General features: G+C 36.7%; 9 protein-coding genes and 3 long non-coding RNA genes across 19 annotated transcripts; 7 read left to right on the forward strand and 5 right to left on the reverse strand.

The window, feature by feature from the left end:
- Positions 1 to 656: 656 nt before the first annotated feature.
- LOC135074666 (alpha-(1,3)-fucosyltransferase C-like) lies at positions 657 to 14,668 on the reverse strand. Its single transcript, XM_063969036.1, has 3 exons — positions 14,568 to 14,668; positions 13,139 to 14,008; positions 657 to 1,319 (listed from the first exon to the last, which is right to left on the reverse strand). Exons 2-3 carry the CDS (start codon positions 13,903 to 13,905, stop codon positions 1,052 to 1,054), a joined length of 1,035 nt encoding a protein of 344 aa, XP_063825106.1. The 5' UTR covers positions 13,906 to 14,008; positions 14,568 to 14,668; the 3' UTR covers positions 657 to 1,051.
- A 7,896-nt stretch (positions 14,669 to 22,564) lies between these two features.
- Positions 22,565 to 28,133, reverse strand: LOC135074660 (alpha-(1,3)-fucosyltransferase C-like). The gene is made up of 2 exons (XM_063969024.1): positions 27,119 to 28,133; positions 22,565 to 23,224 (listed from the first exon to the last, which is right to left on the reverse strand). Exons 1-2 carry the CDS (start codon positions 28,066 to 28,068, stop codon positions 22,942 to 22,944), a joined length of 1,233 nt encoding a protein of 410 aa, XP_063825094.1. The 5' UTR covers positions 28,069 to 28,133; the 3' UTR covers positions 22,565 to 22,941.
- A 2,335-nt stretch (positions 28,134 to 30,468) lies between these two features.
- On the reverse strand, positions 30,469 to 31,188 carry LOC135074844 (alpha-(1,3)-fucosyltransferase C-like). Its single transcript, XM_063969226.1, has one exon. The coding sequence runs from the start codon at positions 31,186 to 31,188 to the stop codon at positions 30,469 to 30,471; it is 720 nt and encodes a 239-aa protein (XP_063825296.1).
- A 3,628-nt stretch (positions 31,189 to 34,816) lies between these two features.
- On the reverse strand, positions 34,817 to 36,082 carry LOC135075016 (uncharacterized). Of its 2 annotated transcripts, none has more exons than XR_010257941.1 (3): positions 35,845 to 36,082; positions 35,079 to 35,293; positions 34,817 to 34,901 (listed from the first exon to the last, which is right to left on the reverse strand). It is a non-coding gene; the product is annotated as an uncharacterized LOC135075016 (long non-coding RNA). The 2 variants fall into 2 exon arrangements; XR_010257942.1 differs by lacking the exon at positions 35,845 to 36,082 and adding an exon at positions 35,520 to 35,814.
- Positions 36,083 to 36,703: 621 nt separating this feature from the next.
- Positions 36,704 to 38,116, forward strand: LOC135075017 (uncharacterized). The gene is made up of 2 exons (XR_010257943.1): positions 36,704 to 36,848; positions 37,608 to 38,116. It is a non-coding gene; the product is annotated as an uncharacterized LOC135075017 (long non-coding RNA).
- A 5,644-nt stretch (positions 38,117 to 43,760) lies between these two features.
- Positions 43,761 to 47,265, forward strand: LOC135075018 (uncharacterized). Of its 3 annotated transcripts, none has more exons than XM_063969388.1 (6): positions 43,761 to 43,894; positions 45,050 to 45,281; positions 45,690 to 45,958; positions 46,612 to 46,661; positions 46,805 to 46,842; positions 47,118 to 47,265. In XM_063969388.1, exons 2-6 carry the CDS (start codon positions 45,089 to 45,091, stop codon positions 47,207 to 47,209), a joined length of 642 nt encoding a protein of 213 aa, XP_063825458.1. In that variant the 5' UTR covers positions 43,761 to 43,894; positions 45,050 to 45,088; the 3' UTR covers positions 47,210 to 47,265. The 3 variants fall into 3 exon arrangements, 2 of the variants coding, with proteins under 2 accessions (XP_063825458.1, XP_063825457.1); XM_063969387.1 differs by having other exon boundaries at positions 43,761 to 43,889; XR_010257944.1 differs by lacking the exon at positions 47,118 to 47,265 and having other exon boundaries at positions 43,761 to 43,889; positions 46,521 to 46,661.
- Positions 47,266 to 48,060: 795 nt separating this feature from the next.
- On the forward strand, positions 48,061 to 52,051 carry LOC135075019 (uncharacterized). Of its 3 annotated transcripts, none has more exons than XM_063969391.1 (5): positions 48,061 to 48,212; positions 48,590 to 48,846; positions 50,625 to 50,728; positions 51,297 to 51,431; positions 51,854 to 52,051. In XM_063969391.1, the coding sequence occupies exons 1-5, from the start codon at positions 48,188 to 48,190 to the stop codon at positions 51,909 to 51,911; spliced, it is 579 nt and encodes a 192-aa protein (XP_063825461.1). In that variant the 5' UTR covers positions 48,061 to 48,187; the 3' UTR covers positions 51,912 to 52,051. The 3 variants fall into 3 exon arrangements, with proteins under 3 accessions (XP_063825461.1, XP_063825459.1, XP_063825460.1); XM_063969389.1 differs by having other exon boundaries at positions 50,625 to 50,717; XM_063969390.1 differs by having other exon boundaries at positions 48,623 to 48,846; positions 50,625 to 50,717.
- A 4,151-nt stretch (positions 52,052 to 56,202) lies between these two features.
- On the forward strand, positions 56,203 to 57,632 carry LOC135075021 (uncharacterized). The gene is made up of 3 exons (XM_063969392.1): positions 56,203 to 56,512; positions 57,006 to 57,150; positions 57,585 to 57,632. Exons 1-3 carry the CDS (start codon positions 56,357 to 56,359, stop codon positions 57,605 to 57,607), a joined length of 324 nt encoding a protein of 107 aa, XP_063825462.1. The 5' UTR covers positions 56,203 to 56,356; the 3' UTR covers positions 57,608 to 57,632.
- Positions 57,633 to 60,082: 2,450 nt separating this feature from the next.
- Positions 60,083 to 75,102, forward strand: LOC135074668 (myophilin). The gene is made up of 4 exons (XM_063969038.1): positions 60,083 to 60,300; positions 73,653 to 73,789; positions 74,263 to 74,467; positions 74,844 to 75,102. The coding sequence occupies exons 1-4, from the start codon at positions 60,247 to 60,249 to the stop codon at positions 75,012 to 75,014; spliced, it is 567 nt and encodes a 188-aa protein (XP_063825108.1). The 5' UTR covers positions 60,083 to 60,246; the 3' UTR covers positions 75,015 to 75,102.
- Positions 75,103 to 78,454: 3,352 nt separating this feature from the next.
- On the forward strand, positions 78,455 to 94,939 carry LOC135074663 (mitochondrial glycine transporter B-like). 3 transcript variants are annotated; one of them, XM_063969028.1, is made up of 6 exons: positions 78,455 to 78,666; positions 84,935 to 85,068; positions 88,728 to 88,994; positions 90,133 to 90,308; positions 92,464 to 92,633; positions 94,196 to 94,939. In XM_063969028.1, exons 1-6 carry the CDS (start codon positions 78,580 to 78,582, stop codon positions 94,313 to 94,315), a joined length of 954 nt encoding a protein of 317 aa, XP_063825098.1. In that variant the 5' UTR covers positions 78,455 to 78,579; the 3' UTR covers positions 94,316 to 94,939. The 3 variants fall into 3 exon arrangements, with proteins under 3 accessions (XP_063825098.1, XP_063825099.1, XP_063825100.1); XM_063969029.1 differs by lacking the exon at positions 78,455 to 78,666 and adding an exon at positions 78,720 to 78,933; XM_063969030.1 differs by lacking the exon at positions 78,455 to 78,666 and adding an exon at positions 84,223 to 84,805.
- Positions 94,940 to 95,700: 761 nt separating this feature from the next.
- Positions 95,701 to 98,578, reverse strand: LOC135074651 (soluble calcium-activated nucleotidase 1). The gene is made up of 4 exons (XM_063969016.1): positions 97,762 to 98,578; positions 97,188 to 97,400; positions 96,639 to 96,872; positions 95,701 to 96,169 (listed from the first exon to the last, which is right to left on the reverse strand). The coding sequence occupies exons 1-4, from the start codon at positions 98,296 to 98,298 to the stop codon at positions 95,966 to 95,968; spliced, it is 1,188 nt and encodes a 395-aa protein (XP_063825086.1). The 5' UTR covers positions 98,299 to 98,578; the 3' UTR covers positions 95,701 to 95,965.
- Positions 98,579 to 100,305: 1,727 nt separating this feature from the next.
- On the forward strand, positions 100,306 to 101,987 carry LOC135075022 (uncharacterized). Its single transcript, XR_010257945.1, has 3 exons — positions 100,306 to 100,484; positions 101,503 to 101,565; positions 101,743 to 101,987. It is a non-coding gene; the product is annotated as an uncharacterized LOC135075022 (long non-coding RNA).
- The last annotated feature ends 42,192 nt before the right edge of the window (positions 101,988 to 144,179 follow it).

Genomic DNA, 144,179 nt, shown 5'->3' on the forward strand with positions numbered 1-144,179 from the left:
TATTTAGGTACGAGTATGTATATTACGGTTTTCGTTTGCTTACGTTTTTGAATTCTTGGGTTTTACCACAGTAATACTTCGGTTTTACTGTCAAAATCAATCGCTTACCCAGTGAATGCCCGCATACACGCACAAGTTACTCCCACTTACCGACTTACGTTAACAAGTGTGTAGACACAACAAATTAGTGTTTAGGTGATGTTCATGGCTATTTATGGCAGCTTCTATACTAGCTGTGCTCGTGACTTGGTATGCGTGAAAATCGGAATGTTTTTTCCGTTTGCTCAGCATATTTCATCAATACTCTGCTCCTATTAGTCGTAGCAAACGTCAAAAATCTGTCATACTCCATACAAAAACTGCCGGTTATTGTTATTGTTACGGTTAAAATAAGGTAGTGCAACTCAGCCTACTATAGAGTATAGATAGAAATCAACTCATTGGTCATCCCATCTAAAATTTAGCTGTCGATATTTGTGATTATAGATAGATATATTCGTGAGCAACATTTTAATTACATTTGCAATGGAATACCTACACTCCTACAGCTTACTTACAGGTGTTTTTAGAATGATTTTCCATACAAGTACGATTTTGTAATCACAGATGTTTTATAAAATGACGCTTATGACGTAGGTACATATTTCGGCACACAATTTTAAGGTTTAAGAATGTATTTCTCAAAAGAAATTGTACATGTATTTCACTTAAAATGAGAAACAAGGTATTTCACTTATAAAATAAACGTAGGTAGATCTTATGCTAAGGGCGTACGGATTAAATTGTTCACCAAAAACAAAACACTCGTCGGTAGACGTGAAAAAACAAGACACATCAACCTTTATAGTACCTATCACTTTGTGACTCAAGTGTAGAAGGCGAAATACATATTTGAACAACAAATAAATAGGTAAAGAAAATTATAAATCGTCAAAACAATCAAAATAAAATGACACCGATTTAGGTATGATTTCGTACTTTAATATCAAAGTGTGTGCAATAAAGTTTAAAATAAATAATCGCCAAGAATCCCTAATCCCTAATATTTTATTTAACACATGTCAGGACTGTCCCACCACTCCCTAAAGTTCTGTATTATTGTAGTCTCTTTCAATTTCTCTTCATTGTTCAATATTTCACACATTTTACAGTACTCGTCCGTTTCAGGTCTGTCATGTTTGTGGTGGTAGGAGTAGTGGTTCTTCCACCTGAAGAAGTTGGCGTACTGTTCCGGTTTCCTGATGATTTCGGCCATTTTTGCTGCCAGAGCTGTCACACCCAGCTCCTTAGCATTCAAATAGGCTCCATCTGGCGCGAATCTGTAAAGAAATAGAATTTTTCATTAAATAAAGAGTTGAAATCTTATCCATCATCATCATCATTTCAGCCACAGGACGTCCACTGCTGAACATAGGCCTCCAAAGACTTCCATATCGCCCGGTTGGTAACGGCCTACATCCAGCGCCTCCCTCCTACCTTTATGAGGTCGTCTTTCCACCTTGTGGGTGGACGTCCCACGCTGCGTTTTCCGGGCTATGCTCGGTATTTCTTTACGAGATCGAATAAGAAATGTGGAGATCCGTAAACGAACTAAAGTCGCTGACATAGCCCGACGGATTAGCAAGCTAAATGGCAATGCCCAGGTCACATAGTACGCAGAACTGACGGCTGATGGGGCAGCAAAGTTCTAGCTAGATAAACGTTTACGTACCGGAAATGCAGCGTGGGATATTTTATTATTACTCTGAAAAATATCATTAAATTAAATTACCCTGAAATGAAAAGCGAATAGGCGTGAATAAGTATCTTGTTTGAGATTTAATACATCCAAAAGATACAAAATAAAATAAAATTTATGAACTCTCATGAGAAACTTACAAAGAATAACATCAAATTGTATGCAGCCCTAAAAATATTAATAATACCTTTTATGACAAAAATAAAATAAAAATATGAGGTAGCGATTGTAAAATAAAACTACACATTTTCGTCACGTTCATGCATTAAAACAGTCATTATAGGTATAATTAGGATATTATAATTATTGTGCAATAACGTTGTCCACAAGTACCTAACCAACGTTGATTAAGCTTTAGTAACGTATCGTAAAATTTCATGGCTTGTGATTATCAGTACACGTCATGAAAATCTTTGCTTTTACACGGCAACAAGAACAGCGGGAATTACGGGAATAAAAGTAATCGAATTACAACCATAACTGCGCACTTGGCTGGAATGCGACTCCCCCTCGCACTCTCCCCGTCGCGTTACTACCACAGGGCTTAGTGTGAGTTATCATCAAACGTTTAAAAAATGTATGAAAATTTTAGTTTTTGAAAGTTTGCTGAACAATGTCATACATTTAATGACATTTTTTTACGTTTGATGTAAACTCACACTCAGCCCTCAGAGCGTCGATGTGACGTCACGGCCGCCAGGTGCGCAGTTAACTCGACCGGATTGTAAGTTAAAATTAAAAGGCATCATGAATTATGACTAGTTATTTTTCAACACATCGAACCGTTCGGTTACAGCGTAATTACTTTAACTTTAACAAACGTTCGGTTCGTTTGTTTTTCAACCGACTTCAAAAAAGGAGGAGGTTCTCAATTCGACCCGTATGTTTTTTTTTTTTTTTTTTTTTTTTTTTTTTCTATGTTTGTTACGCGATAACTCCGCCAATTATGAACCGATTTGAACAAATCTTTTTTCGGCGTATAGGTAATACCTCAAGGGTGGTCCCATTTAAATTTAATAATAAAAAAAACAACCCCCAAGGGTGGAAAATTGGGGATGAACTTTTTTATACGCAATATCTCCGCCGATTATAAACCAATTTGAACGATTATTTTTTTGTTGAATAGGTATTATCAAAAGGGTGGTTTCATGCGAATTTGAAGAAAATATTTCACCCCCAAGGGTGGAAAATTGGGGATGAACTTTTTTATACGCAATATCTCCGCCGATTATGAACCAATTTTTTTTGGTCTCAGTGTACTGCCTACCTTCAGTGGTAACATCAAGGTAATAATTAGTTAACTAAAAAGCAAGAAAAAAGTAAAATTTTATAAAAAAAAATAAAACCGACTCCAAAAAACCTACACTAAAACGTAGAAAAATAATTACTAATTACCTACTTATTTATTAGGACGAATTATTAATATTTATGTAGGTATACCATGATTGATACTTTTGGAGTCGGTGCAGGCAAACTTTACATGTTTCATAATCTTGGCACCGACTCCAGAAGTATCAATCATGGTATACCTACATAAATATTAATAATTCGTCCTAATAAATAAGTAGGTAATTAGTAATTATTTTTCTACGTTTTAGTGTAGGTTTTTTGGAGTCGGTTTTATTTTTTTTTATAAAATTTTATAGCCAAATAAAGTCCAATGCTGGATAAATTACCACAACGAATGATCCGGCGCTGCCCGCATTCAGGTGTGAAGGTCACACCGTGTGACCTTCACTATCCTTCCTAAGTATCTACTTACAAATTATTTAAAGGTGATTTTAAGGTATAAGTATTTGTAATTAGTGCACAATTGACAATGTTTACCCAATGTCACGTAGGTAAGTACTTTTAAACAATTAAATAATATGTTGCAATAAAATCAAACAGTCATGTGGAAAATGTTTAAATTAACGTTACACTTAAATCTTTTCACCTTGAAAATGAAATCGGTGAAAATAAAATATGTTGACATATTTCAGTGTTACTTTTTTTTTATTATATGTTTTGTTATGTAGGTACTACTGTGCCAATAAAGTTTTTCTATTTCTATTTTTCTGTTCTAATTTCTTTTTAAATTGAGGTGATTCTCCTTTATTAGAGCTCTAATGTCAGACCGATCAACAACCGCGATGAATATTAAAATTTGTCTTCATTTAAGTTTCACAAAAATTTTCCGTCATCGTGAGTACCTATGTAACTTTTTCGTTAACGTACGGACGACAGCACATCAAACTATATATTTTTGTTGTAAAATCGCCCGTATCACAACTACATAACATGCCACAATGTCTACCTTGATAAGTTGTCAACTGTAACTACACGCCACCCATTTTATTGATTCACCTGAATGAACCACAATCTTATCTTTCAGTCACCCCTTATCTTCTATGCCGGATTATTATCGAGCTAATCATGCAAAAGGTGTTTGTCATGATGAAATTATAGTAGAACGTTGATAACTTAAGCCTCGATAACGTAATAACCTCTATACATTCATAAAATGTTGTGTTCCCTTCCCCTCGGAGTCCAAACCCTCTTTACTTAAAATACGAACCCATATGATATGTCATTGACGAACCCTCTATAACTTAAACGAATAATTTGGGCATCGCACCTCATTATCTCAAAGTTGTACTGACGACGACCTTTGTAACTTCAATCATCTGTCAATGAGACAAATGTGCAATCAAAGAAGGTTTCCTGTAGACCATTGTTATTGTCCATTGCTTACACGTGTTTACCAAATGGCTTCAAAATGTAAACAATAGACTAAAGTTTAAATACAGTAAGTAACTTATTTGTTTGTTTGTGTCTTTAGCCTTCGTTCCGGCAGCATCTCTTTGCACACTGTGAGTGAAAATGAATTCAAAACGAAAACTGAAAGCATTAACATAAATGCTGAGAATTTTATGTAGAATAAACATCAATAAATATACCTACCTTTAAATGTAAAATAAAATAATTTAACCTACCTCGTCTATCTTTATTAGTCTTAAACAAAGCTCTTAATCGAACCTCTGTAAGTAAAATTAAAAACCGATAAAAACTCTTTAACTTAAACCCTTAGTAAGTGAAAACCTCTATAACTCAAATTATTTAACGTTTCCCTTGGTCTTTATCTTATCGAGGTTCTACTGTAGTTTGTATTATAAAGACACCATTTGTTCGTTTCAGCCAAATGACTTCGACTGCTGGACAAAGACCCCTCAAGGATTTCCATAACGACCGGTCCTTGTGGTCCTGCGCTGCCCGCATCCAGGTTCTTCAGCGACCTTCACCAGATCGGTCGGTCAAACTAGGGGCCTACCCACGTTACGGCTATTTTTTATGAACTCGACGCGAAGCGCGATGACTTGAAGGCCCGTCCATCTGCCGCCATTCACTATAACTATGTTGGCGGCGTGCTCAGATGCCCTCAATGCGCGAGGGATTTTACCGCGAAAATAGGCTACGTAAGCCCGTAAGGCCTTCGTGCACACCAGCGCCGCCAAGACAGCTAGGAGTCGGAGTGGTCGCCATGGCCGAAATCAGTCGGATGGATCATCATCATCATCAGCTCTAGGAGCTATGTGCCCGCTCACTGCCATTTTATTTTAGCAATTATTAGAAAGACACCATAGACATTCTAAAGTCTTTCTAAATTCAGTTACTGGCATCGATATAGATGACCCACGCTGAACTGTACCACCTGTATTGTACACCTTTATCTCCGCCATTAGATTATTATTTGGCTCGCCTACGCACACAGCACGACCTGCCCGCACCACGGTCGGACGCCGAATGCCCCCACCGCCGACTAGGCTGTGACGTATGCGCTCGAGACAAATGTCTATACACTACATCCCTTCCTTGTTTTAATTTGAAATAAATACAATTTATTATTTAATTAAATTTTGAGGCGCTTCTTCATTAGGCGCTTTGTTTTAATCATTTGATCATTATTGCTTCACTGTTTTACTATTTTAAATATCCATTATATTACTATTAGCTTCTGATTAATCACCCTCATTCTGGTCCATCACTTTCCATTGTCCTAGTACTATTTTTTTTTTTTTTTTTTTTTTTTTTTTTTTTTTTTTTTTTTTTATAGTTTTGAATGTATTTGAATATCCTCCTATACTTTTAGTTACTGTGTGTAATGTCGCGATTCAAACTCAATTTATTTTCTCTAGTCATAATTTTTAACACGCTTTTATTAGGTCGACTTGCAAGTCTTTTAACGAACTATGTAATCAAGTCTAAGAATCTGAATTACACGCACTTCTGATTCTTGTATCATCATGAAAATTGGCAATTAAGTGTAAATTTATATGACAATATAATGCTATGGTTCCATCGAGCTGATCCGATGATGGGACTAAAAGTGGCTGATGGAACCTTGTATTGCCTTTTAGTAAACATATCGAGTTTGGGCTCATTAGATTCGTCTTAAGATATTCTGTTTATCTACAAGCGTGTTTTTAGTTTTTTAAAACAATTATTTATGTAAACTTTATCCCCTGGTTTTAACTCGCATTTTTTTTTTTTTTGCTTTTCTCTTCCTATCTTTATATACCTTACATTATGCCTTCATTTCCTTGTCCCTATGCTTTGCCTCCACTGAGTCACTTGAGATGATAGCATAGATATAATACATCATTATGCTACAGACACTACAACCTTTTCCTTGTTTTAAAGAAAATAATTATTTCATGGAATAATATTTTAAATAAAATAGAAATAATCCACTTTAAACTACCGTATTTAGTAATTAACGTTTTTTGCGATCTTATGCTATCAAAATCTAAAGGTAAGTTGATAGTTGAAAGTGGATAAAATATAGTTGGTAAATGTGTAATTATGCTGTATCACATTTTGTTACTTTGCAAAGTGCTAGGTCTGCTTGAATTATTCCTTTCAAGGCTGCACTTTACTTTAACCCATAAAACCTCAGTTTTAGCACCTATCTCTCTATGTGGGCACCAGGTTGAACCAGGAACCCAATATTATTTCCAACTGCTATTATTTTTTAGTATAAAAATATATTACTGAGTAAGTGCTCGACCGCTCATACCACAGCACATTCTTTTCAGTCTGGCAACAACGGCGCTCACCATTTTTATCCCCAAAACGATGTGTTGTGGTCCCTTGTCATTGCACTGTACTAATACAGCGTACACTACAGGACCTTTAACAGTCATCATCAATATTTTATATTCAGGGTTGTAATAATCCCAATTGTGGACGTCATGGCTGATGTTGCCCTGGCTGGCCCTGGCGGGCCGCGTTTAATTTATCACAAAAGCATGTTGTCGGCTAACTACCCACAGCTTCGTTAATATCGGTTGTAAATATACCCTACCCTACTTCTGTCGCAACAGCCCCTATAATGGCCTCGTGATCGTTGCCAAGTGAGGAATCCATTTTCTTACCTCGCTGACCAGGCCAATAAAACTTTGTAGTTCTGTGATGTTGGTCGGTGCTCTAAAATCATTATTAACTACAATATTTTTTCAGAGGGATGACTCCATGTTCGTGTTCAAGAAACTGAACTTTCGTATTAAGATATTCACAGTTTTCTTTTGACCGACAACATTATCTATAGTAATGCTCGTATGTGACAAGTGTAGAATCTCCATCCAGGGTTACCTACATGGAATATTGCAGGAGCACATGTAATTCCATACATCATCAGCATGTTTATGAATGAATGGTCCCTTTCGAGTTATGTATGAGCTCCAGGTGACCATTCAATCTCTCCTCTCTAACTTTAAACAGTGTCTGATTTATTTTGAGAAATGTATGATTTTCTCACTTGATAGCTGAACTTTCTCTACTGATATTATATTATAATACATAATAAATAATATGCTTACATAATTATGTGCCTGGATGCCGGCGGCGCAGGACCGGTCTTTCTGGAAATCCTTGGGGAATGAACGAACGATATACTTATCTGAATATCTCCCATTTCCATATAAATCTAGAGAAATGCCAACGAATGCGCTGATTTCGAAACCCAGTGTCGCGTTAGAAATTCATACACACAAAGTAATCAAAATAAAAACAATACTTCGCGAAGAGTGTGTGTCATGCACAGAATGCACACATTGCATTCAGTACGACTATTCGTTGCCATAGTAATGTACGTACATAGCATACAGCACCACTACATACGTAGTCAATTATGATACGATGTGATAATTGTATTTTTTTTTTTAGTTTGATTGTGCTCATTATCCACTCATTGTGCTCAACGTCAGTACTCAACACAATATCAGTACTCATTGTGCGAATAATATTTTGTACTACGCAAGCAATATAAACTGTTTATTTATACATAAAACGTCAACTGCATGGCACATTGCTGTTGCGAGCAATGTGTTCTGTTTGGCATATTGCTGCGACACTGGCCACGCCCCCTTGTCACATCTCTCTTTAGTTTTTTGTGATCTGTGATAGGGACCATAGGTGAAACCCAATTGGATGGACTTTCAAGGCTTCTGTCACTCGCTAAAGGTCACGCGATAAGTAAATATCTATCGCTAGTCATGTGGTTTATTCGTCCAAGGTTGGAACACACAAGTGACAGAAGAAGAGGACGCCTGAGAAGTCGCGCGGCATGCTCCTTAGACGCTATTCGAACTTAACATCATAACACTTGTTCCGCCTGTTTTTTTTTTCTTTTTACTATCCCACGTTTTTTATTGCCGCAGTAATTCTGCCAATGTCAAGTGTTTAGGGAGACGCATACATAAATTAGTCTGCTTCAGTACCACCTCTGTTAATAGTCACAGTTGCGTTGAAAATATAACTGAAACGGAGACTGTCTACCCGTCACAATCGAACTCTTCCAAAGAATAAGATGCGATCACCCGTTTTCTCAAACATTACTATGACGTCCCACAGTGCGCGTGGACGCACAGGATGACACATGAACGAACCAATTACAGAGCTTTATTAGATTTGCATTTACTTTATTGCATTAGATTTGCTGCTTAACTTAAGCAGCATCGTTTGTGAATACGGGCGTAAGTCTACTTAGCCGTACTTACTCTTGAAAAAATGATTTTTCCATGGTAGGTACACTGATACAACTAAAAATTGCAATCAAGTCCTATCTACCCACTTTATGATGTCTTCGCAATTAAATGCCTCACATCACAATTTAATATGTCATTGCACTGGAATGCACCATCGCAATTTAATGCGTCACAGCAATTTAATGCGTCACAGCAATTTAATGCGTCACAGCAATTTAATGCGTCATTGCAATTTAATGCCTCAATGCAATTTAATGCGTCATCGCAATTTAATGCGTCATAGCAATTTAATGCCTCATTGCAATTTAATGCTTCATTGCAATTTAATGCCTAATCGCAATTTAATATTCCATTGGCTGATTTCATCATCACTAAACCTTGTTTGGATAGTGTAGATTTTACTATGTTCTTTTTTTTTTTTTTTTTTAAATAGAATAGGTATATCTACATTATATTATATTGACTGAACAATATTATTTACTTCAGTATTCAACAGATTTTATTACACAATTATACAACATTCAGTATATAACTGCTCTTAAGTAACTATTTCAATTTCAGTATTTATCTACTCTAATGTAACAATTTAATGTTCAGCATATACTGCTGTTAACAATTTAATGGTCAGCATATTATTTTACTGCTGATAACAATTTAATGTTCAACATTATAATGCTCTTATGTGACAATTTAATGTTCAGCATATACTGTTGCTGACAATTTAATATTCAGCATATACTGCTGCTGACAATTTAATGTTCAGTTTATAACAGCTGTTAACAATTTAATGTCCAGCATATACTGCTGCTAACAATTTAATTTTCAGTTTATAACTGCTGTTAACAATTTAATGTCCAGCATATACTGCTGCTATCAATTTAATGTTCAGTTTATAACTGCTATTAACAATTTAATGTCCAGCATATACTGCTTCTATCAATTTAATGTCCAGCATATTCTGCTGCTAACAATTTAATGTTCAGTTTATAACTGCTGTTAACAATTTAATGTCCAGCATATACTGCTGCTACCAATTTAATGTTCAGTTTATAACTGCTATTAACAATTTAATGTCCAGCATATACTGCTTCTATCAATTTAATGTCCAGCATATTCTGCTGCTAACAATTTAATGTTCAGTTTATAACTGCTGTTAATAATTTAATGTCCAGCATATTTTGCTGCTAACAATTTAGTGTGCAGCATATACTGCTGATAACAATTTAATGTTGCATTTATAACTGCCCTAATATTTTAACAATTTAATGTTCAGGATATAACTGTTCTTATGTGACAATTTAATGTCCAGTTAACACTTTGTTGGACTGTACAATTTAAGAATTACTTCCCAAATGACACTACTTATTCATATACATTGCCTTTGGGAGCAGTTTCAATGTTAAACGAATCAAAACTATGACGTCTGTAAGCGTTCTGTCGTATCATCCTTTACTACCTGAACGCTCGTGAACGTTACTGTCCATTATTGTGTTAAATTTAATAATTGCTGTTATGTAACAATTTGATGTTTAGTACTGTTCTTATGTGTCCAGCTTCTATAATTTGTGTGCATAGGTTGATGTGTGCGTAGGTTGGTGTTATAGTTTATAAACGTTTCAAAAATAAATGTAAATGTATAATCCTTGCGAATTATTTATTTTGTTAATTCAATTTATTTTATTATGTGATGAGGTAACGACATTTGGCCGTTAGTAAGCACCTTTAGATAGGTAATGGTATTGTGAACATAATCGTTTACATGTTGTAAACTCAAAGTGCCAACAGACAAATCTTCGTATGTTTATTCTAAATATTGATCAAGATAATAATCAATAACAGTGAAACGAGTTTTATTTCAAACTAGCTGACCCGGCGAACTTTGTTCCGCCTTAATGGCAATAAATAAGCAGACTTTTTTTTAAATTTCGAACGGGATAAAAAGTACCCTATGTCCTTCTCCTGGCTCTAAACTACCTCCCTGACAATTTTCTGCTAAATCGGTTCAGCCGTTCTTGAGTTATAAGTGGAGTAACTAACACGACTTTCTTTTATATATATAGATAAATATTTCCATTAATTCATTTCTCGATTAAAGTAGGTAAATAGATAGTACTAACACCTGGGTTATAATTATACACCTACGCTTATGGTAAGTCAATAAATAAATTGCCATAACACTACGATTTATTTTTAATAGTGACTATAGTCACCATACGCCATCGAGCGGAAAAGGTAATTTATTTTACATTAAAATATCACCAACATGTTTATACTAATTTAGATTTGTACAACAATTAGTAATTAAATAATTCATTTCCATGGCATTAACCAATTTTAAGCATAGAAAAAATGGGTACTGCTAATTTGGTTTGAGTGTATTGCATCAAACATTTTAATTCAATCAATAATTTAAAAATAAATACCATTATTGGATAGTGATCGATCACAGCATTCCTCTAGTTAATTACGTTGCATGTATCTGCTGTATTTTACGTAATTGTATTACTGGATAGGTAATTAAACTTCTGCTGATAATTTGATTGTTAAATAATAGATATACCTAGCCCATAACATATTTTATGACTATGTCATAAATTCCTGTCATATTTCTATGCGCAGACCAGATTAACTTTCAGTATAAAATAAATTATTTTAATATTTTACTGATTATTACTTTTCCGCTTATTTTCGTGAGTGTGTTATATGTATAGTCACTTCTTAATGTAGGTACATGTTACTAACGTAAAATATTAAGAATCGTTTTACTGCAAAACACACACACAACAAAAAGTATTTTCGTTATTTCCGATCGATAAAATAATTTTAAAAACACCATCACTTATCTTTATTATTACAACGGGAATATCACTCTTCACACATTTACACTTTGGTGGCTGAGAAAATTTAAAGTAAACACTTCATATTTAAGCACAATCTAAATAGATACTTTGTTTGAAATTAATAATGTTCCGTGAGTTAATTTATAACTTTGACTTAAACATGTACCTACTCACTTCTTTTTTTTTTTTTTTTTTTTTTTAATGCACTCCTTTTTAATCCTCGTCGCCATTGTATTGTACACCTTTATCTCCGCCATTAGATTATTATTTGGCTCGCCTACGCACACAGCACGACCTGCCCGCACCACGGTCGGACGCCGAATGCCCCCACCGCCGACTAGGCTGTGACGTATGCGCTCGAGACAAATGTCTATACACTACACCACCAAACTCAATGACAGGGGGCGCTACCATCGTTCAACTATATGGTTTCCAACATGGCAAAAATCGGAACCAGCGATCCGGTATTGACGGTGACGCCCCACTGTCAATGTCAAGCATAGGACAGTTCAGTATTTTGGAACTATAGTATCCTAGCCATAACCATAGTGATAATTCAGTTGGCCTATTTCATAAAAAGAAAGCTAACCAGGCCTGGTCGACTTTGTAGGCAACACCGTGGATTTTATTAGGTGGGTTGTTCAATGTGTTCCCCGATCCAAAAAAAATCTAATAAGGATTTTTCTCAAACGACAACACTTAAGTCATTTGTCAGTTTGTCGGTGATTAATTTGTCACAACTTTCAAAATAAAAAAACGGCTGTTCAAAGATTTTCTTGTTAATCTTTATCTATTGTGATAATAACGTTTTATCATCCTGTTTTAGATATTGTCTAGTGTGATTGTGAGATACAGACTCAGTAGTGCTCTAGCATTTAAGTTTGTTGGAGACAGTGACTCTTTATCTACCCCCTTACTAATAAAACTTACACGCTCGGTGATCAATGTTTTAAAGTGACGTTTGGTATGGAAATGTCATTTTAAAACAGAGACCAACAACTGTGTAACTTTTTATTAGTAAGGAGGCTAGTGTTTTAGTTTAAGTCACGAGACATCATATTTAATAAAGAGAATAATGTGTTTCTAATTGTTTGAATATCATTTTCTTGATCATATTGACGGGATTAGTTACCTCTGAAAAGATTTTGCATTAATTAAAAATAATGGTAGAACATAAAATCAATCACATAATAATATCATTGATTTTATGTCATGATAATAACATAGCCTAAAATACGTAGCCTTAAGCACAGATTAAATACCGCCTTAGTGCCAAAGTCACCCACTAGATGGCGTTAAGTGTACAAGAAAAGTCCATTTTTTTTTATGGAGTCGCCGTTCTTCTCGTCAGAGTCTTTGAATCTAACCTTCAAGGCAACTAGTTGTTATGCAAATGTAAATAAACTAACGATTGACATCAAATACTACAGGCATGTCAAAGCAAATATATTGGTTGAAAATACTCAACACTATCGCAGGTGCTGCGTGTTAGAATGAATATTCGTTTAGAGGTTGATAATTAAGCTCATACCTACCTCGTGTAATTAGCTGCCCCATAAACAATAGGCACAGCGTTATGTCGTAGAGGTTGAAGCAATTTTTCAGTCACATAATCCTCACTAAACGAGTTCTCAAACGACAAATAAAAGTAGTATGTTTCTTCGACCATTCTCAGGCATTCTTCTTGATTTGATGAAGAACATTCTAGTGTTCCACACTTGCCGTATATATCAAGTTCAAGACCATAAGTTTCGAGTTCATCTTTAAGTTCCATAGCGAATTTCATCCGTCCTGCTTTGTCCATGCAATTAGAAACAAACCACGCAGCCGCTTTGTTCTTGGTTTTCAATTTCTGCTTGAACTCTTCACTCACAGGAACCATTTCTTCCAATTTCAGCCAGTGCATTACTTTGTTAGGGCCAATAAGGTTGTCCTTTGAGTCCCTTACATCCAAGTAGCCCCATCGCACTTCAGAGTCAAGTCTAAATGTCCACGTCCAGTTGAAGTATCCGTCATATTTGTTTGTACAAGCTGGGTAATAATGAGATGATTCTATTGACGCAAATACATATTTTTGGTGCTGAGCTCTTTTGGATGGTAAGATGATTCCTCGGTGAGTTACTACTTCAGGTCCAGAGAAAATAACCACATCGAAGTTTGTTATGTCGTTGAAATACTTTTTGTCACCCGTTACATAGCAATTTTGGTGAGGACAGTCCCTGCTCGTGAATCCTTCTTGACCTTGGCCCATGTAGGTCAACGGTACATTTTGTGACGATGTCCATTGAAGAATGTACTTCATACCTGTGACGTATTTTGGTTCATTCAATAATATTAGGTCTCCACTTTGAGTGAGCACTTTCACTTCACCATTTTTGTTCGGTTTTGATAAGTTGTTTAAATCTCTTATTAAAAGAAACACAAAAAATAACAAAGTCGCGTACGAAAGACACAAAAATATTTTTCTTAGAAACGGCGCTCCCATTTTTAACGTAGTTTTATCAAAAAGTATACACGTGCATTATTACGGACGGGCTATCAGTTACTAACAAAATACAAATTGCTCTACTACAAATACAAATATACACATGTAATGGAAATTAATAATAAGGTAAACCTGCCTAATAATACAAATTTAAAGAAGTTTCATGTTAACAGTGGAGGTAAAATAATACATAAATTAAAATCGGTACTTGATGGATGATGATAATATTATTGTTAGTGATCGGAAGAGAAAATAATCAAGATTCTTTTAGAGTAAGTGATTCTTTAAGAGCCGAATGTACTTTAAATTTGTATCGTTGGATAAGATAAAATCACTTTTGATCATCCAGTAAGGTTCACTTTCGAGTAACGTTGAGTACTTGTAAAAAATATGTATGAAAAGAACAATAGCACAGGTGCCGAATGCCCCGATGGCAATGGCTTTTTTAATGTGAACGCGCATAGACTCATTTAACGCACTTGCTCAACGCTCCGAGGCCACGCGTGTTATGTTTTAGAGTCGGCCGACAACTAATGTGCTGAGCGGATTCCTTTTCCTCGTTGCGAGTAGATGATCGAAGTTTTTTTAGGGATGGGGTTTTGGTAACACTTGGAATTTTTTATATTATTTTATTTATTTGGTTCACCAATGTTTCTTTGGTTCTCCTGCGGATCTTCTAATTTCTGGTTCAATCACGAAGCGAAACAACGAGCGTAGCAAGCTCCATCGCCTTTGGCCTTGAGCCTTCTTAAGAGGCCCACAGTAAGCGACCACGTCTCAGATCCATAAGTTATCAAAGACTTTTGTCTTTAGACACTGCGATATTTCAGACGTGAGAATATCACGAAGCTTCCCGAACGCTGCCAGCCGAGTTGGATTCGACGATTGATCTCTTCCTCGAAGTTAGACCTACCTAACTGGACTGTTTGCACTAGGTTTAAATATTTGTCAACAACTGCCGAGTGTAGAATATCCAACCTTTAGAGGAGTGTGTGCAACACGGACATTTGGCATGATTTTATCTTGTCCATGTTCATTTTACGAACCCCTTGTTGAGAGGCTCGACTAGAGGTTGCTTAGATTCCAAATTATATATTCAAATAGTAAATTAACATGTATTCGAATATTCGAATATTACACAAATAAACAGAAAAGATAGAACGAAGACAACTTAGTGTTTGCAAATGTGGTCGGAGGCATCAAATACATAATTCACCAACTAAAAGAACTAGTCTTTGATGCTTCCGACTTCATTGGTGAACACGTTGTCTTGCTATAATAATATATAATATAATAAAGTGCTGGCTGACCGCCAAAACGTAAACATCTATCGGTGAACCGCTCCTCATTTATATCCTAAATGAAGCGGAATCTTTAGTTATTTCGGGATAAAACCTATCAAATCTTGTGCAGTATCGATCAGTGAATAGAGTGATATACAGTTATCGTAATTAAATAATGAGTGAATATGGATAATTTCAAAATAAAAAACCATTATAGAAAGTGTAACTGGTGTAACGTGCAAAAACTCTGCCGTTGAAGATAACGCGTAAGCGCCGCGGTTTGCACGGCGCTTAGGACCTTTTGGCCGTGAACATTATAAAACATCGCTGGGTTACCATCAAGCGAGTGCAGCGCTTAATATTTGCGTCTTGAAACCAAAGTGACGTTGGTTCAGCGCTTTAACGCTGAGTTGTAAACGCGACGAACTGCTCCCTACTGTGAATTTAAGATAAGAACTATTTTATCTACCTTCTTACCGCAATGGCGAGTATAGCTAAGGACTCGAAGAAAGTAAACAATGTTTGCGGCGGCTGTCGTGCTGCAATATTGAGCCGTCAACAATGATATTATATAAAAACAAAAGCAGATATGTTATAAGCGCTCGCGCTGTGAATACTCAAATACGTCCCAATTGGGACGTCTTGTGTTTAGTCTTCGTGTGGCCTGCGTCGTGCGCAATCGCGTGCGTACCACACCGTAAGTTCCTGTGTTCTTACCAAAATAAATAAAAAATGCCATCGTGTGTGTTTCGAAAGTGTACCAATTATGACTCTAAAGTAAACAAAATACAAGGGATCTCTTACCACATGTGATTATGCAAAATTATTTAGTATTTATATTTTCAATTATTTATGCAAACAATCAAGACGCCATGCGCCATGTTCAAGTTAAGAAAGAGAAAGCGATCTTTTTTTGACGTCAGAGCGATAAGGATGCGTGCGCTGCGGACATAGATTAGTTAGTGCAGAATCGTTAAAACTATAGCTATCTCTTTCATTTGCGTGCTATTTCGTATCTTTTGTTTCACTTATCAGTTACATTTGTCAATGTGTGCAATTTGGAATAGCTCGGCACGGATTCAAATCGTAATTTCTATGAACGTAACATATCTATAGTTCTATAATATCATTGGCCGTCAATTTCTAAAATGCAGATTATGCTCACAATGCTATTGCCTACAATGCGCTAATGTATACGAAAAGCGTTTTTATAATACTCTCACGGAGGAACATAGGGCAAATTGGAAATGCCCATTATGTAAAAACAACGAACCTAAACACGGTAATACTATCACTCCATTACGCAACTTGCGGGCAGAGGAGGCTAGCGATGAATTTGTTACACTGCGCCGTGGTTCTAGCAGACAAGGAAATGCAGAAAAATCACCAACACCAATACATATGGGAGAGATAAAAACAGATACTCAACTGATTTTAGAAGAGCTGCGAGCGCTTCGCGCTGAGATGTCTGACTTCAGGAGCACAGTACACCAACTAACAGCTGAAATCAACCATAATAAGCAGTGTATAGAAGGCCTGACATCGCGCGTCGAGACCCTGGAGCAGCGTCAGAACAAAATAATCCCCATCACCGAGACACCCAACCTACAAGAAACTATTTCGGAATTGAAGCAAAACCTTAACGACAGAGATCAAGAGCTCTTGCAGAATGTCATTGAAATAGCCGGGATACCAGAGGAAAAGAGTGAAAATGCTGCTCATATCATGTTGTCGGTGGCACTGAACGTGACATAGTGAATGCTGAGCGAGGGGGACCATTACGAGCCGGGTCATCACATGGAACACCTGATGCGCGCCCTAGGGTGCTCATCATCCGTCTGAGCCGCCGCGCCCTGCGAGGGCAGCTGTTAGCAGCGGCCCGTGTCCGCCGGTCTCTGCAAACTGATGCCCTGAGGCTGTCTGGTTCACCAAAAAACTTTTACATCAATGAGCGACTAACAAAGCAAAATCGTCATCTGTTTTATGTATAACGCCAGAGAAGCTGCCCGTCGTGAAAAATGGCATTACGTCTGGACACGGGATGGCAGAATCTATGCTTGACGAGAACAGGGAGCTCCCCGTCATCGCATCAAATCGGAAGCGGATATCAACAGGGTTTTTGGATGTGGTGGTGTTCGCACGTGATGGTGATGTTGACATTTGTGAAACACTTAACATTATAATATTAGTCAATTTAAGAAATGTACCTTATGAGTTACTGTTTTTGTTTTTAAACGTTACTTGCTCGGCCGATAGTTTAGTCGGGAAGTTGATCAGTATGGGCATGTATGGGAGTGCGCACACTACGCCGATTCGATTTGGCCGATTCTTCATACAATTTAACCCTTAAGTAACATCCTTATTTTTGGTTACACTTAGAACACCCTGGGGTAAAAAAAATACCCCAAACGGAAATTGAAAAATTTTAAGTAAATATTTAAAATCAATTTAATTTGTGATTTACAGTGTATTAATGGACTCACTAAATTATACTATTGTTTTAAAAGAACGTCTATCTAGCGTAAAGAAACATCTTAAATCAATCATAACAAAAAACAAAGATTTTTTCATTGGCAACTAATAGTCTCCACAATGGTCTTTAGGCCAGTAGAATTAAACACAAAAATTGATTAAATCGGAAATAATTCCTACAAAAGATTTTTTTGCTTTAATGGCTTCATTGGTTGCCCATTAAGACTCTCCTAAGTTTTCGACTTCGACGGAGTTGTGCTTAAGTGGTGGGGGCCCCCGAAAGGGGCGTTTTTTCGGTTTTCCGGTTATACCGCGTAAAGGACTTACCCTATCGAAAAGTGGTCTTCATGACGGTTAAAGGGCACTTAATCCTGCATTGAATAAGACCAAATTCATATGTTTTGGGCAAACCGTTCTCGCGCTAAAGTTCGGCAAAGTAGAAAATATACGTATAATTAATGACCCTCTCCACGTCCAATGGCTTGTTACCCACATGCTTCCAAGCCTTGTACAGGGTCGCCTTAACCAGTGTAACCCTAACAAGGCTCACGAGTTTGATTCGCTTATCCTTGTTCGTCCCAGCCGTTCCTTAACTGCGGTTGCTGCACCTCTTCCTGGCACTCTCCTGAACGACTCTGTGTTACCTAATGTGGCTGCCCCTCTTCCTTTTACCCTCCTGTACGATTTCATTGTTTAGCCATATGCCTGGTCCAAGGTTCGACGCCACAAAATCAACTTCGTACGAGTGAAAATAGTTTAAATACTATTTCCCGTGCTTGCAACATTTTTCTTTACTGCTTCGCCTCTATTAGTCGTAGAGTGATTGTATATATCCTATAGCCTTCCTCAATGTATGAGCTATTCAACACAAAAATAATGATTTCAATCAAACTAGTAATTCTTAAGATTAGCGCGTTCAAACAAACAAACAAAAAACTCTTCAGCGTTTTAATATGAACTTGTTGTTGTTGATTTTTGGCGTCGAACCTTAGACCAGGCATACGGCTAGGCAACGTAGTTATGCAGGAGGATACAAGAAAGAGGGGCAGCCACAGTAGGTAACACAGAGTCGTTCAGGTGAGTGCCAGGGAGAGGTGCAGCAACCGCAGTTAAGGAACGGCTGGGACGAACAAGGATAGGCGCATCAAGCTCGTAAGCCTTGATAGGGTTACACTGGTTGAGGTGGCCCTTTTCAAGACTTGGAAGCCTGTGGGTAACAAACCATTGGACGTGGAGAGGGTCATTAATTATACGTATATTTTCTACTTTGCCGAACTTTAGCCCGAGAACGGTTTATCCAAAACATAGGAATTTGGTCTTATTCAATGCAGGATTAAGTGCCCTTCAACCGTCATGAAGACCACTTTTTGATAGGGTAAGTCCGTTACGCGGTATAACCGGAAAACCGAAAAAATGCCCCTTTCGGGGGCCCCCACCACTTAAGCACAACTCCGTCGAGGTCGAAAACTTAGGAGAGTCTTAATGGGCAACCAATGAAGCCATTAAAACAATAAAATCTTTTGTAGGAATTATTTCCGATTTAAAAGCTAATTCTACTGGACTACTTCTAGAAAAATCTTGGAAAGTTATTGTGGAACCAAAAACTTACACTAATCGGACATTGAATAGATGTTTTATACATTTTTTAAACAGAAAATGAAATAAAACGAAAATTTCTGGCTTTATAATAAAGCAAAATAAAAAAACTTTTTTTTAAATAAAATTATGAAAATATATTTTATTATTTATTTTATTCCTAATTATTTTTCTCAAAACACATCAGACACGCTGAATTATTACATAATTATCACTTTTGGGCTCTATTTCTGTGTCGAATTTATGAACGCTGTGTTCTGAGGGTATGTCTTCAAAGTTCGAAAAGTATAATGTAAATCTAGCTTTATTTATTTCTCTGCATTCTCGAGACAACGTGCTACTTAATCGTCATATAAATTTTTACTCATTTAGTTTAAATATTGTAAAAACCTAATAATAAGATGTTAGGTGATGATAAATTAAAGCATGCGTAACTAACACCCTGGGGTAATTTTCCACCCCACCTACCTGTACAAGCCAAACAGATGATTTTCTTCACATCCCGCGTCTACGAGCTTAAAGCTCACACTCTGCATTGAGAATACACAAAACGACATTGCACTAGCTTCGGTAGAAAAAAAGATATGTCAATTTTTATGCGCCTGGGGTAAATAATTACCCCACGGTGTTACTTAAGGGTTAAAATCGGGCACAACTATCGGCCAACTAAAAACCAACGGTGTGCGCCTACTCTAACTGTCAAAATCAATGGTTTACCCAGTGAATGTCCGCATACGCACAAGAGTCACTCCCACTTACCGACTTACTATTAACAAGTGTGTAGACACAACAAATTAGTGTGTTTAGGTGATGTTCATGGCTCATGGGATGGGTTATGGCAGCTTATACTATACTAGCTGTATCCGCGACTTGGTATGCGTGAAAATCGGAATGTCTAAGGTTCCGTAGCCAAATGGCAAAAAACGGAACCCTTATAGATTCGTCCGTCCGTCCGTCCGTCTGTCCGTCCGAATGTCACAGCCATTTTTTTCCGAAACTATAAGAGCTATACTGTTAAAACTTGGTAAGTGGATGTATTCTGTGAACCGCATTAAGATTTTGATGCAAAAATAAAAAAAATAATAATAAATATTGGGGGCTCCCCATACTTAGAACGGAATCTCAAAATTTTTTTTTTCGTCAAACACATACGTGTGGGGTATCTATGGATAGGTCTTCAAAAATGATATCGAGGTTTCTAAGATACGTTTTTTTCTAAACCGAATAGTTTGCGTGACAGACGCTTCCAAAGTGGAAAAAAGTGGGTCCCCCCCCCCCCCCCCCCCTCTAACTTCTAAAATAAGAAGATGAAAAATCTAATCTAAAACATATGATGTACATTACTATAAAAACTACGAACGAAAATTATTTTGAACGAGATCTAGTAAGTAGTTTTTTTTTAATACCTCGTAAATAGGGATTGCAATCCAGCGGCGTTTTCAATCCAGCTGGATTCTTGCTGGATTGACCTGAATCCAGCTGGATCCAGCGCGGATCCAGCAAAATGTGGAACGTAAATAAAAAGACGACATTTTTAAGACTTTTTTTATTAAGTACCTAACTAGCTTTTCGCCCACGGCTTTGCCAGCGTGAAAAAAGGGCTGTTTTTAGGGTTTTCCCAGACATTGTTCGAATTTTTTTAGCCGTAAAAACCATCCTTGGACTTCAACGAACATTTAAAAAAAATGGTCCAGGCGTTGTTGAGGTCTGCGCTTACCAACACATTTTGCGATTCATTTTTATATTTATTTTACTTCTTACGATAATAAGGACTAACAGTCTTACAAATTCTTATAAAATTAATTACGAAAAGGACCGTAATTTAATCTGCAATAAATTTTTTGTATCAATAGAAGTTACGAATCCGAAATAATCTTCTGCGATAATGAGGCAGTTTAAAATCTGACGACAAGAGACTGACCATGTCTTTTTTTTAATCCTCTGGAAGTAAGACCTTAGGAAACAAATTTTATCTATAGTCTACACTCCCAATCGCACAGAACTGCATAATATGAACTGAGAATGCCCTTTCGGCCTCCTCACCTCGCACTCGTTCGGTCTCATATACGCTCATTTCTATTTTCAGTACCTTTTCGTAATCTAATTGACCACATGGCTTTGGCTTTTGTTTATTAAAGTTCTCCTTCTCTCTTTTAAGTTCCATCTCAAGCTCTTGCCCTAAAGTCATTTTAACGGGTTCTGCGACATCATTTAGACATTTTAGACCATTCTCTTCTAACTCCATGATCACTTTATTTTATTATCTTCTTGCACCGGCTCTACAATATTTTTATTTACTCGTTTTAACAAAGTTTTTATCTCCTGCCGCATCGCATTATTTTTTGGCAAAGGAAAATAGACAGTTTTTTTTACTGCTTCTTCATACTTTTTTGGATTTTTCAATCACACTAACGTACTAGTTACTTCGGAGGCGCCGTTCAACGCACAAAACAACAGAACGGCAACGTCACCGCGCAGTTTTGAAAATGGCGGCAATTCGAAACTAAGCAATAGAAAATTATACGTTTGCGGATCCGCATCGCTGGATCCAGCACTGTATGCTGGATCCAGCTAGATTGCTGTATGCTGGATCCAGCAATTGCAATCCCTACTCGTAAATCGTAAACCGCTTATTACCGCGTAATCTTTCATACAAATAACTTAAATTAAAAAATAATAATTTTAATTTCATAAATCAATGGTACGGAACCCTTTGTGCGTGAGTTCGACACGCACTTGGCCGGTTTTTCGGTTTGCTCAGCATATTTCATCAATACTCTGCTCCTATTAGTCGTAGCAAACGTCAAAAATCTGTCATACTCCATACAAAAACTGCCGGTTATTGTTATTGTTACGGTTAAAATAAGGTAGTGCATCTCAGCCTACTATAGAGTATAGATAGAAATCAACTGATTGGTCATCCCATCTAAAATTTAGCTGTCGATATTTGTGATTATAGATATATTCGTAGGCAACATTTTAATTACATTTGCAATGGAATACCTACACTCCTACAGCTTACTTACAGGTGTTTTTAGAATGATTTTCCATACAAGTACGATTTTGTAATCACAGATGTTTTATAAAATGACGCTTATGACGTAGGTACATATTTCGGCACACAATTTCAAGGTTTAAGAACGTATTTCTCAAAAGAAATTGTACATGTATTTCACTTAAAATGAGAAACAAGGTATTTCACTTATAAAATAAACGTAGGTAGATCTTATGCTAAGGGCGTACGGATTAAATTGTTCACCAAAAACAAAACACTCGTCGGTAGACGTGAAAAAACAAGACACATCAACCTTTATAGTACCTATCACTTTATGACTCAAGTGTAGAAGGCGAAATACATATTTGAACAACAAATAAATAAGTAAAGAAAACTATAAATCGTCAAAACAATCAAAATAAAATGACACCGATTAAGGTATGATTTCGTACTTTGAATATCAAAGTGTGTGCAATAAAGTTTAAAATAAATAATCGCCAAGAATCCCTAATATTTTTTAAATGAACACGTGTCTGGACTGTCCCACCACTCTCTAAAGTTCTGAATTATTGTAGTCTCTTTTAATTTCTCTTCATTGTTCAATATTTCACACATTTTACAGTACTCGTCCGTTTCAGGTCTGTCATGTTTGTGGTGGTAGGAGTAGTGGTTCTTCCACCTGAAGAAGTTGGCGTACTGTTCCGGGTTCCTGATGATTTCGGCCATTTTTGCTGCAAGAGCTGTCACACCCAGCTCCTTAGCATTCAAATAGGCTCCATCTGGCGCGAATCTGTAAAGAAATAAAAATTTTCATTAAATATAGAGTCGAAATTCTTATTCATCATCATCATCATCATCATCATCATTTCAGCCACAGGACGTCCACTGCTGAACATAGGCCTCCAATGACTTCCATGTCGCCCGGTTGATAGTGGCCTGCATCCAGCTCCTCGGGATCCTACCTTTATGAGGTTGTCTGTCCACCTTGTGAGTGGACGTCTTACGCTACGTTTTCCGAGCTATGCTCGGTATTTCTTTACGAGATCGAATAAAAAATGACGAGATCCGTCAACCAACTGAAGTCGCTGACATAGTCTAACGGATTAGCAATTAGCAAGTCGATGGGGCAGCAAGGTTCTAGAGAAACGCAGCGTGGAAAATCTTATTACTACCCTGAAAAATATCATTAAATTAAATTACCCTGAAATGAAACGCGAATAGGCGTGAATATCTTGTTTGAGATTTAATACATCCAAACGATACAAAATAAAATATGAGAAACTTACACAGAATAACATCAAATTGTATGCAGCCCTAAAAATATTAATACATAGTGGCTTGTAATTTTACAATTAATTCTGCTCCGCTCCTAATAGTTCAAAGAACTGCAATTCACGTCAACATACGTCTTGCTATAGATAAATCATTATAGCAAAACTTCGAACATTTAGAACACTAAAATCTATCTATTACCTGTGAAATATTAAAATTTACTGGTTTTTTGTTTCTTCCTTTGTATTTACACATCTACCTATCTGTATGCCAAATTTGAACCTTCAAACTCGTCACGTTCATGCATTAAAACAGTCATTATAGGTAGGTATAATTAGGATATTATAATTATTGTGCAATAACGTTGTCCACAAGTACCTACCTAACCAACGTTGATTAAGCTTTAGTAACGTATCGTAAAAATTCATGGCTTGTGATTTTATCAGTACACGTCATGATAATCTTTGCTTTTACACGTTTCATAACAACAGCGATTACGGGTATATTAACAAAAGATATCCAATAAAAGTAATCGAATTACAAACATAACTGCGCACCTGGCTGGAATGCGACTCTCCCCTCGCACTCTCCCCGCGTTCACCCCGTTCCTACCAGTGTCGATGTGACGTCACGGCCGATATGTGCGTAGTTAACTCGAACAAGGGCAAGTTAAAATTAAAAGGCATCTTGAATTATGACTAGTCATTTTTCAATACATCGCACCCGTATTAATAGGTTCGTTTGTTTTTAGCCAAATAAAATCCAATGCTGGATAATTAATTACCACAACGACATCCTGCGCTGCCCGCATTCAGGTGTGACCTTCACCATTCTTTCTAAGTACCTAGGTACCTACGCATTATTTAAGGGTGATTTTAAGGAACTAGTATTTGAAATTAGTGCGCAGTGTTTACCCAATGTCACGTACTTTTAAACAATTAAATATGTTGCTGTAAAAATCAAACATGTTTAAAATGTTTCAGATAACTTTACACTTAAATCTTTTCACCTTAAAATTGAAATCGGTGAAAATAAAATATGTTAACTTATTTTTCAGTGTTACTTTTTTATTTATTTTTTGTTATATACTACTATTTTCATTTTTTTTTCTATTTTTCTGTTCTAATTTCTTTTTCAAATGAGGTGATTCTCCTTTTAGAGCCGTAATGTCAGACCGACCAACAACCGCGATAAATATTAAAATTTGTCTTCATTATAAGTTTCACAAAAATTTTCCGTCATCTATCGGTGAGTTTGTAACTTTTTCGTTAACGTATAGTCCAGTCAATAAAGCATTATAGATGGAAAACTGTAGAACACAATTTCTGACTTCAGGACTTTATTTAGACTAGTTAGGAGGTGAACATAGCAAAAGTCCCCGCCCTTAGCCCTTGAGCCGGCGGGGAGAGGGGGGTTGAAAGGTGCCACTTTTCGGTTTTTCGCTTAATCCTCGGAAACTATGCGTCCTAGTGACATGACTACTGTGAACCAAAATAAGCATATTCAATTTGCTACAGGTGAGATAGACAAGTTTTTCTATAAATTGTATAGTTTTTGCGGCATCTGCTCTAGAAGGTCTGTAATATTGGAAATTTTATTTTTGTCTTACATGTTCCCATCAGGAGAAAACCGACTAAATCAACATTGAGCAATCATTCTAGACATGCGGGAGCATGTTAAGCCTAGTTCCAGGGAGGGGACTGCACCGTGCGTATATTTAGACGAACCACTTTTGACTCCGCATCACTCAAAAACTACTGTGCATTAACACTTCAAATTTGGTTCATGTGTTGAGACTTCCAAGATATACATTAGTTTCAAATTTCATAAATATGCCTCAAACGGTTCTTTAGGTATTGACGTCCAAAAATCTTCATGTCTGACCTATAGACCAAATTCTAACCACTTCCAGATGACCTCGAAGGTTCAAATTTGGCATCCAGAAAGGTAGTTATGTAAATACAAAGGAACAAATAAAAAATCAGTAAATTTTAACATTTCACATGTGATAGATAGATTTTAGTGTTCTAAATGTCGACTTTTGAACGTCAATACCTAAATAACCGTTTGAGGTATATTTATGAAATTTGAAGCTGATGTATATCTTGCAATTCTCAATACATGAGCCAAATTTGAAGTGTTAATGCACAGTAGTTTTTGAATGATGAGGAGTCAAAAGTGGCTCTAATTGGTTCGTCTAAATATACGCACGGTGCAGTCCCCTCCCTGGAACTAGGCTTAACATGCTCCCGCATGTCTATAGTGTTTGCTCAATGTTGATTTAGTCGATTTTCTCCTGAAAGGAACATGTAAGACAACAATAAAATTTCCAATTTTACAGACCTTCTAGAGCAGATGCCGTAAAAAATATACAAGATATAGAAAAACTTGACGGTCTCACCTGTAGCAAATTGAATAAGCTTTTTTGGTTCATAGTAGTCATGTCACTAGGACGCATAGTTTCCGAGGATTAAGCGAAAAACCGAAAAGTGATACCTTTAAACCCCCCTCTCCCCGCCGGCTCAAGGGCTAAGGGCGGGGACTTTTGCTATGTTCACCACCTAACTAGGCTAAATAAAGTCCCGAGGTCAGAAATTGTGTTCCACGGATTTCTCTCTACACCGTCGTTAAGGCATTCATTGACTGGACTATGCGGACGACAGCACATCAAACTTTACATTTTTTTGCAAAATCGCCCGAATCACAACTACATAAGATCTACCTTGATAAGTTGTCAACTGTAACTACACGCCGCCCATCATATTGATTCACCTAAATGAACCACAATCTTATCTTTCAGTCACCCCTTATCTTCTATGCCGGATTATTATCGAGCTAATCTTGCAAAAGGTGTGTGTCATGTTGAATCATTATCTATAATTATGTATTATAAAGACACCATTCGTTCGTTTCAGCCAAATGACTTCGACTGCTGGACAAAAGACCCCTCAAGAATTTCCATAACGACCGGCCCTGCGCTGCCCGCATCCAGGTTCTTCCAGCGACCTTCACCAGATCGTCGGTCAAACTAGTGGGCGGCCTGGCCTGGCCAGGCCAGCTCTAGGAGCTATGTGCCCGCTCACTGCCATTTTATTTTAGCAATTATTAGAAAGACACCATAGTCTTTCTAAAGTCTATTCAGTTATTACATCGATGGTAGGTCCTAGCCATAACCATAGTGATAATTCAGTTGGCCTATTTCATGAAAAGAAATCTAACCTTCAAGGCAAACAGTTGTTATGCAAATCTAAATAAACTAACAATTGACATCAAATACTACAGGCATGTCGAAGCAAATATTATATTGGTTAAATATACTCATCACTATCGCAGGTGCTGCGTGTTAGAATGAATTTTATTTATCCTTATTATTGTCGTATAAATAAAGGTTGATAATTAAGATCATGCCTACCTCGTGTAATTAGCTGCCCCATAAACAATAGGCACAGCGTTATGTCGTAGAGGCTGAAGCAATTTTTCAGTCACATAATCCTCACTAAACGAGTTCTCAAACGACAAATAAAAGTAGTATGTTTCTTCGACCATTTTCAAGCATTCTTCTTGATTTGATGAAGAACATTTCAGTGTTCCACACTTGCCGTATATATCTAGTTCAAGACCATACGTTTCGAGTTCATCTTTAAGTTCTTTAGCGACTTTCATCCGTCCTGCTTTGTCCCTGCAATTAGAAACAAACCACGCAGCCGCTTTGTTCTTAGTTTTCAATTTCTGCTTGAACTCTTCACTCACAGGATCCATTTCTTCCAATTTTAGCCAGTGCATTACTTTGTTAGGGCCAATAAGGTTGTCCTTTGAGTCCCTTACATCTAAGTAGCCCCATCGCACTTCAGAGTCAAGTCTAAACGTCCACGTCCAGTTGAAGTATCCGCCATATTTGTTTGTACAAGCTGGATAATAATGAGATGATTCTATTGACGCAAATACATATTTTTGGTGCGGAGCTCTTTTGGATGGTAAGATGATTCCTCGGTGAGTTACTACTTCAGGTCCAGAGAAAATAACCACATCGAAGTTTGTTATGTCGTTCAAATACTTTTTGTCACCCGTAACATAGCAATTTTGGTAAGGGCAGTCCCTGCTCGTGAATCCTTCTTGACCTTTGCCCATGTAGGCCAAAGGTACATTTCGAGGCGATGTCCATTGAAGAATGTATTTCATACCTGTGACGTATTTTGGTTCATTCAATAATATTAGGTCTCCACTTTGAGTGAGCACTTTCACTTCACCATTTTTGTTAGTTTTTGATGAATTGTTTAAATCTCTTATTAAAAGAAATACGAAATATAACAAAGTCGCGTACGAAAGACACAAAAATATTTTTCTTAGAAACGGCGATCCCATTTTTAAAGTGGTTTTATCAAAAAGTATACACGTGCATTATTAAGGACGGGCTATCAGTTACTAACAAAATACAAATTGCTCTACTACGATACGATACGATACGATACGATAGTGCTCACCCAGCCAGGACGATGCCTGCTCCGGTCAAACCGGCATACCAGGAGGCACGATTTTAAGGAAAGACACGCTCTGGGATGGGAGAGGACGGCCGACTAGCCGCTGCGTCTTTAAACCGCAACCGGTCGACCACAACCAAGTAGATATGCATCCTGAGCCTGGTCTAGGAAAATAGGTAAAGACGGGTTATCGTTGATAGGACTGAGCGTTGGTGCGATGAGATGGGCAGTCTGGCCTTTGATGAGATGGCTTTGGTTGTTCTTGGTTCTTGTAATGCTGCTAGACTAGCTGAGTTGTTTTCTTGATTTTTGTGGTACTACGTTTTTGTCGTCGCTGTATCTTTCAGATTAAATATTTCTTCTACTTCTTTTCTTAATGTCGTTGGAAGGAAGAACTAAACGCGTGGTGCGATGAGATGGGCGGTCTAGCCTTTGGTGAGAGAGGTGGCTTGTTTATTCTTGGTTCTTGCATGTTGGACTAGCTTCATTGTTTTTCCGATTTTATGCTTCTTTTCTTGATATCGTTAGTAGGACTGAGCGTTGATGCAATGAGATGGGCGGTCTAGCCTTTGGTGAGATGTCTTGGTTCTTGTACTGCTGCTAGACTAGCTTCATTTTTCTCCTGAGGTCTGTGTTAGGTAGGTACTGCTGAGTTGTTGACGTCTTCTTCTTTGCTTCATCTTCCGGGTCAGATATTTCTTATGCTTCATTTCTTATTTCTTTTTGTCGTAATTGAGTTCACTTTGTTATATTTCTTGGATAGTAGATGTTTAAATTTTAGTTCCATTTATCCACAATCTCTGAAACACTTGACTTTCTTGTTTTTTACTAATTACTCTGTCGATAACTGTATTTTTGGGTTTTTGTCGTCTTCTTCGTTGTCTTTGTTGCCTGGGTCGAATGTTTCTTATGTTTCTTGATTATTGTTTTTTTCTTTTCTGGCTTGGGCTAAATAAATTATGTAGACATTAGAGCAATGTAGAATCTGTATGTATCAAAATTATTAATAAAAAAGTAAAGTTTATGGATGGACCAAAAGTTAAGAGTCTTTCATTTGACAAACTACCTATATGATCTATGTTACATAATTATTTTAAAATGAAAATACTAGATCATAATAATTATGCGTTCGTCTTGGTGTTTTTTGGCAAGAAGAAGAATTGCCACCAAATATTTTTAAAGAAAGAAAGATAAGGAACGATCTCACCGGGTTTCATCGGATTAGTTTTCTAGGCTTTTAGCTTAGGCGCTGTGCCAGTCACTGTGCACTCGATGCTTTTTTCTCACGTACAGTTTTTCTCACTCAAAAAATTGATCTATAACCACTAATTTTTACACTGCTAACTATGTTAATAGTTAATCGCGACTATGATTTCGTGTAACTGTTAGAACATTTGGGTTTCACCGCCGCATCGGCGACAAACGCCATAGGGCTTTGTAAGTGCCTTTTGGGGTCGTCGGACCGTCTGGAGCGCACGTGTTGCGCACGTCCACTCCCGAAGGCTGCCCAAAACAAACTTCAAATACAAATTGCTCTAATACAAATACAAATACACACATGTAATGGAAATTAAGTAAGGTAAACTAATAATACAAATTTAAAGCAGTTTCGTGTTAACAATGGAGTTAAGGAGGGCAGGAAAGTTCTCGAGTGGCGACCACGGGCTGGAAGACGTAGCGTGGGCAGGCCTCCTACTAGGTGGACCGACGATCTGGTAAAGGTCGCGGGAAGAGCCTGGATGCGGGCAGCGCAGGACCGTTCATTGTGGAAAACCTTGGGGGAGGCCTTTGTCCAGCAGTGGACGTCATTTGGCTGATAAAGAATGGAGGTAAAATAATTCATAAATTAAAATCGGTACTTGATGGATGATGATAATTATTGTTAGTGATCGGAAGAGAAAATAATCATGACTACTGCTATCATTTATTGAAATTAGATATCTAATGGTACGCACAAATTATGTGATAACAAGTACTCGTAGTGACTCATAATGAAAAGATGCAATGACCTAAGTATTTTAGATTCAATCACTTAACACAATCGTATTTTTTAAAGATTTTTTGCTTTTGCCTCGGGAATTTTCAGTTTAACCTCAAATCAACTTTTGATTCACTGGCAAAGGTCAAAATTACCTATTATAGCCATTTTTTTATTTTAAACAAATTCTCCAGAAATTAGTGTTTCATTTTGATTATAGCCATATTAACCGGTGTTTTTGTATGAAGTTGGACAGACTTTTAACGTTTGTTATAATATTATGTAGTTGGTAATTTAAGCATGTGCCTACCTCGTGTAATTAGCTGCCCCATAAACAATAGGCACAGCGTTATGTCGTAGAGGTTGAAGCAATTTTTCTGTCACATAATCCTCACTAAACGAGTTCTCAAACGACAAATAAAAGTAGTATGTGTCTTCGACCATTTTCAGGCATTCTTCTTGATTTGATGTAGAACATTCTAGTGTTCCACACTTGCCGTATATATCAAGTTCAAGACCATACGTTTCGAGTTCATCTTTAAGTTCCTTAGCGACTTTCATCCGTCCTGCTTTGTCCCTGCAATTAGAAACAAACCACGCAGCCGCTTTGTTCTTAGTTTTCAAGTTCTGCTTGAACTCTTTACTCACAGGATCCATTTCTTTCAATTTCAGCCAGTGCATTACTTTATTAGGGCCAATAAGGTTGTCCTTTGAGTCCCTTACATCTAAGTAGCCCCATCGCACTTCAGAGTCAAGTCTAAACGTCCACGTCCAGTTGAAGTATCCATCATATTTGTTTGCACAAGCTGGGTAATAATCAGATGATTCTATTGAGGCAAATACATATTTTTGATGCTGAGCTCTTTTGGATGGTAAGAGCATTTCTGGGTGAGTTAATACTTCAGGTCCAGAGAAAATAACCACATCGAAGTTTGTTATATCGTTGAAATACTTTTTTTCACCCGTTACATAGCAATTTTGGTGAGGACAGTCCCTGCTCGTGAATCCTTCTTGACCTTGGCCCATGTAGGTCAAAGGTACATTTTGTGGCGATGTCCATTGAAGAATGTACTTCATACCTGTTACGTATTTTGGTTCATTCATTAATGTCATGTCTCTACTTTGACTAAGCACTTTCACATCACCATTGTTGTTCGGTTTTGATATGTTGATTAAAATCCTAAGTAACGTCAGGAAAAATAACAAAGTCGCGTACGAAAGATACAAAAAAATGTTTCTTAGAAACAGCATTTTTTAAGTGTTTTTATCAAAAAGTAGACGTGCATTATTACGGACGGGATATCAGTCACTAACAAATTATAAACTGCTTTACTACCTAATACAAATACATAATATTTAATGGTTTCTGCATTAAACAGCGAATAATGATTAGTAGGTACCTATTATAGCCATAGTTTTTCATTACAACTGATTCTCATGAAATAGTATGTTATTTGGTCACAACTCGCAACTTGATACGCGTATATAGGTACCGACTTGAGTTTCCACCTTTGGGATTTTTTCTAAAATATACGAATATCGCTATTTTTTAAACTCTGTAACGTTAAACATGTAAATAGACATACAGTCAAATGTAGAATTTAATCGTTATCAGGGCTGGGTTATTACCATCTTACTTTAACTATAACAAACGACAAAAACCTGTCAAACTCTATTTAAAAACACACCAGTAAGGTGGTGTAACTCAGCCTTAGTTTCGTTTGTGATTGTGAATTTGTTTAGACACACAAATCTTATTCCTTACTGACTTCACTGAAATTCCCACTGTCAATATTGTGCGTACATACCACGTTTAAAGCTTCGCCTTTTTATTTTTCCCGTTTTCTCTTTGACTTTTCGCCAAAATCAATTTCGACGACGGAAATGGTAAACATTTGCCCCTTATTTTGTGTTTGACGTGTGGATTTATTTCGTGAGATTATTACAATAAAAAATATAAGATTCCTAACTAAAATAAACAACATAGTTTTTTAAAACGACATGGCACCTCTAAAGATTCAATGAAAGCAACTATTTTTTTATTTTCTAGATTTCGAGACACGTGCTTGAAGTAGTTGAAATTAGCAGTATCATTCTTCTTCATTTCTTCATCTTCTCTTAGATTAGTAGTACCGTACCCGTTATTATTATTTCGATTGAACTATTACATTTAATAGAATTAATTGAAATGGTTTTCGTTACAAACTGTTTGTGAAGCAGTTGAATAAAAAACTGATCGTAAATTATTTAATTTTGTGGAACAGTAGGGTAATTCAAGTGCAATCTGTCATTTCAATCTATTCTATTTGTCATTTAGCTTGTTTAATCTGTGCTGAATAAAGTGCACAATATTTAAGCAGGATATGGTTGCACGCGGATTTTTAGAGAGTTAAATCTTTTGGCCAATAGAAAACGTCATAATAGTTATTATATGAACTGGGATTGGTCAATGACTTTTGAAATTAAAATCCGATGGCCTGAAAAAATCGGTTTTCCAACAAACGTCAGTTACGCGCAAGGAGGTTTAGCTATTTATCCATCGAAGTTAATAAGGGAGAAGACATAAGACTAATTTTATTATTTGCCTGCCGCGACCCGGTTTTTACGAACAATGACGATGACGAACGATGAACCAGTAACGAGGAGCACACTTAGCAATGCTTCCAGGTTGCGCCTCGGTATCAATTAAGTAACATTTTCCGTTAAGTTTACTTTATGGCCAACTAAAGGACTTTTGCCGTCTCCATGGACAAACTCGAAGTATGATAACTACAGTCATTGTCAAAATTTTGCACTGCCATTGCCGCTGGATACCATATATCGCTACTATATTCATAGATAATAGACTTTCAGTTAATCGTCAAAATTGACATTGTTTTTTAAATAACAACAAATGGTATGAATTTTTAAATGTGATATTTTTATAAAGGTAAGTCCCCAAAACAACATTTGATAGCCTATTTTCTTTCGTTGGCATCTAAGTTCCTGTTTTCTACATATATGTTACTACTACCTATTGGATAAGTAACTAAGAACTTTGTCGTTTATTCCATGTGAACAAAATCCCTAAAAGCCCATTTGTAATAATATTCTTACTAAACACTGCTGAAAAAGGACTAAACTTCTGAGCTATGAACGTATAATCCAGTAGCATTAAGTAGGTAGGTACGTATAGCGACGTTGGAACTTGATATAGAAGTTAGCTGTTTTATATTTTTTTTCACAGCAGAAATCTTTATCTTTGTTCTTAATATCTGATCGTACGTATTGTCTTTTAAAATATTACATTTGCCTAAATAAAAATAACCGACCTGCTGCTTATGTAAATTATAATTATTTATAACCCTACTTACAATGCATAACAATCATAATTAGGTATTATAACCCTACTTAACAATGCATAACAATCATAAGATAGTTTGGCGTATAAGTAGGTAGGTAGGTACTATCTAGGCCGAAGGTGGAAGCGATCGACCCGGAAATATTCTCAACCATCTCAATTATCATAATATGTATTTAGAACAGTCCCTCCTTACCAATGATATTATAGATAATACCATTGCTCCTTACCATCAATGCAATCGAGCAGACAAAGGACATTGATAAAAATCGCCCTGAGATTTTCAAAGACTTAGTATGTACCATAATTTTATGTATATTTTATTTATTTACTTGCAAGTGTCAAAACCTATCGGACAAGTTGCAGTTCGAAAAAATATTTTAAAAGTATTTAAACGAAATCAAAGTCACCGACATATTGACAGAGCAGAGACAGAGATGCGCTTTTTTAATTCGATTTAAGTAAATAATGGTATGATCGATTAGACTAGAGTCTAATCATTAGACCTTTAGACGGGCGCAGATCCGCCGCGCCCGCAGCGCTTCAGTGGATTATTGCATTTTATGTATATTTAATCACATTTATTTACCTACATTTACATATTTACTCTTTTCTTTAAGTGTAGACACTGTTTATGTATAAGTCCACTATTGCATGCCGTGGCAACCTATAATTAAGGCAGCACTTAGATTAAGTTAAATACGTTGTAAATATTGATTGTCTTCCAGTGTATGTCTTGTTGGTTGTCCTATTAAATAAATAAAATAAATATTTATAGCAACACAATGTTTAAAAATAAAATTTTTCAAAAACGATCAATTTAATCGATTATGTCTATTCTAAATGGACATCCCTATTTGTTAGTCAAATTGTCATTCACTCGCATCACCTTTTCTCTCTCACTCACTCTTGCTGTGTTGCTGTCTTCAGGGTGTGGAAACTTCCATACAACGGTCATCGAAGTGAAACTTGCTTCCAAACAGCGACATCGGTGAATAAATTCGAATACTTTTTAACTACCCTAAAACGCTCTAGATGTCGCTGCTCCTGTTTCCTTCATATTTTCATTTTTTTCTTAATTAAAATATATTTGAGAATATTGTTAAATGATGGCTAAGAAAACAAGAATGCATTTCAATGCATTTAACATAACAAAAACAACACCGGCCATTTTGGAGGAAAAACAAAGTTGCCATATGTTAAATAGTAATTTCTACTACTCTATTATGTAAATTATAACAAAAATGACAATGTTCAGTTTTAAATTAAAACAAATTAATTTCATTTAAAAAAAGTTTTCACATTGTAATGGCATATCTGGAGAGTCTTGTGAAGTAGGTGTGGTATCTCTTTGCAATAATGAGTGACAAGCCCCACAGATGTAGTCATTTGCAGTAACCTGTTTAAAAATAATAATAATTAGAAATAAGTTTAAAAAAATTATCAGTTTTTTAATGTCCCGCACTTAAATTATTTTATTTTAGTATTAATTTACAGAAACCAATAACTTTACAAGAATTAGACCGATTGTATAGCCAATAACATTTTATTAAATAAGGACTTTAGCGTGCATTACCTCTAATGGAGTTAGTCGTTCCACAATTATGTTCCTGATGTTAATATGATGTTGAGTGTTAGTTCTCAGGGACATGAGCTGATGTGAACGTGTTCTAGGCTCTAGTGTTCTACTGCAAAGCACACATTTTCTGCTAAGATTTGAAGTAGATGCATTTGTGTTGTATCTTGGGCTTGGGTCCAACATGTTGTGCATATAAGATCATGAGCTGTAACCTGTAAAAATAAATAGATTCATTGCATGCCATGCCACACATACTCCTGTGCGTTGAATAAATTGAGCCGCAAACCATAAAAAAAATGATAATTCAATATTATGTGCTGTTAGTAGAATTTTGGGTCAGAGGGTAGGGTTAAACAGCTTTAGTAAATAAGCATTGTTGTTATAATAATTAATTATGACGTGTTACAAACTTAGTTACAAAAAATAATAATCTAGTACCTAGTCTTAGTTCCAAAAAACAAAACAAAACAAGCTTTCATTGAGAGCAGGGAGATAGTGTCAAAGTAAATAATTCCTTAGATTTACACCAAAACCAGCTGGATTGTCAACATAATTGTTGTTTCGCTCATGCCTCCATTGCGCTGTACCATCGACTAGTTTCTTACAATCGAATCGGGCCTGGCTGTCCACACTGTCCAGGGTTGAACCACAGATAATAGCGGAACATTCATTTCAAGACAACCCGCCATGAGAATGGCAATTCAGAAGTTTGGCAAGGCTAGTACTTATTCATAAGATTGCAGAGCAAAATGTAGGTACTTACCGATCGAGGTGCTGCCCATTGTTGTGTATAATTAAGTTGCTCATTTTCTAACACCATAGAACCACCAGCCGAGCCTTGGCCGAGCCACACAAAAACAGTAAATCCCAGGCTGAGTATGTCGTTATTGCAATCAATCAGAGTCCGTTTGAATAGCCAAGTTTGTAGTTAATAAAGTTCCGAAAATAAAAGCTAAAACACAAACGAATCACAAAGAAGGATCAAGCAAGACAGCCATAGAGAAAAGTAATACATAGGAAATAGAGAACCCTCTCTGTCAAATTTTTGAACCTACTAATTGACAGCCTGGTGTTAAATTCCCTGTACTTAACCTACTTACGTAACGCTCACATACATACATAGTACACGCACACATACATACATAAAGTTCACGCACACATACACACAGTTCACGCACACATAGGCCCTCATAACCTTCAAAGAATTATTGTTTTTATGATGTACAATGTAGAATTTTTTCAAATCCATTATTTTGAAAATATTTATCTTTATGGTGTACGTATTGTATTATTTTCAAAACAATGGATTTGGAAAAATTCTACATTGCACATGGAAATGCAAATAAGTAAACAAAAACTTTTGAATTTAATAATTTTACTTTATTTATGAACACACATAATATTATACACCAAAAGCGTCTTTTCGCAAAGTTTTCAACAACACTAAAAAAGCATTTGCACATTGAGAAAACTCAGATCACTTGTGAACATAACAGAAAGTTTCTTCGCGATTCACGAAGGAACGAACAAAACTCCGATGAACCAGAACAGCAGCAGCAGGTACGAAGGAATGAACTTGAATTTGACTCGACGGCTCTTCAATACTTTAATAGGGCCACAGAACACCCAACCGGTGCCCCGGTAGGTCACCAACAAGTTTGTGTTGGATGTGGTTGTTCATTATTGCGAACTTGAAGTCATTGTTTGGATACAGAGAATAATCAAGATATATTAAACATTGTTCGAAATTGGATTCAACCCAGAGAGGTAAGAGCCCTGCCAGTTTTATAATACATAAAAATAATTATGCCGGTTTATTATAATAATAAAAAAGGTTTTTTCCGAATCAGCCTTCCCATCCTTCAACTCCTTCCATTGCTTTCAATCTGCCACTACTCTCATCCATACAGGTTATACAGGGTGGAAACGATAAGTGATCTCACTCGATTATTTCTAAACTACACAAGATATCGAAAAACTGGTTACTCATCCTGAAAGTGCTTCACGAGCTCTTTCTAACGGTATCAGTAAATAGTTACAGAATTAACTGGATCTATCCGAAAATTCAATGTTTTCAGCCTCCATACTAAATGTATGCCAGCCACACAATATTAAAAGTGTTATAGATCACTTATCGTTTCCACCCTGTATAATACAAATAGACTTATATTATTAAAATATTGCAATATTATTACTTACATAATATTAAACATAATTTTTACTATTATAAAGCCAGTTAAAAATTCCCTGAGCCAAATAAACTCAGTAAAGTTTTATTTATACTTCCTGCATAACAACAGACTACTCTTTTAAACTACCACTATTCTCACTCTCAATCCTCGTTCCTCATTCATCCCTTTCGTTTCCTCCATAGACCAATCATTCCTCATCATTCAGCGTTCAAATCATAAATTATCTTTCATCACTCATCTTACTATTCCGTTACACACAAAAGTCGTTAATCCTGTATAAATATTGCTCTTCTTATTGTTGAACTGTGAATCTGATGTTTTATTTTATTTTCAGATTCGTCCTTCAGATCTTCTTTGCCATAGATACTATCAGAGAGCACGAATTACTACAGTTGGTGCTTATTTAATGAAGCTGAGGACCGGTGATTCAGATGACAGAATAGCTACATTACTTGGCATTTCAAGGAGTACTCTTACAAAATATGTAATGAAAGCACGCAGTATGATGGAGGAACATTTCGTACCAGCACATTTAGGGTTACAACATATTAGTAGAGAGGAAGTAGCCCAAAGAAACCTTTATGTTCCAGTCTCTTTTCGGGAAGCCAGGAAACGATTTACCACAAAGAAAGGCTATTGTCATCATGGATGGTACATACATACATTTATGTGCAAGAAAGTAGCAATTATGCATACCAAAAAAAAAACTTATTCCCTATACAAATATCGGAATCTCGTTAAACCATTTATGGTACTTTGTTGTGATGGCGACATCATTGATGTATTGGGCCCATATTTAATAGAAAATGTAGAACATGACCATTAATAAATAATAAGTACCTACATACGTATTTTCATTTATACCTACATAACTGCCTACTTACCCTTGGGTCGGAATAAAGATATTTTTGGATTTAAATGTAAGTAAAATATATTAACTTCTTTTTAAAAAATGTTTGGCTTTTCCGTAGGCATTCCTATTTTTCCAATACGCAAAGTTCTATTTGCTGCTATTCATACGGTTTGACAAAGGGGTTCTTTATCGATCTACGATTTAAAGTGTAATTAAGACGTCTCTCCTACATATCTATACCTACTTATAATAAATCTGTAGAGAGGTCAATTCTGTACATGAAATATAATTTTCAAAATAACTATCAGGGGGTGATACTGATGCCAAAAATGCAATCAGTAAAATTTTTGTCTGTCTGTCTGTCCGTCTGTATGTTCCTTATAGAAACAAAAACTACTCGACGGATTTTAACGAAACTTGGTACAATTATTCTTCATACTCCTGGGCAGGTTATAGTATACTTAGGAATTCTCACGGGAACAGGAATTAGCGGGAAAATCCTTTTGTATGAAAAATCTAAACCGCTTAAGTTAGACGCTTTAAATTTCGCACGTAGGTACTTTAGTAAACTAATTCCCACGGGAACGGGAATTCGCATTATTATACATATAATTCTTGACAATAAATAGTTTTATCAGCAACTAGCGGCCGCCCGCGACTTCGTACGCGTGGATCCCGTTTTACCCCCTTCATCTATCTTACGCGGTTTAGATTTTTTCGTTCAAATGTTTTTTCCCGTTCACGTGGGAATTTTGCAATATCCTGTTGTAACTAAGCTTTAAGTTTATTAAGATACCTACATGTCAAATTTCAAGCGTCTAACTTAAGCGGTTTAGATTTTTCATACAAAAGGATTTTCCCGCTAATTCCTGTTCCCGTGGGAATTCCTAAGTATACTATAACCTGCCCAGGAGTATGAAGAATAATTGTACCAAGTTTCGTTAAAATCCGTCGAGTAGTTTTTGTTTCTATAAGGAACATACAGACAGACAGACAGACAAAAATTTTACTGATTGCATTTTTGGCATCAGTATCACCCCCTGATAGTTATTTTGAAAATATATTTCATGTACAGAGTTGACCTCTCTACAGATTTATTATAAGTAGGTACCTATAGAAGATAGAAAATGGAAATGTACTTCTGTTATGCTAATAACCTCAAAATCTGAAGCATTTTTCCTATTGTAACGAATCTCCCGCTTATCCGTGCTTTAAGTATCTACACTAATATTATAAAGAGGAAAACTTTGTTTGTTTGGTTGTAATGAATAGACTCAAAAACTATTGGACCGTTTTTATTAAATTCTTTCACCATTCGAAAGCTACATTATCCACGAGTAACAGGCTAAATTTTATTTTGGAAAATAATAGGGTTCCGTAAAATATGTAGGTACCTAATGTAGGCCACGCGCGCGAAGCCGCGAGCGAAAAGCTAGTGGAGTATAAGGTGACAATCGTTAAGTAATTTCACATATAAAAATCATTATTTCATTGCTTGGGGGTCTTGGGGCGAACGATGTATGGACGCAGAACAATATCCTTTATTTTCAAATTTAAGCAAAAAGCATTCTGTGGTTATAAAATACCTATGCTTATTTGCACCTAGTTTATCAATCACCATGTTAATTCCATGCTTTCTATCCAGTCGACTGCTCTAACGACAAGGGTGGGCAGTCGTTGAGATGACAGCGCGAAAATCGTCGGCATCCACTAATTATGACCCTTATGTACCACTATATTGACAAAGTTCTCCGTCTTCGTACGCGATATTGGAAATTTGGCATCTACCATCGGCTGATCTGACATTAGGCGTAGTCTGGCTTTGATATTCAATTTTCAACTGTATTACCTTGACAATCAGTTCAAAATTGATTACTAGAAAATTATTTGACAGACGATTTCTACTCTCGACAAATGCATTTGAATTAGCCCACAGGTTTTTCTTATTGAATTATCCTATTTAAGTTTGCCAAAATCTATTGGCAGTTGGCACTGTTTAGATTTCGGTCATTCAAAACAAAGGCACAGTTAATAACTAACTGATATAAACGGATAATCTTAAACATCCACTCCATATTCTTTTACTTTCCGAAAATAAACATTACTCTCGTCTCGTCCATTACACTCCCCAAGCCGGTAAATTAACTAATTCATCTAAATTAAGTTAATTAGTGTGGCACTTTTCTAATTCTCAAAGGAAAAGGGCAGGACTAAGAGAAGGTAATTACCATTGAAGAGGCGAAACAACCCGTAGTGTTAGTACTTACATGTGCACTAATTTGGTTTGTAATCATTTGTAATGTAATTTTGAAATAATAAATAAAAGTTTAGCTTAGCTATAAATTAAAGTAAACCAATAAGCCAAAAAAGTTTGTTCTATGATAAATATAAATTATGAAAAATAAGTAGGAGACTTGAGTCTAATGCTAGACTAGCCTCCCTTTATCATGAAGTTAAACAATACAAATTAGAAAATCCCTTGAAAAAATAGGTGAATCAGAAATTTTCCTAAATAAAGAGGAGTAAAAAAACAACTTTCTAGTAAAAAAAATTCAGCACACTGTCTATCAGGTAATGAAATCTTACAACCTTTTATAACTGACTTTTGGATTCCTCTAAGATTACTTTTTGAACTGAACATCAGATGGAAGAACCGATTGAGAGGTCCAGGGTAGCTGAACAACCAGCCAAGCTAAAATTCGCTATTTTGACAGTAAGGAGTTGCAGTTGTATGATCCCTATCGTTCATACATACGTAAATAGTGGAGCCGAATGAAAATTATGCCTATGCCTTTATTTTCCCTACCCAAAAAGAAAACAAAACACTCTTTACTATGTTAAGTGGTCATATGCCGAGGGTTACAACAGTGATTGATGTTCGCGGCGACGGGAGATGGATGCGCTAATGCTATGGGAATAAGAACTAATGGAATGTAAGTTAGACGGTTTCTTACCCTCGCATGTTAGGTAATTGTGGTTTGGAAGTGACTTTTGGTATGGAAATTACAAATATTACATTAGCTATATCGTTTTGATCTATTCTTGATTATACTACTATAACTCCATTAAACTAGAGACAAGTTTTGCTTAGTTTTTGACTAAATTCTGCCCTGTTTTAAAGCTACAATATATCAACGGTTAAGACATCGCCAATTGGAGAATTTCAAGCTAGTTCAAACTTCGATCCTCGTCAACCGCTAGACTCTTGTGATGAACCCACTACTAACACTTAGCTGAAGGGGTTAGCAAGTATAGTAATTCTGCACTACAAACATCTTTTTGTTCTTCGTTTCAGCCAAATGACGTCCACAGCTGGACAAAGGCATCCCCCAAGGATTTCCATAACGACCGGTCCTGCACTGCGCGCATCCAGGTTCTTCCAGCTACCTTCCTCAAGTCGTCGGAAAACAGCTCTAATAGATAAGTAGTTTAAAAAAAATAACATAATACTAATAGTTCCAAAATACTGGACTGTCCTGTCGATGTCATTGACAGTGGGGCGCCACGGTCAATACCGGATCGCTGGTTCAGATTTTTGCCATGTTGGAAACCATATAGTTGAACGATGGTAGCGCCCCCCTGTCATTGAGTTTGGTGGGACAGTTCAGCGTGGGTCATCTATAGCATGATTTCATAAGTTTCTTTGCACAATATCTGCCAATAGTTAGCTGGGCTATAATTTGTACTTTCCCGCACAATTATAATTATTTAGGGTACTCGCGATTCACATACTAACAAAATATCTCCGTCCTACATCAACAAAGAAATAAAACACCCAATTCGTTGGTATTGTGGCCCGTCCTAAAACAGGATTTAGCTGGGTAAATCCCTGATCCAAAGGGACTTTCTATTATGGAACTAATAGCTACAAGGTATTTGTTTATGTTTGTGGTTCAGAACATGGTAGAATAATGTTTTTTCCACTCTACTTAAATAGCCCTGCGAAGATATTTTGTCCGATCATGTGACGTTATTAAGATTAAGTTTCACCAAAAATGTTACGAGTATCTACTTTATTTATGGTTCCATTAAATTTAAAAGAGGTCATTGGATACTGAAATTCTGACTCTAAAATAAATGAAGACGATGACTTCATGACGATGACTGACGGCCGATGGGGCAGAAAGGTTCTGGAATGGAGGCCGCGTACCGGAAAACGCAGCGTGGGACGTCCACCTACAAGGTGGACCGACGACATCGTAAAGGTAGCAGGGAAGCGCTGGACGCAGGCCGCTACCAATCGATCAACATGGAAAGCATTGGGGGAGGCCTATGTTCAGCAGTGGACGTCCTGTGGCTGAAATGATGATGATGATGATGATGATGACTTCATGAAAGAACTTTTCATCTCATGGTTTGTAAACATATGTGATGATCGAAAGCAGAGTCACAAAAATGTCTGAATCTTCTTCGTGTCGACAACAAACTTACTGTCTGAATAATACTGAGTCTTAAGTAATTGGGCCTGTGGGTCTAGACAAAGTGCAAATTATAATCGCAAACCAGTCGAAAAGTGGTCGAAAAGCCCCTTTTTTGTATGGAGATTTGACGGATTCGATTTTCGATTCGATCAAAAAGTGCGTTTTGTGTAGGGGGGCTGGAGAATACTTACTGTCTTTCCAAAGTTTGCCTAAGTCTGTTTTACATGTCACGAAGTAGGTATTTGTCGATCTATAAAATCTATATCATGTCACAGTCACCACAGACTGCAGAGCTCATCAATCAAACATAACATTTTGTCTTAGACACTTCCTTCTCCCCACTATAGAAACGCAGTGAACTTATCCCAATCCAACACAATAAATTCCCGGATCGCCCATCAACACTAGACAAAAACATAATAAAAGTCGTTTTTCTATCCGTAATAGTGAAATAAATCAAAGCGGATCCGGACTATCCATCACCGGGCGCGGTGACGCGACGTGCAAAATATGGCCGTTTTACTATGGATTATGGTAAAACGGTCGCTAGCGATAAGTCCCAACTGTAGGGATAGGGAATTTATTTATCGAGTCCGCCAGATTATAGTGGGTCCATTTATAGAGGTCTGGTTAACGTTTGGTGTCTGTTTTTCACAGTCACGGAGTCGCAGTATCAGTTCTAGAGTGGAAATGGACCTTGGTTGATTTCGTTTGTGACCTTACAAGGACTCAAAAAACATAGGTAGGTACTCATAATTGTCATCACATTCCTGAGAAATTTAAACCTGCTACCACAACGAGCTTTGATTTCTCTACTCTTTTACTGTGCTACCGTACTCTGTCTAATCGTTTCAAAGTTAAGGGTGAGAGATAATTCCAGACCTTTTATAAAACTTCTAGATTACTCAGGGACATGTTTTCAGTCAGATACGTAACTTTTTCACTATCTTAAAGAATAAGTTCGACATATTGACAGTCTAGGTAATTCGCTTCAGATAAAAGTTATCTTGGGAGCTTAGGAGTGAAAAATCTGTGTAAAACAGTTTATTGCTAAGTAAAGTTAAAGTCTCTCTCGTCGGTGTTGAGACACTTTACTTGAAGGGACGATTTATTTCTTTCATAGATCACATAAATATGGACGTAACCTCATTTATCATTTCTTTCTGAGTCTGTAAAGTGTCTGAAGAATAACAAAATGTCAGTGTTGTCAGTCGATTTAAGACTGTCATAATATGCGACGCTGAATTTTGTGAAAAATTAACAAAACTTAACATACTATGCGCCCCGTTTTCGTATACAAGAAGTATTCACAATATTTTAAAAATGTAAAAAGGATTGTTTGGTAAAGTAATTGAATTATTTATGTATTTATAATTTTAGGGCAAAAATCTCTCAACAACTTCTATTTTGTTTTTAGTTACCTATTCTTCAAGTCTAGGGCTATTATTATTATTAGGGATAGTTTATTCATCAGAGATAGTACACATCAAGGTAAATTAGAATTTAGAATTCGCGAAAATACTTTGGACTCTACAACTTTTCTAGACACGTTCGTTTCACAGAATCGATCGGATTCAAAACTCTTTATGTGTCAGCAAAATGTGCTAAGCTTGAATGCAATCCAAAATGTCTAAAAGCAAGGGCAATATCCTAAAAACGTCTCCTGTAACTATAACGACTAGGTCCCTTACTTCAAAGACTAATCACCACTTCTATACCTGGCCAGCACCGATAAATCTTGGTTGCTAAATGGAAAAGGGTTAATGTTCTTCTCTAACTTGAATTTACTTCAAGGGTTCTTAGCAAACCCTTGCTACAACTTTGTTTGTTAATCTAGTACGTGGGCCCATGGAGCACAATTGTCTTTTAAGCACAAATTAGGGACTTACTTCGACTTAATAGCTGACTCCTTTAGTGCACTTTTCGGTCAGAAATTGGTATCATTATTTTAGTTAGCCTTTGTAAATAATAGTAACTGCTGCTTATGTCCGCCATTTTATGGATTCGAATAGAAATATCCCTTACAATGGCATGTCATGATCGTTTATGTACTGAGGTTGGTGATGATGATTGTTGATGATGACTAACGTATCGATATCATAGGTAGCTATTTCATACATAGCATGGGCATTTATTTTATTTATTTTTATTTTTATTTTTATTTTACAAGGAAAACAATACAGTGTGTAAAAACTATGTAGACTAACATTTTAGAAAAACTTAATTAGTCTAACTAGTCATTTTGTGATGAGAAAATACCTAATAGCCTATAATGTAGATGATGAGACATACAATATTTTATGTAGCCTTTCGTTCGTACGTTCGTTTCAGCCAAATGACGTCCACTGCTGGACAAAGGCCTCCCCCAAGGTTTTCCACAATGAACGGTCCTGCGCTGCCCGCATCCAGGCTCTTCCCGCGACATTTACCAGATGTAGCCTTTATCACTCGTTGTCGTTAATATTGTGGATTTTTTCACGGAATATTTATTTTATCTTCTAGGTATATTTATTATACATTCTAAGCGAAAAAAAAATACAAATGTGTACAAACTCAGCACGCCTAGTGAACAGCCTGGAGTGTTATATGGACGACCTGGTGGACTGCTTTGAGGATTTCGTCAAGAAGTCCCTCCTCATCATCTCCGTAGCAGTGGGAGCCCTCATCGTGATGCTGGGATACGTTCTGAAGATCATCTCGGAGAGAGCGCAAGTCCCACTCTTGGGATCACCTGGTGAGACAATTTTTAAAACACATCATCATCCTCAAGTCAAGTCCTCAATAGCATGACCCTCTCTGATTTAATAGGTTAGTAAATGGAGAATTTGACACACACTCAATGCTGGTCAGACGAGTTGTAAAGTCTAACGCAACATTTGAGATTAATTAGTTTATATCGTAAAGATGCACGCACAATAGCAAGTTTAAAATATTATTTTAAACTTGCTATTGCTTGCCATGTAGATACCTTTGTATTTACGAGCCTCCGATATTTCGGCACTGTTGCAAGCGCTATGATCACGGAGTAACTGCGTAGCAATCCCGTAGACAGTATCTACTATGCTAATGCATGGACAAATTATTTTCTGAGCAAGTTCACTTTGCGAGGAATATGAAATGCAAAATACCTTAAATTTTTCAGCCGTAGCTCAGCAAATAGACACGACTAGAACTTCATGCCCCCAAAGCTGCAGCTCAGCTCGAACGAGCCAACCTGACGTGCAGAATGACCTCCAGAAGTCCAAAAGTAGCACTCTCCCCCAAAAGTCTACCAACAGCATAGCCATGCCTTGCTTCAGGAAGGACTGCAGGAAGACCATGTCAGCTGCAGCGAATACTGGTCCTCTGTCAAGCACACCGAGCTTTGATGAGAAAGTGCTAAGGAATATTGGATTGTCTAGCTGTTCTAAAGTAAGTTGTGAAATGATCAATCGTAATTTAAAGCCTCATGAGGGTCATTTTAAGACCTCATCATGGTAGCAGGCCGCTACTAACCAGTCATTGTGGAAGTCATTGGGGGGGGGGGGGGGGGGGTCTATGTTCAGCAGTGGACGTCCTGTAGCTGAAATGATGATGATGATGATTGATGATAAACCGTAATTTAAGACTCTCTTGCGCCGAAAATATATCATGGCACCTGCCTATTTAGGCCAAGCAAAGTATAAAGAAATTATCTAAAATCAGTCAATCACAGAATTTATTGCAATGCTTAAGTTAAATCAAGTTTTGAGTTTAGAAATGCGAGCGTTAGGCATCAGGTTAAATTTAAAACTGACCCGACTAATAATTCAAATCCAGGCTCCAACAAATAAAACCATTACATCTACTCACTTTCGTGGTTATACTTCCACAAAAGTACGTAAAGAACTATTTCATTTATTCAAAATTCTAACTCACCTCTGAATTTCACTGAAAGGGATCGCTTTGAACGCGAAAGAATTAACCAATTTCAATTTCGTTTGGACACCACCAGGGCGAGCAGTGTACGCTGCTGAAGTCTGTGCCTCGAAAAAATACAGGGAATTCAGAAAACAAGGAATGAAACATACATTGTTTCTTTTCAGAGCTGCGTTCAGAGCAAACGGCATATGATACGTAACGGTTCGGCTTCTAGGTAAGTTTCTCTTTATTTTTTACATCGGTTTCATTGATTGGAAAAGTCCTTTTCGTCCCAAAAAGTAAAGGCACAAAATGCAAGACAATATTTTTGTTCGTATCTCGACATAATTTCATTAAAATTATGTGTCTTATTTTCAGGCTTGCAATTCCAAGTATGCCAACGTGCATTCCAAATCGTGAGTATTAAAATTGCAACCTTGCATTGTTTTACACTTACATGTTTAAAGCATAACTTAGTACCTGAGGTATGGAAGCGGCACGGGAGAGATGACGTCATAATGACGTGACATAATGACAAGTCTGAAGCGCATCTGAAGTCTCGCTGACATTTGACGTCACAAAAACACAGTCCCGTGCCGCTTCCATACCTCACAAGCACTGACTCAGTTATTTCGTAAGATCTATAGCTACCAATAAACTTACGACACCCCAACTTTTTTTTAATCCACAGACCACATATCAACTCCTCGCCCCTGCTCCAAGTTCGTGGCCAGCCGAAACTCTTGCTGCTCGATGTGCTGCGCAGACGACGATCGGCGATGACGAACAAGTGAACATCAACAATGATCAGCCAAAACATCAACACTGATCAGATAAAACAAATTTTGGAAGATTGGTAAATACAGTAAGATTTGTGGATTATCCAAATTATTAATTAATACCAGGCTATCTTTAAATAAATTAATGCAAAACAAAATATTTTTAGTACAAAAATACTAGTTGGAATGGTCACATGGAAACAATTTACAACATTGTAAAATAAATTAACGAATAATGTTAAAATTTATTCATGCGATTGTCTTAATTTATTGTAGAATCGTAAGAATATTAAAGTATTTCTTGTTGGTGCGCATAGGATGTTATTTTTGTATTTATTATGTAATGTTTTTAGGAAAAATATTTAGTTTTGTCAAAATTGTATTTTGTTTTTTATATTAAAATGAATTTTGAACATGACGTTTTTTATTTATTACTTTACCAATACCAATACAATAATTCAACAAATCAAAATATACATAGGAGAGTAAATTATAGCCAACGATTCTATGCTTACCTACCATTCAAAAGTAGATCATTTGGAGCATTATTAATACAAAACCTTGTTGTTTGGAGTTTGGACTTCTCATTCGTTCGTCCGTTTCAACCGAAAACGTCCACTGCTGGACAGAGGCCTCACCCAAGGATTTTCATAAAGACCGGTCCTGCACCGCACCCAGGCATGTCCCGTGACCTTCACCAGATCGTCGGTCCACCTAGCGAGACTTCTCATTATATACATTATGAGATATTTTATTAAAGAGATTTATTATCAAAAAAAAAATAAGGAAGACGAGAAAAAAAATTAATACTACCTTTTCTCTAGGATTTGTATTCTGTCAATGTCTTGTGTTGACTGCATCAAAGAAACTTTCAAAAACCCAAAAAAATACAAAATTACAAAATCAAATAAAAAAGATGCTAAAAGACTCTTCAATTTAAGTAATTATCATTATGTAGTTTGAAATATTGCAAATAACAATAATGGCGAGACGGCATATTTATACAGGTATCAACTAAGCTAACCTAACTAATAACCTATCAACTAAGCACGGCATTTTTCTAAAAGTGACTAAAAAATATAGTTAAAGCCATGGGTTAAAGCTTCCTAGGTCTCATGGTAAGATTTACATAGGAAATCGAGATGATGTTCAGATGCGAAATGAGGAATTATTTGTTCCATATTCCACATAATTACCTATATGCCTATTGATTCTCCAATTTTTCTCGTCCTCTTTAGTTTCATTTTTCGTTGTTATTCTTGTGTTATTCTTCGTGTTCTACCTTTACCAAACTTGACGAAGTTACGTGATTTTATTTTTGTCAAAATTGGTGAAAAAATATTTATTAGTAAAAAAACTAGACAATTTACTGGTTTACTTCAAGGAATGTATACTCGCCTCCATCGCCGTCCTGCAGCAATGGCCCAGAACGCTCGGCAGACCCCCAAAGACCTTCGGAGCCTCGCCAACCTGGCCACCCAGTACGTCTGGGCAGCATACAACATGATGAACGGGAACTACCTGGCTCTAGCCACGGTCATAGCCGTGGTGCTGCTGAGTTTCTTAATACCAGACATCTCGCAGAAGATCCACGCGACCAGCGAGCTGAAGAATATGAAGAAGGTGCTCAATTTGATGACGGTAAGCCTGAACTTTTTGATTTTTCTTTGGAACTGAGTCTGTTTGACCTCAATCGTATGGTACATGATGATAATATTATAAAACTTTGATTGATTAATCACATTATCATGACAATTCAACAAGTAAAGCAACTGCTTAGATAGAAACAGGTGAAAAGTTAAGTGAGAACAGACCCGTATGGAAACAAGTACATAAATGCAAAATGTGAAATAATTCTGCTGCTCCACGAATTAACAATCTTGAAAAGAAGACATTTATTCCGATACATTTATTTGCGTATTGCAATTTATTTTGCGTAGTTCCAAGTAAAAAATCATGGCAATTGCTCGCTGTAACCCAATTGAAACAAGTAAATACTCTGAAAATGCTACATTTAATGGACACAGCCGAATGAAAATGTTATTGGGCAAACTAAAAAATCGGTTCAAGCGATTTTATTTCGCTGGGACGTGATCCGCCTTTAAAATGGACAAGCGTTTTGAATGATGAATGGAAACGATTTTTGAAAAAGTCTAGCAAAAATATGCAAATAGGATAAACTGGTGGAGTGCACAGCGCATCAAGATTACAAGTATTAGTTCTAATACGTGATATTTCGCAATAAAAATGTAGAATCAGGATGTGATCAACGATTATAATATTAATTTATAGGTACTAAATCTGAATCATAGATGTTTTTAACTTACGTGATACTATTTACGTTTGCTAAGGCAAACTAACTAAGGTGAACTTCAAGATTTAGGAAACTATTCTGCTAAAACTTTAGGATTCTTCTTAAACAAGCAATCTTCTATTAGGGATCTTTGTCCATTGTGCAATTTATTAGCAATAAATTATTCTAGTTCTACTTAAACTTACATCTGATGCACAAATAGAGAATAAAAGTAAACTATTTCTTACGTAACTTGCAAACAAAAAAGATAGCACATCCACGACCCCGGCTGTTTTGTCTAAAAATAAACATTCTTCCCACCCATTGTTCCGCACTACTTTATCCAGCTTAACTTGTTGCATCGCAACAAGAAAAATCCTACCTTACAAAACCCTAAGGCTACGGCTTCACGACTGAGAACGAGATGTTTCTGGGAAAATATTTCGAAATACGTGGCCAGATTTGACTATTGCTAAGTGTATCAATTTAATTTGTCCAAGGTATCAATGAATAAAATTGAAGTATGCAATGAAGTAATTAATGGCCAGAATTTTTTAGAAACCTTTGCGCAGGCTAACCAAATTATTAGGCTTTAGTTTATCTAAACACATTACAAATGTTTTTAATTTAGCCAACAATTTTTTTTTCTCGTTTTGCATGATTATAATAACAACTGAGCTTATTAGTGTGCCTTTGCTTAACATTCCAACTTTCTACGCCTTCTCATCGTAAAATATATTTCTTGACTCAACAGTAAGCACAGGATTATTACGTATTTTCATTTAAACTTCAGACTTTGGCAATGGAAGCTTTTTAATTATATTAACATTGCTTTGACTGGTAAAATGAGAACTCTATTAAATTCCTTAAAATCATACTATTTCGTGAACTGCCTTGTTAGGTGGGTATTTTATTTCGTGATTACATGATTATCACTGAAATCCTTTTGAGCTTTGTTATTAATGGAATTTCATGTCAAACTGAAATCATTTAAAATCTATCGATCATATTCCATAAAGGTTTGTGAGGATCACAAGACAGCCTTCTTGCTAAAGGCTATTCTCACATGATTTACTCCTATACAAAAGGAATAAAGTTCCTATACCAAATACTTTTTTTCTGACAGAACGAAGTAAGCCGCGCCGAGGTGGCGTGCCTGACAGCCGCCGATGAGATCTGCTACCTCCACTGCTCCATGCATGATGGTGCCACGGAAACTGTTAGTATTAGGTCATTACAAACCAATTTCTTTCTTCATTTGTAATAGTTTCTATCTTTTAAAAGACCGAAGACTTTTTGTCAGGCGATAGTTTACTCGGCATCATATGAACATGATATGAAAGTGCGCACAATAGATCAATCAAAGTCTTATGTAAATTAGAAGCTGAACTATCGACCGACAAACATTGTAGTCTGATGGGAGTCTTATTTCGCCTTTTAATTGTCGCCTTTCTTTAAAAGTCTTCACCTCTAAAGTTTAAGTTATTAGATTGTTGTGTCTGTATATTACACATTGTGTGTATTACACAGTCTATTGGATAAGTCCTTTAATGTGTTCTATTTCTTTCTAGCTTTTAGGCGCTTAGTATGAAGTCTTCTGTCCTATTTTGTGCTTTTAGCTTCATGAACAGGGGAACGGGACTATTCCCACCTCTCGTTCCCACCACTGCCACTCTAGTTTAGCCAGGATCTACAGCTTGACTGCCAATAAAAACCCAACCAGTGAAGGTCAAATTTGTCCCGGGGAAAGTTAAACTGTAATGAACAGGGGAACTAATGCAACCTTATATTATTTTAGTCCAGAAACGTTAAAGACCTGTCAGTCTGCACCAGCCACTGCATCCGACCCACCATGTCCGAGCCCGTACAAGTCGAGAGGAAGATTGGTTTCTTCAGAAGAATATTCTACCCCAACAGAAACACATCCCACAAAGTAAATATAGCTCTAAATACTGTTAAAATTTGAAATTAAACAATAAGTTGATCGAGTTGAGTGTGAAGTTGACGTCTCATTTGAAGCTCGAAGACTTCAAAAGGGTGGATACTATCTCGATGTGACCGAAGAAGTATATCTACATATTTTTTTCTAACCCCTCGTAGTAACCTAAATATGCTTGAGTTACTTGTGGGCTCATCCCAATAGTGATCAATAGTCCAATGGCGGGGTTCCAACCCACGTTTCTCGGATCTCCACTAAAGCTCCTCGGTTCTCCACTCAAGTTCCTCGGTTCTCCACTCAAGCTCCTCGGTCCTCGACTCGAGTCGATCAGTCCGACCGTATCCCCATTGGGCTATTGTCTCTTTTTTCTAGAAGTGCCATAAAGTTCTGTAATTTACAATTGATTCTTTTTCCAGGAAATCGCCATCATGTCCTACGTATACACGAACTCATTCGACGCTCAGAAGACGATAAACCTCTCCGATGGATATGATGTGTTGCCGTCCCGATCTGCTGCCGTCCTTGAAGATAAATTGTGAAGAACACTATCCATCCACAGTCCACATACCATAAGTCTATCAATTTGAACAGGAAAATAAACTATTGCTCACCTATTTTGCTGTTGCTTATTTATTACCATTAATTGAGTCAGTGTCTGAGGAAAAGGAGCGGCACGGGAGGGTGTTTTTGTAACGGTCAAACGTTAGCGAGACTTCAGCGGGTCTAGTCAAAACGCACTTTAAAATCGCAAACCCATCGCAAACCAGTCGCAAACAAATAAACAAATCGCAAAAGAGGTCGATAACAAAAAAGGCTTAGTCAAACGGCAAAAAATCGAATCGCAAAGCCCTACCTATCGATAATCGAAAGACTGGATTGAAATTTCCCATACAAAGGCTTAGCCAACATGCATTTAAGACTCAATCAAAATCGAATCGAATCGCAACACCCGCCATTTTCATTGCGATTACTAAAACCCCGGTGATATAGTTCCAAAATACTGGATTGTCCTGTCGATGACATTGACAGTGGGGCGCCACCGTCAATACCGGATCGCTGGTTCAGATTTTTGCCATGTTGGAAACCATATAGTTGAACGATGGTAGCGCCCCCCTGTCATTCAGTTTGGTGGGACAGTTCAGCGTGGGTCATCTATAAGCTTCGATTCGATCGAAAACCAATAGGGTGAGTTGCACCACCTAACTTTGACCGTAACTATGACGTTAACCGGTGTTTTTTGTATGGAGTTTGACAGATTTTAGACGCTTGTCAAAGTTAAACTAAGATGGTGCAACCCACCCTAAGGCTGTTTTGACAAATCCGTATCGCGATGTCGTTTTGACAGTTAGTTTGACGGCGAAGCATAGACGTAAACAGAGAGCAGAAAGAAGGAAGAAACAAATTAAAAAAAAAGCTAAAAAAAAGTAAAAACAATCGCAAAGTCATAGACATTTTTTAACTTTTATTCGATTTTGAATGAACTTTTATATCGCCGCGTCGTTGGTGGTTCAATGTGCATTTTGGCTGCCATTTTCCGATCGAATCGAATTACTGGTGACGCGGCGACTGACATTAGTGAAAACTTCCTATTGGTTTGCGATGTCATTTTGACTAGACCCAATATATGCTCTGTCATGTCATAATAATAATTATGTCAATGTTACCCCTCTCGGACCGCTCTCATACCTCAGGCACTGACTAAGATAAGTACTACACTACCTATGAATTTATGAAATGCAGCAGGAATTGGTTTGGTCAAGGCACTTTTACACCACCCAAAAGTAAGTACCAAATAACTATACTCCACTACTATAATAGTAACGTATTAATTCTTCCGACCTATCCAAACTAAGAGTATTTATCACTGCATTCCACGAGAAACAAAGTCCATAACAAATAAATCCAAATTATCTTAATAATGATTCGTTTTACTTATTTGTTTAATTGGAAATGAGCAGCAGGCTTATAAAAAATAAAAAAAATAAATAAATAAAAACGTTTATTTGGCACAACACAATACAAATTAAAACTTAAAATTAAAATAAAATTGTACCAAACAGATCCTCGCTCAGCATAAGCCGAGGCACGTAGTACCTCGACGCTGATATTCTGCGAGCACCGTTTATAGGTAGAGAGGGCGTCTAGCCTTACAAAAACAAAAACAAACTTATAAAATTTCAAAAAATAAAACAAAAACAGAACACCTACGTAAACACAAAATATTTTCGAAAATATATACCATACATACTATATTAAACGAACATCTTTCTAATTATTTACAATTATTATTTATTATTAGCTACAATTGCACATTATATACGTAATAAATATACCTATAGATCATTATTTTATTCGGATTTTTGCGTCTCAACCAGATGTCTTTTGTATTTAATTTTGAATGATCCAATGTGCGTGCATTCTCTGATGGGTGGAGGGATATTATTCCAACACTTTGATGCTGAATATTTAAAACTGCCCCTAAACGCAGCTGTGTTGTACGTTGGGCACATTAGTCTATCATTCATGCGAGATTTCCGTTTAGTGAATTGTAATTTTTTAAACAAATATGATGGGTTCCCCTCTTTTATAACACCAAAAAGCAAAGTTGCAAAATGTAGCTTGCGTCGTGTTTCCATCTTCATCAAATTATTGCTATTTAGATACGGCGTTATGTGAGATCTACGAGGTATGGCGAAACAAAAACGAGCGCAAGAATTTTGAAGACGTTGAATCACTTTTTTTGTACGGGCTAATAGACACAGTCCAATCAAAGAATCCGCATAGTTCATCTTTGACAGTATGAGCGATTCGCAAAGGTAAATTCGCATCTCTGTGCTCAGGTACTGCCTTACCTGGTATAACACCCTCAGTCTGTAGTAGCACTGCTTAACAACAGCACCAACATGCCTTTCGAATTTCAGACCGCCATCCATCCAGACACCAAGATTCCTAGCTTCATCTACTCGTTCAATGTTGGTGTTCTTCAATTTAATTTCTAAAGCACAATTATTATTGATTTGGTTGACTTGATACTTTGAACCCAAAATCAAGAACTTGGTTTTATCCGGATTCAAAACTAAGTTATTTTCTTCAGACCATTCAGCTATATTTTGGAGTTCTTGGTTAATTTTACATACGGCTTCGCTGGTTTCCGACGGTTTAAAAGAAATATGTATCTGCAGGTCATCTGCGTATAAATGATGTTTAGTATGTACTATTGTTTGTGGCAGGTCAGCAGTATAAATAATGAAGAGTAGAGGTCCGAGTATGGAGCCCTGTGGGACACCTCTGTTTACAGGGGAAGTACTAGATACATGTCTTACACCACTACTAGATATAACTTCTACTTGTTGCGAACGATCGAATAGATAAGTAGAAAACCACTTAAGTGCAATATCATCAAATCCGTAGTATTTAAGTTTTGCGATAAGCAATTGCGTGTTAATAGTGTCGAATGCCCTGGAATAGTCTAATAGCACCAAAGCCGATCCCCGCCCTACATCCTGTCCCGCCAAAATGTCATCGACAACGTCAAGTAAAGCTGTCACCGTACTCCGTCCTTTACGGAAGCCCGACTGCTTCTCTGGTAAGATGTCATTTCTATGTAGGTACTCATTAATTTGTATGTTTACTGCCTTTTCTACTATTTTCGACATAAATGGTAAAATACTAATTGGCCGAAGATCTTTTAGCTGTGTGGGATTACTTGTTTTAGGTAGCGGTTTAACTATCGCGTTTTTCCAAGTATCTGGGAAAGTACCTGTTATAAGGGATTTATTTATGATAGCAGTAATGAGACTCAAAGTACGCGGTAGGGTTAAAAGTATCATGTTAAGCGTTATCCCATCCACACCTTGAGCGTTGGTCGTGATGCTTTTTATAATTTTGAAAACCACTTCCTCATGCACTTTTCCGAATGAAAATACCGAATCGTTGAAACGATGAGAAGAGAAATATGCAAGCTGAGAATCATTAACCCTCTCATCACCGGGGACATTCAAGAAATGGTCATTAAATTAACTGTTTATGTGCAACAATTACTCTTTCATGTTTATTGACCAATAAATTATTCAAAAATCAGCTCCCTGGAGTATACGATCCAGACAACATTCGGAACATTTTCGTGATTTTCCATGATTAAACTCGCATTGGGGCATTATTTTTAACTGTAATCAACAATTCATTAATCACGGCAGTAAGTATGGCCCAATCACTACAAGTACAGTTCACTTTATCCCTTTTCTATTCTATTTGGAAATTGAGAGGCTATTCCATTCGCTTTTCGCTTTGTAGTGAGGGAGGAGAATTACTCAGGAGAACTTTAAACTCGTTGTGGATAAAAAAAAATCCTCCAATTTTCTTTTCATTAATTTTGTCGCGATCCAATGACAGTTCTTTAAATTTCACCAGGACCAACATAGGGGACCAACATAGTCCTTTCAGTTTCAATGGAGGCAATGGAGGTCAATCATTGATTAGCCATTAGCCACATACAAGAGAAGCAGTGATGGGAGGATGGTAGTGGAAAGTGGAAATAGTCCTATGGCCGTTCAGTCCAGCCCCTGAAAACTGCAAAGTCGCAGAGAAGCGCGAAATGCAAGGCTATATTTCAGGCGTTGCAAACTCCCAAGCCTCTATACAAGTACAAAATCCCTCCGAGAAGAATTTATTCCGAATCTATTTAAATCCTTCCACAGATAGGTTTCATAAAATCTTTTCGGCTGTATGGAAACTTCCAAGTCTGTAAATCTTAAAAAAAGTTTTGTGAAGTTACAAAATTGGTTTTGAACATGTTTTGAAATTGGTCACAAAATGACATTTCGAAATTAATGCTTTGATTTACACGATGATTTAATAAAAATAAAATGATAAAGACACAAAATTATTTGTAGGGAAGTAAGTCATTATAATACAGTAAAATGCCTCGTCAAAGAACTCTTAGATCAATTTTCATTGATATGGTAGTGTTCGTTGGAATGTTCGCACTACTGGGGCATCTCTCTATAAACTTTTGGGAGCGATTTGTTATCCAGAGCGAGCTTTCCAATATGAAAACCAGCTTACATTCGTTAAAGGTAAGATTAAATTTCTTCAAACTCGCTTTATCAATATCGTTTCTGTCTATCTACTTACTGTGAACAGTCCTGCGCTGCCCGCATCCAGGCTCTTCCCGCGACCTTTACCAGATCGTCGGTCCACCTAGTAGGAGGCCTGCCCACGCTACGTCTTCCAGCCCGTGGTCGCCACTCGAGAACTTTCCTGCCCCAACGGCCATCGTCTCTACGAGCTATGTGCCCCGCCCATTGCCACTTGATTTTAGCAATTCTGCGGGCAGCGCAGGACCGTTCATTGTGGAAAACCTTGGGGGAGGCCTTTGTCCAGCAGTGGACGTCATTTGGCTGAAACGAACGAACGAACTTGCTGTGAACGTCGGTCGTCGACCTACCGAACTAAAACCTGTATCAGTTCTTTTTGCAACCTCCAACCTATAGCCACCCAACTATCAGCTAGATCTCACGCTGCATTATCTGGTATATTCATAAATTTATGAGAATTTCATTTTCACAGGAAACAATAAACAGAATTGGCTACGCATATGATAATCTACATCGAGAACTACTAGGATTAGCTGAAATCGCTGAGAAAAAACAATCTAAGGAATCTCCAGACCCTCCAGAAGCTCCTATCGAACACAAACCAGAAACGCCACAAAGTAAGAAGAAACAGTGTATAAAAGAACATGATAACATTCCTGTAAAAGTATTGAAAACAAAGAAAAACCACACAACATTAACTACTCCCCTACTTTTCGACAAAACAAACCAGTACAATATGCCGGATATGAAAAAGGATAAAACAACACAAAATTTAGTACATGAGAAAAGGAGATGTAGTGGTAAAAATATTTCAACTTTGACGAGGTATCCTAAAAAGTCCATAGGAGTTGGTTTGGATACCAACAAATGTAAAATTGTATGCCCAAATGAAGAATACTGCAAGTATAAAAAGTCTAGTAGCGATGTACATGAATGTTGTAAAGAGTATGATTGTTATAATCCCATTTATAATTGGAAATTTTAATGTGTAACTTCATAACTATTAGTAATTATTCATAATGATCTACCCAAATGTTTTTACTATTTCCAGAAATTCCAGATTGTTGGGACTGAAAACAGTTTTGAAGGTCAATAAAAGTTTTTTTACATCAAATTATTTGGTTTTATTGCACTTAAAGGGTATCAAAACGTTCCAAAACATTGATTTCTTCCAATTTTCGCTAGATCTAGTCAATCTTGATCTTTACTCACTTCAACAGTTCTCGGTACACGGGCGGAACATTTCGAAATATTTTTTTTTAATGGTTTGTTCAGATAGACATCGACGTTGGGAAGAGACAACTGTGTCCTAGGATCCCATCCATGATGACTTTTCTCCATAGTGTTGGCTAGTGCCTCCAAAATATCGATCTGACCTTCCAGTTTTGGTAAATCTTGGGAGAATCTTGAAATCTTCACCTCTAAGTCGTAGTAACTATCTTTGATTATCGACAGATTTTTCTGCAATAAAAAGAAATGAACCATTTTAGATTTCATATTAATTTCTAACGATTCTAACTTGTAACGATTGGATACAAAAAGTGTCCGATCAAAATACTATGACAAATTCTGAAATGTAATTTAATTCAAAAGTTTAGTAGGTATACTGCAAAAATATTTACCGCAATGTCGTCAATGCTCTTCGTAATGTTTTTAAAATCGCATTTATCTTTGCAATTATTGCAATGATACTCCAGCATCAGATAGATCAGTGCAATCAGACTTGTCATAATGACGAAGCTGTACAATCCTCCTAGAAAGGACCAAGGTTTGGAGTTCTGGGGAGGCACAAACGTATGTGGAAGATTCCGATTGGAATGAGAGTGGCCACGTCCTCTGCGATTTCTTCTTCTATCCATTTTTGCTTTTTACAACTTCCAATTTAGATCCAAATGATTTTGAACCACTCTCATGTGCCGTTTCAGATTTTAATTTACATTTCCAATATTTTTACGGATTTTATTGAATTTTTGCAATCACTATTTTGCTTCTGTCATGTTTTATTTTCAACTTTTCTGACAGATGTTTCCTTACATTACATCCTTACTTACATGTCGTACCTATTTGAGATTTTTTTAAATAATTCATGTGTGCCAGTTACCTTATCTTTTTAGTCTTTAACGTTGTCTTCCTCCATCTTTCAAGAAATAGCACACGCACACCCTTGACTAAACCAATCCCCAACGCCCACACAGCATGATTTTCTACTTTTTCATCCAAGACTATAGTATCTTTTTAATCAAAAATTTTAGGATTATGGATTTTTTCAACATCTTTTATGAAAAGTTCTGCAAAGTTGTGTGGTATAAAATTCAAGTGATGATTTAGAGCCATCTGGTGGATTAACTACTAACTTCTTACCGTTTAGAACCAACATACTCGGTAGGTTCTTAACTCTCAAAATAACAACACTACTGGCACCTAATGTTTAAAAGTTAATATAGAGGGCATTGCCAACTAGAGCCACCTAAATTATAAATAGTTGATTTTTATTAACTACTGTTTTAATTGATGAAAAATAACGCGGACATGCAATTAAATTTTCAAATAACGAAGATTTTTCTTTTATTTCAACTATTATGCCATTACCGATTATTTGTCAATTATTATAAATGCTGAATCCAGGCATTAGATCGTGAGTTTTCTACAAGTATTATTTTATCGATAAATGTATTACTTCAAAAACCATCTAAACTATTTTAAGACATAATATTGCTGCAGTTAATATCTAATAAGTAAGTATGTACTGAAAATATTTTTCTTTTGCAACAAGACTGAGATGATGCATGTTCACTGCAGCTTAATGAAACTTCTATATCCACGTAATATTTTGTGGTCACTTATCAAAAGTTCTTGGAAATTATTTGTAACATTCGGTTGGACCCAATCACCTTTCCATGCCCGGCGCGGTGCCGCCGTTTAGTCGAGACGGTAGAGCGAAATAGCCAGTCACCTCGCTCTCTCACACTCATTGTATTCCATACTTGGTTTTCGTTTTACATTTCGAGCTAATAGTGATGTGCAGTTATCGAGTTTTTGGGCGTATCGACAATAGAGCCTTCGAGAAGGCTTTGATTTCTATAAAAATCACTGAGACTTGTTGATGTTGAAGGTAAAATGTCAAATAGGACAGAAAGTTTAGCTTTTAATGTTGTATTACGCTCTTGCGTACTTTTTACTACAAAATCAAAGTGTTAAAGATTTTAGAATTTATTAAGGTTACAAGGACAAAATTATGCGAATTCGTAATACCAGCTATTGATTTCAATAAATCGACAGGCATATACCTACAAATCGGCGATAATTGGAAAAATGCGGTTTGTTTTCATTGAAAGCATGATGAGCACATAACAATGGTCGTAATTGAGGTCAAAATCGAGCAATAAGTTAAGTATAGTGAGTGCCAATTAGGTAGATATCTGAAATAATAAATTAATTAACCTCTGAGAGTATTTGCCGCCTTTGAAGCTATCGATATGACGGCAATAACGTCGATAGCAGCCAGGCCTTCGCCCTGCTCGAGACCCGTGTGCCGGGCGGTCGCGACGCCGCTGCATGATGTCATTCATCAGCACACACTCACACATAGAGCCCGCTCGCAAGCAACCGCGCTGTTTACATTCTGAACGCAGTGACTTCACGGCGACAATCCGTGTCTGTGATTTATTTATTTAATTATTTATAATACATAGTTATTAGTTACCTAGTTCAACATGGCAAACAACAGGGCCGCCAAATCTGGATTCGCCGCCGAAGCTCAGAGAAAGGTGAGTTTTCAAAACTTTTTCATCTCGACCGGGCTATTAACCGGCTATTTTACATAGTTATGTGCATAATCGCTCGCGCTTTTCAGCCTAGATCTCTGTAAATAGGTCGCATGGCGGCTAGGTATTGATTCGGGATGCTGTGAGGTCCAGAATTGTGTTACAAGGACTCAGCCCTGACCTACATTTGGGCACATGTTGTAGGTACTTGCGACATGGGCGCCAGATGTTCATTAAATATTATTATGGGCAATACAGGATTGCAGGCTTGTGAATATTGGACACGTACGGTGATGTACTGAGATGCCAACGAGTCGCTCCTACGAAGCAGTTAGGCTGGTATTTTAAATGCTTGCTTTACTTGGATTTGTAGACCTATTAGAAACGAATTAGATTTGCTACTAATAATTAATCATAACTTGGTGTCATATTTGGATTAATCTCAGAATCTTCACAAAGCTGGAAACAAAAATACCGATTAAAACTAATTACAATGGTATTTAACTTCTGATTTGGTATTAGAAATTCTTTTAGCTAATCTTATTCCAAGCTACCCGCACGTCAATACTCTACTGATTGTTGAACATAAAACATGTGACATAATCAACCAGCTATAACAAAAACATTCTCATTTGTCACTTTCCACGTGAACGATATTCTACCAAAAGGCTATTTAAGTAAATGAATCCACCAGCCTGGTCTAATTTAAACCTTTTAATCCTATTAACCATATTTAGCGGTTCAATGACAGCATTTTAGTGATGGTAATAACAGCAGTTTTAAAACATGGAGACTGTCGATAAAATTGTGACTTTACAGTTGATTTACGCTTTTACATTTGAAATGTTTATTTTTTACTTTTATATACCATGTCACCAGCCATGCATAGAATATTAAGCGGTACTACACGAATAATAATACCCATAGGTAACCCTTGTAAGCTACATAAACCCGTTTAGAGCAAAAACCGACGTCTTGGAGACAAGGGCATGTCCCAAAATGGGTCATTAACATTGATCAGAACAAAGAACTTGATGTGGATTCGTATCCACATACTCGTGTATGTGACTGGTTTTTCGTACAAATGTTTGTCAAAGTTTAAGATTTAACTTAAATATTTGATTGAAAGTGAAATAGTTGACGAATACAGTCCATTTTCTGATTCAGTTGATAAAAAAGTTTATTTAAGTCGATTTCGGCGCGAAATTATGCGCCTTTGATAGTAGGTAATACCTACTTACTGCGTTTCATAATTTAGTCACACGAAAATGACGTGACATACTATGTCACGGTTATAAATAATCGGCAACTTAGTCACCACTTGTATTTACGTTAATAAATTACTCTAATAAGTTTTATTACCCGCACGCTTTGCTATTCCTCAATACCGGATGGTTATGTAAATTTGTAAATAGTTCGTTGACATGTCGGTTAAAATTATCGACTTATCGTATTGAGTAGGAAAATCCCTGGAGCAATCAACTTTTTGCGATGTTCTGAACGTAAAAACATGGCTTTTAATCTACAATAATTCATCGATACATTTCAAATGCAGTGAAAGGTTTTTCACGTCACTATTTTTTATTAATAATAATTCGATTTTTTTAAATATTATTCAGTTGAACGTTAGAATATGAATTTATTTCTTATATTGATTACTATAATAATCAATCATTTAGGTAAACGGTGTATAGCCTGACCAGGAACATAAAAACCCTCGCCATGTTGCGGAAAACTAATGGTACTAATTTCTTTTAATGGCAACAGTAACTGAAAACTTCATTGACATGTCACCTTGCATGTCAGTCTATTGCTGTCAAAGTGTAAACAAACTTTATTTTAAATGTGCGCAATTGATTTTGTGAATGAAATTGCTAAAATCTTTTTATAGTCGTGAAAGAAAAGTGGTTCACAATGTATTAAAGTATTTGTCGAAGAGAAATACCAAGGGTTCGGATAATATTTTCATTGAATAATGTTTCCAACAAAGGTTGTCAAATTGACTGACATGTTTATCGTATAGTACAGTCCACTATGAAAATTAGCTGTGGTTTGTTTCAACTACCTATTTTAAAGTTTTTTGTCACTTTCTAAGTGTTGAATTTTATGGAATTGGGAAAGAAGTACCGAGTTTGAAGCGTTCATGAGCAGACATTGCAGTTGAATATTCAAGTTCTGAATTTGATTATTGATGAATAATAAAATAAATCCTACTAGCTCGATTGATGGTTTCATTTAATTTATTTAAACCAGGTTACCTATAATAATATTTTTTCGTTAATTTATGAAAATATCAAATTAGCCCGTAATCCTGAATCCTGATACATAAAGTTAGCCTATTAATTTAACACAAGTACGACTGTACTCAGTGTTGCACTATCAAATGCAATTGACGCGCCACTATGCCAGGGTTTTTATGTTCCTGGTCAGGCTATAGATATTTTATTTTTTATTTATTTAATTCTAAAGTTTTGGATTATACCAGAGTCAGACAATGTACCTATACTAAAACGTTCGTTTTCTCATACAAGAATGGCGATTTGAATGACAAGGTTCCTCTTTAGCAAACATGTAGCGTATCTCCTGTGAATAATTTATTTCCCTCATAGAAGCGAGTTAGCGAGGTTAACAGCATAGTTGAAGAAAATGCAGTAACAAGACGTATTTTCGAAGCATTAGATAGAATTCCGATTCAAATACAGTAGTCCAGTCAATGAATGCTTTAACGACGGTGTAGATAGAAATCCAAGGAACACAATTTCTGACTTCGGGACTTTATTTAGACTAGTTAGGAGGTGAACATAGCAAAAGTCCCCGCCCTTAGCCCTTGAGCCGGCGGGGAGAGGGGGGTTTAAAGGTACTACTTTTCGGTTTTTCGCTTAATCCTCGGAAACTATGCGTCCTAGTGACATGACTACTATGAACCAAAAAAAGCTTATTCAATTTGCTACAGGTGAGACAGTCAAGTTTTTCTATATCTTTTATAGTTTTCACGGCATCTGCTCTAGAAGGTCTGTAATATTGGAAATTTTATTTTTGTCTTACATGTTCCCATCAGGAGAAAATCGACTAAATCAACATTAAGCCAACATTTTAGACATGCGGGAGCATGTTAAGCCTAGTTCCAGGGAGGGGACTGCACCGTGCGTATATTTAGACGACCCAATTGGAGCCACTTTTGACTCCTCATCACTCAAAAACTACTGTGCATTAACACTTCAAATTTGGCTCATGTGTTGAGACTTGCAAGATAAACATCAGCTTCAAATTTCATAAATATACCTCAAACAGTTATTTAGGTATTGACGTTCAAAAATCGACATTTAGAACACTAAAATCTATCTTCCACCTGTGAAAAGTTAAAATTTACTGGTTTTTTATTTGTTCCTTTGTATTTACACATCTACCTATCTGGATGCCAAATTTGAACCTTCAAGGTCATCTGGAAGTTGTTAGAATTTGGTCTATAGGTCAGATATGTAGATTTTTGGACGTCAATACCTAAATAACCGTTCGAGGTATATTTATGAAATTTTAAGCTGATGTTTATCTTGCAAGTCTCAACACATGTGAAAAATTTGAAGTGTTAATGCACAGTAGTTTTTGAGTGATGAGGAGTCAAAAGTGGCTCCAATTGGGTCGTCTAAATATACGCACGGTGCAGTCCCCTCCCTGGAACTAGGCTTAACATGCTCCCGCATGTCTAAAATGTTGGCTTAATGTGGATTTAGTCGATTTTCTCCTGATGGGAACATGTAAGACAAAAACAAAATTTCCAATATTACAGACCTTCTAGAGCAGATGCCGTGAAAACTATAAAAGGTATAGAAAAACTTGACTGTCTCACCTGTAGCAAATTGGATAAGCTTTTTTTGGTTCATAGTAGTCATGTCTCTAGGACGCATAGTTTCCGAGGATTAAGCGAAAAACCGAAAAGTGGTACCTTTAAACCCCCCTCACCCCGCCGGCTCAAGGGCTAAGGGCGGGGACTTTTGCTATGTTCACCTCCTAACTAGTCTAAATAAAGTCCCGAAGTCACAAATTGTGTTCCACGGATTTCCATCTATAATGCTTTATTGACTGGACTACAGACTGTAACAAATCTATTTATCAATAGGTTTAGCGCTGAACTCAGTCAGTACTTGAGGCAAAGGAGCGGCACAGGAGGGGTGACATTGACATATTGTGACGTGACATCTGAAGTCTCGCTGGAGTTTGACGTTACAATAACACCCTCCCGTGCCGCTTCCATACCTCAGACACTGAGTTGAATGCTAGACATTTAATATAAATTTGCCTCCCCAATCTTTCAGTCCCACCCATCGTAAGAAGTGTAGGCCAATTCCTCCACTTGCCTATTTCGTATCATCTTGATATCTCCATGTCTCCACTGCAGGAACACGAGCCTCTCATTGGAAATCGGGACTATTCCCACCTCTCGTTCCCACCACTGCAACTCCTGTGTAGCCAGGATCTACAGCTTGACCGCCACAAAAACCCAACCAATGAAGGTCAAGTTTGTCCCGGGGGAAAGTTAAACTGTCATTGGACCCGCAACGAAATTAATCAGAAGAACATAGGAGGAGTTCGAAATTAAGGTTCGACTTCCCTCCATTGCAAAGCGGATGACAGGTGACAAACAAAGGTTTAAAACCTTTAAGAAAAGATTATCCTACCTCTCATTGGAAAGGGTCGTAAATGGTTCCAGAATTACCTGATGATGATGATACGAATTTGATAGTAGACCTGTATTTCCACTCTCCAGTAAATGTAGCCAACAGTCACCTTAATACAACAATCATGTTCATTCGAAGTGTTTCTTAATTTTGAATCAATAAACTTAACAATGAGTGAAAGCAACATTTTTCTCTCGCAAAAATCGTCTGAGACTTGGTCCCACGAACAAAGTAAAATCATGTTTGAGATTATGTATGTTTATTGAGCGTTATTTATGCAAACAACTCATTAGGTTAATTAAATTAGCGAAAGCTGTTCTTTAGGATGATATTGACGCCTTAAGCTATGTCATTTTCAATGGATTTCGTTCTTCAGGGTGATTTATTGTTACTACTACATTTATTATCTGTCATTATCCAATGCAATTTTGAATGGGCTTCAAAAATTTAGTGATGCTACTGTTATTAAAATCTATTATAATTATTATGCTACAGATTATCTGTCCTTAGAATCAGCTCTATGGGTATTTTCTTATTCCAATCACTACTTACTATGTGCAGCTTTTTCATTCTACACATTAATAAGCCCACATTAATCTTACCTCCAGGACTCCGTTAAACACTTCGAATGAGGAGGTAGTATCCTTTCAGGATCCTTTCAGGATGCCTTTTTATCCTGGAATTTATGAGGTAAATGGAATTTGATTGATAAAGACCTGACTTAAAACTGACTGCCTACTTTTGTTTCACTCGAACTGAACCATTATCTTTTACGTTATCAACATTTATAAATTAAATATTCATTACCCCCGAAACGGTTTTTAACTTCAATGTGCGGAATTTTACACCAAAATTTACAGTTTTGCTTAAATTATCAGGAGGTACAAACGTGCATACCCCTAGGTCCACCCAAGCTTACAACTTAAGACATTAAGTTGCTTGTGAGTTCGTCGACCCATGTCATACGCTCTGTCAACCAAGCTTATACCACAGTGAAGGTAGGAACCTCTATGCTATAGTGGACTGACTGCAATGGCCCATCAATAAGGAAATTACTCTGTGGTCTGGCTTACATGTGGCAAAGGCATCACACTAGGATCATTTCTACCAATATTGGCTGACTGAATCTAATAAGAATTAAGATAACGTGTGTCAAAGACATAAGATGTCTTGTCCAATCAGACTGATTGCGATTACCTTTGTGTTGTTTGTTAGATGCAAGAACAATTTTGATACAGCTTTGCACTAAACTGCTTACACTTATGCAACTTCCACCACTTTAATTCCATAAGTTGGTAAACCCGTTATCTTAAAATTTCCTACGTGTTTTTTTTTAATTGAAGTAGGAACTGGTCTGAGTAGCATAGCAATTTCAATATTTTGTGAAACTTTACTTAGTGTAAGTACTTTGCATTTTTATCATTTACTGTAAGCCATTTCCGATATTTGCTAAATTCACTATTATAATGTTAGTAGCTCATTTGTGTTGGTATGGTATTTTAGTAACTTGTTCTTAGTGTCTTGGTGTAATGGTCATGCTTCATAACTTAAAATATTAAAAATTACAAAAACCTAAGAACATTAATCAGTATCCTATAACTTCGTTACATAATATACTAGCTCTAATTCAATAGCGTCCAAATTATCATGATTTCTGTGGGAATATTCAAATATTACAAGGAAATTTTAAAATGGTCAGTCAGGACACCTTTCTTCATACAATTTGGGTCAAGGAGATTGGACCGATGCGGCTTTTACAACCGGTTCTGTAAACATTTGGGGCCACTGCAGGTGATGGACCCGCGCTTATAAGGACTTGTACTGAGTTTAACGTTCCACGTGAAAACATTTATTACTTGCTTTAAGACGAAGCTGATATTTGAGTTGATATCGACGATCTTATTATTGAAGACTATAATATTACTTATGAACTTAGCGAAGACGATGATATGAATAACGGAAAAATTAACGGTTTCCATTCTTTAGCATCAGCTTTGTCTGAAACACTAGCATTTTTCGTAATTCGTCGTGATTTCTCTTGTACAAAAAATGTAACTGTCAAATTATGAATTATCTTCATTAGACTCATCAATTCGTGTATCAATTTCGATATTAATTAAGAATATGTACGAGACGTTTACAAAAACGTTTGTCGGGTTGTTCAAAACAAAATTGTTGTCCTTTATTATATTTCTTTTGAAACGTGTCGGTATGCACTTTATCAGCATTTCATGCTCGAACCAGCCAATATTTGCGTTACTAATACTCGTATCTACTGCAAAGTTAACAGTCCGTTTCTTGATATTTCAAATAAGGAAATACATGACTATCAATAAGATGCAATACAAAACTAATTTTACATAGTTCACATAACAAAACTACAAGCGACAAGTCTTATAAAGTAGAAAATAAAAAGGTAGAAAGAATTCTTTAAGGGAATGAATGGAAGTTAATTGCGACTGTGAATTTACAGTTAATTTAAACCTGAATAACTGAAATAGCCAATCAATTTGTGACTTAATTTGGCCTATGTAGTCACCGTATTTGTGTACTCATGTGAACAAACAGGTAAAGAACAGATGTTCGATTAGCACAGAGTTTACTTTATACTAAATCGTCGGAACGGTGACTCACTCGCAGTTCACTTACAACACAAACCACGCCTTATATGGTATGGTATGGCCTTACGCAGGATATATTTATAAGGCATAATACGGGTCACTTTCAAAAACCAACCATATGTTTGTGATTGACTGGCCAGAATTTCTCTTTAATTTTTCGTAGGAAAAGATTTAATGATATGCGTGTTTTGCGTGGCATAATTTTTATATAAAAGGTCACGCATATAGACAGTTACCACCACACCCCTTCCAATAATATAAATTTACAACGATAATAATTTGTATTCTGTTGCTGTACCTAAATAAATAAATAAATAATAATGTTGATTCCAGATTTTTTGGTCTTCAACTCTGTTTTAAACATTTGGCTCTCCCTGTGATAGTTTCTTGAATAAAATGAAATACAAAAAGTAAGTTACTACAAAGAAAACAAGTAATTTAAAGGAACGAATAGCCAGTTAGAATACCCAAGTTCTATTTGTACAAGAGGTTTGACATTCGTCATAACTTTCCACCTTCAGCAAAACACAATGTGTGGCCTAGGATGAAATTCTATACGTCCACTAATGTTATTGTTGTATTGCCCCTTTGTTTATAACGTCGTATTGCTACCACACGCCTAGGCTGTAACGTATACTTTGACACCTTCACTTTAGTAGGGAATTCGATATTGTATGTTTTTGTGATTTGAATATTCATTCGTCTAGACAAGCCAAATCAATGGCGTCTTCTTACGAACGCATTTTGTCATTGTGATCATCCATTCGGCCCACCAAATCGACCATAACTCCAACCTTGTGGTTATTATCTATTGTCAATATTTATTTAAGTATTTAAACCCTGGCATCGTAATGTTAAATTATGTTGACTCTACTGTCGAAATATCGTTCGATTTGAGTTTGATTCTATTTAAATTGTTACTGTTTCCTTGCTGCCCATTGAATAACTTTAAATTCTGTTTTCTGCAGTTCAAATGACATGTTTATATTCTAAAGTGTGAATTCTTATGACTTTTTAATATGAGACAATGAGTAATGAGTCAAAGTCTGTACTGTCTGTACAAGTACTGCACGGTGCATAGAAACCCATTATTTTGATGAATTCACTTTAAATGCATTCTCCTTTTACTATAGTTATAATTTTCTTAGAAATAGGTAGGTACTCCTTATTAGTATATCATTAAAAAATTTAACTAATTTAATTCTGGTGCTTCTTCTCGCACTATTAATTTTTCGATTGATTTGAGATAAAGTATCGTCTGACATGGGGCTAGACGCTTAACAATGGTTTAATCGTTCTAACCTTGGCCTTCAATCGGCTATTGCCATGTATTCTACGGGCCTCATGTAACATTCCTTGCGATATTGCGGTTTCCATACTTCCTGGTAGTTTAAAACATTTGTATTATGGAGTTAGACAAAATTATCCTTCAAAGTTAGATTCTATCTAGCTCCTCATGTAATCAGATATGATTCTTTGGCTTGCCAACTGTCATATCCTTTTATGGTTAATTCAATGAATTTGTGGTCCTAATCTAGTCAGTCAGGCTGACCTCACATTTACATCTCAATTGGCGAACTCCTCTTTACTGTAACTTGCAATATTTTATGTGCAACATTCGCCACAAGCTCGTGCAGCTTACAAAGCGCTCTAAAGGCAGCTCTTGCGAATCGATTTCTCAGTGCATTTCATTGACCGGAGGAACAACCTCGCTGGTGACCCCATTCTTTCTTCCTTACAAGTCGCCGGACTATTGTCGATGATTCTCAGCAAGGCTACCCGGTTTTTACCTCGATGCAATATGCATGCTGCTGCATTTCAATTATTTTTGACGCCTGTCTAGTTTATTCTCCAAAAACGGAACGCACCAGCGTGTGGTATAAAGGCAGCCTCTGACGCAACGATGCCTCAGAAACCGTTGACATTGAATCATAGTTATTTATGGCTACAGCCGTTTTTGTTGCTGAGCCGTGTATGGCTGGACCGGACAAAGATTAGCAGTGGCCTGTGAGCGCATGCCTTAATATCATTACCGGAGCATTGATATCCGTAATACCATCTATCTTGACCTCTTTTTACATATGGTGCACCAACTAAGAAAGGCCTTTGATGTTGCAGTTAAGAGCAGCAGATTTAGCTGCAGTTGGTGCCTAATTATCTTGACTAAATTGTACTGTACTGGTTAGCAACCACGAACATAGCAATAACATGCCTAAAATTTTCCTACTCATTGAAAGTTCAGTAGTAACTTATTATTAGTAGGTAATCTGTGGTTCAGTGCTAGAAAAAAAACTTCTAAAAGTCCTTAACATGAAAATAAAAGCGATTAACTAAAAAGGCCTTTTTCCAGTAGTGGACGTCTTTCGGCTGAAACGAACGAACGAACTACAAAATCATTTATCGAGATCCCTGAGATCAATAATTTGACCGAGTTATTATTTATTTGACAATGACCAATTTATGGAAACATCTGTGGTCGTCAACATTTTTGACATTGTAATTTATCATATTTTTGATAAATTCTATGTACAGACAAATAAAGTTATTAATTTCGTAATAGTTTGCTTCATAAACCCAACTAACGAGGTAGGTATGCATGCTATCAGGATTATTTCAACCCGACGACCTTCTGCGTTAGTTTGATAGAAACGTAATGAGTAACATATTGATAACACTGGCGTTTGCTGCATTGGGTAGTTGTTAGTTGAAAATAATTATTGGCCAAATCAGTCCTGCTATAAAATAACAAATGCCAACAAACTAAAAGCAAGACTTGAGACAAAATGCCATAAAAAATATGACTGCCAGTAGAAGCTGGATCATGGAGTGCTGAAGTTCAAAAATCGAATTGCATTGAATTAAAAAATAGAATTCCAATAAAACAAAAAAAAAGACGACGGTGCTTCGTCTTTTAAAAACGGCGTTATCACTGGCCATAAATAATGTCATTGACGTTCTTGTCCTCACTTTTAACGAACTTAAAATTAACAGTCTCTCGCAGTTTATATTCAAAGGAACTTAATAAAAATACACAGTCCCACATTCTAATTTGTTACAATGTGGCAGATGCCTAAAACGGGCCATACAGGACATAGCTTACAAGAACCACTTCCTTTGTATTGGAACACAAATTAGATAGCGCCTTAGAATTACAATGCAAGAAACGAACTGCGGTCAGTTAGTGATGTTAAAAGAATATCGACTTTCGATATCGAAGCGACAATAGCCCAATGATTTTGTAGACTGGCTGAATGATCCGAAGAACATTGGTTCAACCCCGCTACTGCTGGACTATTGCATTTAACCCACTCGTAACACTTAGGCTGGGTTGCACCATCTTACTTTAACTTTGACAAACGTCAAAAATCTGTCAAACTCCATACAAAAAGCACCGGTTATCGTCATAGTTACGGTCAAAATTAGGTGGTGCAACTAAGCCTTACACAAGCATAATAATAAGCTTTCTATTAGAGTTTAAAAAAATCACAAAAATAGTTACTAAGATTAAAATGGCCCGCGATTTTTTTCAATTAACTGCAGAGGAATGTTCTACAAAATGCAAAATTGTTTCTATTCTGTCAATTTGAAAATTGGGTTCTAAGTAAATATTCATAAACCTCTAGTTTTAAATCTAGTGAGGACCTTTCAAATAGAAGTCCGTAGTGCAAAACTTTATTATTCTATCATATTATTTATCATGTCTCATAATGTCATAGAAAAAATCTATTATGGAAATGTATGATTGCATAAATGGGTTGCTATTAATAAATATCGCTGCAAAAGCCATTCTCTTTTTATTTATATTCTTGAATTTATTTAATAATTTTGCATTTGATTTGAATTATGAATTAATAATTAATTTAAATGCAAGATGTTTCTCACTATCAATTAATGTTCCGCGTTCGCGTTTAGAATTTCATACAAAAGGAACATTGCTACAAAACTAGGGAAAACTATGGCTCTTCTCTTCTTCTAGCTGTCAAGCTTCTGAGAATAATGTTGTTAAACTTATCAAGGCACTCATTACTTGTGACACAAATACCGACTTTGAATCATTTGTACGTGTATTCGAACGTTTTAGATAACATTCTTTAGCGTATGTCACGTAGTCCTCATGACATAACTATCATGAGGAATCCCATGAAACTAGGGTAGGGAAACGATGACATCATAGTAAGCAAAGTCCCGCCTTTTGTAACCACACTGTTCCAACAAACAGGTTAGCTATTAGAAGCCATTTTTACAAGCCTTTTTACACAAGAATCCTGGCCAGCGATAACATTTTAAAGTAAAAAAATATGATCTTTTTTAGACTTTTCATCGTTGTTCAGCTCCTCAATAATTCTATTTTTAAAATTTTAAATTTGCGAATGAGAGTTTTCGCGATTGAAAAATCCGCTAGATGGCAATACGTAGGCGCGAGGTTCAAATGCTGCATGATTGGTTATTTTTGACATAACATTGACAGATATGTCAAAATCCACCAATCACGCAGCATTTGGACCTCGCGTCTACGTATTGCCATCTGGCGGATTTTTCAATCGCGAAAACCCTCATTGCAACGTTCCGTTTTTCCTTTTCTTTTTTTCATGCGGATACGGAACCCACACAGCCTGAATTCTACTAACATTTGTCAGTGTTTTTTGCAAACATTAGCAGGTTTCTGAGTAACGTGCACGCATCCTTAACGCATTACGTCATTTCTGGTTTTTGTTGATGAATGAATAATCCTGCATGATATTTAAAAAATTTCGCCAGATAAGTATTTCCTCAATAACACTTCTTTAATTTAGAAATAGTTTTTTGAGACTGTCGAAAACTACCGCATAAAATTACGTACCTACTCACTTAATAATTTAAAACTCAATGCACATAGAATACCCCGTCAGGGGGCATCCCTTTATCTATATAAAGCCTAAAGTATTCGTCATGAAATTCCTATGTATTGTTTATTGTGAAATGCTTGACATCATTATGATGTGGTCTCATTAAAATACCTACAGGAACATGAATAATGACGAATATGATTTTATTTCATCCTTGAACTAAATATTGCGGAAAACAAAACTCTAACTAATTAAGTTATTCTGTGACTCTACCATGATTTACGCGTGCCATTTCAGTTTGATTTCTGGTATTAATAATATTTTAATTTTATTATCCTTTACTTTAATGATACCAAGTAGTAAAATTACAATATTTTGTGTGCTTTATGACATCATACGTAATATAATAAACTTGTTTTCTTTATAATAAGTTGAGATTAAAAAACATATTTCGGCAATATTGTCAAACTTTTCTAAAGGCATAATCGAGAATTTGGATTTTTCATCATGCAATTGTGACTTAGTTTCATTCTGTACTACCTATTCTGAATATAATTCATCACATAGACACACTGCCGCATAGTTATTTATTATTTCTGGTCATATACCGACGATAAGCATGTATGAATGGTCAACTCGTTTAATAATTTCGATGGCGTGCACACCCATCCTCATTGTCGGCCCCAGGGAAAAGGCAGCACTGTAGCTTACTTACCTACATTGCTTATAGAGTCCCCTGTAGACTGCACTGATAATACTAATCACAATATTTATGACATAAATAAGTACGAAGTATACAATTAATTAGTTAATGATCAGATTAAAGCATTTCTTGTGTTTTGACTAGATTAATAATGGGTTGAAATCATTAAGAGTATTTTTACAATGTAGAGCCCTAAAACGGAATGTCGTGGCCAGCGAATTTAGCGAAATTTTAGACTACTTAAGTATTATCGTTATCGTGTGGCGATAGACGTAGTTGCCTATGGTGTTGGAAACCATTACCACATCACATCTCAAAAAATATCTAATGCCTAATGCTCGTACTCATTACACTTTACCTGCATATTTTGAAACCCGCAAGACTCGAGCCCACTGCCCTTGCAACCATCAGGCCTGACGGCTTGCAACAGACCATTAGCTCAAAAAATTCTTCCACTTCTGCCATTGATCAGACAACGCTCCCAATTATTATAGACCACTAGTTCAAAAAATCCTCTCCATCTTTGCAGATCAACAGCAAATACAGCGAGGAGCTCGCTCAGGAATGCCTGGAGTGGGTGCGCACGATCACCGGCCAGCCGGAAAACGTGTCTGGGGACATGGACAACTTCTATGAAGTCCTGAAAGACGGCACTTTGCTGTGCAAGTGAGTAGCATTCAGTTTTTGGACTTCTTCTTTCTTATGTAATTTTGGTGTCAGATTTGGAATTATTGCAAAGAAAAAACGGGACTATTCCCATCTCTTATTTCCACCACTGCAATTCCTGTGTAGCCAGGATCTACAGCTTGACCGCCAATAAAAACCCAACCAGTGAAGGCCAAGTTTGTTCCAGGGAAAGTTAAACTGTCATTGGACCCCGCAACGAAATTAATCAGAACATTAAATATTGCAAAGAAAAGTGATTTTTCAATTTGTGTGTCCTATCTAGTAACTTAACTAGGACCCTCGAATCAAATCAAGTCAAGTCAAACTCTTTTACTACACCATCACAACATCCTGGGCTACTCCTATGGTACAGCGACTCGAAAGAGTGTATTGACCTCCGATAACAGACGTCGCCATTTACTTAGGAATGAAACAATTTACATTTACTGACGACAACAACTTATTCTTTACAGGTTGGTGAACAACATCCAGCCTGGCATAGTGAAGAAGGTGAACGAATCAAAGATGGCATTCAAATGCATGGAGAACATCAACGCGTTCCTGGAAGCGGCAAAGAACCTCGGCGTGCCTGCGCAGGAGACCTTCCAGACTGTCGATCTGTGGGAGAGACAGAACCTGAACTCCGTGGTCATATGCCTCCAGAGTCTTGGCAGGAAGGTAACTATCCGTTCAATAGCGTAGTTTGAACCACCACAAAATGGTGACTCTCTTTATAAGGACAACTGGAATTTAATTTCTCCCCAGCTCGTGACGTGTTTCTTTAAAATTGTCGCCAAATAGGTATGCCATGTTCTGCAAGAAAAAAATCATCATGAAGTTTGTTTCGAAATATTAATGACACAGAAGCACAGAAGTTTTTCGTAAGGAATTTATTGTAATTTTCTTTCATGGGCTCAAGTAGCAGCAATATTTATTGCTTTACCGTATACTTACATAAGTAGAAGGCTAACTACATTTTCTGTTGCAAAATGTTAGTAGTAAGATAAAATGGTTTTAGAATTGCGTCATCTTAACATTTCTCTCTTCGTTCCAGGCCCACAATTTCGGCAAGCCATCCATAGGCCCGAAGGAGGCCGAGAAGAACGTTCGGAACTTCTCGGAGGAGCAGCTGAGGGCTGGCCAGGGAGTGATCTCCCTCCAGTACGGCTCCAACAAGGGCGCCAACCAGAGTGGCATCAACTTTGGCAACACGAGACACATGTAAACCCCGACATCCTAACATCACTTTGAACTGGTTGACATTAAAATTTAATTTAAACAGGATCGTTCTAAGCAAAAAGCTATAGATTTCTGCAGTTGTATAACTACCTTCTAGTTTTGGTAATGTTTAAATAACTTTGGCTACTTTGTGTCGTAGGTATACGATACCTCTTTTTACCTAATTGTCTGTCTACTTTGGCAACTAATTATTACAGTATAAGTACCTACTTATATTTGTAGAGGATAAGACGTACCTCGATGACTTACTCATTTTCTTCTCAAGTAATCTCCAAGTATTTTTTGCTTAGAATGAAACAGAATATACAGTGTGTAAAGAAAAGGTTGGCAAAAACTTTCATATTTGATTACGAGACCGCACAATCTTGGAAGTCTTTTCTTCACATTATTTTCACTTTTGTAACTAGTAATTTTTGCTTTCAATAAAAGGGAAATTCGTGAATTTCTCTCTCGGGACACTGTCAAAAGTCAATGTTAAAGTTTTTATCCGCCTATTCTTAACACCTACCTATTTAATAATGGATGTTAGAATTGAAATAGTTCACTATTATCCGTGTTGATCAATCAAATTATCTCTTTACATAAAGTTACTTCTCAGTACTTAGATTCTACTTAAAACTTAGAAGACTTAGTTTAAAGGACCATCCTGAAAATAGACAGGATTCTATGGACTCGAATCTCTGGGTGTCAAAATTTATTTTTGTAAAAGTATAGTCTCAGACTGTCAGTCATTAATTCGTATAATTTAGCATTTAGTTTTGTATAAAATATAACCATTCCGGAGTCATTCCGCATTTTGGAATTTATTTTTGTGCTGTTTTAATGTTGATGAAAAAGTGGTTTGTTTTATTTATATTTCATTACTATAAGTCATGTAGAATTACGTGTTTAATTCATAACTATTTTTGTAATTTTTAGGATTGATTATAATAAAATTTATACATTTATTTTTCTAAATAATGTGCCAATATTATTTTTACTTATTGACACTTTTTCACTTAACAGTACAATTTGTTAAATAATATTTTTCAAATTTATATAACTTACTAAGTGTAGTTATTACACTAAATTCTATTATATTGAAAATTGAATACAATTCTATTATATTGTGCCTTTTAAGCTCCCAAGGACTTTAAAACTAATACGTGGCTAACAGCAAAGTTTTATAAAGGCTTGTAGTTGTCTCTTTATTTAAAATAATTATATCGTATTAAACTCATCATTCCAGAATTTGTAGTAATTGTAGTACACACTGTGATTAATGATTTTATTATTATGTACATCTCTAACTATATTTTCGTATTTATAGTTATGTACTTTGACGCGTAATATTAAGAATGTAAGTTTCATAAAGTACTTTTACTTTATGGAAGTACGTAGAATAAAATAAATAAGTAAAAAATAAATTGGGCGTTTTTTTTTCTAGTCTAAATCATGCGCGCTAAAAATAAATATGACTTAAATACCTACTATTTTATAAGTAGACAATTTATTAATACTCTTTTTGAGTTAAAATTAAATAATCGAATTTAAAGGAGACAAAAACTAGACCGACGAGGGTTGCGGACTGGTATTGCCATCTACTGGGGTAGTTTGTACTAATCAGAAAAGCAGCGTATTTAGCGCCATCTGGGAATAAAATATCGAATCGCATGTGCACGAAGCTTTTCTGCTTTTCTTACCGAATTTTCGTTCACGAAGTGAGTTGGCGCCACTGAGCGGTTAACCCCCCAGTTAACCCTCACTGACTCAATAGGGTTTTGGTACATTACCTTTTTTACTTTACTACGATAAGAATAAAGCATATAGGATAACGCAATCATTTTCCAATGTAATTCCATAAAATCGCAAAACATTATTTATTTTTTGTATAGGATGGCACGATGGTTTATCTATGCTATGTACAATTTTTATTTACAACTAGCTTTCCGCCCGCGGCTTCGCCCGCGTGGAATTTTGTCTGTCACAGAAAAACTTATTTGCTCACCGTTTAGACCTACCCTGGACTACGACAAACATTTTAAAACCAAAATCCATGCCAAAATCAGATCAATCGGCTCAGCTCAGAAAAAAGTTCTCGAGTTTTAATCAGACTAACGAACATCAATTCATTTTTATTTATATAGATAGATACCTAGTAGATGATTTATTATGGCATAATTATTTCCAGGTTCCAGTTACCATTAATTTTTGCTTTAGAACTAAACTACTGAACCAATTTTAAGAAAGTTGAACTTTTTTGAAATCGATTAAAAATAAAAATATTAATTGTGCAAGTACCTACTTACTTAGGTAAGTTAGGTAGGAGGTTACTGCATATTTTGCTGGGTCTACCTACCTATGGTTATGGTTACCTACCCTAAAGCTATAAAGTATATAGGTTAGCTTATTCAATTAACGCAAACTGTATATAGAATAATCAACAAATAATTTCTTAGTTTCAAGACTAAAAAATCCTCACAGAGACAAGATAGCTGAGCAATTTTTAATTAGGTTTACTTACAACTAACAACGAGGTTCACATGACGACCGCATGATCGTAGGCAGTCAGCAGACGATGAGAATAACTGAAAAGTTTTAGAAGTAAAAAATTGTTGTTAACTTACTACTACTCACGCGCTAAACACTTTCATTTATAAAATCAATGATTGCATTTTAAATGTTTCAAACAACATAGTAAAATGGCCCTAAAAAGTATCGCCTCCTTGTCAGTGGTCACGGAATTTTCCCTTGTTTCTAAACACTGAACTGGAACACTTTTAAATAAAACGTTCAGAACCTTTACAATATTTTTAGATTTTTAAAAACCACTAAGTAAGTCACGGTAGTGAAAGTGTGAACGAATTAGGTATATAATAAAATAATAATTATGTAGTTTAAAACATAACTCTCCTTCTGATGGCGCAGTCGGGTAAAAAGCATCAAACTTCATCATTGTGAGAAGTTTCCCTTCTATGCTTATTCAGTTCTTAAGCTCAGACACCCCCAGCAGTGCTTTTATCACAAATGCCCACCGCGATAACCTAATGATGTCGTTACTTTAAAGTCGTTATTTACTTGGACTTATGACTTACAATAAAAATAAATATATTCAAGAAGTATGCAAGCATATTTTCTTGCTATTGTTTCCAAGTAAGAGTGCACGTAAAAATAGCGTGGATTTAAAAATACTTTTGGACTCTAGATTTATGGAAATTTTATAATGGAATGCATACCTATTAATTTTTCAAGGTGAACGTTTCTTTGGTGCAGTATCAATGTCAATGTCAAAAAGATGTTTGTTTTCAATGTGTCAAAATTGTTTATCTTTGAAAATAAACTTTTTTCATTGGCCAATAGAGGTTTGTTTTCCTTTTTCAACAATTTGATTGGCTGAAAAATTGACGTTTCACAGCTGACATAAAAGTTACAACAGAGAATAAAATTTTGAATTCGTACGAAGTTTGTTTTGGTGTAAATTTTTAATAGTTGGTATTCTAAATTAATTGCAATGTTTGTGAAGATGAAGAGAATCGGTTTTTCGTATTGATGAAATTACTTGAATAAATAGTATGTCACAAACAGATGCTTACGCGAATGGTTGGGCGATCGACACCACTCCGCCTCCTGACCTCAAGAGCGAACTTCCCGATAAGGACGTGAGTTGCCCCCAGCAGAGTTGTTTGTGTTGCTTATCGAACGTCCTCTTTTTTGACCAGATCGTAAATTGCCGTTTATTCCTGGCTTATCAGAGGCTCCTGCAAGTCTTAGGTCTGTGGCATCACTTCTTCATGATGCGAATATTTTGTTATTATTCTTACTCATATTATTACCACACGCAGAAGTATAGACACTGTGTGCTGAACACTGAAGAAAAAATTGCAGTTTAATTCGTTTTCATGGAAGTTGTGGAAGCCTGTATTCAGGTAATGAAACTTTTTTGAGGTTATCTAACATTTTCAGTCACAAGTTTCATTCATAATTTAGTGATAATAATAGAATAGTCATTGGTCAAAAGATAATTACTTTTTGACTAATGATCAGTCAATATTAACATGTATGTGTCAATGAATACATACTTACTTACCTTATCTAGATGTAAAAACCTGATTAAAATCAACATACTTAAACACCACCAACTGAAATCAAACTTCTATTCTGTTCACAATGATTTGTCTATAATCTGTTGTTATTAGAAAATGGAAAAAAGTTCAAAATACAATAATTGCATTTAACTATTTATTTACATAATTTTAGTGTTCCAAAAAATTTAATGTTAACAACCTTTATACATACTTATAGGCTTTATACATTACTTATACTACTTTAAGGCGCAAAAAATAATAATTTTAACCTACATTATAATTAGCATAGAGGTCACATCATCCGATACTGTGCTATCTTTGACTAAGCAACGTAATTAATCATTTGCGTTCTTTGATTACGTACATTATCACTATCTTTAGATGTTTATGATTTAAAGTCTTTTGAATGACAAATATTTTGAACAATGAACAATAATAATATTATTCTTTTCATATTTCCACTACGGAAATGTTGACGTCATTACGTTGGTAATTTGAATTACGTTGGTATAATTTTACATAAATAACATGGAGATAAAACTCTACCTATAGTTAAAAAATAGAATATTTAAAGTGTGTATTTAAACAATAAATAAGTAAAAATATGTTTGGTTGAATTAATATGATTAGGGTGCATCGTTGAACAGTGAACCGGCCTTTTTTCTAAATGCTCTAATTAGCTGGAAAATGAAGCTAGAAATGTCATTATGGTCTTATCAGTCAGGTAATTTAATAAGGTTTCTAATTTTTAGGCTTAAAATTAGCCTCAGCAATAAAAAGGTAACTTAAATTAGGTTTTTAAAAAAAATGAAATTTGGCTCACTGTGTACTACGGGTAGTTTTCACTGAACCACCCATATTTCAACAGTGAACCATAAAGTTAATAAGAGTAAAAATTATGATTTTGGAAAATAAACAACATAATTTTAGATAATCAGCTTTTATTTTTACAACACAAAAATCAAATAGAAATAAAAATGATTATTTCAACAAACAGTCTTCATAAAAAATCACAGAATCCAAAAATAACAACGAAACTCACACAAAACCCAAATGAAAAGAAAAATGCTTCTTTTAACAAAAATAACTAAACATTGTCTAATAAAGCCTTTAAGTAATCAATAATCAACCTTTTTGGTGGTAAACAAACAGTCTTCATTTAAAAAATCACAGAAAACAAAAATAACACAAGACACAATTGAAAAGAAAAATCCTTCTTTAAACAAAAATAACTGAAAATTGCCTCTTAAAGCCTTTAGGTAATTAATCAACCGTTTGGTGGTTAAATAAAAAAACAGTCAACCGGTTCACTGTGTACTTTGAAAACCTGGTTCACTGTTCAAAACATACACTATTCAACTTATGAGTTCACAAACAATAAGAAGTACGCGGAATGGTCATCACGGAATGTGCTCATTATACAGATAAAACTACAATAATTTTGATACCAAATAGATTTCGTACTTAATATAAATTACAGTTGCCGCGAATACTCGCTATTATTCGGTATTCGGCATTACTCGACATTTTTTTGATATTCGTCGAATACCGAATAATAGCTAGTATTATTCGGCATTCGGCGAATAGTCGTCTAAAATAAACTTTTAGTGACCAAAAAAACTAATGAGTTAAAAATAATCATATTTTTATTATTTTCCCTAACAAAACAATACACAATATCAATTATTATTTACTAGCTTTCCGCCCGCGGCTTCGCCCGCGTGGAATTTTGTCTGTCACAGAAAAACTTTATCGCGCGCGTCCCTGTTTCAAAAACCGGGATAAAAACTATCCTATGTTCTTTCCCGGGACTCAAACTATCTCTATGCCAAATTTCATCAAAATCGGTTGCGAGGTTTAAGCGGGAAAGCGTAACAGACAGACAGACAGACAGACAGACAGACAGACAGACAGACAGAGTTACTTTCGCATTTATAATATTAGTTGGGATAAATGTACCTGTGCCTATCATATTCATGAAATTAAATTAGTTAGGCTTTTTAATTAATATTTAAAATCCAACAGAGGCAGAATGTGGTGCAAAAAATCATTTTTTTCTGCACGTTCGGGAGCAAGTCGGTTTCGTTTTTCCTCGTAAATTAAACCTGCCTCGGAAAATAGTCTTTCTGAATAAACAGAGCTTGCTGGTGTGATTATGTGTCATTTAGCAAGCTACTTAATATAGGAAATCTATTCTTATTGGTACTCAAAGTCCACCATTCATATGGGTTTATTTTTCTGTCAGCCTTTGCTAATGAGATGTAGTGGGCGATTTCTTCAGCAGTGGCATTCTTGGGGTGCTCTTCAGTAGGTTGCTCTATAGATGATTCTTCAAAACATGCCTAAAATTTACTACATACAACGTGTCCCAAAATTCAAGGATAAGCCGACGCCACAGGATGGACATAGTCTTGAATACTTTAGGAAAAATAAAGAAAAAAATCTATCTCAATTATTTTTTAACTTACACAATAAATTATGAAATTCGACGAAAATTGACACCCCTTATGATATTTTACATTACCACGACCACAATTTTTCAAATATTCCTGTTTTTCTGTTTGTATCGGCAACTTAAGTAGTGCTGCTGTCCATCACAACTCTTAAAACCCCCAGAATCCTTGCAGTGTTTACACAAAAGTTAATCAAAATATGTTATTTCCTTAAAATTTTCAACGATTTTTACTTTCACTAAACTTTGACTCATCGTTTTGTAAAAAAAAAGTATGAACACTACCACGGCAAGTTTTTTATAAATTTGACGCAACTATCCAAGATTCCAAAATGGTATAATACTCTAAGAAACCTAGTCGCAAAAAAGATATGCGTACCATTTTTACAAGCACTTCGCTAGTTAGTTAGTATGGGATAAATCTTGCAACTAAATTTAAAACCAGAGCCCCGATTACGGTAATATTTAACGTCACCAATCCAGACACGCTTCTCGATTCTGCGATACGATTGGTCGTTCAACAGCGTACGTCAGCTGTTTTGACCAATCGTATCGCAGAATCGAGAAGCGTGTCTGGATTGTAAACGTTAAAAGTTACCGTAATCGGGGCTCTGTTCTCCTTAACCAATTGAGCTGAAATTTGGTATACTTGTGTTCGTACGATGACAATGTAATATTATGTTACCATTGAGCTGGATGGAGTCTGGAGGTGGCCATAGGAACTCTTAACAAAACGGCGGAATTGCATCTAGTTTGGGTTCGTTGGACTTGTCTTTTCGAGCACTTTAGTGCTAGATGATGTCCAGGGTCCTGATGATGAAGTCAAGAGGTGGCAGGAGCTGGCCATAGGAACTCCTAAACGAAACAGCGGAAGCTTATCGAGTTTGGGTTCGTTGGATTTGTCTTCCTGAGCACTTGGGCCATGAGATTGAGAAACAACTAAAAAGTTTAAAATAAAGTTGTAATAAAAAAAACTTTTTTAAAAACAAGCTTGACTTCGTTTGAAAATTATAATTGACTTCATCATCAGGACCCTGGACATCATCTAGCACTAAAGTGCTCGAAAAGACAAATCCAACGAACCCAAAATAGATGCAATTCCGCCGTTTCGTTTAGAAGTTCCTATGGCCACCTCCAGTCTCCATTCAGCTCAATGGTACCATAATATTGCATTTTCATCGTACTTACATAAGTATACCAAATTTCAGCTCAATCGGTTGAGGAGAACTGGTTTTAAATTCAGTTGCAAGATTTATCCCATACAACTAACAAGCGAAGTGCTTGTAAAAATGGTACGCATATCTTTTTTGCGACTAGGTATCTTAGAGTATTATACCATTTTGGAATCTTGGATAGTTGCGTCAACTTTATAAAAAACTTGCCGTAGTAGTGTTCATACTTTTTTTTTACAAAACGATGAGTCAAAGTGGAGTGAAAGTAAAAATCGTTGAAAATTTTAAGGAAATAACATATTTTGATTAACTTTTGTGTAAAAACTGCAAGGATTCTGGGGGTTTTAGGAGTTGGGGTGGACAGCAGCACTACTTAAGTTGCCGATACAAACAAAAAAACAGAAATATTTGAAAAATGGTGGTCGTGGTAATGTAAAATATCATAAGGGGTGTCAATTTTCGAAGGATTTCGTAATTTATTGTGTAACTTAAAAAATAATTGAGATAGATTTTTTTCCTTATTTTTCCTAAAGTAGTCATGACTATGTCCATCCTGCGGCGCCGGCTTATCCTTGAATTTTGGGACACGTTGTATATGTAGGTATGTATAACATGAATCAGATTTCTTTAACTTTATTGTTTTCTTTTCTCACAACCTTAGAAGAAATTAGAAATAATTTTAATATTTTTATGTCGAATAGTAATGTCGAGTTATTCGACTATTCGCCAAAGTGAATGGCGATTAATCGGTATTCGACTATTCGCTATAACCACTATTCGCGGCAACTCTAATATAAATAGCAAAATATACAAAAATCGTAAAGCATAACTAAAAAATCTATCTTTTGTCGTCGAGAAACAAAGAATTCGCAGCCATACTTCACACCTTAGCCACAGTCGCCGGCGCACTACGGGAGAGGGTAAGGGCATCCACGAGACACGAAGTGACTCGTTCGGTGGAACTGGCAACGTCATACTTTTTGAAATATGGCGGTGGTTCAGCGTATCTGGTTGGTTCACTGTTCGACTACCCACCCTACACCTTGTAAAAAGTTTCATCAAGTTATTTCACTTAATATTTTTAGTGTTGCCCATGACGAAATAATATTTGGCGGTGTCACCATGTCATTTACAGCTGCTGCCGTCTCTTTTCCAAACTTCAACTGAGTCTGGTTATTTGGTTTATCTTTAGATTCCAACTATACATATTATTTAGCCTTTTAATTAATATCTTTTGTTGGTTCTTTATCAGCAGCTAGTCCTTCATAGATGACATAATATTATTGGCCATTCATTTCCCTCATCCAATAATTCAGTAGAAAGATAAATTGTTTGCACATCGAATCGTCCCAGTGGAACAATTAACTATCAAGACAAACAGTCTTTGTTGGGCACTTATCATTTACTCATTACCCCCTAGTTAGCAGGCACGGACACCGCCTTATCAGGGGTGGACGAGCTACATGACCCTTAGCCTCGTCACCCGCGGCAGTCGTCTGCTGCTGATAACAGACGCCTATAAATTGGACACGTTATCGCAACGCACCATTCTTCAGTTGTCAGTGCGCCCCGCGATCGGTCTCTGAACACACGTCTATCGAACAGTGAAATTTTGAAGCCAATTAACCGTTTTGCTTTTGTTTCTATCCCATTTTCAAGTTTCATCCATGGCTAAGTTCATCAAGTACTGTGACTTCCTATCACCAAATTAATTAGTTTGTGTGTTAACAATATACCTACATTGGACTGGTACGAGAAAGCGCGTAAAAACGCCTGTGATTCAGTCTCGCAGGCACCGATCTTCGCTACGATTCGAGCTGGCAAGAGCATACATGCATTTTTACAACGATATACTGCAAAAAATGACCATTTCCCTGAAGTTCCGTGTAAACCCAATATATTATTCGGACTATTCGGATACGATTTAGGCTTGTACCTGAAATTATTTTACGCTAAAAGCACCTTCTGCCATTGGCTATACCATTTCGAGTACTACAAGTTCGGAGTTTATTCGAAGGATATTACTTGACGCTGGTTTATCTTCCTCTTGTGAAATTTTTATTTCATCATCATGGATATCGTGGCAAATGTAAGTATACAATCGGTAGCTGAACTTTTGTTATCGATGTATTATTTTATGACGAGGGTCATAGTGTATCTGCCTGTGTTCTCTTTGCTTAATCGAAGTGTTTTATAGCGTTTATAATTTTGTTAACAGTACCACCCGGTCTTCAAGGCCTTCTTGGCTGGGTCGTTCTCGGGGACGTTCAGCACGATACTGTTCCAGCCTCTGGACTTGGTGAAGACGAGGTTGCAGAACCCTACTCACAATGTTGTTGCGGCGACTGTCAAGTAAGTGCTGAAGTTTTATTGCTTTTATTAAAAAAAAAGATTTTCTAGTCTAGTCATATGCCATGACAATGCAAAAAACCTTTCCAACCTTTGATTTACGTAATGTAATGTAAGTAGTTACCTACATACATTGAAAGTTCTGTCATGTTTGTCGTTAAAAGATTTGTAATATCTCATGACAATGCAAAAACCTTTCAAAGTCCTTTGATTTACGTATGTACGAGGGGCGGCTGAAAAGTTTTGAGCCTAGGGTATTAAAAATGCTGATAGAAAAGTATAAAAAATATATTTTTCTAATTAATCTCCCTCTACTACAACGGACTTCTTACATTTGTGTAAAAGAGCTTTTAACCCACTGAAAAAAAATTCGCAATCTTTGCCTTCTAAATGAGCCTTTAACGCCGCCTTCATTTCTTTGTCACTCAAAAATCTTCATTCCTGGAGGTCTTTTTTCCAATTTGAGAATTAGACAAAATAGCTAGGGATTCGGACTAAACTGAGTGGTGGGTGATTAATTTCTTGAAATCCAGTTTTACCCGGGGCAAGCCATGCAAAATGCGCGGGCGAATTGTCTTGCAAAAACAGATTTCCTTTCGCCAGTTTGCCTCTTAATATTTCAACAACCACTTGACGCACTTTTATCAACAGTACAGCATAATAATCCCTGTTTATTGTAGTTTTTTTTTAAGTAGGTAGTCAATGAATACAATTCCTCCACAATCCCAAAAATAGTGGCTATGAGCTTGGGTGTCGATCGCTCCACTTTGAATTTCCGCGGCGGCGTTATCCCTTTTGAATCCATTGCATTGACTCTTATTTTGACTCTAGATCGTACTGCCGGATCTAATATTGATCAATAGTGACAATGTGAGAAAAAAAATTGTTAGGATTATGGTCAAAGATGTCCTAAAACTCCTGCGAAGTTGTGACTCGACGCTGGTTGTCGAACGGCGTGAGCATTTTTGGCACCCATCGCACGCACCCTAATTTCATGTGCAAATGAGTATGAAAAATATCGCCGATACGTTCCTGGCTAATGCCTATGGCTTCAGCTACATGTCACAGCTTAATTCGCTGATCTCTAAAGCAAGATTCTTATTTTATTCGTTAATGGCGAAATCTGGCCGCCCTGACTTGCGGTCATCTTTTAGCGACTCCCTGCCATGCTTCAGTTATCGGATCCAATCTTTCATGGTGGCAAATGAAGGCCCAGACTCCCCATAAACTGTAGACATCTCTTCAAATGTTACCGTCAGCGTTTTGTTCCTCTTTTTGAGGTATTTTATGACAACTGTGTACTTCAATTTCGTACAATGCGCGGATGACTGAGATATCCTCCTGAGACCCCCGGTGTCACTCGTGACACTTGAGTATATATTTTTTTTACAGCGCCATTTATTGGTATTTATGAAAATTAATAAAAGTGTGTGAAACGTTGGAATATGTCACATATCCAAAAAATTGCTATGCCTCGCACGAAAGGGTTTTTGATTTTGTAAACATTAATTAAAATTTTGAATTCGCGCGACCTCCGACATGACACATTCCAAGAAAAGAAAATATTATTTAAAATAAGTTTTTGGTATTGTTTTGTGTTTTCTGTGTGCTACGGTAATATATCTCTCAGATTGTGTGACAAAACTATTAAAATGTTTCTATTGCAATAAGTATTTTCGTCAATTAATTCGAGTGTCACTGGTGACACTTTGGGCACTCGTGACTTGAAATATGGTCCTTTTTAGGATTGTCTGATGGTAACGTAAAGTCAATGTTATGCCACTTTGATGAGACAGATGATGAAAAAATTGATGTTCCATCCTCAGATCAGACCCTGGATATCATCCAAGACCAGAGTACTTGTCAATACCAATCAAATGAGTCAAAACTCGACAGAGTTACATCGTTTAGTCACATAGTTTCTATGGCTACCTTCCGTCTCCATCATCAGATCAGCTCCATGACCTCATTATATTGAAGTTTCATCTGAGTTACAAAATTTCACACAGTTCTATGCAAAATTTCAGCTCAATCAGTTGGCAGGAAGTAGCTCTAATTCAGCTTCCAAGATTTTACTCAAACACAAATCACACATTTATTGCAAGTTAAATTAAAGTTTATAATAACAAGTTCAATAAAAGCTGTTAAAAAGTAAATCTTATATGATTCTAAACAATTGCAGATCAATTTGAAACTAAAAACACCTGTTTTACCAGACCTGAAGTAATTAAAATAATAATTAATTCAAGCCCGTTTTAATGTCATTGAAACCCGTAGTGCCACTGGTGACACCCCCCATTTTGACGTATGTAGGGGGGCTAGATTTTTTTTCGCATTTTTTGTTAGTTGTACATATGAAACTTAGCCTGCCTTCCAAAATTCAAGACAATCCGACAATTTTTAGGGGTCTGGGTCTCAGGAGGATATGATGATGTTTACGGATTAATTACTAAAAGCGTGATGACGCTAATGAACTGAAACTTTGTACATATACTAAGTAGGTTATTGGCAAATTAATTAAATTTAGCGCGAGTCAATAATAACACTTGAAGATACTTAGGCTCAAAACTTTTCAGCCGCCCCTCGTAGGTAGGTACACAAAAACCTACATGTTTGTCGTTGTTTGCGAGTAGGTGCCCTACCTAATTTGACTGCCTTCTGTCTGATTTAGGAAATACAGGCTGTATGAAATCTTTCTGGTGTGGTACAGTTTTTACCTTTTCTTTTTTTAGAATTCTACAAATTAATGCTTATCTTGAATTTGCTTAGCAACAATTTGGCACATTAACTTAATGATATAATTATACCTACATTGTCTGTCTAGCATTAATGTGTTTGAGATCTCTTTATCAGGAGACTGCTATCATAAAAAATTGTATGTAGCCAGAAGATAAAATTACGCTATGTCATTTCCTTGTCTACAGCATTTAAAAAATACAGTTATCATAGATTATTAATATTACACGAACACGAGTTGTCGCTTTTTCCATACAAACTTATTACAAACACGAGTATTTTATTATTACTCGAGTAGAATTATTTCAAGCAAACAAGATAATGATTTTAATCGCCTGTTACTATGTTGAGTATAGTTTTGTTGTTTTATCAGTATTTGCCAAGAAATAAGTATTAACATTGACTTTGAAATGGGTTCAGAGTATTTCGAGATACAAAGGAATTGTAATTAATTGATTACGAAATCGAGATAATTTTAAAACAAATATATTATTGAACTTGAACTTCATCTAAGTAGGTACCTACTTGATCAATATAATATCTGTTCAATATTATTAGGACTTATCATCATCATCTTTGCTAAGGAATTCTCGTCCATGCAAGTGCAACTTAAGAGCCCAATTTACTTTAATTCGTCAATTTCTTGACTAGAGACTGATTAAAAACACTGGTCTACCAGTCCCTGCAGTTCGGTTCCTAGGTCGTACCTACATACAAATAAAGTGAAAAATCCCATTTTGTAGATGTTCATAGTCTAAGAAGGGTGTTAGCCGTAGTTTGTCAGACACCTATGATATGCCGGTTCATAAAGTTTGACATCAAGCAATAGTATCAAAATCTGTGACCAGGGTTTTCGTAGGCCATCGCCCATGTGAAGGAAAGAAGTTCTAAATGGTCTAGTTACTTATCTAAATCGTCTTTTCCAGCGGCCGAATCCAACCCGGCATGATTACTATCTTCACCAACATCATCAGGCAAGAGCAAATAGTCGGGCTATGGCGTGGCATGGTGCCGTCCATAGCTAGATGCGTGCCAGGAGTGGGCTTATACTTCTCGTCGCTGCACTGGCTGAAGGCCAAGCTTGGGAAGACCAGGAACCAAGACCTGGGGCCGTTGGAGGCGGTCGCTTTAGGAGTGGTGGCTAGGGGAATGAGCGGAGTCGCCTTGATCCCGATGACAGTGATTAAGACCAGGTTAGTTCTTCTTCTGTAATATTTATTTGTCTCTCTCTACCTCATAAGATTTCAATGGGTTTTCTGCATAGTTTATGTTGTGATTTTCAACATTGCGTAAGTCCGATCGATAGCACCTTAGACTACTTTATACGTTTTTTATTATGAATAGGCACCTATTCTGCATACTAGATGGACCGACGATCTGGTAATTGGTCGCAGGAAGAGCCTGGATGCGGGCAGCGCAGGACCGTTCATTGTTGGAAAACCTTGGGGAAGGCCTCTGTCCAGCAGTGGACGTCATTTGGCTGAAACGAACGAACGAACGAACCTATTCAAACTATTTTAAATCCTAGTTAAAATGTGCGGAATGTGATTCCCATTTAAGCGTTATTCAAAACTTTCTTGCTGATAAAATTGCATAATATCTACTTATTGATTTCATTACCTTAAATCAAAACATGCTTATCTATAACTGAAAGGATTTATTACACCCCACGAACAAACACCTCATTTAGTGCGCAATATACCTGTGGCACAACATAATATTTTTACCGACTAAGTAAACAATGGTGATTAATATTAATTCCGATTAATATGCATGTAAGTACCTACTTAAAGTAGGAAGTGCGTTATTTGATTAAAATATCAATGAAATGATACGCAAACGGGTCATTTCACTGTAATTCGGGCGCGACGCAGTTGATTTCAGATTAACATACAATTACAATCATGATTGCGTTGTTTGTGGGGGTCTTGATAAATATGTGACGAAAGCAACACACCTATGTTACTTAAAAACAATTACATTAAAATTAATGAAAATAATTTGTTTTTGGCTATCTTTATGTGGTTAGAAGTCATGAAAGTAATGCATTTTCTACAAACAGGCTTTTAAAACGCCTCTGTATAGCCAAAATCAAATCAGTTCAAAGGTGTAGAGAACCTGACAGAAGATTGGGTGGGTAATTCGTGCGAAAATACTACTAAACCTGGCCTGCAGCTTAAAATACGCTGACAATAATGTTAATGATGAACCCAATGGCTTATTTTATAGTCTCTCTATGAAGTCAATATCTTGCTAGAGATCTTCAAATGCTTACTTTCCTTGTCTTAAGACTAAAAGATTCATGATCAATGATTCAATGATTCTTTACAGATACGAATCCGGAGTGTACAAATACAACAGCCTGGGTGGTGCCCTAAAGGCCATATACAGGGCTGAAGGCATCAGAGGCCTCTCTTGCGGTCTCGGGCCTACACTAGCTAGGGATGCGCCGTTTTCTGGTCTCTACCTGATGTTCTACACACAGACCAAGCAAGCAGTGCCTAAAGGTATGAAGTGCTATGACCATGTACTTTGTATGTACTTTTCGTTCTTTTAGGAATCATATATCACCTCTATGTTACTATTTAGCGAGGACCATGCTATCATAGCCATTTTCAATCATCTGCCGATTTTTGAGGTACTCAATCTGGTTAGAATCGATCAATTGGTCGAACAATTTAAACCGTGCTTGCGCATTCAAATGTTATTTTCGTGAATAGGTATGCATCAGCTAGGTATCTACCACATCACGCTGAAGACGAAACTTCTTCAGCGTGGTGTGGTAGATACCTAGCTGACAACATTGGCTCAATTCCTACAACCAATTACTAGCTAGGTTGAGTTTGGATCTATATTGAGAGCAGTTTCTGAATACGAACCTTTGAAAATGTTATTTACTATCTCAAATAAGTAATTTAAAATAAAAATATTATTTTTTAATCAAACAAAGTAACATAAAATCCACATACCCAAATCACTATCGGCCCTTCGCGACTGGATTTTAAAGTTGACTGACCGTGATTGTGCCAATCTGAAATTAGTGACGTCAATTGATTAGAAATCGGACGATTTGCGGCGATTATGAATTAAGCACACCCTTATCCGAACGCTCGTTGCTGTCAGCCGCACCCGTAAACGCCTGCTGAAAGGTCGATTAAGGTCAACAAATATCAGAAGCATGTTAATCCTCGGTTCTACTTTTCTTGTAATTGCTTTCATTTGTACTACCACCCATGAGATGGGCGTTGTTTTACAAAACCTCACCCTGTATAAATACAATTCTAGAAATTTTGCTACCAATAAACAGCTTTACTATTTCAGAGAGTTGTAGACACCTTTTTAAAAAAAACCTTTAGTTGCATCTCGAGATATAGTTAGTTATTTCGCGATAGTCAGGTTCACAGAAGAGCCTAGGTTTGCAAGCCAACAAATTGAAATGTAAAATACCTACATTAAAAAATACGCGTTGAGAACCTCCTCCGTTTTTTCGTCGGCTAAAAATTACATAATTTCTCCTAAACATACCTCAATATCATTAGATTAATGGAAATTCAATACCATAACTCTTCCTTAAGTACCGATTTAGAACTCTAGAAAATTCCATTGTGTTTTTACTGATAATTTCAGTACCTACCTATTTTATTGGCTTATCAATGTTTTAATATCGATTCAAGGTTCTAAATAATGTTTTCCCATTCTGTTAAAAACAGTCGCCATGACATTATCTTAGATATCATTATTACACCAGCAATTTCTAGATAAACTACATAATTATCAGATATTCAATATTTGTCAGTCAACACGTACTTGCAATCATCATGGATGTTCATCAAAACATGTTTTGAACAATACGTCATTGTTATCAAGGCTTAAAACTGTTTGTTCAGGTAGTTATCAGTTTTAACAAGGACCATGCACTTTTTAAATTAATGATAAGCAAAAAAGATCCTTAGAAGAATATTAAAACTGTTTATTCTCTTCTCTAATTTTTACCCAATTGCGCCAGAAGAAGGGTTATGTTTTTACCTACGTAACATAATATGTTTTTGTCTTGAAGTATACATATTATTACCTATGCAAACGTACGAGAACATGTCTTAACAAGTGACGCAAAGGCTTAATTTAAATTCTACTATTTTAGTCAATGTACCTACAAGTTCACTTCCTTCCTAGCACGTGGCTTTGAGCAAATAATAAATAACAAACGTGTTAACAAACAGTTCGATGACACATTAGTGTTTTACCATACAAATAATAGTAAAAAAACGTGAATTTCTAAGAATATGCGCTCACGGTTTTTTTTTGTTTTGTCACCGTGACATTAGATCTGTTTCTTTTAAACTTTTATAAAGAGAAAAGGAGAGACAACGCAGTCCTTATTCTTAAATACAACTGAGGGACGATTACGCGAATATTAGGCCTCCCCAACCCTTTAAGCCAGCTTAAGATCTGATGATGATGACGAAATATATGTACTTACTTGATTGATAATAAAATTAATTAATAAAGTAGTAGAATGACGCAATATTTCACTATATTTCCGTACATCTTATCTTGGATTAAAAAAAACAATTGCTACATCTATCCAAAGGAAATTAAATTATACTTTAATTTCAATAAAAGTGAATTTCGCTTGCTAACCCTTCATTTCTTCTTCCACAGAATGGCTGCAAACACCAACGGCTGCCAGCCTCATACACTTCAGTTGCGGTATAGTGGCTGGGATCGCTGCGTCTCTCGCTACCAACCCGGCTGACGTACTCAAGACCAAAATGCAGTTGTACCCTGATAAGTTCCCAAACGCTTTTGGTGCTGCGTTGTATATTCATCAGGTAAGAATTCTACACTTTCTGTACAGAAGGCTTAGTGTGAGTTTACGTCAAACGCATTTGATGTCTTTTTTTTTTGGGATGGACTGTCCCGCCATTTGATATTGTACAGCGCCCCTAGCGGGAACTTTCAAGAATTAAAATCGTCAAATATTTTTTTAAAGCGCTCGCTAGTGACGACATTTGATGTAAACTCCCACTAAGCCCTCAGAAGTACCAATAGTTAAGTGTTAAAAAGTCGTTAGGAATAGGTTTTGGTTACTTCATAAATGCGAATAGAAAAAAGGTTATAGGATTGATCGCCAGGTGGCGCCACTGTTAATAGTTTTTTTCTTTTACGAGCGTTTAGCGTGTCATAACAGAACAAAATTAGCACAGCCTAAGTTAAGCAAGTAACTACTCTCGATTCTTAGCAATAAAGTGCAAATTTACTTGCAGCTGTGCTTTAAATCATTGCTAAATTGGGCGAGAAACTTATCGTAAACGATACGCTCGTCGCTCATCTACAGCAAGGTCTTGACTAAAATAATAATATCTTGTTTCTATAAAGATCTCCAATAGCAATAACTTTCTTTTGTCTATTAGAAATGGACAGTAAGTCTCAGACGAGATAATATGGAGTTGTTTTTATAATATAACAATGTTATTGACATGTCTACGCGTCTTCGCGGTTGGTCAGGTCGTTGAATTAAAGATAATAATGTACTTAAATTCTCGCACTTAATTTGTAAATGAATTAATAATACTTGTCAAACGATACGTAACCTTTATATCCCGGAATAAGCAAAATATCAGTATTCTTTTTTATAGTTTTGTCTACACTGTATAAAAAAAGTCATCAATATTGCTAATGGTTCAACTACAATTAAGGAACAGTAGAATGTTGACTGATATAATTGATAACGTTTTTTTGCAATATACATAATTGCGCAGTTTATATACTTATCGGACCATGAATATTATACATGGCTCCCGCAGGGGTCAATACTGGGGGCGCTTTTATATATTATGTCAATTATTGTGATAGCACTGTTCAAATGGTCAAAGATTATCTGAAACTTAATTAGGTATAGCATGATATTAATGTCGACGCGTGCTGAAAGTCTAAATCAAATAGGTAGTTTAATTTGTTAAAATTAGATGTAGTTTATGTTGACATGCCATGCTGTCATATGCCTACAGTGGTTCACTAAGGCTGAATTGCACCAACTAACTTTAACATATAACGATAACCGGTGTTTTTTTATGGAGCTTGACAATTTTTTGGTGTTTTTAATGTCAAAGTAAGATGATGCAACCCAGCCTTAGTCAAATACTGTCAAGTCTATGATATGACGCGGCGTCACATTGGCTAAATGCTTTGCTTGCGCGAGCCATATGTATGATAATCATAATAAAGAATTTGAGGGAGAACTGTCATGTCTATTATAACGTTTTCTATGAATTTGTTGTTTACAAAAATAATCATGGATTTTCTAATTATTGCAAACACAATCTTATTTATAACCTTACACTATAAAATAAGTATGAATATAGAACTAACCAATTGTTTCTTTTTGTTCCAGACATACGGTATCAAGGGCTACTTCAAGGGAGCAGTGCCAAGAATGTTGCGTAGAACCCTCATGGCTGCCATGGCATGGACGGTCTTTGAAGAAATAACTAGAACCATTGGTTTGAAATGATTCAGCTGTCCACAACATTGAAATGATATAGTGCTGCCCTCTGTGGGAGTTTTAGAAATATTTTTGTATCTGTCAATGCTATATTTGTGTTGTCCTTGAAAGTAGAGTAGATGTTACTTCTTGTATCAGAGTTTAAATGAGGTTTTGAAAAAACTTGCACTAAGTGAAATTAAGATTTTTTTCGTAAAAAGGCAACATTTAAAATGTTGCCCTTTGTGGAAAATTATTGCTCTAATTAAAACAACATTTGGATGAATTTTGAATAATAATAATACAGAATTGAATTGATATCAGAGCAGTTAAAGTTTGGACATGAAGGGTGCTAAGTTCCTAGTGGTTTCGTTTTCGAATAGTTATTGCTTTAATTCGTAGTTTTTATTAATTGTTTATTTAGTCATTTATGTAATCAAATGCGTTGTTATATTTTATAATCCTTTTACAATGTTTGTCTTTATTCTTTAAGTTTACATTTAACCATAAGGGCTTTTCGAGAATTATAACGTTAGTGAGTAGAATCGCCGTTATGTTACCATATTATTTGTATATTGTGAATTTAACTTGTTAATACTCTAGTTATAGTTATGAAATGTGATATTTTGTTGAATAAAAAATGCACAGAACTAATGTTGTTTAACTTTGAGTGTCCATAAATCGACTAAACTGCGCTTACCAATTGGCGCCACTGGCGAGTAACTTATAATGATATTTTGCTTGAGGCTAAAACAGTGGCGTCAACTAGTGAGCGCTGAAGCGGTAGGAGGAGTTTAAATTACCTACACTGAACCGTCCCAGCTATGACGCTATGACATTGCTAGGAGAGCGCTACTATCTATACTGGATAATCCAGTTCCTGGCATGGCAACCATAATAATAATTATGACATTTACAGGAAGGCGCTACTATCAATACTAGGAATACTACTATCAATAAAACTTTACAAGTTTTAAAATAGTTGGATTAAATCGCATTATTTCAATCACATAGACATTGTTGCTTTCGAGTGTTCTTCTGGGTCTTAGGGCTATATTCACCGGGACACCATGGCGGCAAACAGTCGCCCGTTGGTTGCGCAAAGCTGTATACATTGTTGGTTTGGTAGCGGCGACTGGTTGCGCCGCCATGGTGTCCCGGTGAAATATAGCCCTTATCGTCACGCCCGTCGCACGTCAGTGGCGCCAACTGGTGAGCGCATGGGAAAACCTCATTATTTGCAAACTTTTCATTAAACGCAGTGGCGCCATCTATCAGTGTAAAGTGAATCCAGAGTAAGTTAGCGATTTTTCTAGCAGGGCAGGCAATTTGGTTAGATCGTGCAAACGTCAATATCTTCATTTACCTACATAGTACATAAATAAAGAGAAGACTGCCATAAATGAAACAAGCTGTAACAAAACTATTAGTCATTTATTTTACATATTTACACAATTGTTTTACTGTTACAATCTCGTTAAGCCTAGGCGCAGACCACCGACTTTTAGTTGGCCGACAGTTGGGCCCGATTCTAATTTGTATGAAGAATCGGCCGATACCAACCAAGCACTTCCACATGTTCATACTGATCAACAGTCCGACCCAACTATCGGCCAACTAAAAGTTGGTGGTCTGCGCCTAGGCTAACACTTGATATTTGCTATAAATGGCTAGTTTGTCTCATATAAACTCAAGGCCTTCATATTTGAGGTTCTCTATGAGAGTGTCGTGCAATAACACTGTGCCATCAGTTTTAAATGCACAAATGTATGTAGCAGTCTTGCCCTCGAACTCTGTGGTTTTCAAAGCGACTATGGCTTCATCTTCTGTTCCTGGAATGAACTTGAACGAAGAGAAACCATGCTTTGGCTGATGCTTGGTGATCTGAAATGAGAAAAAATAAAATGGATAAATTGATTGGCTCTGTTGGAGAGAAACTCAGGAGACGTTTGGTAAAAGGTTTGTATTGTCACGCAGTAGTTTTACAGACAGTGGTTCGAAAAGGAATGTGTAAATGGCCGTCGGACGTAATTTGTAGCGCATTTCTTTATATGCATTAGTTTGTTACTCTAGTTACTTTGGTAAGAAAGTAAGAAGTAGATGGCGCTTTACAAACTGTTTATAGAGAAGGCGCTAAACATTATGTTGGTTTGGAACAAGCTCTTACTTACTTCTTTAGGAAATTAGAACACTACAACATATACTGAAGTACCTACTTAAACCTCACATTTCGAGAATTGAATAGAAGTATTGCTTAAAATTTATGGAACCTGAGGTAACTCAATGGTAAATGTTAAAATATTGGAGGTTTATCAACCAATCTAAACGTTAAAGTTAAAATAAAGATACTAACCTCTATGGCTTGTACATTATTAAAGCTATTGTCCGCTGTAATCAAATAATTGCAGCCCATCACTTCGTCCTTTGTTTCGTTGTACGAATCGTGGCTACACCGCCGAGGTAGGAAATGCCATTTCTGTTTGATCGGTGACCAAACTCCGGATTCATGGATCATGTACCCTGGCCAGTGGATGCCGATTGATCTTCTTATTGCTTTGTATTGGTTTATCCAGCTTTGATGGTGAACCTGTAATGTATAAAATTAATTTTTAAATAGTTACAATTAATTTGAATAGTAAATGATGGCTAACATGAATTTTGATCTGTATCTATGAACAACAGTGTTGTTAATATTATGAGCTCTAGGCACAATATGTGTGCTAGAGGCTAAATAAAAGATAAACTATTGAACAGATTAATATTAGTGTTTCTGTACTGAATGCTTAACCCACCATCACAGTGTTTATCTGACAAATACTTCAAATTCACATTACATGTGGGCAAGGACAAATTGAAGTTTTGCAAGCGAGAATAAATGTTTACCGACTATAAAATATCCTACCTCTCCATTTACATTGATGGCCTTAACCCACATAGGATCGTAACTTGAAAACTCTCCGCTTGCTGTGGTCCACTCTTTGCCCATCGACCCTACGTACAAGATCTCATCTTTGACAGTGGCCCATTCAGACTTGAGTCCTTTCTCTGTATGACCATTGCCATCGGTGAGGACGATCCATGGCACCATTTTTTTATCGTCTATGATCTCGAATACCTGCAAATGGTAGTAGAATTAGTATTTTTTGTATATTGAATTATTTGGAAACCTAAGAAATGTGAAAGTTTGTAACATTTTTGTATAAAAAAATTACTAAATAGATTTCAAGGTTTTTGGATACCAAGGTCATTTACAGTGAGAGATAATAATGTTTGATATATTATATTGTTATAGGTTTAAGTGTTTAACAATCTATAAAAGATCTCTTATCACCTTGTTATAAAGATAAAATAACCAATTCAAGCCACAATCATGGGCATTCTTTGGTCATGCAGGATGTGTATAATCTTTCTACAATTACCTAAGTAGGATTCTACTTTGATCATTTAAAAGCAGTAGACAATTTTAAATGACTTACAATTCCAGACCTGTCATCAAAACTGAGCAATCTTCCATCGTATACAATGAGTTCCGACAACTCCATCCCTCTGCCTTTATGGGAATAAGTTGACGACAACTGTGTGGCCGGCAAGAGGTCCCAGGAAATCTCCGCATAGTGTCTAGTCTTGTGATAACTCAGGTACCCTTTCTTTAAGTAGCTATAGTAAGTATGAGGCTTAGTAGCGCTCTTGGAGTTAGTGTCTAGGTCCGCGACGATACCTATTCTGAACGCCACGAGATCACCTGTCACTATTGGCGGCGTGAGAGGATACGTCGCGTTGTATGGCCTGCCAGTATTCAACCATCTATGGACTGTTGGTATCTGTGTCGTCCACCAGTTGTAGTAAATGATTATTAGAAGAAACAAACCAAGCAACACCATCAGAAACATGAACTGGGGTTGAAGTCTCACCGCATTGCCCACTCTGTACGTAGCTGGAGTTCTGAGGGCTTTCCGCCAATCGCGCAAAGTGCCTCTCATTTTTCTGTCTTCGAATTCGTAGAGGTCGTACATATCATCAATTCATAATGGTTTTCATCAACAATTTGACTAGAATTTCACGAGAAATTCCGGATTTAAACACCTGTTTTAAAGCTGAATAGATAATGCTGTTTTTCACTGGAATGTAGACGGCTTCGAGAGTTTAAGGCACTTGCTGTCACTTCTTTTTAAACGAGGCTATGTCTCTTGTTAAAGTATGGGCATTTTTATTAATTAATTGATCCATTTAATTATTGAATTACAATATTTCTCAATTACAATGATGACACACCACAAGGTTCGTTCGTGGTAGATTAAGACAATGACATTGACGTTTATCGCATTCGCCTGACGTTGACAAAACGTACGTTTTGTTCGATAAAAAAACTTAACATTTTATTGCATTAATTATTTATCTAACTATCATGATCATAAGTAAATAATAATTTTATAGTTATTAATAAGAATAAAGAAGAAGAAGTAAGATTAAGTCATAATTTCACGTAATTCATTTTGAGCGGATTGAAAAATAAAATAGTTCTATTAGGCTTTGCTAGATGTCTCTGTATGTTTGTTCCTTGGCTTCCTTGCATTCAGTCAGTTCCACTTCTAATGAAAGTAGAAGTGGTAGAAGTTTGAAAAAAATTCTACTTACAGACTTAATGCCCAATTAAAAAGATAACATTTCCCTAACCTATTTCTGATGGGTTAAATTTAAAGAACGTAGGTACGTATTTCATTAAAGTTAAAGTTGACTTGAAAAATCGAACTGCCTAAGGCGGGAATCGAACCTGCTTCTCCATGAGCTTCTTAGACACTAGATGAACCAGTCGACATTTTAAAGTGTATTGAATTTTTTAATACGCTGTTGCAGAAGCGTTTATTTCATCAATATTGGGCATAGTGCTTAGGTACTTACTTACCTATGTCCGGGGTTCGATTCCCACTATCGAACTACGCGGCACATAGCTCGTAGTGCTGATGGCCGCTGGGGCAGGAAAGTTCTTGAGTGGCGACCACGAGCCGGAAGACGTAGCGTGGGCAGGCCTCCCACTAGGTGTACCGACGATCTGGTGAAGGTCGCGGGAGGTGCCTGGATGCGAGCGGCGCAGAACCGGTCTATGTGGAAATCCTTGGGGGAGGCCTTTGTCCAGCAGTGGACAGCTTCCGGCTTTCGGCTGAAACGAATAAATCATAATTATTTGACACTTAAGTAGCTAAGTACTATTCAGATTTCCGACTGATGGAGTGGATTAACGTTATTATTTAATTAGAAGCTTTTGTTCGTGAATAGTTTTAGGAAGCCTTAATTTCACGTTCTAAATAATAATTATAGGCCAAATTATTTGCAAAACGGCTGATTCATGCCACCAAGAACTTGTATGGAGCTTCGTCCGGTATCTATGACTCAAGCCAAAAAAGAAGCCTAAAATACAAATTGGCAGACCAAATAGGTAGTTTAGTTTAATTTTATTTCAATTACATTTTTTGTACAGGATGTCCGTCTACGATGAGTGTAATCACTTTTAAATTTCTTCATACAGTGAAAGCAAACTTTTTTTACCTACTTTGTGTTGAGGTGGTCTGCCTAAACTCGTGTGTGGTAAATCCAAAGCGTTGTTGCGATTTTTGAAAATTGTTACATGGTTAGTTTTAGAAAGTGACCGTGTAGGTATTGCACGCTTAAAAAAATAAACGCTTCGGATTTTCTTTTTGTTTGGCATTATAAGTAATTTCTCCGAATAATTTATTAAATAAAAAGTGTAATTTAAATGCTGCAATAAAAATATAGTCTGATACTACGAAATCGTGTTGCTTAGTTTTGTTTTGAGGAAATAAGTTCAATGCACAATCTTTAAAATTTTAAGTGGTTTCGTGCGGGTTCCATAAAATTTAGAGTCGATTCAAAAGTCATCATTTTTGAGTAAATTAAAGTTTTTAATAATTAATGAATATATATACCATAAATTAAGTAGCCAGAGACACGAGAAACGCGACATTTTCATGTCAAATATTTCTATGAATGTAAACATTTCAAAAAATACTTTGTTGTAACAGTTTGAATGGTAAAATAAAATGCATGGGATATTTACCAATATCCTCTGGTATTTAGAATTCTTGGCTTTTGCTATAATACTTATTGTGTTCTTTTTATTTATTTTATATTTGGCAAAAATAAATTATTTAGGTTACAATCTGCGATACGATTTGAGAAAAAAGTGAGTTGAAAATTATTTTTTATTTATTTGTCTAATTAAATTTTTGCACATAAAGGTGATGCAGGTACAGTGGCGGACGTCTTTCGGCTGAAACGAACGAACGAACAGTGGCGGTCTTATTGCCTTAATTTTTCTGCTACAATTTTTTAAGATCATTGTGTATTTTAGTAAGCAGGCTTGAAGCAGGCTTGAATCGTTCTAATAGGCGAGAAATATTGCTAGGGAGTTGATAGAAAGTGGTTTAATAAAGTGGAAAATAAACCGCAACCCCGAAACAATAGGTGCTCTCTTTACCAACCTGTGGTGGCTAAACTGACGCCACCATACTTAGGACTTTATTTAAATGAACTAAGAATTGAAGGCGAGAGGCACTAACAAGGTAGGTATGATGTACCATCCTAGAGCCTAGAATGCATCTCGCTTAACACTAAGTGTGACTGCAGTCAAATACCAACTTTGTTCTGCATAAAAAAGTACCTGTAGCCATGGGGTTAAGTGTACCAAGATATTCAAGCCAGTTCTGCCAAGGCCATAACAATCTGCATTAGACAAGACTGCTATTAGATGCGGTTTGCGTCGTCATTTCTGGTGTAATTTGACCACATAAATTATGCTAACAAGTCACACTAATTCCGCAAATAGCAATCAAAGTTTTTAATCAGGTCGATTGAAGATCAATTTGAAGGAATCAGAAAACCAGTCAGTTTAATTGCATAATGATAAACAATACCTACTTTATTGTTCATGCATGTTAAGATTCGGTAAGATTTCCTTTTGGATAATTACCTGCCCTCTAAGTACGTGCCGTTAAAAAAACAACCTTAAAGGTCTATATCTTGGTCCCTCCTAACCAGTTCTCTAGTACATATAGGTACCTACTCCTAGGCAGGATCTAACAGCTTATCCACCCTGTTTGAAGTTGTCTGGTCCAGCCGGTCGGTGGATCGGAAGATGTAGTAGGACATCCCGGTGGAAATTATTAAAAGAGTGTAGAATGAAATTAATTTAATCTTTGCAGATACATGGCGGATGGAACCTGGATGAGACAGTAAGAAATGGTTGGCAAGAAAACAGTTGTTACGTGAGTATTTTTCTTGATCTTCTCACAAACTATAGACTTTTTTCGGCTGATAGTTTGGTCGGGAAGTACATAAGCACATTACACCGACTTGGTATCGGTATTGGTATTGTTAGAAGTTGTAGTGTACTATTCAACCCAGCAAAAGCTATTTTATGGCAAATATACCCTCTTTTCCAGGATAGAAGAGATCCCCAGACAAAGAATTCAGAGAATCCACGTCCCTGAGCCGAACCAGCGACCTATCTGTTGCGACCTCGGCTGCATTTGGTTCTGCCGGATCATCGGCGGCATCACCACCATCGCCGTCTGCTACTACTGTGCTTACTCCTTCATCACCGACACTAAGCTCAAGTTTGGCATATTTGTACCGTAGATGTAAGTGATCTATAGTAAATAGTGTAATCTGACCCAGCTGTTGTTCTTACCACTGCAACTAAGCGTTTCGATGACTCTTTTATAATGCGAACAGCTAGGGACTGGAATTCGTTGCCTGCTGCTGTCTTTCCCGAAAACTATAATCCGGGCCTTTTCAAGGCGAGAGTGAATAGGCACTTACAGGGCAGATATGTACCATCCTAGACCGCATCCCACTTAACATCAGGTGCGATTGTGGTCAAATACCTGCCTTGTTATGCATAAAAAAAAAAAACTTCTAGATACCCAGGACTTTCAGTTTAGCGGCCAATCAAAACTCTACCTGTGTATGTGTGTGTGTGTGTGAATAGCTGTCTGTCATAAAGCGGGCAACGTATAGGATGATAATAAGAGAAGTTCAAACGAAGTGAGCTTCACCTATTATCCCACCAAACCCTAAGCGGTCGAAACCGCGGTAGCAGTTGATTTCTATTGTGTCCCAATTCATGGGTACTTACAGTGTTGCAACTCCTGTGGCCAGGTTCCTAGTGCTTTACATAAGTTAAACACTGGCCTAAGAAATAAGGAATATCCCGATATTCCTTATTTCTTAGGCCAGTGTTTTTCAACCTTTTTCATGACACGACCCCCCTAGTACGGAAAAATATTTCGCGACCCCCCGATATCGGTCGCTTTTTTTTCATGCATTTTTTAAGGTTACTATTACAAAGATGTTGTAGGGAACGAATTTTTCAATCCATACAACATTTATGCATTTGCATAAATTTGATTTCGGTCAAATCTATCTTTAAATCTTTACAGTTTTTTCACTGAGATAGTTTTTACGACCTCTCGCTACCCCCCTATAGAGGCTTCGCGATCCCCCAGGGGGTCGCGACCCACAGGTTGAAAAAACTGTCTTAGGCTATTTCTCACGACTGTCTCACACCAAATAAGTAGTGGTGTGAGTAGGTATGGTTTTGCACGGGCTCTTGGACCTTTCTCCATTATTTTATGAACAACAAACCGATCTTATGGACACACCTATGATCAATCAAACACGATTGTATAAATACAAAAATATTCTTAGGTTCTTATTCTTTGACTTAATACAAAAAACAAAAACAATCGAGTAGCAGTAGTAGATCAATCATGCAAAAAAGTTGACCCACATTGCTCGCCGGACGTCATTCCACAACAAAAGGCTAAAATATTTGCAGCACTAAAATTATCTTCTGCAAGTGATCTGCAAAAAGCAAGTCATGATCAAGACGCAGCAGAAATTATCGATGATTATGACTTGATCTGATATCTATAAATTGTTAACCGCTCATTGAGTCTTCACTTTCGTCCGCATTAGTTTCAATTACAATGACGTTTTTTCAGATTATTTTTTATAGATTACAAATCAACGTAGCAAAAAACAATTGAAATAGTGTGTCAGTTTGGACACGTTACAAAAAATGTTATTTAATTGTTTGGTGTTGTAGGTCTAGGTTGATTTTAGGCATACTAATACAGGGTGTAAGAGATGAAGTCACGAGTGCAATTTCATAATCATTAGCCTCAGGACGTTAACTGCTGAATTGCTGATCAGAGGCTTCCCTCAATCCCCAGATTGGCCGCTTACTTAGTGCCTGTATCCAGTGCCTCACGTATGGACGTCTCACTTTATTTCTGGTACATATTTCAATTTCGTCTCTCAAGGATACCTCTAACTCTTTATTAATAATTTTTGGTGCAAAATAGCACCTATTTACAAACATTAAGATAATTATGAATTTAAGATGCGAGTTTTGTGTTGGTTTACAAATTACTTCGTCCTTTAAATTCAGGTTCGATGTGGGTAGTAACTAGATTAGTGAAGTAGTGTCAACTTGTTTACACCCTGTATAACCTGTCATTCAACAGTCATCATCTTTATCGTCTTCAGCCACCTTCAGCATTAGTAACCTTCGTTGTTGTATTTTATTTGTATTTACTTCATTAAATAGAGTAGGTACACCGACAGCAACAAAATAATGACAGTTATGTTATTATGACAACGATCATAAGGCATTTTGTTTTATAGTTATTTGTTTATATTTTTTGTTACTTGCTTGCCTAATATCTTTGAAATAGTGATATTGTCTGTCACACATTTATTGGGGAGTTGTCGTTAGAACCAGGCCTGTTCATCTCCGCGAGTTCACATCGAAAACAAAACACGCACGATAGCCCACCTACAGGAGGCGATTCGACAAGGCGTCACATACGAGATACGAGCGAGCATTGACATACGCACGCGTACTCTTGTATTATGGAAAAAAAATAAAAAAATAATGTGTAAAAAATACTGTGCAGTATTTTACTGCCTAAATAATAATAAAAACACACAATTACTTTTTTTAAGTTGCCTGAAGACACTGAGAGGTAAATAAGTGGTTATTGTTATTCATGATAATTCATGCAAATTCATGTATTTCTACCGACATTTTCCGCGATTTGGCACTTCACGTCACACATTAGTTTGCCGAAGTTCGCCGAGCCAGCTATTGTCAATTATTATAGGTGTCAAACAGGATAGGGTCTTTGCGCTGGTTTTCGTCCAACTATCGGAGTTGCCAACTTTGTGATCTTAAAATACCCTTACATAAATGTATCATATTATTTTATGTCGTTCGAGTGCTCATAAAGGCAGTCAACTAAAGTCCATACTGCAACGCACACACAATCCGCACCGTAACGTAAACGCCTTGCCTCGCCGATGACAGTGCGCGAAGGGCAATGACAGCTCGCAGAACACTGACGTATATCTTTAAAATAAACGTACTCGGTACATTACGCACACATTTACACGCATTATAAATACATGCACGATTTAAGAAAAAAACATGGCCGCAATATAGGCAATCAGCTGACAGGTATTTGTGTGTGTGTGTGTGCGTGTATACCTTGATTTTTTAGAATCCAGCAGAGATGTAAACAAACACTTTCATACACAATTACACCATAATCACTTACGTGTTCATAATATCATACACATTATTTAACAAGCCCATGAAACCAACTTTATTTTCACGTTAATACAAGTTTGAAATCAATCTTTAAAACAAATTATTTTAGCAAAATACGTGGACGATGAAAATTTGTGGGACTTGTCAAATTGACTTGACGTTTAAAATCATGTGTTATCTCCATATTGTCTATGACTTGTCTCTGACACATCAGTGCTGTAACCTGTGAGTCATAGACAATAATCTGTAAATTTATTCGTTATTATTTTAAGTATTCACTTATTCCGATTACTGGATTAATTTTAAATAAAAAATATACGATACTTTGATTAGTTTTCCAGCGATAACTTCGACAATATTGGAGATAATAAAATTATTTTTCTACTTTTAGTGTATACTTTTTCGGAGTCAGTTTAATTTTTAGTCGGTTTTATTTAAACGAAATTATTTTACTTTTTTATGCAATTATGCTTACTTTCCATTGCTTATTTTCCTATAATATAAGTAAATAAAATAAAAGAAAATAAAAATCTTCTTTCAATTGATAGCATCTTAAATTACCTCCCTAGCGGAATTTAGCAACAAAGAACTGAGCGAGCGAGATGTCACTAGTAGCAACACTGTCAAACAGAACTTTTTGCAACTATTTGAAGTTTAATAACTTTACGGATATCATTAATTGTTTTACTGTCCAGTGTGTTTTTTGATTACATCTGTGCATACAGTTTGTTTCCTGTTCTCGAAAATTTCATAATCAGTTCACATTCAATGTTGCGACTTTGTCGCATATTTTTAGTATTTTGCCGATCACCCGGCGATGATACGCAAGTACTACAATAATTTCACTTCGCGATTAACGAGAGGTTATGTCGCATCACTAGTTCACAGACTAAAAATATTTTTATGTCAGTTGGCCATTTTTGATGACATTTCTGCTGATTTCTAAAAAATTAGACTATAGTTGTCAGCTGATTGCCTATAAATATGTTGTTTTCTTAAATCTTGTATGTAGGTACCTACTCGGCACAAGCACAAAATATAACAGAAGGTAAACTCATGTATGTACCTCGCTTTGCATACCTCTCTCGCTCGCACGCTCGGCCGTCGCGATAGGGTTGTCTTGTCATGTGTTGCGTTTATTTCGTTATGATAGAAAAATGTAACTCTTAATACTATGCAAGAAAGACAATAACAGATATCCACGTATACTTATTTATATTTAGTACGTTATTATAGTAATAGTTTGCAAACAAATACACGAGAAGGAAGTAGTATTTAGTTGAGTGGTTGACACTATTATCCAACTAATACAGTGTGAGTCACGTTAAAGTGTACATATGAAAATAGATGAAACTAGATCTATTTCTATCGACAAAAAAGAGGTCAAAAATTTTTTGAGATTTTTTTAAAAATTTTTATAGATTTTTTTTTCTTCCAATTACTTATTGTAAAGAAAACTTAATAACTTTTAAACTAAGCGGTATATCCTCATAAAATAAAAACAGTAATAATGCTAAATAACAGGCGATACTAAAAAAAAAAACATAAAATACACAAAAAAGGCCAACAAATAATAAAAAATGATACTTTTTGAAAAAAATCTGCTTTTAAATTCGTGTTTTTTTGGTCATTTGATAAATTTCTCCAAAAAATGCCCCTATAACCGGTGGTTTTTATTACTTTGTATTATTTTCTATCGTATTACCTTCGTAAAACCAAAAATCGCATGTCTCTATCCCTATCACAACGTTTGCAATGATCGTTTGAACTAAGCCTCTCCGGGCGCGCCATTCTACGCTTCGTTAACAACGAAACTGAAAATGGCTCTAGATTTGTAATTTTGATAAAGACAAGTTAGATTTCAAATAAAAACAAAAGATTTCGAAGTAAAATGAGCATTTTAGTTAAAATTAAAATTGTTCCTACCTGTAGCGGAGAATAATCTTGTGGCAGGCCTTTGTTCAAACGATCATAGCAAATGTTGTGATAGGGAAAGAGACATGCGATTTTTGGTTTTACGAAGGTAATACGATAGAGAATAATACAAAGTAATAAAAACCACCGGTTATAGGGGCATTTTTTGGAGAAATTTATCAAATGACCAAAAAAACACGAATTTAAAAGCAGATTTTTTTCAAAAAGTATCATTTTTTATTATTTGTAGGCCTTTTTGTGTATTTTATGTATTTTTTTAGTATCGCCTGTTATTTAGCATTATTTCTGTTTTTATTTTATGAGGATATACCGCTTAGTTTTAAAGTTATTACGTTTTCTTTACAATAAGTAATTGGAAGAAAAAAAATTCTATAAAAAATTTAAAAAAAATCTCAAAAAAAATTTGACCTCTTTTTTGTCGATAAAAATAGGTCTAGTTTCATCTATTTTCATATGTACACTTTAACGTGACTCACACTGTATTATAAATGCGAAAGTTTGGATGTCTGGATGTTTGTTGCTCTTTCACGCGATCACTACTGAACGGATTTTGATTTAACTTTACAGTATTATTGTTTATAACCCTGAATAATATATAGGCTATAATTTATGACGATCTGTGACAAACTAAATTTCACGCGGGTGAAGCCGCGGGCAAAAGCTAGTTATCTAATAATTCCTAAAACCTCTCTAAACAATTCGATATTCCTAATAACTGAGTTGGCTTTCAATTTCAATTGAAATTCAAATAAATAACTTACTTACCTCCCCGAATCAACTGGTAATTTAAAAAATGAAAATTCGGCATTTAATGATGAGTTTAAGCAACCAAATACCGAACAATTAAAATAAGACTTTTTCTGTTCACTCATTTTCGTCAATTGCGCAAAACAAAATAATATCACAGGCGGTTGACCGGCGCGTGACTCAAGCGAACCACAGGGAACGTGTGGCGAACGTCTGTCTGTCGCGCCACGTCGCGCTCGCATTCGTCCAAGACAGTCTTGCTCGAGCGGTGTCTATGTGTGCGTGGCTCGAGCGCGTTTAGTATGGAGTTTGTCTTCTGTTATATTTTGTGGCACAAGTCAGGTAGTTAGTGACGTCACATGAAAATGTTGCCAGAATGAGTACTGACCAAACATTATCTATTTCTTTTTTTTATACATCACCAGGGGTAAGTTAGAAAGAGATAAACAGCTGTTTGTCATTAATTTGTCGAATTTTTGTATAGATCTATATTTCCTCTCCACTATTACCTCCATGCCACAAAAGGCGATACGTTGTTGATCCCTTTCCGAGTTGATTTGCCTGCTATATGACCTGAGCTATGCTTTAAAAAAATGACCCTTAGTCATCTAAGATTTAATTTTGTATGAAGAAGTTTAATAAACACTTAAAATTGTGTTTATAATGCTATCAATTAGACATACGTGCCAAAAACTTTTCCTGTCAGCACGTTTTTTTTTCTAGCGCGATGATTTCTGCAATGTACCGGTGACCGGTGTAAGGCCGCGCATTTACGTAATTTTTTGGAACTCACTACTTTTTAAATTACATTTTCATTTAGGTAGAACTGTTGCTTAGGCATTATAGATTGCAACAAAACTAACACGGGATGGCTACTGCCTTCTGTGAATACAATACTTTGTATTCAAATTTTACGCATGTGTTTATGGCAGCTCAGTGAAATGGACGAAAACCGAAGTTAGATAGAAAACCAGCACAATGACCCTACTTTCAAAAATTAATATTGCGATTTTATAAATCACTTAAACAACTTTATATTAATTTGCGGTACGAAGTACGCCGGGACAGCTCGTAAAACAAATTCATTATTTACATATTACTAATTTATCAACTTTGTTCATTGTTAGTTCATTAGTTGTTCGTGTTTCGTTTGGGTTAGACCAAGAGCCGAATGCAAAAAATAAATGTTACTTAATTATATTAATCCTACAAAAAACGGACGGACGTGTGCAAGTCTAATAGCCATATACTTGGTTAACTCTTTTTAAAAAGTGCACAAAAACGTTCTATGTTCAGACAGACTATATGACGAATCTATAAGGGTTCCGTTTTTGCCATTTGGCTACGGAACCCTAAATACCGTATCAAAATCTGTTGCATAGTTTTAAAGATCTAAGCATACATAGGGACAGACAGACAGGAAAGTGACTTTTTTTATAATTATTACGTAGTGATGATGGGCATATAGACCAAATAAAGACATTTTGATTTAAGGGGGGGACATCGTAAGAGCCATTCACATTTTTATCAGAAAGTTAATAAATTAATATAGCTATTTAGGTTTTTGAAATCTAAAACAGCCAGGAAATCAAAGAGGCAAACATGATACCTTTGTGATTTTATAGGAATTTTATTGTAAAACACGGTCATATTAAACTTTTATAAAAAAATCCAGAGGTAAATGTTTTTTTTCGAGAAAAATTTTTTCTAATCGTGTTTTCGAAAATATCATCCCATCACACATACGTACTGTAATACATAATATTGAAAACAGTGCGAAATATCGTCAATTGCAGTTTTCACATACTAAGGGCCCATAATGAAATTAGTATAATGTTTGTTTATGTAATAAAATTTGGTTTGAAATACCTACTGAATTGAATTTTTATTTCTTACTAGCTTTTTGGCTTCGCCCACGTGAAATAAATTGTCACAGTTATGTGTGTTATAAAATATTTAGGTGCTAGCTCTTACACTATATAACTGGCGGCCGCATGTAGCTGCGCGTTGCCGCGAAGAGCAGTGAATGCAAGTGTGGTGCGCTAGATGGCGACACAGTAGCTTCTTGTAGCAGTCAGCCCTATGGCATCAAGACAGTACCGATCACTGACGTATGTCAAAAAAACGGTGCTCGACTCTTAGGACAAGCTAAATTACACCATATTGTTGATGACATTGAGCATACATTTTTTTGAATACCTTCGCGAAGAAAAACTTCTGTACGTAGTACTTATTATTATTCTGTGTTAGAACCTAGAGTTCTGTGGGTCTAGACAATGTGCAAATTATAATCGCAAACCAGTCGAAAAGTGGTCGAAAAGCCCCTTTTTTGTATGGAGTTTTGACGGATTCGATTTTCGATTCGATCAAAAAGTGCGTTTTGTCTAAGGGGGCTGAATTAAAAATGTTTCTATGACAACGCTTAATATCTGAAACTCAAGAAAAAAGTACGTAATTATGCCTGACGGCTTAATAATATTACAAGTATGAAAAAATAGCTATGAATAAATTAATTAATGTTAATTATAATTATGAATTTTGGAATGATACAATTTGACATTCGCAAAAATCCTACTGCGTTTATTACAATGAATTTCTATTTTAAATTGTCATTTTGTTGTCATTAAGTATTTTTTACAATTATTAATTGGCATAATTAAATTGAAATTTTAAAATGTAATCATGAATTATTATTATAATAAAATGTAGAAACAATAATACAAAAGATCAAATATTACCAAAAGTGCCATACTTCCATCCTTTTAGGTCTAATATCTTATATTAAAAATAATAACTAACCTACTACAAGTTTTTTTTCATAAAGATGATCATTCCCATGATAGCAAAAGGCCATGATGTTAACAATTTTCTAAAGTGTACCTACTCATGTCTAATGTGAGCTTAATAAATATACATAATGCATTTTAAATTGTTCACTTTTACTATCAATTCACTAATGTGGCATATAATGTGTATAACGACCATTAATGCGAAGAAATTGTTTTATTAGCACACATTATAACATTTTTTATTTATTACAAATAAAAAGTCGCACAGACAATAGTTTTAAATCAACTACAGCCAATAATTTTACACCCTTATTATTAATAAAAGTTACACGCGCGTTGAAACCTAGTATAAGTGACGTTTAGTACGGTAATGTCACTTTAAACTACTGTTCAACGCGTGTGTAACTTTTAATTAGTAACGCTTTGGTTTTCATTTCAGATAACTTCAATTTTATTTTATTTTTTGTCTCAGGAAAACATACAGCTAGTGTTTATAATTAAAGTAAAGCCAAGTGCGTCCACGCGCACTGTGAGACCTCTTAGTAATGTTTGTGAATACGGGCGTTATAGCTTTAATAAGCTCTACAATATCTTACTGTGAGACCCTATTTCATTTATGAAGAGTTCAAAATAAAGTGGCAACAATTCAGCCCCCATCAGATAAAGGATTTAAGAGCGTTTACGCCGTTTGGCGCAAAAACAGTACTTTTTCAACTCGTTACAATCATTAACCAGTAATACTACAAATATGTTATAGGCATAAATAGTTTGGCAATTTCGTCGTCTAAATAGTTAATTGAGAAAATATTGCGATTAGTTTAGCATTTAAGAATTCTATCAAGATAAGTCCACACAGGTTTTGTAAATTTCCACTTTAGCGTCAGTTTACAAGCTGAAATTTTTATAAAAATACTGTGAAAACGATTTAACAAACATTTATATCCTATAGCATAGATCCTTGGGCAAATAGTTATCTGAGAAAATTTTTAGATTTAAGCATTTTACAATAAGAAATCACAAATTAAAAGAACGTGAAATACCCAAAAATCAAAGTGATTTTTTCACCAATATTCTTCCTTTATTTAACACAAAAATAGCTTAATATAATAGAAGAATATCTTATCTAAAATATTTACTTTGAAATTTAAAATATTTCATTGTAATTTTTTTTCTATGAGTATTTGAAAAGTACTATAAAACGCCGCGCACGAATCGTTCAAATTCAGTCCGCCTCGAGGCGTTCCAGAGTGAGGTCACGTCGCTCGGTGCTCTGCTGACATGTGTCACGCGTACGTTGATCTTTGACAGCTGGACTTTTATAGTGTATCCGCAAAATCTTGGTGGTAGATTTTGCGATCACGTGGTAATTAAAATATTTTATTGTTATTTTTCATTTTTACTACAAATTCTATTTCAGACGTAATGAAAAATAAAATTAAGTTATTTTTAGCGATGAAACGAATGACGAAAATTTGGAACAGCAAGTTATGTATGTATACCTACTAATATTATAAAGAGGAATAATACTAATAATTTATTTGCCATAAATAGGTGGTTACAGAATAGTTAATAGGAATGCTCTGCCAGCAGGGTCCCACCTAGTTGTAGGGGGAACATACACAACATATTACAGTCGGAAAATCTTTGCGGTAGGTACCTCGGATTGTAGTTAGTTGGACAGTGGTCATTTGACGGCCACTTGAATCGTCTCACCCCTAAGCTTTTGGCTACCGCCGGTGCACTAAGCCGGTTGATGCATAATCTCGGAGGCCCGGCTGCACTGAGTCGCTGACTATACTTTTGCGTCGCGCGTTATATGGTCCTATATGGGGCTCGAGTATGGCACAGTGCTGTGTAGTCGTGGAGCATCCTACTGTTCAAAAAAGCGCAACGCATGATATCACTGAGGCACAGGCTGAGGTAATTCGTGGATACCGCATAGTATCCGCAGTCCGTCTATTCCCGGTTGTGGACACTGACTATGTCCCTACTGAGGATAAATGGGAAAAAAAATATTGTCATTAGTGGCGACGTATAACAATCCTACTAATATTATAAATGCGAAAGTTTGGATGTCTGGATGTTTGTTACTCTTTCACTCAAAAACTACTGAACGGATTTTGTTGAAACTTTACAGTATTATTGTTTATAAACCAGATTAACATAATTATAGGCTATAATTTATGACGATATGTGACACATTTCAATAAATAAATAAGACGTGTCTAAAAAGCGCAATCTATCGTCATTGGTTAAAATCTACAGCGCTGGACAAACTACTGTTTTTGACGTTCGTAAATATTCATGCGGGGGAAGCCGTGAAACGCCATCTATCAACATGATATCAAACAACAGATTTTACGAACTAAGGAGTAAAACGAGGTCCACGCGTACGAATTATTAATAAAATTAATAATATTTGTATTCATCTGGTCTTACTTGACTTTTACTTTACGTATGTCATGCACGATGACATTTGCATCAATATTTGTGTACGTCCCCACTAGGCATAATTGGGATGTATTTTTCTAATTTGTCATAAGTTGTGAGAAAGCCTGTAGCTACAACTGGGAAAGTATGTGTCACCACTGGTGACAATCGATATTATTTATGCCATTTATCCTCAGTGGCGACAAAGCTAGTGTCGACAACCGAGAATAGACGCCAGTTGCGAGGTGACCATAGGTCCCAAGGGGAAATGTACGTGTACGTGCACCACGAGAGGTGGAAACCAAAAGGTAGAGGCTTGAGGATCTAGGCCCTAGAGTGCTGAAGGGTACGCCTGGCCGTCAGCCAAATTTTACGTCGCACCATAGAGGCAGTTCTGCCTGTATTAGAGGAGTGGGTGCGACGGCATGATCGCCTCACACAAAGGGCGACCCAGGTTCTACCGGGCCATGGGTGCTTCGGGCCATTCCTCCACCGTATAGGCCGAGAGCCTGTAGATGGTTGTCAGTTAACACTGCAGTCTTGGCACGTGAGTCACCGCAGCAGACTGACACGCTCCAACAGTTCCCAGCCTAAGCGAACGAGCGGCGCGGTTGGAAATGACCTCTCCCTACCAATCGGGAAGAGGCGTGAGATAGATAGATAAATTGTTTATTTGTTGTAACACACTTTTTTTAATGCTTTTAACACACACATTATGTATAGTTGCTATTGAAATTCAATTCAATATCGAAATAAAGTTAGTTAGTCAAGAAACACACTAGGTGACACCACTGGTATTTTGTTACACAGGTTAGTAATAATTTCAACAGTTGCAACATAACAAAAGTGACAAAACAACATAAGATAAAGATGACTAGCGTTTCAAATAGTTCCCTGCGTCAGAGTGATGTGTGCCGCAGCGATGCAAAAAGCAAAGAGCTCAGTATAAACACTACCCACCCTCAAAAGGGCAGAACACTGATTTTCAGCTTTTGCTAGAGAACGCATGAAGCGTACAGGTACGGAATGAACCCGCTCGCTTTCAGAAACAATATCTACATTAGTATAAAATATATGATGAGACAAATAATCTTATGGTATAGTGTGCTTACTTTCTGTGGCCCCCAACATGGGGCCCCCATATTGCTGCCTTGGCGGGAAGACTTAGTTCAGCTGCCTTTGCGGTGAGAAAGATCAGAAACTTGACTGATGTTGAAACAGCAAGGCTTGTATATTTTAGTTATTTTCATAGTATTATGTCTTATGGTCTTTTACTGTGGGGCTCAGCAGCAGACATAGAATCAATTTTCATTTTACAGAAAAGAGCTGTTCGGGCAATATACGGTCTTAAACCACGTGACTCGCTTAGAGAAGTTTTTAAAGAAATCAATATATTGACTGTGGCTTCGCAATACATATTTGATAACATTATGTATGTCCGTAAACATATACATTTATTTACTAAAAAAAGTGACGTCCACTCATTTAACACGAGACATAAGAATAAACTTGCTGTTCCATCATTTAGGTTGCATAAGATAGGTAATTCATTCTTGGGGAAATGTATTACCATATTTAACAAAATACCACACAACCTTGTCGAATTGCCAATAAACAAATTTAAGATACATATAAAAAATACCCTTATGTCCAAAGGGTACTACAAGGTTCGAGACTATATTGATGACAAGGATGCGTGGTCAGTTCAGTCTGCACATATTTGATGTACGAGTACTTAAATTTGACTATTCTTACCGTTAGATAATTCCTGGCAATAAGTGGTGACTGAGTTTGTTCCGGCGTTTCTTCTCAGCACTTGCCATATGTTTGTCTCGAAGCGCTGGTAGGGCCCAAAAGATAAGGAGACATGTAAAGTGCCCCATAAGGGCTACCTTTTTCTTTTTTTATTATTTTCTATTGACGTTCATAAGTGCCACTTGTGGTCTAAACTGAATAAATATTTTTGATTTTGATTTTGATTTTTTGATTTTTGTGAAAGTGTTCTTTCACAGAAAGAAGCAGTGGAAAGGGGGAGCGAGAGGCCTCAGCCGACACTCCGGTTATCCGCCGCCGACACCCTGGGCGCAAGAGGACAGCTTATGGTCTCCAACTGTCCCTTCCTAACAGGCCTCGGTTGCTAGACATGGAGGTGTCTGGTGGCGGCTAAGGACGAATGCTACAGGCAACAGCCAATGGCGATGTCCCGCGCTCCCTCATATCACAAATATGGATCATGGCAGAAACAGTCAGGTTTTTAGTGGGTGTAGGGGCTACCCACCTTCTGGTAGGAAGAACCCCACATAACCCACTAGCTGCCCCCGCAGCTGGTGGGTATGAAATGTTATGCATTTTCCGGATAAAAAAAGAATAGTAAACAGGAAAAGTTTGTTTTGAATAGAACCGATTTGAAAAAATCTCTCACCATTAAAATTCAATTTTTTTTCTGCTGAACATAGGCTGTATAAAATATTCTCAAAATAGTAAAAAACCTTTGATAATTTACTATTTGATAAAGAATTTACGTATTTATTATTGATTAGGACTAATGTATACCATTATTTATAATTATGGAGTCGGTGTTGGAAGATTTGAAGATTTTATAGTTTCCTTGAGCTGTCACTTGACAGCCTGGCACACTTTTACGATGGTGGATCAAAGTATTTTGGTTTGACTATAGAGCGTGAGAACACGCACACAGTCATAATTATTTTAGTGTGAATAAAACTAGCATCGAAATTACCTAAACTTGACATGCCACGCTAGACGTAAACGCTCTTAACACTATTTTCCATAACATAAGTAACAAAAAACCTTTCAAGAATGTTAAATACGTACTTTATATGCACAAGAATCCGCTAGAGTGGAATTCAGGGTACCAATCCATGTAATGTAATAAAAATATGTTCAAAATCCTGTCTCAATCTTATCTCGTTAAGTTAAATGTCAAATACCTGTGCCATCGTGTACAGAATTGACAACTTTAATGTCCGAAGATAAGGGATAAAAGTGTTAAAAGGTCTTACCCAGCGGTAATATTATCAGCTAGGTTTTCAAAAAGAACAATATTTGGTAAACACGCTTTTTTCATATTTTTAACCACTACACTACAAATAGTAAATATAGGTATGTACTTATAATAATAACCTATATAAATGAGTTAAAAATATCCAACGTTGTGGGCATCGACTAATTCGAGATACAAATGAAGAAACGTTCTAAATTATTGATCCCTATTGATCAATATTATGGTGAACGCACTCCTAACTTTTGTCTCTCCAAAGATTTCTGAAAAAGTTTCTCGACAGCACTAAATGTAAGTAGATCCCCAAATTCACAGCCAATCTATGCCACGTGCCACTATGTTAGATTCTGGGATAACGAGGAGAGAGAAGAGACTCTATATTATAATATCTAATCAATATTATCAATATGAGGAACAAATACTTAGCTTGAAGTTGAGCTAGATGAGCTTTAGAACTTGAAACAACCACTGGAAAGCCTTTTGCACTCTAACGCCTACAAGCACAAGGGAAGACCTAAATTTATTTATCTATGTTAGGGAGTCCCAGGTTTACACAATTTCGTTAAAAAAATATTGTATACACAACACTAAAGAAGAATCTACTTAAAAGTAAAATAAGGAAGAATTATACAATACACTGCAGGGCGCTGCATGCTTCACGCGGTACCTTTCATAGAAACTCACTTCATATTAGCTCGTGATCATATCAGATTAATATTATACAGCAATTAAAATAACTAGGTAATTATAACGCGTACTTTAAATATCAGTTTGGCAACACATAAATTGATTATCAACTCGAACTGCAAAATAAATTGTCTTAATAAGACGTTCTGAAATACAATTATATTATTAACACGTAAAAAAAGTTGTAGTTAAATCTGACATTATAATAATTTATAACGTTATTAACAATAAATATCTTGTTAGTAATTTATTAGCGGTGTAAAGAAGTTATCAAATTAAATATTCTAATTTTTTGCGATGGTAAAGGCAGCCGTCTGCGTGTTTAATCCTAGCTTGTATGCTTAACGCATCCACAAACATTATTATGAGGTCTCACAGTGCGCGTGGACGCACAGGTTGACACACGAACCAATCACAGAACTCTATTGGCTTTCGATTTGCTGCTTCACATAAGCAAGCATCGTTTGTGAATACGGGCTAAGTTTAAGGTCTATACCACTTTGGTCAACTGGATTTGATCAGTCAGGTGATCAAAGTGGACTCCAGGTGACATGTTGGTGTCCTTTGATCACCCATGGATCAGAAGTCCACTTTGATCACCAAGGTGATCTTATCCATAGGTGATCTGACACCAAAGTGTCCCCATGGAGTCCATTTTGTTCACCTGGGTGATCTAGTCCGGATGATCGTTTCTGATGACCAAGTTTAATCGGGTAGTTAATGTCTAAGTTGCCGGTAAACTGCTTGATATAATGTGGGAGTTAACTTAGGTAATTAAATAGAAAGTGGATGGACTGATGAATCTGCAGCCACCGTATCCACATCCTGCGGTTATCAAGATGGACACAATTTTATTATACAGAACTTCTGCCTGCGTTAGGTACTTTCTTAATTACCCAACAGTATAAATCTTGAAGGTATTGTCTATTGTGTATGTTAAAATAAATAGATTTTTTGCACTTTTTACGGGAAATACAATTTCATGCTTATTTTTAAACACGGTTTGTTTAATTTATTATTTTAGTTTTGTTTGAAGAGTAAGAGAGAATAGACAATCCAACATTCGACTTTAAAATCGCTTCTCTCTTATCTTTGGGTTAGGAAGATTCGTACGTAAGATTTTTTATCGAAACGTTGTCTGTCAATAATTTCAGTGCCGCTAAACTTTTTAGGCTACCGAACCACGCAGAAAACTACGCGATGGATAGACAAAAGCCTATTAATAATTCGTGTTCGTTTTCGTTAATTAATTTCGCAAATACATCCTTATTTGTTATAAATAAGGGGTGAATGTATCACTAATAGGGTTGTTACCCTAAAAATGATACCGACTACGCAATAAATGTAATGAGATTTATTAACACATTACTTATTATTTCATATATTTGATCGATTATTTAGCTTTAACTGTTTAATTTATAGTCATTTGGGTACTGTAGAACAGCCTACTAAAATTTTTGAAAAATGTGAACCGTATCACAAAGGAATTGAATTGAAAATTCATTGGGCAAAATCATCGTTTTGTAGTAGGTTGACCGCACAAATCATTGCTGCACAGACAATATAAAACCAACGTAAAATAAATTAGCTACATTATTTTTTATTTAATTTATTTTATACAGTAGTTTGTACATTAAAATTTCCACTTTCTTTTGTTTGCCAGATATTTCCTTGCATGGTTTTCATTGGCATTAATATTCGTATTAAATATCCATTATCCATATTTTAAGTAAGTATGACCATTTTTTGTTTTATCAAAATATTTAAAGAGTATAGAGGTGTCGGCGTTTCGTAATAACCATCCATTACACTTGCCGTTTAAATTACTGTATGTATGAAACAATAAATAAATGATTATCTTAAAGATCCGCAAAAATAATTTTCATAACTGGCCTTCATCCGCGGCTTTACTTACGTTTCGTCCAATAAAGACTCTGGCGCATCTCTCTAGATTTATGTTTAAATTAGACCATAATATACTCTTCAAGATAAGTCATACTTTTAATTGGTTTAGTTTACTTTAGAGTTTGACGTGGCTTTTTGCGTGTCGGACTACGGGGTAGGAAGTGCACATCCCGCGGGGAGGAAATGCGTGCGGTACAAGTTTATTCTTGGATTAATTGACCTTTAATTTTAATTTATTAGGGGTGGATTCGACCAAACAAGAGTAAATATTAATCTCGGAATAAATAGTCAGTTTTGACATATTTCCCATACTGCAACTATCAATGTGCCAGTTATACCAGGAGTTATTCTCGGATAAAAGTTTGGTCGCATCGATCGGGTCTAAGTGTAATAAGTACTCAAGCTATTTATTTTATGCATAACGAGGAAGCTCTTGGCCTGCATCTGACCTTAATGGAAAGTGATGATCAGGGCAAAGGTAATGCGCGGTGTCCTCTATAAAAACTTATACATTTCCGAACTAGATGCTTAGTGCGATAGTTTGTACAGATCTTTAACTATTAATTAGATTAACTAATTCCCGGGATAACGTTGCAAACTTTATTACTTTATCATACATGGTACCTATACGGCGTGAATTTTTATTGCATTATTATAAAACATATCCCGTGCGTGACGTAATAATCGGATAACTAGGCAATAAAAGAGGTAATTACTTCTATCAGACTTTAACCAAGATTGATCCGATTCGAGAAGAATTAGAGTGTGTCGTCTGGTAAGATAAACATTGTTAGTTTCATTGTTCAAAGCTAAGCAGAAGAAATACTGCATCCAATTAATTAAAAAAAAATAATTTCTCGCTATAATTTCAATTCAGCAAGGTACAGAAAGGCTCTTAATCATTTTAATAATCATGATTATCTTTTTACGCAACGCAGCACGACGATTTTACTTTAAATAACATAATGGTTTGTTTCTATTTTTTATTTTCATGTAATTAATATAATTGAATGGCACTTTTCGAGTGCTATAAGCTGAAAAATGTTTATAAATCCACCGGTAATAATTCACCATGGTCATGCGGAATGAGGACAATACAAAAAAAGCTTTTTTGAGCTACGAGTTTTTAGGTAAACTCATTATTTTATAGCAGCGTTTTATGGTTCTTGACAATATTATAGTTAAGTATCACGATCAATATCATACAAGTTTCACATAAATGAACATAATAATAAGTAATTTAAGTACAGCACATAGTACGCAGAACTGACGGCCGATGGGGCAGCAAGGTTCTGGAATGGGAAAACGCAGCGTGTGACGTCCACCTACAAGGTGGACCGACGACATCGTAAAGGCAGCAGGGAAGCGCTGGATGCAGGCCGCTACCAATCATATTATGCAATAATTAGGGGAGGCCTATAGGTTCAGCAGTGGACGTCCTATGGCTGAAATGATGATGATGATGATGAATAAGTAATTTAAAAAAAAGTTCATTTACTTATTTAGAAACACTACAGCTTATTTTGTTATTTTCATGTTAGTTTGAGCCAATTACAGAGTTTCCTAGTTGCTCAATAAGTTCGTACATTTATAATTATTAGGTTATGAGTACCAAGGACTGCATGCTCAAGTGCTCAGTGTTCTTCCGCAGATTTCTTATTTGTTTTTTTATTGATATTCATTTTATGCTGTAAAAAAAATTTGTACCGCATTAATTTTTTTTTTTTTTTTTTTTTTTTTTTTTTTTTATTTTTTTTTTTTTTAAAAGATTATTAGTAATTTGTTATTACACAAATTACTAATACTCCCGTTAGCCCCTCGTACTAAGCTAAATATGCTTGTATCACGAGTGAGCTCACCACAATAGTCGAGCGGCGGCGGGGACCGAACCCGCGTTCCCCGGATTACGAGTCGGCCAGTCCGACCCCTTCACCGTTCGGCTATCGTGGCTTGTTACATAATTGTCAAGGCTTCAGTTACTCAGTATATTTACTATGATTTCATAAAATGAAATGAAATCGATTAGTAAGTATCTATTGTCACATTCTGTTTATTACAATATGTATTTTCATACATCATATTGAACCCTAAAAAACATAAGTTATTCGTAATTTAAAAATGTCAATTGCTTTTGGTAAGTACTTAGCATTTTGCATGGCTACCTACTTATCAATTACACTGTTTGTATTTATTCTGTAGTAAACATCAATATTTTATTGATTAAAAATGACAAATTATCATCTCATTAAAATAAACAAATATTGAGATCACTTACGAAAATGATGGGATCATTTTCTTGACTTATAAAGAATTCGCGAATAAGGTGTATAACTGACCTTTATTATATTGTACCTGTCAGTATGAGACTTATTACTTACTAGCGGCCGCCCGAGACTTCGTACTCGTGGATTCCGTTTTACCCCCTTAGGGGTGGAGTTTCGTAAAATCCTTTCTTAGCGGATGCCTACGTCATAACATCTACCTGCATGCGAAATTTCAGCCCGATCCGTCCAGTGGTTTGGGCTGTGCGTTTATAGATCTCTATGTCAGTCATCCAGTCAATCAGTCAGTCAGTCACCTTTGAGTTATATATGTTACGGTCAAAGTGATAAATGTGAAAATTATGAATAATCGCCGGTTATTATGAATAATTACCGCATAATTTGGTAAATGAGATTAATATGAGGTAATTTATGTGTGTATAAAACTAAATAGGCGGCTTAGGGGTGGCCCAAGGGCCACCCCCGCCGCACCTTAACCTATTTTTCACTTTAAATCAAAACATTATGTTATAGGCATTATGGAAAAGTAATAATAAGCAAGAAACATTCCAAACTCATTATGCCAAATTATATTAATATATGATATCAAAACGTTCAAAAGTTTGGCTGTAGGTACACGAGCACGTACACAAGACATTGTTCTCTTTTATGAAATTTGTTAGTACTAAGGTTGAATTATTAAATAATCACTGTTAAATGTGATTAATTTATCACTTTTACCGCGACTGTCGGTAATTATTAATAATGACCGGTTATTATTAATAATTTTCAATTTATCACATTAACCGTAACATATATATTATTATTTAGATTATTATTCTGTGGACTTATGAAGATACTACTGACGTCATAGCTGCTTCTGAAACCCAGAAGTCAAGCTCTATCGGATGATCGATTTGTCAAAAAAATAAATTGTCTACAATTTAAGTAGGTATTGAGATTTATTTACAGACGAAAAGTTACGACTTAATCAACGTCCACTTAATTTCTTGTGTATTTATTTGTTTATACGCACTCACAATTAATTTATTTAACAAACAGAATTGCTAAATTGTTGTATTTAAAAATGTTTATTGAAAAAAAATCATTTTGTGTTACACACAAAAATATAATTTAGTTTATTAATTTTTATTTATTTTATAAATTTGCCAGTTGGTAAATCTAACACAAATTTTCGTAGTTTGTTGCGTTTAAAAATAAAAAAAATATGAGTAAGTAGTTTTGATAAAAATAAAGTATTAAACAAACTTGTATATGTATATTTACAAGCAAACAAATATGACAACAAACTTTGTTATAATATGTATTGTTTATTTCGTATAATAAACCTTATAATTTGTGACTTTAACCGCCTCTGTGGTCTAGTGGTAAGACCACTTGCTTCAGACGCCGAGGTCCCGGGTTCGATTCCCAATTGGGTAGATTTTTCTGTTCGGTTTGGTTGGTGGTAGGGCTTGCTTTAAGTCCGCCTGGCTCAAGCTACCACCATCTTACCTATGTCTGTCGCCATAACAACAATGTTAACAGCATTGTTGTGTTCCGGCAGTTAGGAGGTAAGATAGCCAGCTGTTCTATGGTTGAGGATTCCGCTGAAACTCGCTTCCACCTTCGGCCTGATTGTCACTTACCATCAGGTGAGATACAGGCCAAGAGCTTCCTCGTTGTGGATAAAAAAAAAGAAACTTAGAAGTCTTTCAATTTAAAGCAAAGTAACGGTGTTAGACAAGTGCTAAAAAAGAGCCAAGCGACTTCCTCAACACTAGACGTATGAGTTTCATCCCTGATGATAAATATTACATAAGCTCTTATTGCTTTAATACAGAGTTCAAATCTCCTGAAACAGTGCCCGAATTGCTGAAGGAATCTCTGCTACTTTTTTCCATGTAAGAACAATAGATAAATGAAGAACGATACCATTGCACACGCGTCTCACAACAAAAATACAGTAAGGCTGAGTTACACCATCTTACTTTAACTTTGACAAACGTCAAAGATCTGTCAAACTCCATACAAAAAGCACCGGTTAATGTTATTGTTACGGTTAAAATAAGGTGGTGCAACTCAGCCTTAATCACCTATGGTTGTAGCTGTCGGGCAAAATTCATCATACTTAAATAGAAAGGTGAGAATTAGAGCATGTTTATACTTTCCTTGAAACTTACGAGTGTTATTGAATTAAGCAGCTTTAATGGCAATTTGCTATTCAACTTCGCAATTTTTTATTTAAGTAAAATACTACTCTTTGTACTTGTAGAGTCAGCGTCAAATAGTTCGCGACACCCAAAGTGGCCAAAACTTTTTGACCACTTTGGGTGTCGGTCATCCTCAAAGTTGAGGTTTCCGGCGACTGGGACCGCAATTAACTAGGACCGCGATCCCAATCGCCGGATCCATAAATAATTTCGTACTCTACCGATTTTGGCTTGAATAATAAAAAAATGAATCTAATCAATAGATTCAGTTATCTATGAGTGGTCTTAGTCGCTGGAAGAATTATTTTTTTATGGATCCAGTGACTGAGACCGCGGTCATAGAGATAGTTTGAGTCCCGAGAAAGGACATAGGATAGTTTTTATCCCGGTTTTTGAAACAGAGACGCGCGCGATAAAGCTTTTATGTGACAGACAAAATTCCACGTGGGCGAAACCGCGGGCGAAGCCGCGGACGGAAAGCTAGTAGGAAATATTTATACGGTTTCCCTTCTCATTGTTCTATAGTAGGTAGGCCTAATGGAAGCGTAGCTGTAGGCATACTACTACTTACTGTAATTGAGTAATCCATGATGACAAATCGGTTCATTTATATTGCTGCGATTAATTATAATAATACGGTTAATAAAGTTTGTAAATATTCCCTAATTGCCAGGAAACGACAACCAAACATCAACCACTAACTGCGATTCATTTTTTACATTCTTTATTATGATGCTAAAAATTTTTACAAAACTACTTTGCTTAAATCACAAGTTTTTGTTCATATTGCATAGTTGCGCAACGGATTTATGAACAAACACTGCATTTTGTTATTTACACTGGTTTCAACAAGGAATTGGCGACGAATTGTTATGTTTTTTTTTCAAACGCATGAAAGTGCAACTAACTAGAAACAAGATACAAAAACAAAAATTAACTCGATTAAATCAATTACTTACATTGATAATTACAACAGTTTAGAATTAAGTTATAATTTCAGCGAATTCCAGTCGGCTGTTAGGCCTCCCGCGCACCAGGCAGCCTGGCTGCGGCAGCCAATCGAACATACAGTGTATGGGAGCCCACGCACTAGGCAGCCAAGAGTGTTCATATATATATATACCGGATTGTCTGCCACTGCCTAGTGCGCAGGGTTACTTAGTCGAGGGCCTGTGACACAGATATTTTCTATGTAAAACGCGGCAGCGACACTGCTACGGCGCTGCACTGCCACCGCAACGCAACGCATCGTCTGCTTCTCCCGTCGGTATCAAGCTTTATTCATCCAGGTACGGCACTATCGTCTCGAGGTCGTTGGTCCATCGAACAACACTGTAAAGGTGGAGTCTACGCTCAGGTACCTTTCATTGGATCTGCGAGAGTATGGCCTTATTACGCTGTATTTTGGACTGTCCTTATTTTTGTTGGTCTTTGTTAGAATCTGGTAACCTGAAACAGAATAAGAATTTGAAATAACTTAATAACTTACATTCCCAAATATTTATTTATACCAAGAAGGCGATTCAGCTGCGTCGTTTATTAAATTTACTTTTACATTAATTGACAGTTTTATAAGAAAACAAAAGCGCTATTAGTATAAGTTTACGCAGTATACGTTGAAACAAGAGTAAAAACAAAATATTTCAAGTCAACAACTTTATAAAATGTAATAAATCTTATCCAAATCCCAGATAATATCTTGGCATCTGTTTTTTACTTTCTAGAAATCCTTCTTTGGTAGAATTAATTAATGGCTAGGAATTTTTCTAACTTCCCTATTTGACTTAGGATTTTTCTCAGCGGCTATTTTTATAGACGATAATGGATCATTCATGATGATGCTTCATTTGTTTTTTTTAAAGATGGCGACTTCAAGGCTTGCGTTGTGTATAGCGATTATGTAGAGCCGACATTGCGGTGTTTTTTGAGTGAAAAATCAGTGATTTGATATATGTAAGTACCTACTGCCTTCGTCCGTTTCAGTCGAACTACACTGCTGGACAAATACTTGCCGACACCAAGGATTTCCATAAAGAACGGTCCTGCGCCGTCCGTATCCAGGCACCTCCCGCGACCTTTATCAGACCGTCGGTCCACCTAGTGGGAGGATTTTTTGAAATTGTACAATAACAAATTACTAACAGTCCCGTTAGCCCCTCGTACTAAGCTAGATAATTATGCTTGTGTCACGACTGAACTCACCACAGGGTATTTCTTCGGAGGCAAAATTTTCGATGTCTTTGGGTATAGTTCAGTAACCAACTAACAAAATGGCATGCAATATTTTTTTTCGTATAGCTTAGCTATAGCCCTATCTGGCGCAAATTACATTTTTGACATAATTGCTGTCTTTATACAAATTAAAAATATTTGAAGTGTGATTCTCTGATTCATATGGTGTGTCCGTTAGCCATTTTCCGGAACAAAATGGTTGATGTAGCATTTTCCTTTTGATATATCAATATAAATTAAAATTATTTCGAAAGCTAATGAGTTGTCCTTCTACAAAAAAAAAATGTGTCATAATTTTAATTAAGTTAGTTTGTTCGCAAAAAAATAAATAAGCAGTGTCCGGCATAAAATACTGATTCATATGTCGTGAGCTGTTCTTGATCATAACTGGTCAGGTTTTAATCATGAGAGTCTGGTTTCTGGCGTGGAGGCAAGCACATCTTGCAACGGATGAGCTAGAAGGCAGACCTGGAGCTGGTTGGCTTAGAACCCGGTGTGACGAAGGCAAATACTTGATTCATCTGTGCTTGGTTCAGGTGGCATGCTGATTACAATGCCTACTTTATAAAATTATATTATTGCATTAAAAATCTAATCTGTCTTCCATGTGATGCTTTTGGGTTATAGATTCATGTAGAAAAATGACAACACTGTAGTTTGTATGTATGACGAGTTTTGCTCGATTTCAGGCAAAAAACTGTAAAAACCTGTTTGCTTAAGTAACCAGAACTGGCTGTACATACATTCTATATTTTGATAGCTATATTTGAATATGACTTTTGTACTGTTTATTTATATCTGTCACTTCTCTCTCTGTAATATACACGGTCTATCTCTCATCACTCTCTTCTTTTTCTTTAAATCTTAATTCTATCAGCACTCTGCACTTCTACTAGTGTTTCTAGTTCCTAGAGTTCCTAGAGGTTATGGGCCCAGAGTCTGATTCCTAAGAAAATGGAAGGAGATCAACCAGTACAGCACACAGCATCCAGCAGGCCCTCGGCAACAGTCGTAACCAGCAGCACGCCTAGCTTCGAGAAGTTAAAAGGTAGCTGCAATTACGCTAGCTGGAGTTTCGCTATGGAAATGTACCTAATAGACAGTGAGTTGTGGGATTGCGTAGTAAAGCCTCCAAGCGAAGTCAGGGACTTTGCACGTAGAGATGCAAGAGCAAGATCAAAAATATGTTTACACATAAACGAGCATCTTTATCCCATTGTGATGACAGCAGAAACGTCAACTGAAACCTGGAAGCGTCTTCGGGAAGCCTATGCTGACAGCGGACTCTCACGACGCCTACAGTTAATGAAGAAACTTTTGAGTACAAAATTGGAAAATTACTCGAGCACAGAAGCCTACGTAAATGAAATTCGACACCTACAACAACAATTAATTGCTATTCATGCTGGCCTGGACGATGAACTCGTCGGTGTTATCATGCTGTCAGGACTCGGCGACAGCTACAGCCCCATGGTGATGGCAATTGAGCACTCCGGTACCAAGATAACCACAGATTCGGTTGCGACTATCCTACTAAAGGAAGAGCGTCGAGACACTCGAGACGTCGCTTCTACATCGGCGTTATCGTCTAGTGTTAATAGTGTACCTGTGTGTAAAAATAAGGTGTCATGTACATATTGTAAAAAGATAGGCCATGTAGTGTCTCAATGTAGGAAACGTATCAAGAAGTGTCAATCATCGTCATCATCATCTCATAAAACTAATTACACATCCGAGGTTACACTTTTATCTTGTTTTAATACTTTTCCTACAGGTCGTAATACTTCCTCACTTTCCACATCTAGCGAGTGGTATGTTGATTCTGGTGCTACGTCTCACATGACTAACAGAGGTGATTGGTTTCTGGACCTCAAGCGTGAGGCCATACCAATTTCTGTGGCCAACGGTCAACAAATCAAAAGTGAAGGCAGAGGTACAGTTTCTTTGAATGTTTCTGATAGGGTTAAGCAAATCTCAGATGTCATGTACATTCCTGGTCTAGCTACTAATTTACTTTCAGTTCGTAGCCTAGTTGAAAAAGGGTTAATCGTGGTATTTTCTCCAAAAGGTGCTTCAATTCTTTTGAAGGAAGGATGCAAAGTGACAGGAGCAGTCATTGCGACAGCGTCAAATCATAAAGGCCTGTATAAACTGAATACTTCAGATAATAAAGCCTATTGCACATCAACTAAGGAGTCTGCAATTTTATGGCACAGACGTCTTGGCCATCTGCATCCCAAAGCCTTAAATATTTTAAAAAATCGAGCAGTGGGTATAGACTACACTAATCTGTCATACAATGATTTGAATAAAACCTGCGTGCCGTGCCTACAAGGTAAAATGTCAAAGAGGCCATTCGGAATTTCACAAAGTAGGTCCAATGCTAAGTTGGAATTAATCCATTCAGATCTTTGCGGACCAATGAGTACGCATTCATGGGGAGGAGCACTTTACCTACTTACTTTTACTGACGATTTTACGCGTAAGACTTTCGGCTATATGCTAAGATCGAAAAGCGAGGTCTTCAATAAATTTGTGGAATTTAAAGCCCTTGTAGAGAAGCAAACCGGTCTCAAAATAAAAACTTTTCGCTCCGACAATGGAAAAGAGTTCGTTAATAACGATATGACTCGATTTCTTAAAGAAAATGGTATTATACACCAAACTACGGTTCCGTATACGCCGCAACAGAATGGAGTATCTGAGAGAGTCAACCGAACTATTGTCGAAAAAGCTAGATCTATGCTCCAAGATTCTGGCTTACCACGAGCATATTGGGGTGAAGCTGTTTCTACGGCGGTTTACCTCAAAAACATCTCACCGACTCATTCGTTGAAGAACAAAATTCCCGAAGAGCTCTGGACTGGGAAGAAGGTGAATTTGTGTCACCTAAGAGTTTTTGGATGTGAAGCGCATGTTCTAATCCCTAAGGAAAAGCGTAAGAAACTCGACTGTAAGACTCAAACCTGTATCTTCGTTGGCTACTCAGCAGATACCAAAGGATATCGTCTTATCGATCCCCAAAAACCTAGAAGTGTTATCGTCGCAAGAGATGTCGTCTTCATTGAAGACAAGCCAACCCAAGCTGGTGAAGAAAGATTGGAAACTCAAGTCTCTCAGCCTGACAATCTTGAAATTGTTATCCCTGCTTCTCACAATTCTCCGCCTACCCTTCACCCGCTACCAACACAAGTCGACACACCATGCGTTAGTCCACCAGAACCAGCTATTGCGGAATCTACTGTCCGTCAACCGGATCATGAGGTCTTCGTAGATGCTCAAGATGAACCTGCAATACCAGTTGCTGACAATTCCGAAACCATCACTCGGAGATACCCACTTCGAGAACGACGTGCTCCGGATCGATTCACAGAGAATGCAAATATGATCAGCACTGATTGTGAACCACAGACGTACAAGCAAGCTCTGGAGGATGACCATAGCCAAGAATGGCTGAATGCAATGCAATCAGAACATGATTCATTGCAAAAGCATGGAACATGGATACTTGTAAATAGACCTGTAAATAGAAAAATCATTAAATGTAAGTGGGTGTACAAAATTAAAAAGGATACAAATGGGGAAATTGTAAAATATAAGGCCAGACTTGTCGCCAAAGGATTTACGCAAGTTCAAGGCGTAGACTATGGTGAAACTTTTTCGCCAGTGACGAGGCTATCATCTATTCGCTTGTTACTAGCCTATGCGGTCAAGCTTAATTTGGAAATCGACCACTTGGACGTCGAAACAGCATTCCTTAATGGCGATTTAGAATAAGAAATTTACATGGAGCAGCCAGAAGGTTTCTCTGTTGATAAATCTAAAGTTTGTTTGCTAAAAAAGTCACTTTACGGACTAAAACAAGCTCCACGCCAATGGAACAAAAAGGTTTGTGAAGCTTTGGACACACTTTCATTCAAGCGTTCAGAAAAGGAACATTGCATTTATTTCAAGCACAATGGCGATAAAATGCTAATTGTTGCTGTATTTGTTGATGACTTTTTCATCTTTAGCAATGATAAAAAGATGAAAAATGAGTTCAAAGATGAATTGAGGAAATCTTTTATCGTTAAAGATTTAGGTCCCCTTAGAGACTGTCTTGGTATGCGAGTCACACGTAAGGATGACACTCTTTCACTCGATCAAACCAAATATATCGAGCAAGTTATTGAAAAGTTCGGAATGACAGATGCTATTCCTGTGTCCACTCCTATGGAGTCTGGTACAAAACTTGTACTACCAGACATCAATGAGGAAAAGCCAGAATTACCATACCAGCAGCTGATTGGATCATTAATGTACATTGCCATCGGTACGAGACCTGACATTGCTCACACCGTATCTGTCCTCAGTCAGTTCAATGCACATTACGGGGAGGTGCACTGGAGAGCTGCTAAGCGTGTTCTCCGGTACCTAAAAGCCTCAAAAGATAAAAGACTCATATTCAAGAAAACTGGTGATATGATTGGATACGCTGATGCTGATTACGGCAGTAATCTAGTCGACAGACGCTCCTATACGGGGTATGTGTTCCAGATGAGCGGCTCATCAGTGTCATGGGAGTCACGAAAGCAGAGAACTGTAGCCCAGTCAACGACAGAGGCGGAATACATGGCCCTCAGTGAGGCTTGTAAAGAGGCCATTTATATTCGTTCCCTCATCAGCGACATCTTCTCATCATCTGCACCTATCACAATTCATTGTGACAATCAAAGTGCCATATCACTTACCAAAAACAACACACACCATGCTCGCACTAAGCACATCGACATACGACATCACTTCATACGTGAATCAATTTTTAACAAACAAGTCGTTGTCGAGTTCATACCCACAAATCATCAAACTGCAGACATACTCACAAAAACGTTGCCTAAAGTGAGACATTGCATGTGCCTAAAATCTCTAGGCTTAGGTTAATGTTTTGTTAGGTTTGATATTGTTTGTGTGTATATAGTTTAGTGTGTATAGTTGTGTTAGGTTAGGTACTTTGATATAATATTTTTGTACAGTCCACCATGTATATAAAGTTCTGTTTACGGGGTGGTGTAAAAACCTGTTTGCTTAAGTAACCAGAACTGGCTGTACATACATTCTATATTTTGATAGCTATATTTGAATATGACTTTTGTACTGTTTATTTATATCTGTCACTTCTCTCTCTGTAATATACACGGTCTATCTCTCATCACTCTCTTCTTTTTCTTTAAATCTTAATTCTATCAGCACTCTGCACTTCTACTAGTGTTTCTAGTTCCTAGAGTTCCTAGAAAAACTGATTCATCAGTGCGTGATTCATATGGTCAGGGCCCTATATGAATCATAAAATAAATTAATTTTTGATCTATCAAGCACCAAAAAGGTGTTTATTAGCTGAGAATGATATCCCAGACTGCATCTCACTTAAGACCAGATGTGATTGCGGTTTTGTTATGAATAAAAAAAATCATCATCATTTTTATACTATGAATAATGTATGTTTAAACAGTAAATAAGTAGTATATCCGTTAAGCTAGTAACCATAACACAAGCATATTTGTTGCTTATTTTATGGCTAAATGGCTCTGTATGAAATTCATCATCATCATCATCATTTCAGTCATATGACGTCCACTGCTGAACATAGGCCTCCCCCAATGCTTTCCATCTGTATGAAATTGCCCAACGATTATTCATTTTTATTATTATTTCAGCTACACTTATGGCGTCCATAGCACATAATAATACTGCTGAGCATAGGCCTCCAATGATTTCGAGATTAACTGATTGCCATTGCCACAACTTCTATAAGCTCATATCACCTTCTTCATCTTGTGGGTGGACGTCTTAACAACGATAGCTTGGATAAGTGATACAGCTGGGTAGAGTCATCTAAAATACCTTAGTGCCATAAGATGAAAGTCTACATCCAGTGTGTGTTATCAGTGATGACATATTGTTCTGAAAAGCGGCCTCTCACTATAGGCTTACGAACCACAAAATTGCAAACCATACTATGGAGTGGACTATGCTTAATCATAATAATCATAATATCTTTATTGCTTGGTTTTTTTATGCAATCGAATCTGAAATGAGGAGATCCATAAACGGTCTAAAGTCGCATGGTGGCATAGTCCGATGTTTTAGCAAGCTGAAGTGATAATGGGCAGGACACATAGTATGCAGAACTGATGGCCTAGACGACCATCCAATGGATAGCAAGTTTCTGGAGTGGAAGCCACGTGCCGGAAAGCTCAGTGTAGAACGTTCACTCACAGGGAGGCGCTGGATGCAGTCCGCTACCAACTGGTCATTATTGAAATCATTGGGGTAGGCTTATGTTCAGTAGTGGATCTTATGGTTAAAATGATTATGATGATGACAAAATATTATGGATGTATACTAAAGTTTCAGAAAAATGTTTTTCACGATTTATTGTGGAATTCGTTGCATTTTTTTTCTCGTAATATTTTGATAACTGATATTGTTTTCATAACAACAGATCTTTTTTTTTTGTTATAATATGATTATTTTCTTAATATAGAGCCAATTGTACATAAAGATTTTAAATTTTATTTCTATTTTTGATTAATATGTAACAAATTCTGATTCATATGGGCACAAAATATTTAAACGTCGATATCTTGAAAACTACTTTACAAAAACGAGTCCCTTATCCAAATACACTCAGCGGCACGGAATTTGGCCCAAGCCTAAACAACCAGATATGAGGCCAAATAGGTGTTGTATACCTAAGTTTCGTGTGACATGTTAACAGAACATTTGTTTTTGTTAATTTAAGAGGCTAGATTAATAAAAAATTGCGTCTGTTTAACTTTTTTGACTCTAGAAACGCATTTCGTTGTTGGAGCGTAAAGAGTACGGGTAAGTTTAAATTCGATATTAAATGTTGTAAGGGTTTGGCGTTTTGTTTTTTGTTTCTAAATTAATCTTAGGGTTATTCTCGTTTCCATAATTTGAGAATAATGTCCATTACTTCAGCTCAAGTTGCTTAAATAGTGTTGCTTAGAAGTCAAGGGTGTATGCAGCGGGAGATGGCTGAAACTTTGAATTTATAGCGTACAAACTTAAGATACACGTTAACACGTTGAGTGCGAAACCAGGTCTATAGACCTTGTGTACGTCTCGCTTACCGTGCGGCTAAGAAAATTATAGTCTTCCTTGTCGTGCGAAAGGCATAACTTCAATTGGGTCCGGTGTAGGAAAGTGATGAATATATATCCATGATGTATTCTTAAAATAGAATCCAATGATGTACCTACCTTAATACCAGGTTTTTAGACCTGGTACCGCACGGAAGTAATAAAATGTCTTCACAATGCGAAACCAGGTCGAAGCACCTTGTACCCTGCGCACCTGGTACCGCACCCCACGCTAGCTTCGTGCAGCTAGTGTTGCCTCGCATTCGTAAGAAACGCACATGTCGACATGGCGTCAAGAGAAACAAACAAAATCAAAACTGCAAATTGATTATAATTTAATTTGCTACACGATTTATTGCTAATTTAAATAATGTTTTTCGTGACAAACATTTGAAGTTGTAACTAAATGTTATTAAATAATATGTTTTCTTTAAATATAGCTTATTTAATGATTTTTATGCACGTATGTCTTATTTGTAAAATATTTAGACTAAGTTATTAAAACATCTTTGTTTGTTACTTTTTTTAAATTTTTATTAAAACTTAATTTAAACTATCGATATTTGTATTTCACATCCCTAGAATACCCACCAGATTTCCCTACTTCAGTGCGGCACAGGGTGCATAAGCCTTGTATCTTGAATATAGCTATAATTTTTATACTAAACAAGTTATTCACGAACGCCTTCAGGTGTATATCAATAAATGCATTATTAGTATTATTCAAAGAAAAAAAACACAATATCTATTAACATGAAGTCAAAAATAAAATTAATATATCTTAAATATTACAAGGTCTTTAAGCCTTGTGCCGCCACAATGTAAGTTCTAATACCGGGTTTACTGACCTTGTACCGAAGGAATGGAAAGTATTAGAAAGTTACTGCCGCAGCAAAGGTGTTAAAAAGGCATGACCAGATCGCCTTTTACACAAGAAGTGGGGAATTAAGGAGTAAATCAGCTCGCGATGACCCGATAATCGTGCTTGCAATATCAAGAAATCGGGTTCTCACTACGTTTGAGATACGCCAACGTTTACAAACAGCAAGCCCAGTGAATGTTAGTGAGCACACAATAAGAAGAAGGATGGAGGATCATAACCTGCATACTCGAAGACCAGCTCGAGGACCAGAACTTCTCCGATACCTCCGCGAAGTGCGACTTACGTTTTCTAGAGAACATGCAAATTGGGCGCAAGGCTAATGGAGTAAAGTTCTATGGATCGATGATTGCAGAGTCACCTTAAGAGCTCCAGACGGCCGTGGAAGTGTAGAGAAGGTGCGGAGAAGAGTTTCTACGCAAACAGACAGTTTTCATAAAGAGTTTACTCCATTAGTCTAACGTACAATTTGCATGTTCTCTAGAAAACGTAAGTCGCACTTCGCGAAGGTATCGGAGAAGTTCTGGTCCTCGAACTGGTCTTCGAGTATGCAGGTTATGATCCTCCATCCTTCTTCTTATTGTGTACTCACTGACATTCACTAGGCTTGTTGTTTGTAAACGCTGGCGTATCTCAAACGTAGTGAGAACCCGATTTCTTGATATTGCAAGCACGATAATCGGGTTATCGCGCGCTGATTTACACCTTAATTCCCCACTTTTTGGTCTTCTTGTGTAAAAGGCGATATGGTCATGCCTTTTTAACGTGTATCTTAAGTTTGTACGCCATAAACTGAAAGTTTCAGCCATCTCCCGCTGTATACGCCCTTGACTTCTAAGCAGCACTATTTGAGCAACTTGAGCTGAAGTAATGGACATTATTCTCAAATTATGGAAACGAGAATAACCCTAAGATTAATTTAAAAACAAAAAACAAAACGCCAAACCCTTACAACATTTAATATCGAATTTAAACTTACCCGTACTCTTTACGCTACAACAACGAAATGAGTTTCTAGAGTCAAAAAAGTTAAACAGACGCATTTTTTTATTAATCTAGCCTCTTAAATTAACAGAAACAAATGTTCTGTTAACATGTCACACGAAACTTAGGTATACAACACCTATTTGGCCTCATATCTGGTTGTTTAGGCTTGGGCCAAATTCCGTGCCGCTGAGTGTATATGTTATTGGGTGTACCTATTTTCATATGAGTCTATGTTACAGACCTAAAATTGAATTTGAAATTTGTCCATATGAATCAGCCGAAGATTGCAATTTCGAAGAAGTGCCCAATAGTCGAGCGGCGGTGGGGACCGAATCCGCGTTCCCCGGATCACGAGTCGGCCAGTCCGACCCCTTCACCATTCGGCTATCGTGGATTCACTACGTGGACACTACGTCTTCCTCACACTGCCTACCTCAAAATAATTCTGATGCTGGCCACTGATAAAATTTCATTGCATGTTTATGATCAATCCTGGTTTAATAGGCATATTTTAAACGAGTAGGAACTTTGATGTGCGGTTGCCATGCAGCGCTTACTTGGATAAAGTGCACCACATACTTAGCGGTCTACTTAGGCTGAGTTGCACCAGCTGACTAACGGTATGGAGTTTGACAGATTTTTGACGTTTGTTAAAGTTAAAGTAAGATGGTGCAACTCGGCCTTAGATAATTTACAAGACATTGAAGAAGTTACAGGTGCTTTAAAAATAAAATAAATATTGCTATAATTAGAGTTGCAACTGCGATTACAATCTCTACAGCAATTTTTGCGTTAGCTGAGTTTTATTACAGGCGTGTAAGGAAAACAACAGCATTGTAAATAATATTTATCTGCAATCTAGATGGAGCTTCTACATATAAAATACAATAAAAAGAGCCTTGTTTGTGGATTATTAGAACTTTTTTGTTACTATGTAACTATGCAACTAAACTACAGTGTGTTGTGTGTGATACTTATGATCAACTAAGTAAGAAAATAATACGCTAAAAACTCAGAATTTGTCCTGTGTCTGATTAAAATATTATAATCCAGTCAATCGATTTATGTTCATCCTACTTTATGTCCAAAGTGGTCAAAAAGTTCGCAAAACGTCTTTGTTACAAATGGGAATAAGGTTGTATTGTCAACTTTTTGGCCACTGAGTGTCACGAGTTATTTGACGCTGACTGTACCTTTTCCTTTCCTCTAAAGGTTCGGCCAAATCAACGCGTACCTATAGCCTGCGTGCACGTAAGCGATTAGTAGAAATCAGTAAGAGCGCAGCGCCATCGCCTTCGCCATTGCGCACGTAGGCTGCACGCGTTGGTTTGGCCGAACCTTAACGAAGTAGGAATGTCAGACAGTACCTGAAATGTGATTAATAGCCGTACTTGGTTTCGCACTGGTGATTTTGACTTGCAAATATGAATGCAGGCACTGGGTAAAATTACGAACTTTCGGAATCAAACCGCAAAACCTAACTGCTGTCACTTAGGTAAAAATTCGTGTTATACCTACTTTCAAACGATTACATGAAACGAGTAAGGAACGTTCCAAAAAGACAAAGTAGCAATGTTTTGTTGGTCATTAGAAGCGGTCATGTGAATTCAACCAAATTATAATAAGTTTAATTGCTGAAATGGCGCTCCCAATTATGATTTTACAGTTTAATGAAAACAATAATAGGTATTGAAAAAAATATTTTCATGAAAATAACAGTACAATGTTTTTATTCCTTTCTTCAGTCCTGAAGGTGACTTATGTACCTGCTTAAAAATAATTATTAATTAAATTTTGTTTTATTCGCAAAATATAACTAATAATAACTATACATGATGACTATTCATCTACAGACTACGAATTGTTGCAAAGCTGAAAAGTTTGTTTATTTAAACGCGCTAATATCTGGAAAACTGGACAGATTTAAAAAAATATTTTACCGTTGGATGTGTACGAGTGTGAGCCCTGCTTGCTATCTATACTAATATTATAAATGCGAAAGTAACTCTGTCTGTCTGTCTCTGTCACTGTCACGCCTAAACCACTGCACCGATTTTGATGTTGCATAGAGATAGTTTGAGTCCCGAGAAAGGACATAGGATAGTTTTTTATCTTAGTTTTTGAAACGGACGCGCGCGAAAAAGTTTTTCTGTCACAGACAAAATTTCACGTGGGCGAAGCAGCGGGCGGAAAGCTCTACTTAGTAGGCTATATTATGAACCACGGGCGAAGCCCTAGTATCTAATAAACTGACTTAGATCATATTCTCACCCGAAGGGTGCTGATGGGATCTATGATGGCGTAAAATGCTCAAAAGATGTCTAATCTTTCGTGCCTTAAAGGCCTCAACGTTGTGATTATGATTATTATAATATATGAAAGAATCTTTGGCCGAGCGAAAGCATTTCTAACACAATATCTAAAGTCTCAGAAACAAGAAACTTTCATAATCTTCTGATACAAAATCATTTGTGTTTATAGTAGTATGGTATATTCGCTTGCGTTATCATCATAATGTAAGGTAGCATGAATATTCCATACTTATTTAAAGGACAGTCATACTGATCTACTATGACGAATGTCATTATTTTGTTGAAAAAACTAAGTTCTCGTAGGTTGGATGTTCAACGAATAAAGGTGGTCAGTGCAATACAATACTTATCCATTTCCTGAATATAAATAAATGAGCTTTGATAAGCACTTGCATTTTCTCTAAAAAGTTGATAACATCCTTCTTATCGTTTATAAAACTATCTTTCCGCCCGCGGCTTCGCTCGGGGTTTTCCCGGAAATTATTCGAATTTTTCTCGCCGTAAAAACCATCCTTGGACTTCAACGAACATTGAAAAAAAAATTGGTAAAATTGTTCCAGGCGTTGTTGTTGAGTTATGCGCTTACCAACATATTTTGCGAATCATTTTTATATAATAGAAGATTATTTTGATTTGAATTACATTTATGCGTGTTCTTCTTATTGGGCAGGCTGTTAGAACCCTGGCGTCAGACTAAGACTTAATGAGCGGCCCATGGGCGATATTTTATACTAGAAACTAGACGGAACATGTCCTCAAGACATGCTGCTAATAAACCAATTACATCAGTGCAAAAGATTTAATAAGATAGTGCTTGTAATACCTACCCAAATTACGTAATAAGTATATGGATGACTAGATGATTAATGCTCCTTTATTTCTTCATTTAACTAAAGTTAGTTTGTTCGTTTCAGCCAAATGACGTCTGTACGGGCGGGAGGCAGTGGTTGTAAGGCACCGCTCCCGTGCCCGGGATATGCGGTCAGGAAGGGAACTAACTCCCTAGTGAGCCTAGAGTCCCTATTCCCGAAGACACTAAGTCCCTAGAGCCCTAGCCCTGCCTAACAATAAATACTTAGACATAATAAGGGTGTGATAGGAAGGAAGCTGCTCCCAGGTCGCCCAGGGCAGCAGCGTTAGGACGGCAGGTAGGCGGCGGGGACCCGCTGCCAGCCCGGCAGACTCACCGGACTGATCATAGCGACGGCTAAGGGTGTCTTGGCCGCAGCGGGGGGAAATGAGACACAACGACGGACGGTTGATATCTGGTTTATTGGTATTATGTTATGCTATTTATACATGGTTTATTGTTTGTACACATTTAAAGGTATTTGTTAGTGTGCCGTCGGTGTAGAGTGCCGACGGTGCACGCTGAGGGTTCATGGGTCGCCCGGCGGTCGATGCTGACGGTGCAGCAGGATGTACGATCGTGCTCGTACATATTGGCACCTCGCAGAAGAAGAAGGCGCGGAGGATGCTGCACGTGGTTGCCCTGCTGCCCGATGACCGTAGACCGGTGACGCCATGAGTGGTTGATGACCCAGGTGGTGGACCTCTGGTTGGCTGTCCACTTGGTGTCCACCTGGCTGGTTGATTGACCAAGCAGCTTGCGGGCCTGGCTCCTGGTGATGCCAGGATGCTCGCGGGCCTGGCGCTGGTGAGGCCTGGCACTGGTGTGGCCAGGCTGGTGGTATGGAGCCTTGCGCTGGTGTGGCCAGGCTGGTGTGGTCAGGCTAATGGTGAGCCTGGCGCTGGTGTGGCCAGGCTGGTGTGTTCAGGCTGATGGTGGGCCTGGCGCTGGTGTGGCCAGGCTGGTGTGGTCAGGCTGATGGTGGGCCTGGCGCTGGTGTGGCCAGGCTGGTGTGTTCAGGCTGATGGTGGGCCTGGCGCTGGTGTGGCCAGGCTGGTGTGTTCAGGCTGATGGTGGGCCTGGCGCTGGTGTGGCCAGGCTGGTATGGTCAGGCTGATGGTGGGCCTGGCGCTGGTGTGGCCAGGTTGATGTGGTCAGGCTGGTGTGAAGCCTGGCGCTGGTTTGGCCAGGCTGATGTCCCAGTGGTTGGTAGATTAATCCAGGCTGCTTGTCTCCTGGCTGTTGTCCTCTTCATTGGTGCCCTCTTGGCTTATGTTGCGCTGCACAGCATCTGCGACTTCTCGGTTACCGGTGAGACCCACTTCCGGGAGGCCGGTAACTGATCCGCTGCTGTCAGATTGGTGATATTCAGATGATATTGGTAGTTGCTCAACTTGGTGGTAGATGATGGTACTTGTCGTTGATGATGGTAGATGTCGTTGATAGGAAAAGTAGGAATTAGGACGGTAGTGAAGGACAAGTATTGGTAGTTATAGTTGTTATAATTTCCTAATATTAGTAACCTACACTGTCTAATGTTAATATTTACTTGGAAACGTAATACAAAATACCTATGTTATTTATTTATTTATTTTTTATTTATTTATTTATTTAGGAAAACCAGGGTTTTACAGTGTGTAATAATGACATAAGATAGGCAACGAGTAAACCACTTATAGGTTCCCACAGGTAAAAACAATTTAAAAAATTTAGTGAGCCTTTGCACCAGGGTTACTACATACTACGTACTACACTACTATAATATACTATGTAATACCTAAATAGAAAGTATTGGAAAACATTGCCAAACAGAAAAACAATTTAGCTGTCCTTAAAAAAACGGTCGCCTAGCTTTCTCCTCGCCACAGCAATGCTAGTACAAAATATGTCGATGTTAGTCTCCTTGACAAATTCGTTCAAGTTCCTACTCGCCCGCCAGAGAAAACTATTTTGCCTGTAGTTAGAGTCTACCTTGGGGATGTATAGTGGATCATTATTGCGCAGAATTCTTTTTGGAGCATTAAATTGAATGTTAGCTAGGAGTTCAGAGCAGTCAATCTCAGCTGTGATAACTTTTATAAGATATGTGATATCAGATATTTCACGCCTAATGGCAAGAGGAAGGATGTGGTGCCTTTTACAGATGTTAGAGTAGTCCGACGAACTATACTGTAATCTGGTACGGTAACAAATAAACCTTATAAACTTTTTCTGGACATTCTCCAAGCGAGAGACGTATGTTTGGTACCTAGGGTTCCAGATCTGCGACGCATACTCAAGGTGACTACGCACAAATGTGCAATATAGTATTTTAAGTGTCTTTACCTTGTTAAAACAGACTGAGCTACGCATTACAAAACCGAGAGCCCTTGACGCCTTAGCTACTATGCTATCTATATGGTCATCAAAAATCAGTTTGGAATCGTGTATCACTCCCAGATCGCGAATGGATGTCTTCCTCTGTAGAGTTTGGCTACCCATAAGGTATGGATACAATTTAGTATTTAGCTTGCGACTGAAAGTTACAATAGAACATTTGGAGGGGTTGAGATCCAGTTTATTGAACTTACAGTATTCAACCAGACGTGACAAGTCAGCCTGTAGGGCAGCAGCATCCCGTTCCGACGCAATTGTGGAGTAGATTTTCATATCGTCTGCGAAGCAGAGAAGGCGGGAGGAGTGCAGACAAGAATTAATGTCGTTTACAAATATGACAAACAACAACGGGCCCAGTAAAGATCCCTGAGGAACGCCGCTAGGGATGGGTATCCAGCTGGAAATGTAATTGCTCACCACCACAGCCTGAGATCTATTTGAGATATAAGATGCGAACCATCTAAGAAGGTCACCTCTGATTCCAATCATTTGAAGCTTGTCCAGAAGAAGGTTGTGATCGATTCGATCAAATGCTTTGCTGTAGTCCGTATAGATTACATCAACCTGCTCACCATTATCCATATTGAGGGTTAAGTAATCATTAAGCAAGACAAGATTTGACACGGTCGAGCGCCTTCTCAGAAAACCATGCTGAAAATCACTAAAAGAATTTCTTAGAGCCTCATACACCTGATCGTAGACAACCTTTTCCAGGACCTTCGAAACTATACAGAGCTTGGATATGGGCCTGTAATTAGTTACTTCCATCTTGGATCCACTTTTATGGACAGGTGTAATAAAGGCCTTTTTCCATAAGTTGGGCACTAAACCTTCAAGAAGAGATCTTTTGAAAAGCATAGAAATTGGAATCGCCAAGCTTTCAGCGCACTGAATGAGTAAACGAGCTGGAAGGAGGTCAGGACCGGCTGATTTAGCAGGGTCCAATTTTAAAAGTAGCCTCTTGACTAATCGTGGGTTAATTTCTATAGAAAAAATGTCGGCCGTGCCGTTTGCATGAGACAAGCCAGTTGCTGAGGTAGTTTGGTTCGTATTTGAGTTTAGAAAAGTTGACTGAAAAAACGATGAGAATGCATTGCATATACCTACGCCAGAAGTAGCCATAGTTGCATTATATGTCATACTACTAGGGATAACACTAGAACCACGTCGCGACTTAATAAATGTCCAGAAGTGCTTAGGGTTGCTTTCAATGGAATCTTCGACCAAAGAGATGTACTTCTGGTAACAGACTAGTTCTAGGTCTCTCACTCTTTTGCGCAGAACATTATAAGAATCTAGGTCAGAACGATTTCTATAAGTTTTATATTTTTTCAGGAACTTACGTTTTTCTTTTATTATTTTTATTAGAGAAGGCGAATACCACTTAGGGTGTCGATTGTGGACAGCGTTTACGGACGGTATGTATTTATTCTTTAGTTCATCTAATGTTCCATAGAAAAACGCAACGCTCTCCTCGAGTGACCTAGCAAGAAACTCACCTTCCCAGTCAATCCTTGAAATATGGTCATTCATTGTGGTGTAGTTACCTTTACCATACCTATACAACAAAGATGCAGCCGGTTTAAGTTTGTTAAATTGCAATAGAGACATGGAGAAAGTAATCGCATTGTGATGGGGATCGATAGGTACCAGTGGATCATCACACTCAATTACCGATACGTACTCATTCGATAACACCAAGTCGAGTAACCTGCCGAATTTATTAATCACTCCATTATATTGACAAAAACTATGAGTACTTAATTCATCCACAAGCAGTAACTCGTCCGGTGTTTTACAGTTAGATGGCGAAAAAGTACCATCATCATTATTCAGCCAACCAATACCACTCAGATTGAAATCGCCAGCAACTAAGAACTTGTCTAAGGAGTTGTTCATTACAGTATTATTTAGATTATCTAAGTAGTTTGATAGCTGTTGAGAAAACGAGTGACCTAAGTTTTGGCTGCATAAGTAAAGTACACATAAGTGCAACTTTAACGATTTATTATTTGGCTGATCAAAAAGTAAAGTGACCCATAAATCTTCAGCTGAGGAGTGGAATTGAGGCTGAGGTGAAACGCAAAGATCTCTGTGTGTGGCTATCAGCACACCACCACCGCGACCCTGTCCCGTCCGGACGTAGTCACGATCGCGCCTCCATACAATATACCGGTTGTCAAACAGTTCGGAGTCCGATATTCCGTCTAACAACCATGTTTCTGTCAGTAAGATAACGTCATAATTAGCCAAAGATAAGTTACGGAAAAATGTTGTAGTTTTGGATCGAAGCCCGCGTACGTTTTGGTAGTAAAATACTATATTTCCATTCCCATTTGCTATATTACTTGCATTCATTTATTAATAATTACAAATTTAGTTAAAAACAATATAATATCAAAGTAAAAACATAGATTTACGACAGGTAAATACGCCGGGTGAATAATAGCGAGCGGACGATAATTTATTTCGTAGGCAGTTAGTAAGCGAAACCGGTAGCAATAGTTAAAAAACAAAGATAGATTAAAGTCGCAAAGCTCAGTTATTCGGTAACTACGGCAAAGCAGGCGGCGGAACGCGCGAGGTGCCAGTGCGAGCGGGACAGATAGCGGTTCATCGCTGGGATATTTACGCAATAATGACCAGAAGCGCATAGCACAATAGACAGGCGATAACTCGGCGTAGGCGAGCGGATGAGTAATATGCGAGGCAGAGGTTATAAACATTTTAGCATTACTGAGGCGGGAGAGTATAATGTTTGTTAAAGTGCATGGGCTTAAACAAAAATTATCTGAATAACACAATAACATATTAAAAATATAAGTATTGGCAGTGTAAAAATAATAAATTAAAATTAAGCAAAATAAGATACAGTCTATACAAGCCTGTTTAAATCGCTTTCCGTATGTATAACTACCACATGCGATGTGTCATTTTTTCGGACATGTATTTTTCCATATTTAATCCATATGTAGCGATAGTCTTTAGCTTTCAAAGCTGACTTTGTCTTCGTTAAGAGCTTTTTATATTCCGAGGTCAGGTGATCGTTCACGAAGATCCGGTCAGAATTTCCACTGAAGCCTATCTCATTGGCAGTTATGGTTTTCATAGCTCGAGCTGCAGCGACAAACTCTTCCTTGACGTATCGGTTGATGAAGCAGATAATAATCGATTTATCCTTTGAGTTATGGATAGGTATTCTCGACACGTAGTTAATTTGCGTCTTGGGAAATTCGTATCCTACTCTCTTAGCTATCGCTCCCACAACCGAGAATAAGTTTTCACCCTTCTTCATGGGCACTCCTTTTATCTCAACATTATTGAGACGGGCCCATTGCTCCTTAGAGGAAGACTCGTTTTTTACTTGGCATAAAGCCTCCTGGGTTGCAGAAATAGTCTCCTGGATACGCGCTACTGCAGGCAAACTCGATTCCACCGTGGCCAGCCGCGCAGCATGTTCGTCTATTTTCGCACTGCTAAACTCAGAGGCGGTCTTGAGGTCAGCAATCTCGGATTTGATTGCCCTCACGTCCTCCAAGAGAGTAGATAAGCTGGTAAGCTGAAGTTTAATTCCGCGTATTTCGTTGAGGATGACCTCCAGAGATGCCGATTCAGGTGATGCGGGAATCGATGAGTGAGGCGAAGAACTTTTGCACGCAGGGCATCTCCACGCAGCCCTACGATCAGAGCGTAGCTTACGGTAGGCTGTTTCTGATATGTTAGCACAAGCGAAGTCCAAATGTCTCTTGCATGACCCACATTGAGCTCCATCGTTGAAAGCTGAGTTGCACATCGCGCACTTCATATTGTAGGAGACAGTATATTATAAGCAGATTATATAAAGAAGTTCGGCCAAAAGGTTGGCAACAACTGGTTTTGGTGGTAACCGGTGTGCGTACGTGTTGCACTGGTAAGCTCTCGGGCTTGACTGAATTATGTTATGTTTATGTTATTTTACTTGGTATAAAGTCAATGGACTGCGAAATGCTTAGTTGCAGAAAGGTGAAACTATGCGAGAATCGCTGAATGGTAGTAATGCGCTCGCAATGTAGCAAAGTATGATAATGTGAAAAATGAAGATTTTGTGGCAAGTGATAAATAAATAAAACAATAGTTAGTTGTAGCCTCTTGCTTACTACAACTTGGTAAAAATGGTCGTTTTAAGATCTGTAGCTTCTGGTTGCTACCTGGTCGATCTTATTTCTTGGTTTGTAGCGTCTTGATTGCTACTGGTTTGGTAATGGTCGTAGGTTATGTAGACTGGTACGCTACATAACTTGATAATGGTAAAGTTGTTAGCTTCTTGGTCGCTAACTTAAATGGTAATGGTTAATTAGTTATGCAGTCTGGTTCGCCGCATAACTTGATAATGGTAGAGTCGATAGCTTTTTGGTTTGCTATCTTAAATGGTAATGGTAATAAGTTTGCAGTCTGGTTCGCCGCATAACTTAATAATGGTAAAGTCGTTAGCTTCTTGGTCGCTAACATAAATGGTA

The sequence above is a fragment of the Ostrinia nubilalis genome, chromosome 9 (assembly GCF_963855985.1).
Source record: "Ostrinia nubilalis chromosome 9, ilOstNubi1.1, whole genome shotgun sequence".
In the NCBI taxonomy this organism is placed as follows: domain Eukaryota; kingdom Metazoa; phylum Arthropoda; class Insecta; order Lepidoptera; family Crambidae; genus Ostrinia; species Ostrinia nubilalis.

Bases quoted from the DNA above. Each gene is read 5' to 3' on its own strand.
- LOC135074844 (XM_063969226.1), bottom strand. From the start codon at position 31,188: ATGGGCCAAGGTCAAGAAGGATTCACGAGCAGGGACTGTCCTCACCAA.
- LOC135074651 (XM_063969016.1), bottom strand. From the start codon at position 98,298: ATGTACGACCTCTACGAATTCGAAGACAGAAAAATGAGAGGCACTTTG. The intron at 97,401-97,761 runs GTAAGTCATTTA...TACCATTTGCAG, and splicing joins TTGATGACAGGTCTGGAATT to GTATTCGAGATCATAGACGA. The intron at 96,170-96,638 runs GTTAGTATCTTT...TTCTCATTTCAG, and splicing joins ATAATGTACAAGCCATAGAG to ATCACCAAGCATCAGCCAAA.
- LOC135075018 (XM_063969388.1), top strand. From the start codon at position 45,089: ATGTGTACAAACTCAGCACGCCTAGTGAACAGCCTGGAGTGTTATATG. The intron at 45,282-45,689 runs GTGAGACAATTT...TAAATTTTTCAG, and splicing joins CCCACTCTTGGGATCACCTG to CCGTAGCTCAGCAAATAGAC. The intron at 45,959-46,611 runs GTAAGTTGTGAA...GTTTCTTTTCAG, and splicing joins GATTGTCTAGCTGTTCTAAA to AGCTGCGTTCAGAGCAAACG.
- LOC135074660 (XM_063969024.1), bottom strand. From the start codon at position 28,068: ATGGGATCGCCGTTTCTAAGAAAAATATTTTTGTGTCTTTCGTACGCG. The intron at 23,225-27,118 runs GTAGGCATGATC...ATTTCTTTACAG, and splicing joins GGGGCAGCTAATTACACGAG to ATTCGCGCCAGATGGAGCCT.
- LOC135075019 (XM_063969389.1), top strand. From the start codon at position 48,188: ATGGCGAGACGGCATATTTATACAG. The intron at 48,213-48,589 runs GTATCAACTAAG...GTTTACTTCAAG, and splicing joins GAGACGGCATATTTATACAG to GAATGTATACTCGCCTCCAT. The intron at 48,847-50,624 runs GTAAGCCTGAAC...TTTTTCTGACAG, and splicing joins AGGTGCTCAATTTGATGACG to AACGAAGTAAGCCGCGCCGA.
- LOC135075021 (XM_063969392.1), top strand. From the start codon at position 56,357: ATGCCTCGTCAAAGAACTCTTAGATCAATTTTCATTGATATGGTAGTG. The intron at 56,513-57,005 runs GTAAGATTAAAT...TCATTTTCACAG, and splicing joins CCAGCTTACATTCGTTAAAG to GAAACAATAAACAGAATTGG. The intron at 57,151-57,584 runs GTAAGAAGAAAC...TACTATTTCCAG, and splicing joins CAAACCAGAAACGCCACAAA to AAATTCCAGATTGTTGGGAC.
- LOC135074668 (XM_063969038.1), top strand. From the start codon at position 60,247: ATGGCAAACAACAGGGCCGCCAAATCTGGATTCGCCGCCGAAGCTCAG. The intron at 60,301-73,652 runs GTGAGTTTTCAA...CCATCTTTGCAG, and splicing joins CCGCCGAAGCTCAGAGAAAG to ATCAACAGCAAATACAGCGA. The intron at 74,468-74,843 runs GTAACTATCCGT...TCTTCGTTCCAG, and splicing joins TCCAGAGTCTTGGCAGGAAG to GCCCACAATTTCGGCAAGCC.
- LOC135074663 (XM_063969028.1), top strand. From the start codon at position 78,580: ATGTCACAAACAGATGCTTACGCGAATGGTTGGGCGATCGACACCACT. The intron at 78,667-84,934 runs GTGAGTTGCCCC...TTTTGTTAACAG, and splicing joins GCGAACTTCCCGATAAGGAC to TACCACCCGGTCTTCAAGGC. The intron at 88,995-90,132 runs GTTAGTTCTTCT...GATTCTTTACAG, and splicing joins ATGACAGTGATTAAGACCAG to ATACGAATCCGGAGTGTACA.
- LOC135074666 (XM_063969036.1), bottom strand. From the start codon at position 13,905: ATGAAGTACATTCTTCAATGGACATCGTCACAAAATGTACCGTTGACC. The intron at 1,320-13,138 runs GTAGGTATGAGC...ATTTCTTTACAG, and splicing joins GGGGCAGCTAATTACACGAG to ATTCGCGCCAGATGGAGCCT.